This window comes from Dromaius novaehollandiae, chromosome 13 (genome assembly GCF_036370855.1).
Source record: "Dromaius novaehollandiae isolate bDroNov1 chromosome 13, bDroNov1.hap1, whole genome shotgun sequence".
Taxonomy (NCBI): Eukaryota; Metazoa; Chordata; class Aves; order Casuariiformes; family Dromaiidae; genus Dromaius; species Dromaius novaehollandiae.
Genome location: NC_088110.1, coordinates 704,687 through 815,461, shown reverse-complemented (window position 1 = coordinate 815,461; position 110,775 = coordinate 704,687). Strand labels below are relative to the sequence as shown.

The following is a 110,775-nucleotide window of genomic DNA, read 5'->3' as shown; positions in this document are numbered from 1 at the left end:
GTATGACTGTGGACTACAGAGAACTGAATAAGGTGGTCCCACCCCTGATGGCAGTGGTCCCCAATATGGTGACCTTGTTAGAAGAAGTGGGCAAAAGTTTGCAGGAATGGAAGGCTGTGGTGGATCTGGCAAATGCCTTTTCCCCTGTTGCTATATCCCCAGCCTCGCAGGGACCACTTTGCCTTCACTTGGAATGCTAAGCAGTATACATTCCAGGTGCTTCTGCAGGGATATAGGCATAGCCCCATAATATGTCATCAAATGGTCGCTGCTGACCTCCCAACACCTCTCCCAGAATGCACTAGTCATCATTACATCAATCATATTTTGATAATGGGACCGTCTGAAAATCAGGTGAAAGAGCAGCTAATGGCACTGGCACATGCTTTCCAGGATAGGGGGTGGGCCGTGAACCGAAAAAAGGTACAAGGACCAGATATTAGTGTTCACTTTCTAGGAGCAGTATGGACAGGACAAACGAAGGCCACTCCTGCCTGAAATGATGCATAATACTACCCAGCAATATCCTGTCCCTACGACTGTAGAACAGCTGCAAGCTTTCCTAGGTCTCCTAGGATTCTGGCAAACTTTTATACCTCATTTAGCAGACTTGATGCGGCCCTTGCAGTGTTTAACAAAGCAAAGCAGTCAGCATTTCAGATGAAGAAATACGGGCTGGTGGCAAATAAATACCAGCGTGGGGGGAAGGTATTTGCTTGTTAGCCTGTGTTCCCTCAGACACCTTTTGCCGGCTCCGGGTGTTCTGGAGCAATGGCAAGAGAGAGAAGCATTCCCCTTTGGGGTAAACGCCCTCGAGGCACACACAGGCAGTGGAGCTGTGGTGCAGAAAGATGGGAACCAGTTCTAGCAGTCTGCAGATGACTTCTCCTCCCTGCTCCCATCTCAACGGTCACCAAGAAGGGGCAGCCCAAGGAGGGAAGCATTCAGAAATGCTTGGTGACTGGGGTGTCAGGACAGAGAGGCAGACATGCATTTCGCTGCTGACCTGACCTTTCCCAGCAGTGGACCCATACGCTTCCTCCAAGATGTGGACTTTCTTTCTCTGCCTCTGTGAGGACACGCCAGAGGTAACCCAGTGCTGGAGAGTGCTGAGCAGGGCCAAGTGCTTGTGGTTTCCCCTTTCCTGGCTCTAGCCAGCTAAGCCCTGCTGAAGGACACTTCGCCCTGGCACTCCGTGGCCTGGGGTAGATTGCAAGCCTGGCACACCACGGGGGGCGCACGCTTGCTGCTCCTTGTTGGACGAGGCAAGAGGAAAGCACTTGAGGTGCCAGGTTAATGCCGATGAGCCATGGTGATCACAGGCAGAACTGTTTGCTCGTGGGCTCCAGTCCACCTTTCCAAGTGTGCTCCAGTGGCGCAATGGGCCAGCGCGCAGTACTTATACAGCAGTGCGAAGCAGAGGGATGCTGAGGGTGTGAGTTCAAGCCTCACCTGGAGCATGGGCTTTTGATCAAGCAGTGCTTGCCCTTCCCTTGGGCAGCGCAGCTTTCTAGCAGTGATATCTGTCGCAATACAGACATCCTGGGAACTCTCAATACAGACACCCTGGAACAGCAGAAGCACTCGGGGCCGTTCCAGGCTTGACCTGGGCTCTGCCCGCAGAGCACTCAGTTCGGCAGCCCCGAGGCAGAGCTGGGCTCTCCTCCCTTCTCTGCAGCAGGTGCACCTCTTCCCTGCAGCATCCAGACCCCACCCAGTGCTCAGAGGCTCTCGTTTTCCTTTGGCTTTTCAGCATTTCCCCTCCAGGCAGACACTCTCCCAGCACCAGCTGCCCAGCCTCGCTGTGGCAGATCCTTCCTAGGCAACCTTTCCACCTCCAGGCAGGCCAGGAGGAAGCACTCTTGGCTCCCCACAGCCGCGCACGGGGGTGGAGCTGCAGGCAAAAGCTGCTGCCTCACAGCTCCTCTCACTCTGCAGGCAAGGGAGAAAGGCAGCTCTGCCCTTCCACGGAGGGTGTCCTTCCCACAGCTAGCTTACAGCTTACAGCTGGGCCGGAGCAGGAATGAAGGGTTCAAGCGTGGTGGCATAACCTCAGAAAAGTCCCATGCTCCCCGCAAAGGAAAACATGTCCTCTTTCTCCCAGGGAAGAGCTCGTGGTGCTGGGTCTCTATGGAGTGGGATGGCAGTCGCGGTTGGGCTGGGGTGCTTGCAGGGTGCTTGTGGTGTGGAGCTGAGAGTCTCCTTACTGCAAAATGGGGAGCAAGGGCAAGAGAAAGGGGAGTGAAAAGCTGGGTGCTTTCCAGGCAGGGTCTCTCAGTTCTCAAGCTTTGCCTGGAGAATGGAGAAGCTTGAATGCTTTCCCAGAGGCAGGCGTAGCTGCCACGGCAGCCCCACAGGAGAAGGCACTGCACAGTCACTAGAAACCAGGAAATCATTTTAGGCATGAGCCCACTGAAGGTTTGGAAGAGAGAGCACAGAAGAGCTTGTACCGCCTTCCTAGGCCTTGACATCTGTGGAAACAAACCCCTTGGCCCGTCCTTGCAGATGCCTCCCTTGTCTTTTCAAACTCTCCTTTCCGGGCAGCGGGCTTGGCAAAACCTTTGCTGTGACTCGGATTCGAACCGAGGTTGCTGCGGCCACAACGCAGAGTACTAACCACTATACGATCACAGCTGCCCGTGTGATTGCCTTGCCTCCCTGGGCCATATTTCCCGCCTGCCTCTTTCAGGCAACAGGGTGGGAACAGCAAGGGCCTCCTAACTGCCCTTCCTGCAGCATCCTGCAGCATCCGTCCCCCATGCGTGCTCACGTGAGCAACGAAAGCTCACCTGACTCTGCAGCCCCATCATGCGCATTTGCCACCAGCCTCAACTGCCAGGACCCCACCGCATGCCAGGAGAAGGGGCAGAACAGTAGCCTGCTTCTTAGCTAAGGGAGGCTGGAAGCCTCCTCGCAAGGCGGCAAGCCGACCCAGGGAAGCCCTTCCTTCCCCGGGAGTCACCTCCTTGCCCACCTGAACAGCCCGCTCTCAACACTCCTCAGCAAGCTGTTGGCCCCACAGCCTGTGAGTGCTGGGAACACAATCCTTGCGCCTGGCGACTCAGACCCTGCTCTCAGCAAACGTGTGCATATCCCCATTACCCTGGAGCAGCAAGGCTGAGCAGTCACAGCTGTCAGGTGAAGGCAAGCTAGCAGGGAGCAGTCAGGAAACGTGAGTCTGTGTCCTCGCAGACCAGCACCTGAACGGAGCAAGCCCTCACGTGCCTCCCTAGGAGTGGGGAGGCAAATTCACTCTCTGTATTTGCCGTTTCAGAGCTATCAGTTCTTGGGGATGGCAAAGAACGGAACTGAAGGAAGTTACGGGCTGGTTTCACAGCATGTGCAGGGGCTGGTGATGAGGAAAGGACAACTCTGCAAAGGGCGGCTCGTGTAGCCAGCTGGACAGCTGTCTGAAGAGCTGTCTGAAGAGGGCTGGTGTAGGGGGAAGGCAGGTGCATACCGCAGCGGATATGATGTGTGAGGTGATGTAGCTGAGTGGTGTAAGGAGCTGGATTTTGGCTCTGGTTTCTCAGAAAGGTGGGCTCGAAGCCCATGCCATCAGGTTTTGTTGTCTCAGGCTGCTGTGATTTCTGCCCAGCTGATCATTCCGGAGCACTGTCCCAGCCCTTCTCAAGCTCTCCTTCTCCTCCGCTTTATCTCTTTGCTCTGGTTTTTCACTGTCCCCAGAGGCACAAAGGAGCAAAGGTGAGCCATCCCCCTGGTACCTCCCCGGAGTGACCCATCTGCTCGTCCTAGGAAGAGAGGCCAGGCAAGGCAGGGCTCCTGTGGGTGTTGATGCAGCCCTTTTGTCCCGCCTGCTCAGCTGTGTCCTCAGGGCTCCAAAAGGAGAGTTTTCCTTCTCAGACAAATGCTCTGCTCCAAGACCAAGAGTCAAAGCAGCTGCAGCAACTCCAAGCCAATCTTGGACCCTCCAGCCACTCAAGGGAGAAGACACAAGATTTGCCCGCTGCTACCTCGGCCTTAAGAGCTGGGGTGCCCTGAGAGGTCCTCAGCAGGACAGTTTCACGTCTCTTGGGCAAGTTGGAAAGTTCAGCCCCACACAGACAGCAGCATCACTTCTCGGGCGGGACCTAAGTCTCCTTTGTACAGCGGATGCATAAATTGTGGGGATTTACTTGGACAAGAAAACCATGATGGGATTAAATTAAATTAGGTGGGTCTAAGGAAATTAGATTAAAGTCTTCTGGGCACAGAGTTTGACTCAGGGTCTGGTCACACTTCCCTGGGCAGCAGCCCACTTGCTGGAGAGCTGGTGCTTTCTCTGCCTGGGAGTGGAAGCCCCGCTGGGGAAGGGGAAAAGGCAAATCCTGACTCTCTGCTGAGGACCAGGTGCTGCGGGCTCCTGTGGTCAGGCCCAAGCCAGAGCAAAAGGCTGAGCAGCAGCCTCCTCTGAGGCTTGCCTGCAGGCTCTTCGGGGTATGAGATGGAACTGCTGCTACAGGTGCCAAGAGGCCTCTACCCCAGGGCTCAGTCAGGCCTTGGCACATGGGTTGAGGCAGGGCAGCAGCACAAGAGCAGGCAGCCAGAGCCACTCACTGTGCAGAGGAGCAGTTTCCCGAGAGGAGTGTCACCCGGTGTGGCAAGCCCAGGTGTGCCACCAAAAGGAGGCCGTCCCTGGGTGGGCTCGAACCACCAGCCTCTCAGTTGTAGTGGCTCCACCTGAACCAGCCAGGAGACGTCCCAGCACTTCTCAGCATGATGGCTTGCTTTGCAAGTCCCAAATTCCTGCAGGAGAAAGTGTTGTTCACATGAGAGGAGAGTACTTGTGTCGCCCATGCTCAGGCCTTTTCCACTGCAGATTGCACCTCTCTGCTGGGGCCCCAGCATCAGGACCTGCCCCACACCTGTCCTTCGTGCCTCCTCAGTGCCGCTGGTGAGAAGTCAGTATCATCAGCTGGGGGTCTGCCTGGAGGCCTGTGCTTTAGCCCTTGCCCAAACTGGGGGGGAGCAGATGATACGCTGGAGGGCAAGGCAGGGCAATGTGAAAAAATGGTCCGCTCCTGCTTCTCCCTGTAGTCCAGGGAAAGAATTGGTGGGAAGGAGTATTTCAAGAGGCCCTTTTAGAGCTGTGCTGACACCTTGACACAAGGAGGAGAGCAATAAAGGCCTGTGCGCAGTGGCCAAGGAGTGGCAATTAGTGTCCGAAATCCTCTTGGTTTTGCCCCAACTCACTGCCTGCCTGGCAGAGGGGATTCGAGGGTCGAGGGATGAACAAACCCCTGTCAGCAAGACACCACAAAGCGGGGAGGGCTGGAGGGAATTGCCCTGGGCTTCGACCAACGACAGACTGAGCAGGACCTTTACTTTGAAGAGGTATTTCCTCACAGGCTGCAGACCTGCTGGACTCCCTGCTGTCTGCCTTCCAAGCACTACTGTAGCAAACCTGCCCAGCTTTGCTAAGAAGGATTTCTTCTTTAAATTATTTGCATGATTTCAGCTCTGAGAATTATTTGCATGATTTCAGCTCCTGAAGCACTTCAGGAAATACTAAGCTGGAAAGTAACAAAAAAAGGGAGGCAGCTAACCCCAGCAGAGGCACAGGATGCCCCACAGGACTGTTGTGAAGATGCTGGAGTATTTAAAGACAACCCCAAAGCTCCACTGCTGGGTGAGAGACACAGAGGAAGGGGAAATGCCCAGCCCCGCAAAAAGCCTCAGAGGCCCTCGTGGGGTCTTCAAATTAGCACTGTGCACTAACTGGCTTAGTTAAGAGTGATTGGGGTGGGGTGGGGGGGCATCTACTAACACTTCTGATAGAACTAAGGTCAAGATTAATTAGCCACAGGACATGATGGGTGACCTGGATACTTCCCAACTTCCCTGGAGATGTGGCTCCTTACCTCCCAGCACTTCCCTTCTAGTCAGCAGTGTGCCCTGCCACTTCCTCTCCCCTGGGCTTCTGGACTTTTGTGTATCTGAGTATGCTGTAAATAAAGGATATCTCTGCAGGCCTCTGTCCGGTGGGTACAACAAAGGGAGCAGCTGAGGCCAGCCTGCCTCATCTTTCGAGCAATCGCCCCCATGTGTAGTTCTGATGATTAAGCACTGACATGGAAATCCCTGCGGTGCTGGGGAACATGTGGAGCTTACCAGCGAGCCCTGCCAGCGTGTCAGGGAAAGCAGTGTGTGGGGGCAGCTTGGCAAGGAGAAGGCAGCACAACACAGCTGAGGAAGAGCCCCTGCCTTCCTCTTTGCGAGGCTCGCTCCAGCGCTTGTGCTGCTCCTCACTCTTTCATGCAGCCCAGCAGGGAGGCCTAGGGCTGGTCCGGGCTCGTGTTGCTGATGGGGTCTGCAGTGTCCAGGGCCAGGGCTTTCTCTTCTCTGCCTCTTCTCCCATGGCTTTGAAGCCTCCCCCATCATGTAGTATCAGGCATGTCCCTAGGGCAAGACCTCATGGTGGGAAATGGAGGATATTTGGACACTATCTGTTGACCAAGCAGGAAAGGGAGGAAATGAGGCTGTGCTCCTAAAGGAGGGCTGCTCAGTAGAAAGGGGTGCAGAAAAGGCTGGTGAGAAGAGCTGCAATCTCAGCATAGAGCTAGAGGCCAGAGGAGGGGACCCTGCTGCTTTGGGACGCAAAAGCAGGAGAGCTGGCTAATGGGGATCCTCCTGCACCTGGCCTCGACCCTTTGGCCTTGAGTGCACAGGCTGCAAAGTTTGGAGAGAGGAAAGTCTGGCAGCCATTTCTGAACCAGAGGCAACTAAAGGGGGCTTTTGCTGCAATATGCATGCAGCAAATGCAGTGTTGACAGCTCATGGAGCCCACAGTCTGCACCCCTGCACTGACCCCTGAGCCCACCTTGGCCTGTACCCGGGGCATGGACTTCGCAACATGGTTTCGGGGCTGCGCCACCCCTCCTGAGGAGGATGGGATATGGTAGTACCCCATCCCAACAAGCAGCCCAGGCTTAACCGTTTGGCAGGGAAAGAAGAGGGAAGCTCGAACTGCTGAAAGCCCCACTGCTGGCATCCCAGTTCCCAGGGAATGGGACTGCAGCTGCAGCACCTCCGAGGGAGCCTTCATGGCAGAGACAAGACCATCCAGTGCTGTGGGATGGCCCTGGCCCACTGTGGGCCTGGGGTCTGGCGGGCTCGGGGCACTGAAAGGACACAAAGATCCCTGGGGCACACCAAAAGGCACTTCAGTTTTAGGCAGTGTTTTAAACTTGTCCCTTCACTCTTCGGGAGTCCTCAGGCATTTGGAAACAGGCTGCTTCCTCCATCTTAGCGCCCTCTTCTGACAGCGGTGTAGAGCTCACCCTGGACCGCAGCCTTAAAAAAGGAATTGTAACTAGCGGCCGAAGACATCTCGCAGGTCTCTGGAGGGAAAGATCCTCAGGGCCCAGCTCATGAAGGGGCCACTACCCAAGTGGGGGGTCTTCCATTTAATCCTCGCTGTGGGAGTAAGTGAAGACAGTGGAGGGCTGATGGCACTCAGCTACATTGGCTCAGGCATCTGCAGGGCTTCTGGCTATGGAGGCTTTTTAATTGCAGATTGATTTCTTCTTTCCATTCCTTGTCCATTTAACCAGAAGAACAAAATCTGGGAGTATAAAATGAGCAACTGATTCAGCTGGTGGGCCAGCAAGTCGTGCTGTGGTGGTGGGAAGGGGAAGCAGAGCAGCGGGGACCTGCGGGCAGCAGTCGTGTCCTCCACTCGCTGCAGCCGAGTTTGTTGTAGTGATTGCACTGCGGCTACCTGGGTGGAGGCTCTCACTCTGCTGGGTGCAGACCCAGGGTGGCCACTGGCTGAGCCTCGCACTGGGGCAAGGACTGGAGGTGAGCTTTTCCTTTTTCCTTCTTTGTCGGGAACAAGTTCTGGAGTGAAAGAGCAAAGATTGGTGGTTAGGAGGGATGCCTGAGAGTCTGTTCCACACCTGTCTAAGTCCTGGTGTTTCATTCTACATGCGACTTGGAGCAAGTGCTGTTGTATTTCCTTTTTTCCTTTGTAAAATTGAATTGATGACATGGCACCTGCTCCTCCCCAGTGCCTCACTGGCCAGCTCCTTTTCTCACATCAGGAAGTGCCAGGTCCTGCTATGGGGCCAGGGCCAGAGCCAGACAAAGGGGTGCAGTGGGGGCCAGGTCCTGCTATGTGATTCTGCTCCTTCCTCCCTACCAGCCCAGTCCCAGGCAACAGTGAAGAGGGACCTTGGGAGGGTCAGGGAGCTCTGGGTAATGCAGACCTCCCTGCCCAGGGCCTCCCCAGCAGCATCACACATAGCCCTATGGAAACCCTCATACATATTTATTTAGGTGCTGTGTTTTAAACTGTTTTGTTACATACATATTGAATTACACTTACTATATTATAAACTTAACTCTCTTACACACCAGTTGCATAACTTATTTAACTGGAACAATTATAACTATACTTATTACAGTGTACTAACCCCATTGCATTTTGCCCCTATTGCACTGTATCCCATCTGCACTACATCCTGGCTAATTGATTCCACCATAGTCTAGATTTTCCCTTTCCTCTGGTGACCCAGACATGCCAAGTGACAACTGCAGACTGCAACTGGCAATGGCAGCCAGTGGGTGCTTTATCTTTTCGTGGTATTTGCTCATCTTCTGGGACTAAAGGCAATGGCATAGCACAAGTAACAAAACTTGTTTCTGACTTAAATTCCTGGGTTTGTGATTTCTCTCCAAAGAGGATCTCTTGAGACTGCAGGCCTGTTGTTCTGGTGGCAGTGACAAGCTTAGCTCACATTAGTGTAGTTACAGCAGGGGTGCTACTCTCCCTGCAGAGAGAGCATTTCTTACCAGGGTGCTCCCCAGAGCAAGCCTCGTGGGAGCATATTTCTGCTGAATTGCAAAAGCAGAAGCAGCTGGGAAGGGCTGGGGCCTGGTCTGCTTTGTCTGCTTTGCCAGCTGCTACAGCACACAAGACGCTCCTGTCCTTTGCAGTACGCTTTCTTTTTGGGTGCCATCCCGGCATCCTCCAGTGCTTTGCACAATAGATAGGGGCTGTTCCAGGTTGCTAAGGCTCTGAGTAGCATTATAAAAGTCTATTTGTAGCTGCCTTAATAGAATGGTCTGTTATTTTTCCTCTGCTTCTTCTGGGTGCCCCATGCTAGGTGAGGGCACTGGTGTGGTGGGTCATGGCTGGCGCACTCTCCTGCCAGCACTCTCAGTGCATGTTGGGCTGCAGAACTGGGAGCACCTTTTGCTAAGGCTGGCACCAGCAAGAGCTGTCCCTCCAGTGCTCCTCTCCCTCACAGCTCCCCCAAGGAGCCCTTTTCCCAGCGGTGGTGGGGAACAGGTGCCAGGCAGCCCCTGAGCCCTGCAGACCTTGGCACACCTCCTTGCCATGGTCACACAAAGGTCAGCAGCATGGTGATCTCCAGCCAGATGTGGGTCAGGTCAGGGAGCGCCAGCTCCTGCAGTCACAAATGCTGAGCTCAGCTTCGGGGCCCAGAGTAGCCCCCCCATGTCACTCCAAGGCCACCACTGCTGTGCCAGCCAGCAGCATGGCCTCAGCACCTGGAGCTGGTGGGGCACAGCCAGGCTGCAGCGCAGTATGGACCTGGGACCGGGGAACCTTTGTGTGCTCCAGCATCCGACCTCCCTTGCTCCCCCACTGAAGTGGCATGGGGGCAAGCCTGCCCTGGCTATGTGCGCTAGGAAAGAGCCCAGCATCATCCCTCGCTGCAAAGCCTGCCCACGCTCAGTCCACAAGCAGTGTGTGTGGGGGGGTGAGCTAGGCTTGGGGAAATGGCAGAAGGGGCTGGGACACCAGCACAGCCAGTGGGTGCCCAATGGCTGCTACGCGCAGGCTCCCACCTCCTCAGCTTCCTTGGCCTGGTCCAGCAGGCTTCTCATTTTTACACCCGCTCAAGGATGGCAGTCCTCAGCCTCACCGGGGGCCTGGGGGAGGGAGGCCACGAAGCCCTGCAGGGACCACAGCCATCAGTGGGGTCAGCATGAAGCAGTGGGAAGGGGAAAAAGGACACGGCGGGGGGGTTGCAGGGCTGGGGGGCGCAGGAAAGATGCTCGTCTGCTCCACGTGGGCTGCGGCTGTACCAGACGTCAGCCATGGGCTGTGATTAACGCACATCTGCTGGACTGGGAGCTGAACCTGGCCTCACGCTCCCCCAGGAGCCCAGGACCTGTGCCCAGCAGCAGTCCCAACAAAACTGGTCCTGCCAAAGCCCGTGGCCTCACTCATGTGTTTGAGTAATATGTAGGCACTGATCCCACTGCTTGCCTGAGCCTGCTCTGCATCAGTGTCCAGCACAGCTCTCCTGGCCTTCTTCAGAGCCTGGAAAAGAGGAGGCCTTCCTTTGAGACCCTCACAGGCGATTGTACCTAAGGGCCAAAACTGGTGTTGGGGTGTCACAGTGGAGCCAGCTCCTTTCCCAGCTCCCAGCCTGCTCTCTACCAGAGTTGCAGCTGCCCAACAGCACCAGCTGCATCCTGAGACACTCTCTGCTAACTACTGTCTCTCAGCCAGCAAACTCTCGAGGGGGCTCAGCCTGGGTTTTGGTTATGCTTGCTCAAATGCCTGCTCCTGACAGACCCCCCCAACCCCAGCTAGGATCCCCTGGCTGTGCACAGAAACCTCCCTGAGAAACAGAAACAGAAATGCCAGCCCCATCCCATCATCTGGGCTTGCTGGCAAGGTGCTAAGAGCAAACAGTTCCCCAGTCCAGGGTAAGCAGCACTGCCAGCACACCCCTGCAATGCTCAGCACTGGCACCCGCACAGGGAGGCCTGCTGCCTGACAGCTCCCGTTCCTCTCTGCTGGAAATTGCCCTCCCCAGCACACACAGCACTTTGTCCCCAGAGATCCCTGGTAGCATGCAGGGCCTGTGCTGCCCTGTCCCCAGAGATCCCTGGCAACACATGGGGCCTGTGCTGCCCTGTCCCCAGGCCTCACCAGCATGGTATCTCATGTGCTGCAAGCAATGCCTGTCACCGCTTTGCAGTGAGCCTCCGGGATCTCACCAGCCACGTCTGGGGGTTCCTGCGCATGACTTGCAGAGCCAGACAGGGCAGATCATCATGGAGCATCACCTGTGCAGTGAGGGGAAAGTGCTGCCAGCACCCCACCAGCACTGCGGGGGTGGGACAAGCCCAGCGGATGGGATGGACATCACGGGCATATGGATCCTGCCCAGGGGCATATGCATTCCACACCCCAGGAAGGGCCACAGGCTCTGGCTGTCATGGGGTTCCAGCACAGCTACCTCCTCCTCAGCTTTCTTGGCACAGAGGGGACAAGGGAGGGACTGACAGGACATCTCCTCCTCCTGCATGCACTCAGGCGCTCAGGTGTGCAAAGCAGGGGTCGCTCCCGGCCGTGTTGGGGAGCAGGGGCCCCGCTGCAGCTGCACCTTCCCCTCCTCACACTGGGAAGAGGCCAAGCCCTGTACCAGGTAGTGCCTGGCCACCATCACTGCTGACAGCGAGCCCTTCCCCGCAGGCGCAGAGTGCTCTGCCACCTGGGCAGGGCTGGCTCTCGCCCTCTGCCCAAAGGGGAGACGATGTGCAGAGCTAAGGTTTGGTCTCACTAGTTCATGTGTGTTTTGTCTGTCCTGCTGGAAAACCTGCACCAAGCAGCACATCTACAGGGATGCGGCCAAGCTCTGCACCAGGAGGAGAGCAACACAGGGATGAGGACACAGTGGGCTGCAAGCAGCACTGACACTGTTCAGGTTTGCTTTGTGGATTGTCAGCAGCATCTGCTCATCCTCAGCCTGAAAAAGAAAAAGTTGTCAGTACTGTGGCTCAGAAGCAGCCTTCTTCAGCCCTTGGGAGCTGGGCATTGGGCTTCTATGGGCCAAGCACTGATCCCATCCCAAGGGAGGAACTCCAGGAGAGTAAAACCCCCAGGGAATAATCCCAAGGGAATAAACCCAAGACCCCAAAGATCATGCAGGCTCACCACAAGGTGCTCCTGTTCCCTCCCCGCTTGCTCTGCTGTGTTGGGGTGCCAGGCCCAGCTGCTCTGCCATTCCCCAGTCCCCTCCATACAGTACTGCCCACCTGCCTGCCCCATGGAGAAGGGGGACCCACTTCACTTCCAGTGAGCTTGAAATCCTCTCCAGACACCGAAGACGTGGCAGGCCTAGCAGCTCAAGGTGCTCCTGTTCCCTCCCCACTTGCTCTGCTGTGTTGGGGTGCCAGGCCCAGCTGCTCTGCCATTCCCCAGTCCCCTCCATACAGTACTGCCCACCTGCCTGCCCCATGGAGAAGGGGGACCCACTTCACTTCCAGTGAGCTTGAAATCCTCTCCAGACACCGAAGACGTGGCAGGCCTGGCAGCTCAAGGTGCTCAAAGCCAGGGCCTTCACTGGCATGGAGTGCACAGGAAGCTGCAGAGGAGGGCAAGCACACGGCTCGGGGCTCCCGGTGCCCCCAGCAGGGCCCAGGGCTCCCAGCAGGGCCCGGTGCAGCAGCTGATCCACGGTGCATGCTCCCAGAAAGTGGGGCCAAGCACAGAGCAGGCTTTACCCCAAGCAACCTGATCTAGCCCACCCTTAGCTCCAACAGCAAGCCCAGACCCACCAGAAAATCCCATCCTTTGGCAGCACCTGGCACCATGTCTCCCACCCCACACTGCCCCCAATTCTCCCTGCAAGGGGCTTTAGGACCCCCAATGCCGCCCATCCTCCTGCTTCCCAAGCCCTTCCTCGGTGCAGCAGGGATACATGGGCACGACACCTGGCCTTGGCTCATTCCTCTCACGCAGATGGGACACAGTGGCACGTCAGGGAACAACACCATGGGATCCCCCAGATATTCCGCACAGGGCTGCCATCCTTGGAGGGGGGGGGGGGGGCTCACTGCAAGGGACTGCAACAACATGCAGGACCCAGCCCTCAGCAAAGGGTAACAGAGCTCCCTCCAAACAACATGCCACTCCCTGGGCAGCAGGAGATGCTGCTGCAGGGAAAGCTAGCAGCCCTGACACTGCTGTTGGCCCCATCACCCCACTGCTGCCCCACAGCAACCCCTTTGCCTTCCCACAGAGCTGGGCAGTCGCTCACTGTGCCCCTTTCACCGTTCCAGTCATAGCACTCAGGTTATTTGTGCTTTTAACGACAGGTGTTTGAGCCACCTGCAGGCTTCTTGCTTTTTGCACTGTTCCTTTGGGGGGATTCAGGGCTTTCTTTTGTTGTTTTTTTTTTTTTTTTATGAATTGTCTCATTTTTCCAGAGCCCCCAGTCTTGCATTATCACCCCACAGGGCATTTTGCACGCCTTGGCTCACCTGCTCCAGCCCTATGGCAAAGCAGATGGTCCTGCTTCCCAGGGGCTGCCCTCACTCCAGCCGCCCCAGGACTGCCACCAACTGCTGCCCCCGCCAGCTGCCCTAATCATCCCCATCCCAGTCCTGGTCCCCATCCTGGTCCCGTTCCAACCAGCGCTCGGCAGGACAGCACTCACCCTGCACTCGCCTGGGCAGCATGCAGACTTTCTACCCACAACAGCTCCAGAGCAAGCCTCTTTCCCCAGCTGGTTTTTATGCTGTTACACTGCATCAGCCCTATCGTGTCCCACACCACAGCCCTGCCTGTACATCCTGTCAGGAGACAAACGAGGGAGCCCCACTCTGGAGCTGTGCTTTGACTGGCACCTTCGGCTCTAACCCTGGTGGTTGGAGAGCCTCAAGTCTGACTCTCCTCCAGCCCAGCCCCCCAAGTTGCCTGGGGGCCAGTGCCATGCCCAGAAGAGGAAACTGAGGCAGGGAGGAGATGGGGGGATAAAAACGGAGAAAGAAGGGTAAACAACAGCCTTTTCTCCTACCTCACAGGGAATGCGTGTGTCTGGGGGCCATCACCACAGGATGCCCAAAGCCTGCGTCTGTTTTTGTCTGGCCAGAGGGTCGAGATGAGGTCTGCAGGAAACCCAGTGAGCCAGCATCAGTGATGGAGTGCCAGCAGGGGCTCCTACTGCCCAGGCCAGAACAAGACTCATCAAGGTGGAGGTGACTTGCACCAGCAAGGAGCTAGCCAGCTTCCTGCAGCAGGGAGCAGGGCTCTGTCTGAGGCCAAGGGGCTGCCATGACCATGGCTGCCACTGCTGGCATCTGCCAGCCAAGGTTGCCCTCATGAGAGGAGCGGTGCTGTGCTGGAGACCCCAAAATGGGCCCATGTCCTCAAGGACCTTGCCAAGATCTGATCCGAGATCCTATGCCAGGGATGTGGGGGCACCTTCCCTGTCACCTCCGGCACTGGGAGCCAGGGGCTTCAGGCCACGAGGCTCTTACCCAGCAAGACACACGGGGGCTTCACTCTCCCTCTGCTGGGATGCTTCTGGCCGTCCACCCTGGCCTTCAGCTGGCCAACACACAGCGGCTACAAGTCCCACAGGATGGTCCCCAAGAAGGTCAGAAAATGAGTGAGGACGCCCTGCAGGGAGAGGGGACAGGGCACAGCTGAGCCCTCGATGCTGAGCCAGGGACACAAAAGACAGGAGGGCTGTTGTGGCAACAGCAGCTGCAGGACCACTTAGGTCCTGCCTGCCACCGGCCCCCAGGGCCCAGCAGGGCCGGGGAGGGCCAACCCCCATGCCCCCAGTGACAGGTGCCCTGTCCCAGCCCCTGCCCTGCCTCCCCTCCTGCCACCCCAGGGCACTCAGCACCTCGTATGGGCTGAGGACGCAGCACCTTCCTCTGGCCTCAGCCTCACCTCCCCACAGCTGGTGCCACAGGATCCCCATGGATCCTGATGCCTGCTCCCACGGGAGAGCTGGGAAGCTGCCCTGCTGCCCCGAGCAGTGCACAGGGACTGAGCCACAGCCCCAGTGCCATGTTGCCGGAGTCAGAGCTGCCCCACGGTGATGGAAACGGGACTGCGCCAAGCCCAGGGGCTGCAGGGGACCTGGCATGAGCAGACAGGGGCTCCCAGTAGTGTCCCTACCTCGAAACTGGGTAGAGACCATCCCCAACATCACCCAGCCTTAGGTTGGCCCCTGCTGCCTGGAGAAACAGCTCTGCGGGCAGAGGGAGCAGCCCCGTGGTGGGGTGTGCCTGGGCCTCCCAGCACCTCCTGCCCCACTGCTCCCTCCCTGGGGAAATGAGTGCCCCTGGCTGGGTGAGAGATGCTGGCCAGGCAGGGAACAGAAAGCATCTTGCCAGGGCAGGGGCACTGCAGAGGGGCTGCTCTTCCCCTCAGCTATGGGATTGGGTCCCTGGGCGAAGGTTGGGCCAGGCATGGGTCCAGCCCATCTTGCTGACTTTCTGCCAACACTTCCACTGTGCAGCACATGCTATCAAGAAAAGCAAACAGCTCCATCTCCCGCAACCCACTTCAGTGCCCATCGTGCAGCCCTTCCTTAGGCACACAGCCCGGCAGCCAGCCCATGCTCCATACTGCTCTCAGGACCAAAGCAGGGAGCACATCTCCTCTGCCCACAGCCCAGGCACTGTGCTGCAGGCAGCATGACCAGGCTTGGGTGCACCGGTCTCTGAAGACAGAAGGCATCAGCCAGCAATTTGCATTGGTAAAAGTGCTACCTTACAAGGCCATGGTTCTGCTGGGAAAGTGAGGGGCTCCAGCGTCTCCTACCAAACCATTCCTGCTAACAACTGCAGGGAAACCAAAGCAATACAAATAACTTGGCTTCAGCTATTAAGAAACAGAGAAAGGAAAGAGATGAAAAGCTGAGAGGGAGACTTGGGGGAGCCTTCCTCTTCCTGCTTGGCCCAGACGCAAACAGGGGCTGCACTAGGCTCAGAGCCTGCAGGAAACCTGCCCTGGCTGGGGCAGGCAGCCCTGGCACTGCCAACAATTGAAGGGCAGCTCCCAGCACTGCCCTTGAGAGAAGCAGCAGAAGGGATCATATTTAGGAAGCTTGGTTTGTTTTTTTCTTACCAGTTTCTCCAGCTTCCAGTGCTGGGGTCTGCAGTGAAAGCAGGATCTGGCTGGTTGCTCCAGCCATCGCTGAGCATCCTCGCCAGGCCAGGCTGGGAAGGATGAAGCTATGCTGGGCAGGACAGAGAACTCCTGGCAGTCATGGCAGAGAGGGCTGGAGCCAGGGGAGATACCCAGAGCCACCTGCTACTGGCATGCTCCTATCATCTGAGATGCTTGGTGCTGCGCAGCCTGAAAGAGAGGGGGTGATGGCTCAGGTAGGACAGGGCTGATTCTTCCTCTTCTTCTTCCTCCTGGCACTGGCCTGTGCCACATGTTGGGCCACAGCAGGACTTCAGCGAACCCCAGCACGACAGCAGCACCCCCAGGACAGAGCTGGGAGCACGCCTCAAGGCCTGCCCCGCGGGGGGCTCAACCCTGCCCAGGCGCCACACAGTAGAGGGGCTTTGCTCTGCTGCCTGGAGGGCTTGGGTGGGAACTCACTGCACTGCCCCGCCTGGGTGCTGGGCTCAATTCGCAACAGCTTGGAGAATTTGCCCTGCAAAGAGACTTCTCCTGACAACCCCCCTGCTCTGGGCACACACACAACATCACCTGTACTGAAAGCATCCCCCTTTTCCCAGCCATCCCAGGACCCTGATGACACAGAGGTCCTCACTCCACCACCAGCTCCTGCAGGACCTAGTCCCAGCTCCCAAACACTTGGGGGGGCGGGGGGGCTGTCAGAGCAGGGGATTGGGCACAGCAGCAGGCCCAGAGGCCCTGCTCCAGATCCACCAGGGCTTCTCCTTCCCCCGCACACAGGGGTCAAACAACTCCTTTCTGGGGCTCCTTCCCAGCTCCCCTTTCCTCACACCTGCCAGCACCCCCCAGCCCAGGCAAGTGCCCAGAGAAGGCCTCGAGGGTCCCCAGGGAGCTGCTAGCAGCAGCAGGAGCCCCCTTGGCACCTCTCCCAGGGCTAGCAGAGCCCCAGGGGGACCCTGAGCACTAGCAGGGGGCCGGGTGGCCCAAGGGAGCCCAGGCAGGGACCAGCTCCTCTGAGGGGCACATTTCCAGCAGCCGCAGCAAACCAGCAGCGCCTCAGCGTCAGCAGGCCAGCACGGCGCTGCCGGGCACCCCACCACCAGCCCCAGCCCCTCTCCTTGGGGAAGAGGCGCCTTGGCTTGGCTCCTGCACCCCGGCCCCTTCCCTTGCTGCTCACGCTGTGGAGCTGCCCCACAACCCCACCCGCTCCCGAAGGCGCTACCGGCCCGCGGGCCACCCCCGCCAGGCCGGCGCGGAGCGAGCGAGGAGGCCGCGCGACCCCAAAGCCCGCCCGCCCGGAAGGGGCGGGGCCAGACATCCCCCGGCGCGGGGCGGGGCGGCGGGTGGTGCAGCAGGTTGCTCCCGCTGGCGGGGCGGGGAGCCGCGGCCGGGGCCGTGGGGGAGTGTCGCGGCTGCGGGCCGGGCCGGGGACTGCGGGCCTGCCCCTGCCCTGGGAAGGGCCCTGCGGCGCCGGGAGCGGGAGAGGGACCGGGACCGGGATGGGAGCCCTTTCTGTATTCCTCGGCCTGCCCCAGGCCGCCTCTGCGGGCTCCCCCGCTTCGGGACCGCGCCTGTCCCGGCCCGCGGCCCGCGGAGCAGCGGCCACGCAGGCCGCCAGACCCCGCGGGGAAGCCACCACGCAGTGACATGGCGGCGGCCGTGTGGGCAGGGCTCTGCCTGCTGACGCCCCGTTGCCCGAGCCCCGCACTTGCCCTCTGCTCCCGGGCAGCCCCCGAGCTGGTGCGGTGCTCCCCACGGTTTGCACCGTTCTGGGATGTCCCAGGAACTGTGCAGCGAGGGACATCTCCTGAGCCCTGGGGCCTCGGCCTTCAGTTCCTGGCAGCAAGGCACAGCACGGCCCCAGGCTGGGAACGTGTTCAGGTAGGGGTCCGACTGCCTGTGCCCAGGGAGAGGTGGCAGCTGGCAGGATGGCAGCTGGGCATGGAGAAGCGGCAGTGCCTGTGGGTGTGCTGGAGGCACTGTGGGATATGCTGCTGCCACGTCGTTAAAGGGGCTGCTGTGATTTGTCCCAGCCCTGACGGGAACCTCTGAGGCTTGAGGTCCACCTGGTCATGTCTGCAGTGCCACTTGCCCTCCCTCCCCTTACCGCCTGCTGAAGATGTGGAGAGGTGCTGCGTTCATGGTGCAGGGAGCCAGCACCCCCGAAACACACTGTGCAAAGGCAAGTGCACAGGGGTCATAATCCCAGCGCGCAGCTGAAGGCCACCCAAGGCACCACAAGGCTGCAAATTTGTCTGCCTGCTCCAGCTTGCACCCGCCGGCAGGGCTCCAAGGGTGCAGAGAGCCCACAGGCGCAGCAGGGCTGTGCTTTCAGGGGATGGCATGTCTGCACGGCCAGTCCTTTGGCCCTCCCCGTCCCTCCTCCCCATCATGGCCAGCCCCTTGCAGCTCTCCCCTCCCCTGCAGTCTGGGTGCCTCTGGCCGGACCTGCGTAAAATATAAAAGGCTGTTTGCTTGGAGACACTGAAAGGATCCCGTCCAAGTTTGCCATGGGGAGTAAAGGCATTGGGGCTGCGCTGCTGACACTGTTGCTGCTCCTGCAGCCCACGTCCCAGTTCTGGCTCTTCAACGTGCTCTTTCCACCCACCTCCACCCCAGAAGCGCCCCCGACCAACAGCACACCACCCGTGGTACTCGGTAAGGTCACGCATGCTGGCCCACAACCTGCCAGCCCTGGCACCAAGCGGGGCACAGCAGGCATGCTGGGCTCTGCTTGCTGGGGTATTATACAGCCTCAGATCTGGCTGGAGGCAACGCCTGGGCACGTTCTTCCCGGCAGCATGGGGAACTGCTTGGTGTGTCTGTTGGCTGCAGTGGGAGGCTGCAACCCCCTTTGCAGTCTCTGGCTGTCTTACTGTGCTGGAGGAGCCGCCTCAGGGTGGTGACACAGAGCTCCCAGTCTGCCACCCATCAACAGTGCTGGGAATACAGGGCCTGCCATGCCTGGCCACAGCTCCGTAGAACCAGGAGGGTAGGCTGGGTGCCCCAAAAAGCAAGTGAGGCTGCAAAATGTCAGCTGGCTGAGATGGTGTTTTGGGGCTCGCTCCATTTTGGGGGGGCTGTGCTGGTAGAGGAACAGGGGCTGCAAGAGAGCCTAGTGCTGTGGCTTCTCGCTTCTGCTGCTGCCATTCCAGTGAGCCTGTATTCCCCACCCCTTGCTGCCCCCCAAGTCTGTCCTAATCTCCTATATCTGTTGTTGCTCCAGGATGGTTAATTCATCCTCCCCTGCTGCTGAAGGACATCCATCTCGTGTTAGACCAAATGTCCACCCTTCCTGGGGAATAGCATAAGGGAGGGCAAACTAGCAGGCAGTTTCTCCCATTAGCTGAGATGCACAGAGAGGCAAAAGAAGAGGCTTGGGGGATCACCTCGGTGAGGTGCAGATCCAGTCACAAAGCTGGTACCTCTGTCCTGAACTCCAGCCAAGGCTGTTTGCAAACAACTGGTGGGTGTTGCGCAGCTGAGATCTGCCTTTCTTTGTCCCCGTGCCATCACTGAGGGCTTGACATGTGGTTTTGCTCTGAAATCTGTTCTGAACAGAGGCTTCTCCTTTTTCTTGAATCAAACCAACTGAATTTCCCTTTTGAAAAGAGAAGAGAAAAGCAGAACTCCCTGACCTATGGCCCTGGACTCACCCTCTAAACTCACTTCCCCATGGGCAGGCCTCTGCTTTGGGGCAGTGGAGCAGCCTGCACAGAGCGCCACAGCCTGGCACATGGCAGGCGAGGGTCAGCCGTGGCCTGCTGGGCTCTGTCACTCAGTGGATAGAGGTAGCGGGATTAGAGAGCACAGCCTAGTGCATGGCATCGTGTCCGGAGCCTAAGTGGCACAGTGCAGGCACTGCTTAGCCATGCCAGAGGCCAGGAGGACACAAGGAGGCCTAGTGGCTGTCACCACACAGGGTAGGGAATGATGTGGTGCAAGCAACCTTGTGTCTTTTCTCAGCATGCTCTGTGGCAATATAGGCTTCTCCACTGCTCCTCTGATAGGACCTGCAAAATGGGGCAGCATGGGCCTTTCCCCACAGCTGCTCTGCCACCCACCAGCAGCTCCCCCAGACCCTAGGCAGCTCCTCTGCAGTGGCCTGGCCCCACAGGAGTCTGAGGTGCAGGTCTCCCCACCCCAGGGCAGGTCCCTGTAGCTCCAAGCCTTGCTTCCTCCAAAGCACCTCCACCTCCTATCCCAGCAGAGGCAGTGTCCCATGGCACCTGGCTCCTGGTTCTGCCCTGTGCCCCAGGCTGGGGCACTCAGCCTGCTGGGGCTGTTCCCACTGCTGGTGCTGGGCCAACATGCCAGGAGCATGCAATCAGCCAGAACCGCTGGGGCCAGACACGCTATGCATCTGTCAGCATCCACAGGTAGCCCATCCCCCTCAGCTGGGCGTCCCATAAACCCCCAGTGCCCTTGGGACCAATGATAACCCCTTTGCCCCAACAGGAACTCCCTTAATAATTACCTAATGTCCTTTCTAAGGTGAGGCAGAGCTCAGGGCTGTGCACACCAGGAGTGTGGGGGCCTGATGCCCACAGGGCTTGGTGCCCACAGACTGGGAGCTGACTGCAGCCACAGGAGTCCGGCAAGGCAACAGGATGTCTGCCCTCATGCCACGGGTGTGTCTGACAGTCCCTGGCACCTCTGGGAGCTGTTAGTCCTCTGCTGTGACCCTGCGGGGCTCATGGTGACTGCCCAAAGCTCCCGTGGGCTCTTCTCTCACTCTCCAGGCAGGTCCGGCAGCCACTTTACCCACTCCCCTGCCTGTGCCTGGTGTCTCATATGCCAAGGTCCACTGGGGCACTGGGGAGGATATCCTGACCCCCACCAGATGCCTTGGGGAAGGATGTCCTTACCCCCACCAGTTGATCTGAAGGCAGGATTAGGGCCTTCCTGTATCCCTGGGGAGCTGCCGCAGATGCCAGGGAGCTATGAAGCAGGTTGAATAAGGCAACCGCCATAACCCATTCCCCTCTCACATGGGACAAGACTTTCAGAGGCTGTGGCTATGCTCTGCATCCTTTAGCTGGGGCCATGATAGGTGAGGTGGGGCTGGAGCATCGGCCAGGGTGCCTTCATACCCTTCTGTGTGGGCAGGTCTGGTACCACCCTGGCTCCCCCGAACTCCCACTCCCATAGGCCCCAGGGCACAGGGACACCTGGGCCTAGCAGGGGATGTCCAGCTGGCATCTGACAAATGGGGCACATCCCTCTCAGGTCAAAGTCAGCCTCACCTGTGGCTGAATCCCTAATGCCAGGGAGCATGGCTTACATCCAGCTGTACTTGTGGGGTCTCACAGTCACTGCAGAGCCCATCTCCAGGCTGCAGGCCGGCTCAGGGCAGGCATCTTACATGGACATTTGGCCACAATCCTCTTGCTGCCACAGAATAGTTTGTTGCATCCTTGGGAGAAGTGATGTGAAGGACCACATCTCCCAGGGCCTGTGAGGAGCTAGGCCAAGCTCAGGTGTCCCAGCCATGCCACCAGGCTCTTCCCAGCCCCGTGCTCTCCCAGCACTGCTGAGCATGGGGGACTGCAACAAGGCTCTGTTGCTGATATATTCAGTCAGCAGTGGGGAATCGCCCTATCTGGTCACGTGGTGAGCCACAGAGAGGACAGTGCTTGTGGCAGCTTTTAAGACATATGCCAGCAGTGTGTCTAGGGCCAGCCCTCACAGCAGAGTGGACCCACTGGGGCTCTAGGGTGCAGGCAGCACCCAGCACTCCCATCCTCTTGGGCTTGCAGCCATCATGCCCTGCAGTGCCTTCCTTTCCTCGCCCAGCCCTTTCAGCCAGCACTGACATCCGGAGACAGCTCTCAACTCCTGCACAATGGCTGGAAACAACCTCCACAGCATGTCCCCCCAGCACGGGCTGTGGCAGGGCAGAGACATATTTCAGTGCGGCATGGCTTCCCAGGCCCCCATCCCTGCCGAGAAACTGAACTGGAGTTCATGGAGGTGGACAGGGTGTCCTGTTGCTACATCTGTTGAGGGAGCTTGGGTCACATGTGGCAGGCCATGAACTTGTTTAAAACAGCTTTGTGTTTACTGTAAGAGGTATTTGCACTGAATTCTCACAGGGTACAGTCCTGCTCAGAGCTGAATCATTTTAGGGAGACCTTGTTCAGCCTGTGTAGAAGGTTTAAAGTTCAGGAAAACAGTATGTGGGCCTTGGGCGTCAGCACTGGGACAACTTTCACCTCGGGCACTTCCCTGGGGCCTCGCTATGCAGCCCCAAGCTGGTCTGCTACCACAGTGCAAAATGCCTGGGGTGACAGCTGGTGTGGTGCAACCACCGTCGGGGGATGTAGTACAACTGAGTCCAAGCAGCGCTGACTTCTTCCCTCAGGCTGCAGGGAGGAGAGGAGCATGGAAACCCATTCAGGCAGGGGGAAATACTCCAGGATGTTACGTGCTGGCAGGGACTTGCACCTTTGGGCTGATGTTGAGTCATTCAGTGAGGGTGCCTGTTCTTGGTGTCATACACTGGTGACCCGGTCTGCGGCATGTGCAGGAGAAGCCGTGGGAAAAAGCAGTTAAGTGGGTCCCTGAGAATGTGTTTTTAGCATGCTGCTGCTACTTCCATGCTCACCCTACATCTCAGCTCTGAGCAGCCCTCACACAAACTATGCATTGGAAGGACAAGGGGTTGTGCAGGCTGTTCTCCATGGATGCTTCTCCAACTGCATCAAACAGCAAGCTCCTCAAGGGAGCCCTGGCTAGCGGGACTGTGGGAAGTGCTGGGTGCCCTGACCACTGCCTGGCCAAGGCAGCCACGGAGAGCTAGCGAGATCAGGTCTAATTACCTCTGTCTCCCTCTCTGGTGCCTCCAGTGCCTGGGTGCCTTGGGAACCAGCTGGAAGCAAAGCTGGACAAGCCAGATGTGGTGAACTGGATGTGCTACCGCAAAACTGAGGACTATTTCACCATCTGGCTCAACCTCAACACATTCCTGCCAGTGGGAGTAGACTGTTGGATCGATAACACCAGGTACCACTCACCTCCACCCGGGGAGCTCCCCAGGGAAATGACCTACCAGGGATCTCCCTCTCCTCTCCTCCCCACTTGGCCCTGACCCAGCACACACAGAAAACCACTGGAGCATCTGCCTGGCTAAACACCCTGTGTGTGTTATGTTAACACAGCTCCCTGGCTCCAACTCTCTTGGACAAACATTTTCCGAATGCCCCCTTCCCATTTCCCTGCCATGCGCTTGTGCCATCCAGACTATCCTCAGCACATGCTAGAGATGCTGCCATCCTGTCTAGGACAGCAGGGTGAGAGAGGCGCCACAGCTCACTCCATCAGAGCTTCCTGTCCTGACCCCCAGGTGGTTGGTACTCATAGATCACAATTCATGTGCTCGAGCAGGGATACCAGCCTGGGGTGAGACAAAGAGGCTCTAGGAGTGCCTAATCATTGAGAGAGAGGGTCTGAATGATGGAAATGTAACATGGTAGAGGCTGGTCAGAGCTGGTCAGAGGAAACTCATGCATTTCCCCAGGACAGGCAGGATTTTCCTTGTGCCATGATGCTGACCCAAGGAGGAGAAGAGCCCCCAGCTCTGGGATAGGCAGCTCCCCCAGGAGCCCTTCCTGTGGCACCCCTTCCCGCCAGCTGCACAGAAAAATTTGCTGCGTGTCTGTCTGCACTACCCTTGCCAAGCGTTGCAGAGGGGACCAGGGGTGTCCAGAGCACAGCACACCTCAAGACACCCTCCCCATGTTGCGGACAAGCAGCACAGCCCCCAGCTCTGTCAAGGGGAGGCATCTGTGGCATCCAGCCAAAAAAGTGCTGTTCAGGTACCTGGGATCCTTGCTGGGCAGTGCTGCAGGAGCAGGGAGATGTGCTAGCAGGCCGAGCCAGTGCCTTGGAGACATCCCTGCTGCGGAATGTCCTGGTGAGGACATCATCTACCTGAGCCATGTGCTCTCTGCCCTGGGAAGCCATGGCCAGCACCGCAGAGCACAGATCACATTCGGTCCTCAGCCATCTTGTCTCATGCATTGTGGGTCCATCCAGGTCCCCACATACCAACACCACTGTAGTATGGGCTCATCTCAGCCTAGGTCTGCTGAGCTGCACCCTGAATTCAATCTCTTCACCCAGAGATTCACCCAGATTCAATCTCTTATAAAGACCCCCGTACAGAGAGCCCAAAGTGAAAACATGGGACACTGACTCAGCTGACATCTGCAATCCGTGTTCATGCCCTCCTATTTCCACACAAGACTGTGGAAGCAGCCACCCGGGTCCCAGCTGCCACCCAGTGATCTCTTTCCATCCCCTGTGGAGTTGTCCTTGCTGCTACTTTATGTCCTTTCCCTGCAGGGTGGTGTATAACCGAACCTCTCGAAAAATATCCAATGCCCCTGGGGTGCACATCCGTGTGCCTGGCTTTGGCAAGACCTATTCTGTGGAATACCTGGATCAGAGCAAACTGGCAGGTGAGAGAGCCAGCTTTGTGGAGGGGCACAGGGTGCCCCGGGCTACAATGCACTCTGTGCTCTTAGTCCTGCAGTGGAGCAGGGGTCCCTGTGCCTACAGGGTTCATCGCGGCCTGGTTCTGCAGAGCTGGCCAGAGCCCAGTCCACCTGCAAATGAGGGAGAGTGACCCCAGGGGCACAATTCCTTCCTGCCCCAAGTCCTCCCACTGCCTGCAGGCACCCACGCCATCATTGACTCAGGGCACAGCCCCTCTAGGACTCATGGAGTTGCTATCTCCAGATGGAATGATCAAGCTATGGTGCCTACCAGAGGCAATTCTTGCTGCGACCAGGATCAGGGTGGGAAAACGATAACAGGGGAAGACCACAGACCTAATTCCCATTTGTTCTCTGTCTTTAGGTTACCTGCACACACTGGTGCAGAACCTGGTGAACAACGGCTACGTGAGGGACCAGACAGTTCGGGCAGCCCCCTATGACTGGAGAGTCGGGCCCCGTAAGTGTAGTGTTGGGTCAGGTCACACATGTATGGAGGGAAGCAGAAGGGCCCCCCTGTGAGCATGATGCCTGGGTCTGGGCTCAGGCCAACATGCTCATGGAGAGTAGTGGGGTGATACAGCATGGAAGAGAGTCCCTAGACAACGATAGCTACCTGTGGCCTAGACCATTAGGCCATTAGTGATGCTTTCATGTGAATATGCATGGTGACACTTCTCGTGGCATCTGTGCCCATCCTTCCCTCTAGTTTGGGCTCGGAGGGTCAGTCCTGGAGCCCTATGGCCATGAGTGAACTGGCCAAGAGCTGGTGCCCCTCTTGCCCACAGATGAGCAACCCGAATACTTCCAGAACCTGAAGGCGCTGATAGAGGAAATGCATGATGCATACCAGCAACGTGTCTTCCTCATTGCACATAGCATGGGCAACCTGCATATCCTCTACTTCCTGATGCAGCAGACGCAAGCCTGGAAAGATCAGTACATCGGGGGTTTCATCTCTCTGGGTGCTCCCTGGGGAGGGTCCGTCAAGCCCTTGCGTGTCCTGGCATCTGGTGAGTGATTTCCTGTGTACAATGAGCTGTTTTCTTTCTGTCCTGCAGAAATGGAAGGGTGGCTGGATCAAGGTCAGTGGAGCAGGGGCAGGACTCTGTGGTGGAAGAGCTAGGGGACAGTACTGCTAAGGGGTCTGTGGAGGGAGAACTAATGCTCTGGTGCTAGCATGGGCTTTAGAGTCAAGCATGTGCGTCCTGGTGCATCCTTTTGCACCCTGGAAAGCCAGCGGCAAAGAAAGCACCATTGAGATTCCTGCCACAGCCCTGGGAGCCAGAAGGTGACCACAGGGCTTTCCCTGGAGCTTTATTTGGGCTCCATGATTGTGTTCGATGGGTTTGTGTGTCTCTGGCTAAGCTGATATAGAAATGGTGGCTGCAGGAAAATGACTGTTAAAAGGAGCCAGCTGTAGTTTGACCTCCCTCCTTCCTCTGCACCAGCTCTCACTGCACACTGTTCCTGTGGCACCATAGCCTGCAGCTCACCCTGGACCATGATCAGAGGCAGACAGCCCAGGAATGTCTTCTGGGGTAGGGGTACATCTTGAAATCAGGAACACCCATCCTAGGCAAGAAAGTGCCTCAGCCACAAATTCTCTGGCCAGGGTAAGATCCTGGGGCTGGCTCACCGTTTCTCGCTGCCTTCCCCAGACATTTGCTCTGCTTCTGTCAGTGTGGGGCAGTGAGCTAGCCAGACCTTTTCTTCAACCTCATACAGCCCTTTTGCAGCAGAGGCCACCTAAGGGACACTCACACTCTCCTGCACTGGTTGCTAGGATCTCCCCATATCTTAGTCCATCCCCCATAGGCTCTTCTGTCTTCACACTTAAAACTCCATTCACCCAATTCCTCTTTAGTCTTTTCTCAGTTCAGAAAGCCACAGTCATTTGCCTGATGTGATAGCCCAGATACCTAGAAGTCTCAAGATAGGCCTCCAAAACAATTGATTTAAAATCATGTGCTTGAAAACTTTCAAGAGAGGGAGATTTTGCCTTTTAACGTCTGGCCCCTTGCATCGCTCTCAGTCACCTTCTGATATTCTTTTCTTTTGGCACAAGGGCCAGAAACATTTTGTAAGGTAATCTAAGATTTTTGCATGGTCTCAGAACTCCAGGAATACCAAACATACCTTGGCTTGCAGAAAACATGCAGGCTGGCCATCTGTTATCAGCACCTTGGCCTCAGGTCATCCACATTCCTGCAGACAGGTGTGGAGATGTAGGAGTTGCAGGGAAGATCTGTGGATGATTTGGTCAGGGCCATTATACGTCCAGGATTGTCTAGACTCAGCCTCCTCCTCCAGCTAGATATTTTATAGACATGAGAAGAATTTGAAAGTTTGCCTACAACCCTACCAAATTAGATGCACACTGTGAGTCCAGGGTGGCCAAGAGGTGCCAGACTTCTTGAGCAAATGCTGAGTACTGTAGGCATCATGTGTACAATGACCCTCTGCATCCTAGATGTGTCTGACTCACTGGGCATGTGCCGCAGAGCCTGCGTGCTCCCTCCGACACCTTGGAGATATGCAGAAATGCTAGAGCATTTCCCTTGCTATGGGCAGGGCAGGGGGCTACAGGGGGCTGTCCTGCTCAGCGCTGTAAGCAAAGGCCCCTTGCCCTTACTTTGGTGTCTTTTTTCTCCTTTCTGCTGGCATCACGGGGCAGATCTGAGGTGGATCAATTGCCATAGCCCAGCCAGGAAACAGCTGTTAGTCAGTGATGGACAGGCTGGTCCCAGTATGACCCCTTAGGTAACCCAACGGGCACCATTCACTACAGTATGTTATGCTGCTGTTTATGATGAGTCCCTGCACGTCCTGTAGGTGATAACCAGGGCATACCGCTCATGTCCAACATCAAGCTGCGTGAAGAGCAACGCATGACCACCACCAGCCCCTGGATGTTCCCAACAAGCCTGGCCTGGCCTGAGAACCACATTTTCATCTCCACACCCTCCTACAATTACACCTACCGGGACTACCAACGCTTCTTCACTGACGTCAACTTGGAGGATGGCTGGTACATGTGGGAGGACATGAAGGACTTGTTGAAGGGCTTACCTCCTCCTGGCGTGGACACCTATTGCCTCTATGGTACAGGCTATCCCACTGTGGAAACTTACATATATGATGAGCATTTCCCTTATGAGGACCCCGTGGACATGATTTATGGGGATGGAGATGACACTGTCAGCACACGCAGTTCTGAGTTGTGCAAGCGGTGGCGCAACCAACAGAAGCAGAAAGTACATGTTCAGGAGCTGCGAGGCATTGACCACCTCAATATGGTCTTTAGCAACCTAACGCTGAGTTACATCAATGACATACTGCTGGGGAGCTCGCAGGTCGGGGCTGGCACCGAGGAGCAGGGAGAGCCCAAGTGGAGGAGATCCAATCCAGAGCCAGGCAGGGGGAAGAAGATCCCACCTGGACACAAAGTCCTTAAGGAGCCCAGAAAGAACTGAAAGAAAGGGAGGCCAGCTTCCCTCCATGCCAGTAGCCCCCAAGCACTGCCATGCAGGGGAGCAAAGGACTCAGAGCTGAGTGTCTGTGAAAAGGAGCAAGACCAACAGCTCAGGGGGACAGGCCAGCACCCGCTTCCACACTGATTGTTTTTTGTTCTGGGAATGGTGATTAATTATACTTCAGAGGCTTGTCACTTCCCACTAGCAGATGGATAATTAACTGCGCTGCCAGCTCATTAATATCACACTTGCGGATTACGGTGTATGCGCAACCCCTCATCGCTAGCAAGCTATGTTTAGACACATTAGAGGCTGTGGGGCCAGTGGTGCCTCTGTTCAGTTGGGACAGGACCTCGCCAGAATCTGTGAGCAGTCACGTAACGAGTGTGGGCTCTGACTTGGTACCAGGGCAGTCACAGCAATGGGCACAGGGTAGCATGACAGGTATATGTTGCAAAAGTACCTCTGCCAGCCTCCAGCATGCAGGCAATGAGCGGGGTTCCCAGTGCCAGACTGGCTTAAAATCAGATTTATGAAATAATAAACAGTCTTTGCTTCTAATTCTTGAGCCTTCTTTGTGTCACATTTCCCAGCTTGCCTCCACAAGCACAATTGGTTAACAAACCAATTTGTTTGTAACTGAAAACAAAGATTCTCATTTCCTCGCAGGACTCCAAGAGCTGGGGCTTCCAGAAAAGCAACATGTTCAGTAGGACTCCATGATAAAATCACAGGCATGCCCGCATGCCAAAATCTCACCAAGTCATACAGAAGAATTTAGTTACTGGGCAAATTAGTTTCCTCAGTCTGATCTGCCAGCCTGTGTTCTGGTTCCCCTAAGGAAAAAGAGGGCCTTTATTACACAGGACCCAGCAATCAGGCCCAGAAACATACATGTCAGAGACATACAGGCTTCTCTGTTCAGCTCATGTGATCATCCGCTTCAGCTGTGTGGCACGTTCATACTGGTGAGATAGCAAAAAGGGGCATGAGAGACAATTGGAGCCCTGGCTGGAGGTTTTACAGAAAAAGCACTTGAAGCACATTCAGAAGCAGGAGTCTTCAGTGGGCTCCTGGCCATGGTGGGCCCCGCTCTGGCCCACGGTGGGTCTGCTCTGTAGCTGGCCACGCCAGGCCCTCTCTGCCTCAGCAAACAAGCCCTGCGAGTCAGGGTGTCTCTGACCCCTGCAGAGCCCTGCAAACCTGGGACCATCTGTGAGCCCCAGCCTAGAGCTGAGCTTAACAGCCCAGTCTGTGACTGCTGCCAGGAAGGCTGCCTGCCCGGCCGGGGGGCCGCACTGCCCTCCTGCCCACCCTGCTAGGCCCACAGGAGGTGGGTAGCAGCGGAGGGGATGGGGAGCCCCACGCAGGCGGGGCTGCAGCCGGGCGTAGGGCAGCGCTGGGCGGCGGGGGCTAGAGGCCATAAACCCGAGGAGGCAGGGGCGGCAGGCGGCCATTTTCTAGGGAGCCCCCGCCGCCGGGCGGCCCGGCCCCAGCTCCGCGGCACAGTGCGGGTGCCCCGCAGCCACCGCCCACCTCGAGGGAGAGCTGCCGGCGAGAAGCGCCGGCCGAAGGAGCCGCGGCAAGGCCGAGCGGCTGGGCCGCTGCCGGGTGGGCGCGGGGGCGATCGGCCCGCCCACACCGAGGGGACGAGCGGCCGCCGGGGGGGGTGCGCACGCGCCTGGCCCGCGGGGAGGGCGGGGCTTGCCGGCCACTCGCTGCTCCCACTGGCTCTGTGGCACCAGCTGCGGCGCCGATTGGCTGGGAGCGGCGCCTGCTCGGGGCGGGAGCGCGCGGCGGAGGGGGCGGCTCGCTCCGGCCCGGCGCGGCCCGTGCAGCCCACGTGCCGCCGCCGCCGCGCTGGAGGCGATGGTGCTGGACCCGGGGGCGCCGGCGTGCGAGCAGGGCCGGGACGTGCTGGGCGCCAGCCCGCGCGGACAGAGCGCGGCCTCGCGCCTCCCGGAGCGCGATGGCTCACGGCTCTTCCCCTGCCCGTCCCCCCCGCCGCGGCCGGGGTCGGGCGGCGCGCAGCGGTGCACGCGGGGGGCCGCGGCCCGGCGGCTGTCAGAGACCGGCGCCGGGATGCGGCGGAGCGAGAGCACGTGCGCCGTGAGCGGGGGGGGCGGGGCCCGCGGGAGAATGCGCGCCGCCGCCTCGCTGCCCCACATCGCCCGGCCGCGGGCCGAGGAGGGCGGCGGCGCCCGGCGGAGCCCCTGCCTGCTCGTGGCGCTGCGGCCCCGCAACGTGGAGGCCGAGCGGGAGCGGTTTTTCCGAGCGCGCTTCGCCTACGACCCGCAGTTCGAGTACGCCGAGCCGGTGCCCGACGCCGTGCTGGACAAGTACCGCGCCGCCTCCGACCGCTTCGTCGCCCAGGTGGGGCCCGGGGGAGGCCGGTGTGGGCCGCGGGCGTGGCGTGCGGGGCCGGGGCCGTGCTCTCCTCGCGGCGGGGCGGGGCGGGAGGCGGCGTGCCGCCTAAAGAGGTGCCGCGGCGGGAGAGGCGGCGCCCGGCGATGCCCGCGCCGTTGCCCGGCCTCCAGCACGCGGCGGCCGCCGAGCCGAGGGCCGCGAGCGCCTCTCGCCTCCGCCGCTCGGCGCGGGCGGCCGCTGCAGGCGGGAGCGGCCCGCGGCGGTTGCGCCGCGGAGCTCGCGGGCGGTTCAGGCCGTGCAGCGGCGGGGAGCCAGCGCGTCGCGGTGCGCTGCTCTGGGTGAGGGCCCGGGTACGGCACGGCGGGGCCCTGGGGCTGCGCCGGCCTGGCCGCTGCCGGGCAGGGTAACCACCGCCAACACCGGCCTCGGGGCTGCGGCCTGCGCCTGGGAGCTGGCACCCGTCCCCTGCGTTGCAGGGAAAGCCGCCCTGGGCCTTTGGGACCTGGGGGGCTGCGTGCCATGGAGGATGTGTAACACTTGGCGACGACCCGATGCTTTCCTTTGAGATGCATGCTTGGCTGTGCCAGTATGTAACTACGTATTGCTGTGGGTAATGGATGTAATGGATCACTAGCTACAGCTTACGTGCCTGGTACTCAAAGACTTGTCCCGTAGTCTGTATGAGTTTGATACCTCACTCGCAAGGGAGTATGTGTTGCTCTAGAGAGTTGTCAGAACGTCTGGCACTTTCATTTCCCGCTGAGGTAATAGCTTACAAGATACGTTGTTCTGGTGGCGTAAGCAATCATCACTGTAAGCGTTCACCATGCTGAAGAGATGCTGCCTCCTGTCTCGCCTACATGGTTTGAGTTGAAACACCACCAGCCTTGGAGAAGAAATCTAGGAATCCTGACTTACGTGCTCTTCCCCAGCTCTGTGAAGAAAACAGTGTGGGAAGAAAACTATGTGCAAAGGTATTAGTGTCCTGATTTGAGACAATGCTTTTGCTTTGGCTCCACTTGTAAGAACAGCACTAACTCTGTGGATCTCTGCTTCCTGATACGCAGCAGCAGCTGCTTCCAGAATCCCTCACAGCCGGAGCGTTTTGAGGTCTAGCTGATGAGGAAATGGTTTGTGTAGTTTGTGTGAAATCTTTCACAGAGGTAGAACTTTGTCCTGCTTTTCTTCCTGGCTTCTGCTGCTGGACTGCTTGTGTAATCTTGCGCTGCTTGACATCTCTTGCTTTTTGCCTTTCACACATTTGCCCTGTTAGTTCTGAACTCTTTGGGAAGAGATGATCTTTAATTATGTACTCTACCTGCAGTAATAGTACAAATTCCATAATTGATGTGGGGGTAGTGACTCACACTCATGCTGGATCTGGCTACATGCATCAAACTGCCTCTTGTTTACAAATGCACAGTTGCAGTTAGGAACCGATGGTCTGTTGGGGATTTTTTGCTATTAGGGGTTTTCGTTGTTTTTGTATTTGTTACTGTAGAAGCAGTGAGCAAGGAGCTAGAGCTGGTGTGAAGCAATCCTTAACCCTATGTCTCTTGGTGGGTTAAATCTAGTTTGTTTTCCAGAAGAGCAAAAGGTTGTCTTGTGTGGCAGCAACCTTAACATATAACTATCAGCAATTTTTGGTTGCTTATGATAGCAGCTGGCTGTAGACTGCCATTAAGGCAATCTGTGTTTTTTTGCTTAACTGCTTCAGTAGCTCGTATGCTACTAAAATATTCCTGGCTTGCTCTCTGCCACAGATAGTAATTATGTGTGGTGGGCAGTGAACAAACAGCACCCAGTCATTTGAACAAGAGGAAGTGGGAAGGAAGCAAAAAGGGAGTGCGTTTTTTTTGATGCGCTGCACATAAAGCAAGCCTTAGCTTTTTCCCAGGTGCTGTCAGACTGAAGCAGGGAAGGGAACTGAAGACTGACAGCTGAGGCTTGCTCCAAGAAGCAACTACCAACAGGCCGTGCTGTGAGGTCTTTAAACTTGTTGTGTCCATATAACTGAAATAAAGTTTAATTCTATTCAGTTAAGTAGTGCAGAGAGCAAAACTGGATGCACTGCGTGCATAACTAATTATTATATGGAGCCTTTAGAGAGTCTTTTTGAGGTAGCTTGGGATGGCATATGCTGGTATAAGAACAGGCTGTCTGCAGTGTGGGAGACTCTCAGATGCTCATGTCTTTGTTAATAGCCCATGTTTGTGAGCTTGGAGCCCTGCAGTGCCTTAAAACCAGTTCTCTCATAAGGTTGGGCTTCCTGCATTGACAAGAGATACTTTCTGCAAAAGTGACCAATTTGAGTTGCTTCAAAGAAAGATGATGAAAAATGATCATAAATAACTTCAGATTTGCAGAGGTATTTCGTCACAGCTCTTATCTGGGAGCTTAAGTGTAGTATTTTAAAGAACAACTTGTTCACTGATCTACTTTTCAGTTTCTGAACACTCACATAAAAAAAAAACAGCCTTTCTTTTCATTTTGGTATGTTGCGGTTATGTCATCTCTTGCTTTCTTTATCTCTGCCTGAATTATTATCCAGATTATTTTGTGTCTTTCTGTAAGCAAAGAGAGATAAGTATTGAATGTTTCTACCAGTCTTTACAAGTTCTCCAGCGAGTGTGTGATGTATCTTGGTAGAACAGAGGCTTTTCTGCCTTCTGGAGAAAAACATAGTATGTACCATACCAGTTATGGCCAGGAATTGTTGAGAAGTATTTAACTTATGTAAGTGGAAAAGAATCGGAAAATATTCTGAAGATGGAGAGGCTTCACATATAGGTGAGTGCTTACTTAAGCAGTAGATGAATAGAGGACCTGACGGTATTAGTGTCAATGTTTCTTTGCTCAAACACTGTAGTAATCTACTTCCAATCTATTGTATTTTGGGAGACTTTTTTTTTTTTTTCCTTGGGAACCACAATCATTATCTGTAAGCTGCTTTTATTTTAAAACCTGAGTTAGCCATAGAACTTAGCTTAGCAAAAAACCCTAAATTATCTAACAACTTTGGGCAAGAGTACACAAATGAAAATCAGCTCCCTGCTCTTATCTTTCGTATTTTGCACTTAGTGACTACTTCAGTTCTTCTGCTGAACCAGCTATTCTGCATATGCTTTTTTTTTTAATAGAAATTTAAACTACTTTGAATAAATAAGAAGAATCCTTCTAGCCACATTAAGGCTCATTACACTACAGATCACCTGGCCTGTGTGGCAGCGTCCCAGTCCCCAGTCTGTCACACAGGAGCGAGAACAGCATCAACATGGAGCTTGACCTGTAACTTGAGTAATTGTTATCACTTTGTATATGTAATCGTGCGTGTTTGTGGACTGAGTTGATGATAAGCTCTTGCTCTGTAGACCCAAAGAGGGCACTACCTGGGCAGGAAGGGCTGATGTGACATTCATCAGCTTCTTAGAAGAAGCAGCTATTTCTGTTGCAGAAATTTCGTTCTTTGTGGCTTGTTCTAAAAGTCAGGAAGAAACATGTCTTTTTGTGAACTTACTTCTGCGGACCATCTGTACTGAGTTTCTCTCAACTCAGTGCTGCAGGCCTTATGGTATGAGAAACAATGTTTCATGGTGACTAAGCCAAAGATGGCAGGAAGAAATGGTCCTTTTTGATCAAAGTCAGCAGGAGGTTCCTTATGGCTCTCATGAGTGCTGTTTCACGAGTAGGGCTGAGTGCCCTTCTCATGGCTTAGGAAAGAGGCTGAGCAACAGAAAGCACTTGCAAAAATGGCCTTAATTTTTTAGCTCCTGAAAGGGGACAAACTTTAAAGAAACCTCCCCAAGTTGAAGAGGGCTGGTTAGGAGCGAATGAGCTTCTGGGAGGGTGCACAAGGTGTGGAGTGTCAGTGCTCCCTGGGTCTGGGCTGCAGTGTAGCAAGCTGTGATTCCCCATCTCAGGTGGAGATGGCAATATTCCGGAGAGATCAGAGGAAGGGAATGCAATTACAGAAGTAGAGCATAAAAAATTTCTGAAAAGACAGAATAAGTTACTTGAGAATTAATATCAGCAGTGTACAGAGGACTGTTCAGAGAAGGAAAATCAGGAACATCTGTTGTGGTACAGAAAGATGGTCACAACACACATGGTGTCCCTCTTACAGGGTTTCTCTGGGGCCACTAGAGATAATGTTTAGATGGTTTGGATGTTTGTGTGGGCAGTAAGCATTCATATCATAATCCTGGATGTCTTTAAGCAGAAAGGAGGAGATAGAACCTCTTATGCAGGGCTCTAACTGGTTGCTTTACTGTTGATCAGGGTGGAGGAAGAGCAACCTGCATTTCAGGAGACTTTCTTTCATCTTTCTCTGATCCTCTGATATTGATGCTCATGAGAAGGGGCCTCGGACAACACAGGTCCTAGGTCTGATGCAAGATGTAAGCTCACACGCACTCTGTGAAATTGTTTTCTAGTTTGTATGTGGTATGAGGTTCAGTGGAAGTTAAGTTTATGATGTAGTACTAATCTAATAAAAGAGGTCCTATTTATAATTGGAATGAGTTTTAATGAAACCACTGCCACTGGAGTGGGCAATGGCGTGAATGCCAGTTTGTTGATAATTATATTGTCTTGTGTGTTTAATTCCTTGCTGAAGCAGCATGTCTTCCTGTGTGCTGCCACATCCCCCCCACACCCACTCACATTCTGTTGAGTGGAGAATATATCTGCAAGGGGTCTGGCTTATTAATACAGTCAGCCAAGCTGTACGGGACTGTGCTGTTGCAGCCAGGCTCCTGTGTCATTTCTGACTCTTCTCCCAGAACATTTGTCTCTTTTTGTAGCAGGGTATTTATTGGTCTGGTTTCTGGCTCAGCTCGCTCTGTGCTTTTTCTCAGGTCCATATGGCTGAGTTCAGTTTCTAGCTGTAGAGCTTTGCTAAAGCTGTTTCTTGTGTGATGATCACTGTACTCTTAACACCATGATCTTTTCCAGGCTGTGACATACCTGTGTTGAACATCCCTCCTGCAGTAAGCAGAGTTCCCTTTAGGACTGAACTTGGAAAACAGCTGAAGCTAGATGAGGAGAGGAGGACAAAGAGCAAAGGGATTAACTCAGCAAGAGGGGTAAAACACACTTCAGGAGAAGCATATTGTCCTGGGCTGAAAGGCTCATTAGCAGAGGGTAAGCAGGCATCTTGTCAGTGACAGTTCAGACAGCTTTATATACATAGTGCTCTGGGAGCTGCTGAAAAACTCCAGAATATGTACAGAAGTGTGGTGGTAGTCAATCAGATAGGGATATATATTAATAGGCTAGAGAAAGCTGTTGCTTGAAAATGACTAGGATGCAAACTCACTTCTTGGGAAGAAAATGTGCTAATAAATGCTCATATTGTAAAGATGCTATATAAATGTTAATGCTAATAAAACAGCACACACTGTTTTTATTAAAATATTGCGGGGCTTTGGTAGGCTGGTCATGTTGAGACCCTGTCTGAAGTAGAGGAAACAACGTTGCGTAACTAATATTTCCCTTTACAGCTAAGCTGTACTACAGGACCTGCTTGTCTCTTACGAGAGTGGAAGATTGCAGGTGTAGTCCTGACTCTTTCATGTGTTAACACTTGAAGTGCTTTCTTAAAAGTGCAGTTTCTACAGAGATTCACTAAAGCAGACACTAGCCTGTGAAGAAAAAACAGTCTGAGCTACCACAGTCATTTTAACTCCTGTTTAATACTTTTGAATCTCCACAGCTCACCTGTGATCTGTTTTTTTTTCCTGATCCTGTCAGCTTTATCTAGCTGAGAGGAATAAAGATCTTTCCGTAACTCCAAGATCAGTCATGTGTCCATCCCATTTTTGTACTTGCTGCCTTTTATACCAGGCCAGAGGGCATCTTGTGCCAAAAGATGTGCCCCTGTCAAATGTCTTCGGTAATGCGAGTTCCTGAAAGAACTCCAGTGTTGCAATAAGAGAGTTTTGGACTAATAAGTATGCTGATAAAATAGATCTCCTTTTGCAAACACTAAAGTTTGAATGATGAATTGAAAGCAGAAAAGATTAAAATAAATCATGGTTTTAACATCTAGAGGCAGCGTGCCATGATACTGCTGTTTCAGTTCTGCTTTGCCCAGTTTTTGCAATAGACACTTGTAAGGATAAGTGAAACAATAAAATGCAGAAAGAATTTACTGTTGGTCCTGTTGGTTAAGTGTTTATCTGTCCTGGGTATCCATCTGCCATGGTGATGTTCTGGCTGGCTCAGTCTTAATCTTTTTGTAGATCATAAAAACTTATCTCACTGCACAAGCACTTGACACTACAGGCTTTTGAATTCTTTATAGGGGATTCTCTTAATTGGGTTTCATTACGCATGGGACTTGTGGTGCTGTGGAAGAGGTACTTGAGAATGGAGAAGGTGTTTTGACTGATATTTTATTTGTATATGTGACAGGCAATTAGGATAATTCATGCTGTCCTGGAGAAATATGGTACCTATGAAAGTTTTGAAGTTGCCACTGGAGGAAGACTGCTGAGCAAATGCCAAATCTGGTCTGTTATCCGAAAGTACATGCAGAAGGAAGGCTGTGTGGGAGAGGTAATAATCATTCTTTGTTTTATTTACAAAATCTTTATTTCTAAAATAAATTTAGAAAATATTTACTTCAACCATTGTTTTAGCTCAGCAATGTTAATCCTGATAGTAAAGAGTTGGATTAAGAAGTATTTTGGGTGCAAAAAAGAAAAATACTCAGTGAGGAAGAGAGACTTGAGAAACTCAGGTTTCAGGGCAGGAATAAAAGCTACCTGAGACCGGAGTTTGCAGTTCAGGGTGCTATAAACAAATCTGATGGCATTTTTGTTTGTAAAGACATTGCATGGAGAAGAAATGTTTTAACTGTCCTTCTCTGTATTGTTCTGTTGCTACTGGAAATACTATACTGGTTCTAGGTAACTTCTTCAGGCCATTTGTGGTTCCCAGTTTGTCCTAGCTCTTAGAGGCCACCACTATGTAAGAACCTTGATTTGGCTTGGAGAAATGTGATACAGCTACAGGATTCTTTGGGCCTGGCAATTGCCTGATACAAGCTCAGGGCCAAGGTATTGGGGTTTTTTTGTTTTTGTTTGTTTGTTTTTCCTACTCTGAACTGGGCCTTCTGTTCCTCTCTGGCATGGCTCCGGGCTGGTTGCATTCCTTGCCTCAGAGTCAGGAAGTCAGTGCTATTTCTCCAGCAGCCTCCCCTGATTTTTCAGTCCAGCCATATCTCCCTTTATGTTTGAGTGAGACAGGAGCTGCTACTTGTCCACGTGGCCATGCATATGGGGTGGGGAGTACTTTGCTATGTACATGAGGCATCAATTACTATTGGAAAGAATAAGCTATTTTTGTTAGCAGTGGTATGGCAGAAATCTCTGACAGCTGGGTTCATTCACATGTTCAAACGCAAAGATGGAGGAGAGATTTCCTGCTGTTCTTTGGGACATACCGAGTTATCGTACTTTGAAACCCCAAGCTCAGGTTTTAATACTGGAAAATACTCAGTTATGATGTTACTCTAGCTATGAGGCAGTAGTAACTCAGCTGTGTGGGAAGGAGGGTGGAAAGTTCAGCACCTCTTATCCTCTCTAGCTAATACAGTTTATCTGTGCCCCAAAAAGCCCAAATCAAGGTGCTGACATACCTTAGCCCAGCAGAGGTGATGAGTACTGTGGCTTGCTGCTGTGCTGATGCGGGAGGAGTTTCTGGTGGTGGCCTTGCTGCATGCGCTGAGCTGCTTTCTGATGGTGCCTGTCAGGTGGCAAGTCTAGGTCTAGGGAGGCAGAAGAAATTTTCTACAGCTTGCTTTCTGTGCTTAGCCAAATGTAACAGTGTAATTACAAGGAACTAAGCTAGAAATCTTGAGGGTTTAAATACTCTGCAAAAAGACATTGTTCTACTTTTCTGGTCATTTCCCTTCTGGTTCCTGCTCTGTCGGTAGCACTGGCCCTTTCTCTCCCATATCTAAGTCACAATGAAAAGACGAAAAACAAAATGTACCCTTGTATATTCATCTGACTCTGATCTCTGCCTGCTCTTTTACCACTGATGCCGTTGTCATAGTTTGCTTGGAAACCTGTTGTGCTTAAACACAATAGAGATCACTGGTTATAAAGCAGGGTGAGGAGCGTGAAGGTTTGCTAGTGTGTTTATATTACCTGTGTTTGCAGGACATTTCCTGGCAGCTGGATGTGTGCAGGGATGAGGGATGTGCCACAGCTTCATTGAGGAGGCTTTTTTTTTTTCTTTCTGCCTATAGGATGTGTGCAAAACACTTCCTCTGTCCCAAATCCAAATGATTAGAAAAACTTCTGGACCTCCTTTTGCTTCTTCTTGTAGGGTAGCCTTTTGCTGTTGGCTGTAGCACCCTACAACATATAGTTAATGGATAGAAGTGCTAGGTGGCAAAGAGGGCTTCTTCATCATTGCCTCTTGGTCAGACTGTTTCCCTACCTCTGATTTTTCACCCCCTCCCCAAATAGGTTAATTCACAAGCACTTCCCTGAAGTTAAGATTCTTGGCACTTGGCATTACCCAGAACTTTTCATGCCCACAAAAGTGAGAGCGAGCAGTTCCCAGAAGTAATTCATGGGCAGAAGAGGAACTGCCGGGTTTTGGTGAAATCGCGGTTCTAGCTTTCCATGGTTTGCTGTAATTCCTCTGCAGACCTATGCCTAGAATGTGAATTTAGTACCTTGGTCCTCCTCAGCATTTTCAGCTGAAAGGATTTCTGTAGGTCTTTTATTTAGCTGCCTTTTAGTACCCAGAACCAGTCCCAATATCCAGTCTGACAGTTAGTCAGTCCTATTTTGTATGTGCTAGATTGATAGTTGCCCTCTTTTAAAAAACAAATGAAGAGGTTATGTATTTAAAATCTACAGAAGGTTCATTGCCTCCCAGCGATTACTTAGCAGCCAGCTATGTACTTTTACAAAAGAAAAAACTTACTTTTTCTTCACAAGTCTTAATCTGTGAACATATGCTTACTAGTTGTTCTGTCCTTTAGTTTTATTAAACAATTCAGCTATTCTGCTCTTTTCCAGGGATTTAAAACAAGTTGATTTGTATTTCCCAGGATCATGTTTTCTTACATATTAGTGTACAACTAGCTCTCTTCCAGCCCTGTGGAGTTTCCCCTTTGTTCAAGAGAACTAAGTGTTTAATTATTATGTTTACACATATAAGCGCAAGATATGTCTCTGTTTTTTCATAACAATTGATAAATGCTTTTAAAACCATTTGAATATTGGTTTGTGGATTACCACCCATTACAAGTTTTGTTGGAAGTTCCCTGGGGAAGGGAACAGGGAAGTGTCCATAATATAGGAATATCGTCAAACTCTGATCCCAGTACGGGATAGAAACTTGCTGTATATTCTGCCATTTCTGCATTATTTATGATATAATGCCCTGTCTAGAATCAGGGCAGTTTTTATAGAGACATCTATCTACCTTCTCTCCCATTTGCCTGTATCTGTAACTTCTATCTGCCGTACCCAGCTTCCCTGTCTGTTCTGTCATGCTGTTTGCTTTTCTGTTGCTGCTTCCATGTTTCATATTGATCATGAGGTGTTTCTTAAAAAAGAAGCTCTAGCACGTGGGGCCACTACAGGTTACCTGTTTGTTTGGGATTGCGTTAGCTGTGGGACCAACTGGAAACACCGTGTGGTTTTTGTGCCTTGTCACCTTTGCTGGCTCTAAGTGTCACTGTGGCAGGATGTTAAATGCACTGTAACTCGCAAGGGATCAGTATGGATTTTCCTGGCACAGGTCTTACAGCCCTGCAGTGACTTTCCCATCAAACTTGGAAGGAACGCAGGGGCCATGCTGTGCTGCATGCCGCTGGGGCTGCCCTGTGTTGTGGGTCTGTAGGAAGGCCTGGGAAGGCTGCTATAGCTTAGAACAGTTCCCAGGGCTGTTTGAGTTGTGTTGCAGAGACAACTTAGGTCCTGGGAGTACTCCAGAATCTGCACAGTATTGCTTATTAGGCATAAGCTTAGTGAGCTGGGGATGCAGCGCAGGCTGTTGGCTGTAGCCTACAGCTGAAGAAAATGTGGTCAAAAGCTTGTCACTAGTGCAGCTGAAGTATTTGTAAGGGAACTTGGGGTGCACGGACGCTGCTGCTGCTGCTTTCTCTGCCCGGCCTGGCTCCCTTTCCATCTGTCGCGGTGGGATTCTATACCTTGAAACTGTGTTCAGTGACAATCACCGTGACAGTAAGAAGTGCTATCTAAGTTGAAATTTATGCTGCTTCTCCTTGAAGATAACTGCCAAACAACTAACACATTTGGGGGTGGTAAAATAGAGCCATCTGACCCAAGTAAAGTCCCAGCACAAGTACTTGTGTAGCATCTAGTTTTTGCAAAATTATCAGGCAGTAGCTACAAAAAAGACGGTACTTGGGTGTTGGTAGAATAGGAGCCAAACCTTGCTCCAATGCCTGAACTGCCTGCAGAGACAGTGGCATCGTTTGCCAGGTCAGTGCAAAGGCAGATTACTCCCCTTTATCCCCCTACATTCATCCCTGGCACTTGAGATGTGGAGGGATGGTGCTGATCTGTGAAGGCAGGATACCAGTTTCCAGCACCCCAGGGAGCATGCTCATGGGTAAGTATTTGCACTATAATTAACTTTGAGTATTCAAAAGTTTATGTGGTGTGGTTCAAGCTGTAGATACTGAACCTGTTCTGGTTCTGTTCTGGCTCAGGACTGAGGTGATGTTGCCAGAGCTCAGATGCCTGCTTACAATATCCATGGATCTCCCAGCTGCTCCCAGTTTGCAGCAAAGAAATTCCTGCCTCTATTGGTAAGTATTGTATAGTAATCCGTGGAGTTATGACATGTCATTAGTCTACACGGTGCTAGCTAGAACTCTGCAGATCCTATCAGCAGTGTTGGCCTTGCCCCTGTGCACAAGAGCTTCCAAGTGCCAGGAGTTTCTTGGCGTGCAAGGTACTTACTAGATGGGCCTACTGCTGTCAGTGTTGCTGAAGTCGGGAAAAGGTAGAAGCTTTTGCCCCAGTACTGTGGCTAGCCACAAGCACTCTCCACTTCTTCGCTCAGTTTCTGGGGACAAGCTCTTTCCTTGTCGTTACTTTCAGAAACTGAGCAAACAGCTTCATGGATCAAAATGATGGGCTGGATGATCTGATGTCATGCCTTGAATTCAGGCCTTAGCTGTGAATCCCCTTGGGAATGAGAGAAATCACAAATCTGGAGAGCTGGAGTTGCTGCTCCAGAAATAAGACATAACTTTGGCTGAAGCTATAACTCCCTATTCTAACAGTACCTGTTCAGTGCCTCTGTGCATCTGGGGCAGGGCAAAAATATAGAGTCCTATGATTCTTGAATAAGGCAACTGATACTGCCCATCAAGCATATGTGCTGTATGATGCAATTACTGTGCAGAGCTAACTTGATTACTCAGACAGCAGTTGGCAGTCTTAGAAAATGTATTTTCTTTTCCCTCTGATTCTGCAATACAGAAACATAAATCCTCCCCATAGGCCAAACTTGAAACAGAATAATGTATCTAAGATGCTAGAGGCTGAGCCAAGTGCACTCTAAAGTGGTGGCAGTTGGAATTGGGCTGACCTTGAATGAATCTGGTGAAAGCCTCAGGTTTCAGCACTCTGTTTGCTGAATCCAGCAAAATGCTATGGGCAGTGTAATAAGAATACGCAGACTACAGTCTTCTGTGAAGCTTTTCAGATTCCCTTCTGATTCCTGGACAGAATTTCACACAATTCTTTTCAAAAAGATTTTTTTAAATGCCTCTAAGAAGTTACTAGGCTTTTCTAAAAAGGAAAGGAAAAATAGTTACACTGTGGATTTTGCCTGTCCTCTTCTAATTGTGGAATGCCCCAGCCACCTTGTGTGCAGAGACAATGTTGCCAGCTCTCACATGTGGACTGGGTAATGCAGCTCTACCTGTGGTTTCAGGGGTTCTCATTCTCTCTGACTGACAATTAGTCCTGTTTCCCAGTCCTCAAATGGGTCTGTTTCTTTCCCTTGTCCTTTTTGTACCTTTGCCCAACTCTGTTTTCTTTCTTCCTCCTGCTTCTCTGGAGACCTTCATCCCTTTTCCCTTCATGTTGCCTGGCATGTAGAGGAGAATGGGAACATGGAGAGCATGTGGCATTTAGAGGAGAACAGAAACATGGGACTCTTTCTGCTTTATTCTTTTTATCTTTTCACCATCTATAAGAATAACTTTTCCTTTTTATTCTGCCTTAACTCAGGCTTTACTTGGGTGGGGGGAAGGCAGTAATGCTTTGCAGCCCCAGTAAAAATCATAAAACACAGTAGTGGTACTATTCAGTCCTGTCTGTCTCTGTCTGTCCCAGTGTCTGTCCATCTGTAGCAATAGTTGATCCTCAGGGAAAAAAGGAACAGGGAAAGTGGGTAGTAATTTCTCCCTGACATACTCTCCCAGCCTTCAGCCACTGCAGTCCATATCCTTCCTGAATCCTTAGTGGTGTTTGTGTGCAGAAAGCCTTGATAAATTTTTCTTCTGTTAACGTGTCTAACTAATTTTGAACACTTGTAGACCTCTTGCAGCAAGTTCCATAGTTTACTTATGCCTTTTTGTTGTGAACCTCCTTCCTAATCACTTCATTTGATTTCATCTAGGTCTTGTACCAGAAGAAATAATTTCCATTTCATATGACTGAGTTCAGTATTGCCATCTCTGTGTTGTTCTTATCTTTTCTTCACCATGAGAGAGAAAAATAGTGTTCCCTGTGACTTGAATTCTTCCTCTAAAGACTTTGAGATGTTCTTGCTTGAGGTTTTCCTTGATTCCTGAAAAAATAGAGCAGTTACCACTTAAACTGCCCCCTTCCTTCTGTGTTCAGCCTTGAGCAGTGTCCCAGCATGTCCTTGCAAACAGCATTCTTCTGTGTTCTCGGATCTTTCTCCAAGCAGTGTTCTCGGATCTTTCTCCAAGCAGTGTTCCAAGGAATGCTTCATCCTTCATTTTAGCTCTTGCTGGCATGCCTAAAAGGTGCTTTTGCTGTTTGACAGCAAGACCTGTTTTCAGTTGAACATCACATTCTTAGCTGCCTCTTATTTTCCAGCTGTTTGCTCTGCTTCCCTTTATTTACCCTATAAATGGCAGTCTGATATAAAGAAGGAAGGAAAGCAATTGGCTTGGAACGGTTCAGTCTGCTTCCTGTTTATTAGGCATGATACCAAAGATAGACAGAAGATGCTCGCCTCAGTCTCTGACACCATCGCTGTTTGGCTGTATTCCTTCGGTGCTTTTTTTAGCCAAGGCTCATACTATGTCACATTGGACTGTCGCCTTCTGTGCACCATCGTTGGTGCAGCAGCTTTTAACACTGGAGTCCTGTGCCATCTGGGCATGATGGCTACTTTGTGCTTACACATGAAGCAATTTCCCCAGGGCCCTCATATATTGAACTGATGGGAATGCCAAACCTGGTGATGATTGACTTGTGCTGTAGCATAAATTAAGGAGGAGAGGGGAAGGGGGGGTGGGGGAGGAGAAAGGCCAGGGGCAACTATCCATCTTCTAAAGTCAGAGTACTCTACTGCAAATGTTCCTTACTGATAATGAGAAGAGGAGTATGTCTCTACCTTTGTGGGTGTCTCAAGAGGAAGGATCTTCTGTCCCGATAATCTGTTATAATGCAGACACCAGAGTTCAGGCAAAGGTATCTGCAGGAGGAAGTCTAAGATATGAAGTAGTAGATGTGGCTCAGTTGTCAAAGACTGAACTGTCCTACAGCCTTGCTAGCAGAACAGTTTGTGGGAAGCCTCTCTAACTTGCTTTAGGCAAACTAAGCCCTAGTAATATACCTGCAGTGGTTTTATGTTGCCTGGCATACATGGGGGGATTTTCCCCCACCATCTAGCGAGTGCAGTACCCTATAACAGGGAGCAGTTACCTCCTCGGCTGATGTAGCTGGGCCAGGAGAAGGTGTCAGCTTGAAAGCAGTAGCTTCACAAACTCTAGTGTGCATAATCCTGTCATCTAGAACTAATTCTTCTCGCTATTAAAGCTGCATCCAAATGAATACAGTTTTAGAAACCTGTGCTTTTTGGAGAGATCTAAGCTACAGTTGGACTGTGAGATATACTTTTTGCCATTGGGTGAGATATGAGAGGAAGAAACCAAAGTCGTGAGGGGGGGTAAAAAAAATGTGAATTTCCAGCAAACGCTCCTACTGAGTAAGGAGCTACCTGCCTTGTGAATGAAAGAACAGTTGTGTTCTTCAGCATAGCATGCATCTCCCTTATACTACCTGCATGCCAAAATGTGCTGACAGTGATTTTTGAGTAGCTTCCAGCTAGCATTCCTGCTTCCTTGGCAGCCAATCTTGCAAGCCAGCAGTACCATCTGGCAGATTAGCCGGTATCTGGCAGTGCCTGAACAGAATGAAAGGATCAGCTAGCATGGGTAACAGCAGTGAAGGTGCAGTGTAGGTTAGAAGACATAGCATTCCCCATACTGCAGAGGAAAAGGAAGTAGACAGGTGATGGACAGATTTTCAGTTTATGACAAAGCCCGGATTGTTTCCTTCAGTGCTGCATTAAGGAGCTAATGCAGAAAGGAGAGCTGGGTGGCATCAAAATGTCTGGGACTATCTGCGTGGAGAATTTGTGTGTAACTCTATCACAATAGTTAAACTGCTGGGATTATGTAATAGCTCTGGCACTTGTGCAGGTGCTTGTAGAAGAGTGTCATTCTTGGGATTAGTTTTTGAAGATGCATGAGGGAAACTTGAGCTGTTCAGGGGATACCACAGGAGCACCAGCCTCCCAGAAGTCACGAGCTGGGATGATCCCAATGCAGCATTTTGCATTGGGACAGAGCTTAGAGGAGACCTTGGAAATGTCTGAATTCATGTCACTTGTGAATCACACCTTGAAGAATTCAGCATAACATGGTCAAGGATGTGCCATTGGAAAGTGAAGAAAGCAGAGTAGTAGCAGAGTGCTTTTTACATATATATAGGCTGGGGGAAAGTATGTCTAAGAATGAGAGTATTTATTCTAGGAAAGAAGTTTTCCTGTATCTGTCCAGGATGTAGTATCCTAAATTCCAACCTTCCTTGTCTTTTCATATAGGGCAATTAAGAGTGACAAGAGAGCAAGATGTCCACTCCTGGCCAGCTGAACATCATGTGGTAACTGGTATCCTGACAGTGGAGATCAACAAGCTGTTAGAGTGCCTCATGTCCAGTGCTCCTTATAAAAGCTGTAGGTCAGACATCAAAGGCCTAGGGACCAGGGACTGTCAGGAGTTCAGGCACCAGTTCTGCATTGAAGAACACGGACACTGGCACTAAACGGCAGCGTCCTCAGGGGAGCAAGAAAAGTGCTGTAACAGTGAAATGTATTCCTTATCTGTGTGGGTGTGTTTGTTTGTTTTAACTCTATCCTCTGCCTCCCCTTCCTCTCCCAGGATTTCAACCTCAGCTAGTTATATTTGGGATTGCAATGTAAAATGACAAGATTGTACTCCTGTTGTATAGAACTGACATAAGAGATTAGAAAGGTTAAAATAAAGTGAAAGACTGCAAAGGTAAGCCTTTGAAAGAAAAAATTTGTGTTCAGTTCAAATGTGCCTCCTTAATTTCCAATTCTGATGAATCTGTGACACTTCCTGCCTGTTGTATCTCCAGATAGGGCTGTAAGCAGAAGCTAGCTGCCAAAAGTCTTTGTGAAATGTACCCTTCCCTCTTCCCCACAAGAGCCCATGCTAGCATGGGAGCTCATGTGGGCAGGTGGTGATCTTGCTGAAAACTCACCTAGAGAATAAAGCAGTTCTAGTTTGGATCAGTTCCCAGCTCAGTTTGGTTGCACTGCTGCATAAATGTTCATAAAGATGGGGTGGAGGAGCAGAAGCAAAAGGCTTTGCCTCTCTCACTGCTTATGCTGGCTTGTGCTGATCCAGGCTGCTTACAGAAATGTGGAAGCTGCAACCTCTCACTTGAGGTGTTTTACAGCTAGTTAAGTGTCAGTAGTGAGGGATGGAGAAGGTGTATTGTGGGGGGAAGCTGTCTTCAGCCATGTGTCCTAACTTCTGCAGGACCCAGCTCACCAGGGTCCCATGTCAGGACTTGTGCCTAAGTGTAGTGCTGAGATGTGATCTGTGTGCGCTGGTTGGATGTGGGAGAGGGCAGGGAAAGTGCAACATTTATTTATTTTTAATTGCTTAATGGGACAGAAATAAAGCTCAAGGATGCACACAAGTTGTAAGTAAATTGTCAAGTCTTTTCTCTATTTGAGTTAGAGGGACTGTCTTTCACTCTGGTAAAGTTAAACAATTGCAGCGTAGTCTTTTTATGCTGCTGATTTGCCCAGTAGTAGGTTCTGCTCTGTTATGTTGCACTTCTGGCTTTAGTGAACAGTTACATACAATAATAAACCTGGGTTAAAACAAACCAATTCTGTGTCTGCTCCTTTTTTCAAAACGAATAAGAATTGTAGTGTGGTAGTATGAATGTGCACATCAATTTGTGTTATGCTAGCAGTTTGACAACAAAACATGAGAAGTTAGCCAGAATGCCCGTTACCCACAGAGCATGTCCTCTCTGAGGCCGTTGGAGGCACTGCTGCAGCAAAGTCCTGACTCATTCAGGATGTGCCTAATAGGATCCCCTGGAGCTGACCCTCATTCAGTGTACACGCAGGCTTGGAATGGATTTTGCCTTTTCTGCAGGAGTGAGAGTTCCCATAGGTGTGAAACATGGTCCTGTTTTGCTGCAGAGTACGGTGTAGATGCTGTGGTGTCTGTTTACAAGTTGTTTGGCTCTTGATGGATTCACCACCACCACCCTGGGGATACTGAAAAGCAACTCTTGCTCAGGAGCGCAGTGTTGTCAGATTTCTACTTTTCAGCTTTAAAATGTCAGCCACAAAATGAATGTCTGTGGAGTTAAAATCCTTCCACTCATGGATATCAAGATGAAAATGCTAAATGTCCAAATGTCCCAAGCATTGCTGCTGCTGCCAAAACTTGTATGTGAAAACTGAGGGGATGTGGTATGGGACACAGGCACTTTGCTGTTGCTCTGGCTTGTCAGATCTGTTTGACTTCCCTTTCCTCATGCATTGCTGTGTCTGTCAGGTCACTGCAGATTTGAAGTTGGATTGTCAATAAATTACTGTTTGTTGACAGCACACTTGTCTGGGTTTTTTTTTTCTTTTTTTTTTTTCCCCTTCAAGCAGCCTGCTCACTGTGCTTTGGAAGAATGTTATTGTTGTAATAAACTCCTGTATGCGCAGTTGAACAGGGTTTGGTTTGAGATGCCCTGGCCAGGGAGCCGTGGAGTTCATGCTAGCATCTCTCTGGATGAGGGTTGCAGGAGCTCATGTTAATTTAAGTAGCTATTTTGGCTGCATGGTGCACAATGACCAGATTTCCCCAAATAGCTGTTTCTTTCTGTATAAAGAGGTTAACTAGTCCTGAGAACAAATTGCATATCCCCGCTGTGAATCACAGCCAGCAAATGCGCAGGTAGAAAGGCTGGCTACAATGCACGTGGCTGGCACGTCTCAGCTCTTGCTGCTGGTATGTGTTGGCATGGATAAGTCCTTATTGCTGTTGTCTTGAAGCCTTAAAGGGGAAAGCATGGAGGAGAGATTGGAGACTTGAAAATGGAGCCAGAAGCTTGGTTCCTTTGTGGGATATTTGCTGAGGACTTCACAGTTTGGTCCCATAACAAAGAAAACAGTTAAAGCAACATGAGAAACAAGAAATTCCCTGACACAGAGCTATGCAGGAGAAGGCAGGATTGTGTGCAGACCTTCAGAAAAGGGGTGGATAAAATGGAGTAGCTGGAGAAGTGGTGCTCTTTTTTACTTTGTTTGATATAGCATCACCCTGGATAAACTTCACTAGAAAAGTGGGAATGTTGCAATAGGGAATGCTAGGGAATGTTTGTGCAAATGTAATCTGCTGTCTTCTGTGTGCAGCGTGATGCTATCTTGGCCTGACCACCTTGTTTTTTGTGTAGGTTCCCTCCCAGCTTCTTCTGTGGGTTTATTCCCTGATCTCTTTGTATGACTCCTCTTCCTCAAATCCTCTACCCTTGAACTCTTTCCTTCTTTCTACCAGCCTGCCTGCTGGGTCAGACTGCTTTCCACTGGCAGAAGGAACGCAGGAATTAAAGGAGAGAGGACCCCCATGTTCGGGCTCCACAGTGCTGTGGATTAGTTACAAGCAAAGTCCTGGTTTGTCTCGGCCACGTGCTCAGTGTCTCCACAAAGAGGCAATGTGTGCAATGCCTTTGCACGCAAGAGCAGAGTGCCGACGGCATGGCTCACAAAGGCAGTATTTCTGCAGAATTTAGGGGCAATTTCGCAATGTTTTCAGTGGAAAAGCAGTGCAAGTCTCAGTGCTTGTTCCACCCCGAAACTGTGGTTTGCCATGTATTTAGAGGGACCAGCCCAGCTTTTTGCAAGGCTGTGCTGTAACTCGCATCATCAAACCAACTTAAGAATGGTCCTCCAGAAGCCTGCTCTTGTTTTTTAGCTGGGTCATTTTAGTGACCAAATTTGCAGTACTGCTCCAGTGGGACTGAGCAGTTTAGGGCTGAGAAGGTAGAAACCTTTCAGATCCAGTCACCCCTGAAGGTAGAGTTTTACAACTGTCCCAGGCTAGCAGGAGTGGGAACAGAGAGATTTGGGGGCTTCTAACTTGCTTCATCTTGGACAGATTTTCACAAAAAGCAAAATGCCCTGAGTAGCCAGGGTGGGAATAGTCTCTATGGCTGCCACTGGGGAGATGAAGGTAAGATGCACACAGTTGGAGTTAGCCCTGAGGGCTGTGCCGATGGTGTCTTAGCACTGGGATAGACCATCCAAACTGAGTATGATTTTGCTGCCAAGGGATAGACAAGCACTTCCAAAGCTGTCATAGAAAAAAGCCTATTTTGCCAGCTGAGCATCATGTGGTAACTGGTGTCCTGATAGTGGAGATCCACAAGCTGTCAGTGTGCCATGTCCAGTGCTCCCTATAAAAGCTGTGGGTCAAACATCAAAGGCCTGGGGACCGGGGACTGTCAGGAATTCAGGCACCAGTTCTGCATTGAAGAACACGGACACTGGCACCAGTGCTCAAGGAAAAACAGCATTGTAGCTGTGACTGCTTGCTGCAGACAGCCCACTGCAGCTGCTCAAGCGGCTTTGCAGGCTGGGTCCGCTGTGTTTGTGGGGTGCTTCCCAGGCTTCCCACTGTGCGCAGCTGCAAAATCCTGCAGAGCCATGTGGAAAGGAAGGTGGCTGTGTGCCCGCCTGGATGTGGGATTACTGCTGTGATCCCCAGTGAGGGGAAAGGAGGCAGTGGCAGAGTGGGCTGCCTCATTTGGCGATGCAACCTGATAGAAAGACAGAAAGTTGCATTGTAGCCCTCGATCCTGCAGGCTGTCACTTCCCAGAAACAGCCTGGAAGATGAGGCCAATTCACACCCAATCCCCTTGGAGAGCTGCCTGAGGGTGACTTGTGGCAGGGTTTGAGGGACCTGGAGCTTTGGGAAAGGGGAGGTCCCCTTACTCACTGCAGCAGGGAGGCAGGGTGATCGGGGCTGAAGGGGATGGGAATGCACAAAGCAAGGCAGGAGGATCACTTTCCTCTATATAACAACAAAACAGTGATAAGATTTCTCGAAACACCTCCCCAGTTCTCAGCCTGTCCCTCCTACAGCCGTTGGAGCTGTGGTGGTCAGGTCCGGCAGTGAGCTGGGAGCTTCCTATAGCCACAGGGATCCTGGTGCTGGGCTGTCCAGGAGGAGTGCCAGGACCCAGTCTGATATCAGGGACCATGGCTGGGTGGCCCTGCGATGGGGATTTGCTCTCTCCTGCCTGGTGTCTGTGCTTGCCGGGCACCACTAGAAGCATCTCCTTAGGAAGGCAGTAACTGGAATGTGCGTCCCGAGCAGCCGGCGTCCCTGCAGTGCCTGCTCAGGACTCATGGCTACCTTTGGCTGTGCTTCCTTTCTCTGCCAGCATGCAGACGTGCAGCTAGCCTTGAAGGAGACTGGAAGAAGTGTCATGACTCCCGTCTTCTGTTTGCACAGCCCTTTTCCCTTCTCATTCTCCTGTGATGAGACTTTCCCTTGCAGCAGTCATGCCCCAACCACAGCTGATGTCAAAGGTGCCAATAGCAGCTCCTGTGGCTCTCCCAGGGTACAGGAAAATTACCAACATCTGTTGGGGCGAATGTTTTCTCATCTAATCCTGAGGCGGTCTCCTGGTGTCTGTGTTTTTGGGGTGCTTCCTTTTGGAATGGGGACACTGTAAGCATGGTTTCTTTAGGTATACCAACCTTTTGAAGATTAGCCCAAACCATTTTCTAATGGCCCTTGAATGCATGTCGAGGAGGACTGCTCAGCCTGTTTGCTTAGCCAAAAAAAAAGGAGGATGGCAGGGAGGGAATGCTTGGTCCCGCTGAAAGGATCATCAGAGACTGAGGCTTGGGCTAGCTGCCCCCTGCACTTACCTCGTTTCACATTAATGAGCCGTATATTCCTCACACAGTGCTTTAGGGAGCTGTAGTGTGAGCTAGAGATAACACAGCAGCTCCTTAGCTGTGTAACACAGTGCTGTCCATGGTGGTAACGGGCTTTTCTGATTGTCTGCAACAATCTCGGTCACTGCTTAGAACGGCCCTGCCCAGCATCTCCTCCCAGCCAGAGTCCTGACACTGCTCGCCTCCTTCTCCCTCTTCTGCAGGTGGTGGTGCAGCTCACCGACGACCTCCTGTCCCAGGCTGTGATGATGGTGGAGGACAGCCGGCCAACCCTGGCGATCAACCTGTCCGGAGCCCGGCAGTACTGGCTGGAAGGCATGCTGCGCCACGAGATAGGTCAGTGGGGCTGGGGCTGGGGTGGCGATGGGGCCCGGCTGCAGTAATGGATGTGCTGCCCGGCACCCTGGGGCTTGGGGCGCAGAGAAGGGGCCACGGAGGCGCAGGAGGGATGCTGTGAGCATCTTCTGTCAGCTACCCGGGTAATGGCCTAAGGCCTCGTGTGCAGCCCTGCTGCTGGGGAGGGCCCGGAGCAGAGTCTGGCCAGGCTCAGGGCTGTGGGGGCCACAGCCAGGCAGAGTGAGGGGCTGCACAGCAGCAGGGTGTGTGTGAAGATCTCCCCAGCAGCAGGGAGCACAAGGCAAGCAGAGATGTTACTTCCCTAAATCATCTATCAGACCCCAGCTGTTTTCTGCTCGAGGGCTTCCTGAGCTTGATGTGATATCTGTGTATTTAGTGATCCCATGGAACTCCCTCCCATGCATTTGTCCACTCTCCTTTTGAGCCCCTGCAAACTGTTCATACCCATGATGTCTTGTGGCAAGGAGCCTCGGAGGCATCCTCCCAGGCCATGACACCGCAGGCAACTTCTGAGGGGGGGGGGCTGAGGCCAGCTGGGCCCTGGGATCCCTCTGTGAAAGCAAGGCAGAAAGTCGGGTGCGCATCTGGCATGATGAGCATGCATGTGCCCGCACCAGCACGCTGCCCGCTGTGCAGCCCCAGCAGCACAGGGCTGCCCCATCCCCGTGATGAGCCTGGTGGGTGCCAGGTCTGCCCCAGTGGAGACGCCTCCTTCCCCCAGCAGCCCTGCTGCAGGAGAGAGCCGAGCTGCTACAGCAGCAGAGCAGGGATGGGGCACCCATGGGTGCCCATGCAGGGCCCCAAGGGAGGTGGGCCACACGGCTGTCTGACAGCTCTCACTCTTTTGCTGCCCAGGCACCCACTACATCCGGGGGGTGAACAACACCCGCCAGCCCTGGCACAGCTCTGAGGGCCGCAAGCAGTACAGCCTGAAGCCCGCCAACCCCACCGAGGAGGGGCTGGCAAGCCTGCACAGCGTCCTCTTCCGCAAGCAGCCCTTCCTGTGGCGAGCAGCCCTGCTTTACTACACCATCCACCAGGCCAGCCGCCTCTCCTTCTCCGCCCTCTTCCAGGACCTGGAGCAGTACGTCCAGGATGCCGGGGTCCGGTGGGAGTATTGCGTGCGGGCGAAGCGAGGCCAGACAGACACATCTCAGCCAGGTAATGGTGGAGGGAAAGCGTTGATCTGAGAGGGGATTTCAAATGGAGGCACACCACCGAGGCAGCCCACAAAGCAGCAGCACTGCTCCGCCCCGGACATCCCCCACACTACCTCATCCACAGCTCTGCTTTTGTATGGATTTACATCTCATAAGTGATATCTTTATGGCAGCAATCTCTTAAAATTTTATGTATGGTCCAGTAGCATCACCACTCCCTGGCTCCTCCATTTCATGCATGGCCAGACAGGGCAGCGCTGAGGAGCCCACACAAGGTGTTTCCAGTCTCACGCGTTTGAGTAGAGTGACTTACAGAAACTCGCAGGGAGGTAGCAGCCAAAGGAGAGATGAGATGAGATAAGCATTTTGGGGGAGTGTTTCTATTTTTTCGGTGGTTTAATATTAAAAAAAATTGTTAGAAGGAATGGTAAAAGTGCTAAAACTGTCCTTGTGGCAGGACACTGCCTGTCACCCAAGGCCTTTTGTGGACTTGAGACTCACTGCACATAGCTGCTCGCACTTTTCCCCGGCACTGAGCCACAGGGCTGAGTTTGCTTGTCCTTTGGGCCTTTTCCTTCCTGCCAGTCCCATCATACTCAGGAGCATAACTCTGGTCCTGGGGAAATCTCCATACCCCAGAGAGCAGAGATGGGTTAATCCTCTGCTTCAGATATCACTTGGTCCAAGCTGAGCTCCGACTCCTTCCTCTGTTGGACTTTTTCTTTGTGTTTGCCCATGGTGGATATCCTGCTACCGACCTCTTCAGCTTGCTTAGTTCCCTGGCAATCCCACGTACTCCTCTTCAGCTCAGTTCCCCAAAGGAGTCTCATCATTTCTTTTTCCTGCCTGTTTTCCATGCCGAATGCCCTGGCAAGCACTGGTGGTGGTACCCAACAAAGCGTGGGCCCTGGCACACTTGTTTCACTCTGGTTCAGCATCCTCGGTTGAGTTACTGGTGATTTGCAAAAGTTTATATGAAGGAAGGGTATGCACATTGTTTGCAGACAGTGGGGCACTTGGCTCCCAGTCACACTCCCCTTTACCCTCCTCTCTCCCAGGTTGTTTCAGTAAGGATCAGGTGTACCTGGATGGGATTCTCCGGATCTTACGATATCGTCAGACCATCGACTTTCCATTACTGGCTGCGCTTGGAAAGGTAACGGGCCGGGGTGACTGCTAGAGCCGGGTCTGGCACCACAGTGGGAGAGGGGATGTTTCCTGGCCCAGGAGGCCAGGCTGGGCTGTGAGCCGTTCTGGGTGGCTGGGCTTGTCGTTGGTGGGAGGCCAAACGTGGCTTTTCCCACATGCAGACTCATGTGCCGCATCAGCAGGGACACACAGTGGATTGTGGGAGGTCTTGCTGCCCATTAGCCAAAAACTTAGCTCCCAAAAACATAACCTGGAGAAGAGCCCAACATCCCACAGCTGAAATAATAAGCTCAGAGACTGAGACATGTCCCTCTAGGTCTCTGGGAACTTTCCTCAGCATCTCTAGGAGTTTATTATACCTTTCTTGGCCAGACCTGGCTGTCCTCTCCACCAGAACCAGGGGTCGACTGCCCTCACCTCGGGTCTCCTCTGGGCCTCCAGCACTCAGGGAATGGCCGAGGAAGCAGGAAACATTTTTTTTTATTATTATTGTTAAAGCACTGTTAGCAGCGGTGTTGGCAGCTCTGGAAGCCTCTGTCGGTTTGGAGTTGAGCTCCTGGAGGACTGCATTCAGGTCAGAGCTGCCGTTTTGCTTGCTGGGCCCTTGCTCATGTGTTGTGAGTTACTTCCTCCCCTTTCTCAGGGGCAGTTATTTCTGCAGCCTCTTCACAGAGCCCTTTTGGCTTTGCCGTTCCTCTAAGGTGACGGTACCCATTCTGGGAAACAGGAGCAGCTCCTGAGTGGCCTGGTTTCTAGATGACCCACACCACGGGCTTCCCATAGCTGTGCAAAAACTCGTTCGATTGCAGCTCTACCTTAGGCTAAAGAAGCAGTCCAGGCTCTCCGGCCTGTGTTTTAGTGTCCTGGTGCTCACCCAAGCAGGCTCCAGCTCCCAAGGGTGTTTTTGTGCCCTCCAGCCATGAGGCTGTCCTGCAGCCTCCCTCCTCGCACGGTCCTGGCCATCTGTCTGCTTGCCAGCCTACATGTGCCCACCGCAGAGGTGGCAGCTCAGCCACTGGTGCACAGCTCTTCTTGGGTGGCAAGGCTGGGCTCGTGCAGCTTTTCTACCCTCCACGCGAGAGCCTCCCCTTCACAGCTCAGTTTCCTGCAGAACTCAGGCCTCAGGCATCTTCGTCTCCCTCATTTCAGCTGTAGCTCCCCACCTGCTGCCCCAGCGTATGCTTTCCCAAAGCCTGTGCTCACACGTTTTCTCAGAGTCCTGGCTCAGCCCAGTACATCCACTGCAGGCATCTTTGCCTTGATGGACATTTTTTTTTCCATGGCTCTATTTTTTTTTTTTTTTTTCCTTCAAAAATTCATCTTGAGCCTTGACCGCCATCGAGGTCATGCTAATGGGCCACCTGCATCTCCCCTTTCTGATAGGTGCTGCAATTTTTGTGTCTTGCTTTTTTCACCTCTGAAATGGAGATTAAGCAGTCACTTTGGCTGGAACACATTAAGCTCTTTGCATTTACGTGCACTTACGGCTCTCTACGTAACAAGGAATGGTTGAGTTAAGGTTGAAATGAGGAGTGAAGGAAAACACAAACCTGTCCCTGCAAATCCCCAATGCCCCTCCTGAAGCCAGAAGGAGCATTTCTACAGAGCTGGCAGGCAAGGATGGGTAACCGGGCTGAGCAGGCGAAGTGCAGGGGGATGTGCTGGAGGGAGCAGTGGATCTCGCTCTCGCTCTCACCCCCCCACACCCCCCCCCCACCCCCCACCCCACCCCTTGGCAGCTTGGCCGGGGGTGGGGGGTGGGGGGGCAGAGGGGGTTGTGCCTGACACATCTCCATGCTTCCCACTAGGTCTCCTATGAAGATGTGAATCGCCTGAAGAAATTTGGGGTCTTGGAGAAGACCCGCATCCCCCATTTCATGCAGGACCTGGAGCGGTACATGAAGCAGCTCGACCACATCGTCACCACCAACAGGCTGAACGAGGAGGAGCTGGAGCAGCTGCTGCCTGACTGAGCGGGGCCTGGCTCGCAGCCCGGGGACCCCGCTGGGCTTGATTCCCGAGGCTGGCGCCTCTCGGCCACTGCGCGTGTGCCTGAGCCCGGCTCTCCCAGTGCCTGGCTGCCCTGGGCTCTATTTATTTGATATTTATTGGGGCTGTTGAGCCAGTCCTCGCCTGGAGGAAAGGGCACAGCTTAGGCCTCCGTCCCCTCCACCCAGGAGGGCCGGGGAGGGGGCCCATATGCATGTACCGCTTTGTAGGGTAGCTCGGTCACGCAGGCCGGTGTGGTTGTTGTTGATGCCCCCCCCGCCTCCCCAGCTCTGCGTGCGCGTCGGGGCAGCTGTACTGCTCCGCAGGGTTTTTCCGGGAGCAGCTGTGTACAAGATGGTTCTGAGGGACGAGGGCAGAGCAGGCGAGTCACACTGGGCCCAGAGTAAGCACAGGGGGCTGTGCAGGGTCAGTCACACTGGGGAGAGTATAGGGGACCTCAGGGTGCCACGGGGGTGTTCCCAGCAGAGGCTCTGGCTGTATTCAGGGCCAGCAAACACAGGCTGGTGGCCCTGGGCTGTGCCTGGGAGCCCTGGCAGGGAGCAAGGGCTGGCCTGTAGCCACCGCTCAGCTCCGCTCAGGCGCTTCCCACTCACTCACCACTCCCCTCATGCCCTCCCTCAGCAGCGAGAAAGACTTTACCCCACCAAAAAAAGATCTCTGCTCTCCCTTCCCACCCACCCTGCCCCCCCCCCCCCAGACATTTGCCCTGTCCCTGCAGACCGTTCAGCACCCCAAGTAACTGTTGCTCTGCCCCCTCCTACCCTCCCATTGCTGCTCTGCCTGGCACTGAGGCACGGGAGGACTCAAGGTGGTGACTGGGCTTTGATGTTAGGAAAACAAAAATGTAATAAAACTGTAATGGAAACTACCTGTAGGTGATGATTGATAGATTATGGAGGGCACTGAATGCAGAAGGCCAGGCTGGTACCACTATTAACACTGTGACCACACATCTCACTTGCTTAGGCAAGGCTGCATGTCTCCAAGCCTATGGGTCAGGAGTGGGAAGGCGTCACTGGAGCATGCAAAGCAAGGTATTAAGCAGAGCTAACATTAATAAATCAAAGTAGGCAAAAGCAGATGGTCAGTCATCTGCAAGAGGAAGTGGCTGCAGGACAAAGGCTTGTTTCAGCTCAGGTACCCTGAGATGTCTCAGAAGCAAAGTCACCACCTAAGCCTGCAAGGAGAGTACATGACCATTAGCTGTTGCTCAGACATTCAGCCAGTAAGCAGCATCACTTCACATAGCACATCATTAAATATAGCTCTCATGGCCATAGGATGCTGCAGAGGCTGGAAGGATTCAGAAAGGACTGGATACATTCACAGAGTGTAGTTCAAAACCTGGAACCACTGTAGCAAGCCAGGATGCCTCAGCTTCTGGGATACCTCCAGAAGCTTACCTCTGAGCAAGCCTACCTCTGCGTCTGGCTGTGCCCCAGGCCTGCCCCAACCCAACACATCAACCAAGGCTGGTTTCAAAACTTTTTCCCTGCCTAGCTCCCCTGAGCTGTTCCTGGTCTCTAACGCATTTGATTTCTGCCACAGTCTCTGCACCCTGGCTACACCATCCCTGGGAGATGTGTTTTTTTCAAAGAAAATGCAGATTTGGTTTTGGGCTCTTTTAGCTGGAGCCTTTTATCCTATTGAGCTCCCCCAAAGGTCACGCAGGCCAATTTGTGACTCCAAAGAGCCCAGTTTCAATGCCGAAAGCTCCAAGTTTGGCTGTGAGTCCAGTTCACAGCCCCTCCAGCTGCTTCGCACACTCTAGATATCACAGGGCACCTGAAGCCCCTCTCCAGGGAACGGACACTGTGGCATAGAGTGAGCTAGGGAAGAGACAAGATCAGCTCTCTTGGGAATTTCACTTTCATCTGGTCCAGGCCTCCAGAGATATGTTAGTATGTGTAACAGCTCCCCTCTGCAAGCCCCCCTGTATGAACACACTGCCAGCGAGGTCAATTATACTGCTCTTTAATATAGTATTTCCTCCAACATTGCAATCCCCAACCCTGAATGCAATACAGCACTACTTTAAAAAGGTATTTACACACATCCCAGCATAACCCACCCTTGTCATCACAAGGAGCAAGGCCTCGACCGGCACTAAGAACCAACCAAGGGAAGTCTCTTGCAGCCTTTACAGTGAAATGGCAGCAATGACAGAGGGCAACATAGATACTGCGATGGTTTCTGATTGGTTTCAGTTGCATCCCTGATGAAGTAACAGCATGGAGATGAGAGACAGCATTAATCCATCTCCTCAGCCAGGGCTAGAAGCGCTTCATCTGGCGGCGTTCTTGTCGGCGCTGTTTCTTCTCATTTGGCTCCTGACTGGCAGCCGAAGAGTCTGCTGTAAACCAGGGCCCCAGGATGTTCACCCACAGGAGATACACTGCGCGCCCCGGAGCCTGCAAAACACGTGGCAGCAAACTTGGTCACTTTGGATGCAGCTCTGGCAGGGGTAGTGCTAAGGTCAGGGGGGGCTGGTCCTATAGAGGAAGCCAAGGGAGCTGGCAGATGTCTACATGCTGGAACAGGGGCACCATAGGATGCACTGAAATCAAAGGCAGTGGCAGACACCCAAAATAAACGGCCTGATTTCATAAAATTTATGAACTTGCACGTCTCAAAGCACAGCACTTAAGCTTCATGTATGGAAATCCCAGCATCAGTTCTGAATTACCCAGAAAGATCCAGCTTCCCAGACATCCAGCCTCTCCCTCCCTCAAGAAGAAAAATATTTCTTTGAATGAAAGAACATGATCCATGCGGCATCTGGGGTAACATCACAGTCAAGACTGCCCTCTGCCAGGACCAGCACAAAAGGAACTTGTGAGTAAGGACTGAAACGAGATGCCTTTCCATTCTCCCAAGACTGCCTTATACATGTTCATGAGATATACTCAAAGCAACTGTGGGAGTTTTTAATTGATTGATTGGAGATTTTTAATCCTTTTGCAAAAGCTGTTTTAGCTGGACAAATGTTTCAAGAGTTAAAAGTGTCTGGTATGTTAATGGTATCAAAGCCTGCAGAGTTTGATCTACTGAATGGCAGAGCGTCCAGCAGTTCCCAGTCTCAGCCAATGCAGGTGAATGAGTATGGAGACCAAACACGAAGAGATACAGTCTGTTTATTAGACTGTCACAAAAAGGCATGGAAAACAGCTCTACACACTTAATCTGCCATGTGTTTTCTGTTGCCCTTCCACAGGACTAGAGAGAAAGGCCAAGACCAGCCTAGTTTTTGCATGGTTTACTGTGAGGTCTAACCAGAGGGATCAGAAATTCCCTTTCTCTTGTATTATGGTTTCATTTTTAACAAGATTTGATAAGGAGATTAAACGATTTATCAGAAACCAGCTTTGGCCTGAAATAGGACATGAAGAAATGAAATGGATCAGCAGTCCTCAGTTCTGAAAACAGGGAAAGACAGGGACAACTTAGAGCAACAAGGAAAATTGCAGGATTTACCAAGAGCCAGAAGTACCAGACGTAGAGTGAGAAGCAGCTCAGCACCTGGACAATAGCTGTCAGCAGGATCACATCCTTGAGGTGCCTGAAGGAAGAAAAGCAAAACCTTTTAGTTCCAGCCCCTGCTGCTGTGCCAACACAAGCCGCCTGCTCCACTTCAGGGAACAACCCTGCCTGGTCCCGACCAAAGGAGCTGTCCCTAAGACTATGCCCATTTTGCTACATGAGTTAATCTAGAAGGAAGTATAGCAATAACCAAAAAAAATCTGACAAGTCCAGCCCTCTTTAGGGCCTGGAGCTAGGATCCCCCGCCCAAAAGGGACACTGAGAAGTCTGAGGAATGTGAGGGGAATATCAGCAACAAGACCAACCTCCCAACAGCCTGCATCAATAGCAGGCACCTGCCTGTTTACTTGGACAATATTGTGGCATAAAGGATAGTCGCTCACATGCTCATGGCTGGCTGCACTAGGGGAAAGCATGAATCTTCACTGTGCCACTTCACGTGCTGACAGCTAGTTCTTCTGCAGACAGACACACTCAGCTGTGCCTATTGTCACCAAATGGCTGGGGTGCTGTAAGGACAAACACACTATCATTCACACGCTGAGCTACAACAGTAGACAGCTCCTACTCCTGCTCATCTGACTCTAGGATTTTCCATGCCAACCTGAGGCAGTGCTGAGAGCAGCCACGGACAGGGACAAGCTGCCCACATCTCAAATACCACCCTCCTGATGCTCAGGAGAGCATGTCAGAATGAACACACAGACAGCTATTTATTTTTCAACACAAGCCACACAGTGCCATGATGGGATGGGTTAGAAAAATGCCAACTCCTACACTCCCACTAAATCATTATCTGCTGGAGTAAGAAACACTCAAGACACATCCAAGAATGGAGTTAAGAAAACAAAGGCAAAGGCAATGGTAATGAGTTAGCCTGCCTCATTCAGAGCAGTACAGTGCAAAACGTGAGATTAGATAGTCAGCACCAGAAACAACTGATTTAGAGTAGAACATTATCACCACATCAAGCACTCAGACACTGCAGAATTTACCATCAACAGCTCTGTGATACTGAGGTTCAGAAATTTAGCACTTTACCCAAGGTCACACAGAGGGTCATGGCAGAGTTCCCACTGAACCCAACTCTTCAAAGAGTCCAGCAAGTCCCTACACCGTAAGATCAGCCTTCCTCAAACCTAGAGCAATGTACAGCATCCGTTTCAGTTACAGACATCGTAAGGAAAACACCTTCAAACCAGCAGTGTTCAAGAAACAGTTTCAAAAGAACATGCTTTAACTGTAGCACGGTCAAGTGAAAGACAGGAAAACATTCACTGCTTTCGGAAAGTAACCTCTAGCTTAATTCCCCGATTTACAAAGTGCTAATATAGAGTGCTTCACGTGACAAAGGGACACACTCAGTGGGAGGAGCACTCAATGTTCATTAACAGTTAACATTTGTGCACCTGCCATTCTAGGATCAAAGGAGTTAAAATAACGAAGGACTTGCACTCTCAGGGCTGAGGGCTCTGAAGATTTGGATATAACAGTGTGGGGCAAGAAGGGGATGGTAATTTCAACTGTGCAGTTTGTGTTTTTACAGCACTACCTCTGTGCTGCATTATGTTTTCCACAGCCCCTGCTATTTACCTCAGACAAACATCAGTTAATTTTAATCTACCAGAAAAGCCACCCCTACTGTGTATTGCTCAGACAGAAATACTTTGGTGGCCCGAGTACCTTCCAGGGAAGTTCTGCATCTACAGCCAGGACTGCAGAGGTGTTACAACTGCACTTGTCATCTTTTCGCAGTAAGTCCACAGAATCCCTACACTGAAATCTGACAATCATCTCCCCTGATGACACCATCTCCCTTGGCCATGGATCAGTTAGCAGGGGCACGCAGTGTGCTTTGGTGCCTTATATGTCCCAACAGCTTCTCCTAGAACTAGGAAGATACCCAAGATGACATGAAATTTCTTTCTTTTCCTTACTCGAATGTCCCATATCGTGTCTTTCACAACCAAAGGTACCCAAAATACTTTATGCTTCTATAATAAATCAGGAGAGCCAAAAGAGATGGCAAGTATAAGACAGGAGAAAAATGCTATGCTGACAAGCAGAAAAAAGAAGTTACTACAGGACAAACATGGTGAAAAACAAACAGCTCATATGCCACACTAGAAATAAATAATTTCCTCTCATCTTGGCCATATCCTCCCTGTGACTGGATCTCTTACACTGGGCATTTTGAGCCACTTTAACTGCACATAGAAAATTTCCTACTCCAACAAAACCACAGCAGGTGAGACTTTGTCCTGTACAGACACAGCAGTGGATTTATGCTGCACGAGTCAGCCTGCCCTTAACGTCCGCAGGACGATGTAACTCCCCTTGACTGGCAGGTAAGAAGCTGCAGCAAAAGACCTGTTTACCAAGAAGAGCACAACAGAAACCAGCAACACTTCTCGTGTACTGCCTCCTCACTTAAGACAGTCGCATTGCTAATCCAGCCAGCACAAACTGGCTGCCTGCCTCCTGCTTTGTGTCGCCTGCACTGCCATGTTTGGATTACAGTTCTGCCTAGGGATCTACTGAGAACATGGCCCCACTGAGTTTCTTCAAAAGACTGTGACAGTCAAGTCCTAAATCCCAAAGCCTACAGTCTCCATGGACATCTGAGGGAAGGAACCAAGTACTCTGGATACATCGCTGAACATGTGCTAACAAAAAAAAATAACAAAGAATGAACCAACAGATGGAGGCTGAGGGCAGGGAGGCCTGAGAACAAATCTTGAAGCATGCACAATTATTTGACTGTTTTCTGTAACTGGGTTGGGTCTTGTTGGAAGATACATAAATCTAGAAAATATTTCTACTGCTTCAATACTATTATCTCCTTATTTTACTTAACATCACTTTGCAAGAATTATTGTTCTGTGTTCCTTGACCAAGAAAAAGACAGCAATGTCACCTCCAAGAAGACTAAATAGGCAAACACATTGCACTGCCTGAAGAGAGAACTGGATAACACACAAGTGTAGAAGAAAAAAAAGCTAAGCAGGTGAGATGAGTCGGTTAAGACAAGGGAGGTTTTTGGTGTGAAGGCAATTGAATTAGCTGAGATCAAGTAACTGACAGTGTGTGCCCTTCTGGTCTGTCAAACACTATCTGCAGTAGTGATCTAAAAAAAGAAAAAAATGTTCACTACATGTGCAGAAGTACACACAGGATCAGTGCTGCTCTTTCACTGGAAGAAGGTCTTCAGCTGCTCCAATTGAACTGACTGCAGTCTTCTACCTGGCTGCTGAGTAAATGCCCTAAGGAGAGTGACTGTTCCAGGCTAACACATACACGTGGTGACTCACTACTAGTGCACTCCAGGTCAGGCATTCAGATAATGAGAACAGTTAGGTGCATTCTTGGAAAAAATAGTTAAAGGCAGAATGCGCAGTAAAGAGAGTGCTTCCAGCTCCTCCCACACATGCACTGGGAGACAACATGGATCTGGAGCTGAGGTCCGGCTTCATCCTTGCAGTGCTCTCCCAGGTCTCCTTGCACGCTCAGGCAGCAGGTCCTGCTCACCTGGACTCGTGCAGGTGTGGACACTCACTCTGCCATCCCCTGCTCCATATTCAGGTCAATCCCCCCGTCAGCAAGGCTGCCATCATCTGTGAAAGACGGCTTTGCCATGGAGTTCATGGAGCGGTAGCTGGTGCCGTATACCACCAAACTGAACACAAATGCAAGCTGCAACATGGAAACAGAGGTCAGCCACGAAAGCCACAACTCCCCAGATAAAGCAGCAAGGGCAGAAGCACAGGTCTGCTGTTACACAGCGCCTGCCCATCACTGACATCAGGACTAAGCCTGAAAGGACCAGCTTTTCTGCTGGGCCTAGGTGCATACAGAAACACCAGTAACAGCCTCCCATGGGCCCAGCAAAGGAAAGGGATGACTGCCACCCTCCCGGCCCATCCTGCCCTCTGCGCAATGCGGGGAGAGCACCCGGTGCTCACCCATGTCCAGACAGAGGTGCTGGGGTAGCAGATCACCAGGTTCACCACTGTGTACACGGCCTGCGGAGAGAGCACAGCGGGGCTGCAACGCGGGGGCACCGGGCCTTGCCCCAGCGCTGCCCCAGCCGCGGAGCCCCTCGCGCCTGCCCCACGTCGGCTACGGCAGCCCCCAGCCCCCCGGCAGGACTAGGACTCGGCCCCGGCCCCGGCCCCGGCCCCCGGCCCGCTCGGGCCCGGCCGCACTCACGGAGGCCCCGAGGATGATGCGGAGGTAGAAGCGGAGCGTCTCCCTGTTCTCCTCGAAGATCTGCTTCTTGCCCTTCGTGCCCGCCTTCCCCTTGGGCTGCGGAGCAAGAGACACAGTCAGCAGCGCGGCGCGGCCCGGCCCGGCCCGGCCCGGCCGCCCGCGCCACTCACCGCCATGGCCGCGCCGGGCCGCCGCTCTGCCGCAGCGCTGCCGCCTTCCGGCGCCGCGGCCTCACCGGAAGGGCGCTGCGGGCCGCCGCGCTTCCGTGGCAGAGCGGGGAGCGGCAGAGGGCGGGACGACGGGGGGAGCAGGGGGGACGACGGGGGGAGCAGGGGGGACGACGGGAGGAGCGCGCGGGCGCTTCGCCGGACTCCGGCTGCTCGCCCGGCGCCTTCCCGCAAGTGGTGACCCGAGCCCTGCGCTTCCTGCCCGCGGCGGCCCGGAGGGAGGCGGCGCTGCTCAGCCGCGCCTGGCACCGGGCGGCAACGACCCTCGGGCCTCCGCCGCCCCCCGCCCCGGCCCTGAGGGCCCCCGACTCGCCTCCTCTAGCCCTGGGGTCCCAGCAGGCCTTCCCCATGCCAGTGCTGGCGTCCTCCTGAGTCCCTTCTGCTAGCCCCGAGGCACCCTGCAGGTTTCCCCCACCCCGGTCCTGGGGGTCCTCCCCATTAGCCCTGGGGTCCCAGCAGGCCTCACCCCGGTCCCACTTTGCTGCCCAGGGGTTCAGGGTGTTGCAGCCTCCCCTTCCCACCCCGGCCCTCCTAGCCCATCTGTTCCCATCCCCTCTCCCTTGGCTCTTGGGAGAAAGTTACCTACAACATCCCAGCAGTGTCAGTCCTGCACGACCATCTAGAGCCTGGACAATGTGAGCCTCACCGCCCTTGACGCCCTTGACTCTCTCCTGGGATGTGATTCAGCATGTTGGGCAGTGCCTGCGGCCACAGCTGCAGAGCCTGGCTCAGCAGGGCGGCAGCCTCACAGACACCTTTTTCACCAGCCTTGTCTTTGCATGTCCCTGCTTGTCCTCACTGGATCTGAGTGGCTGTAACAGCCTCTTTACGTCCGGGATTCTGTTCTCCAAGCCTGAGACAATCCTCCAAGCCCAAGAGGCCCCGACTCACCTGCAGGAACTGAATTTGTCCAACTTGTGCTACTTGTTTGTTCTCAGGTTCAGCAGCCTGGCTGGCTGCATGCTGCAGCTCACCATGCACTCTCTGGCCCACCGCCACTTCTCCTTGGAGTTTGACCCCTACCATGACTCTGACAACTACAAGTCCTCTTCCATACTGTCCTTCTACAACTTCCTGAGTTTCTTGAGGGAGCAGAAGAGCAGCCTTCAGGCCTTGGATTTGAGTGGCATCAGCATCAGAGCACAGGCTATGAAAACCCTAGTGCAAGTAGAGAAACTGTGTCTCCGACAGGTCATACTTCAAAACTGCCAGAACCTCTCTGTTGAAAGCATCGGCTTTCTCTGTGAGCACCAGCCAGGCTAGACCTGAGTGGATGCACGGAGCTCTCTGACAGGGCAACCCTCACTGTCTCAGCCCACCCCCCAGGCCTCCAGAGCCTGCGCCTGGGGAAGCCCTGCAGACTGGCTGAGGGGGCTTTTGGGAGGATGGAGGAGCTCAGGAGCCTGCAGAGCCTGAATGTGTCTGAGTGCAGTCAAGTGAGCGGCAGTGAGCTGGTGAAGGCTTTCTCCTCTCTAGAATGGCAGCCTAAACTGGCCTCCTTCGGTTTCACCTTCTGCTCTTTGCTTAGAGTAAATTCCTGAGTCATGGCAACTTCCGCTGCCAGAAGTGGGGCTGCTGTCAGAGCTTGTCTCCATATTCAGGTGGCAAGAGCCGTCATGGGCAGTGGACTGCTTGCTGGGCTGAGGTCCCGAAGCTGTGTGGGCAGGCATTTCTCTGGCTCACGCAGCCTGGGCTATTATCTTTGGTGCTTTGGCCTTTCACCCCTTGCTGCCTTCTCCTCAGGACAGTTCTGTCCTCTGCCTGGCCAGGTCTCTGAGCAGCAGTCTGCGTGCGTTAGATCTCTCCTCATGTGTTTCTATTACCAATCGAAGTAGCCAGTCTATTCCCTTCATCTCACCCTCTTGAATCTCCTGCATCTGTCCTGGTGTAAGCAGCTGACAGACTGGGGGGTCTCCTGGGCATAGAGGAGCCCAGAAGGAAGCCTCAGAGCAGCAGAGAGGTAAGAAATGTGGAGATCCCAAATAAGACAGAGGGCATGGCCTGGAGTGGCCTCTTCAGCACTGAGACATTGCTGTGGTCAGCTGTTGGCTAGGTCACTCCTTCAGCTGATGTGTGGCAATGCCACTGGGACTGGGACTCCCCTGTGGGCCATCAGCAGGGTCACAGGAGGCAGTTGCTTCTCCTGCTGCAGCTCTGCGCTGGGACAGCGAGCATGGGCCTTGCTCCTTGCTGCTTTAACCTGTGTCTCCTTTCCTTGGCAGGAGGAAGTAGGGCCAAAGTTCTGCAGGAATTTTGGAAATACAGGTCTCTTCCTGCTACCCTACCCAAACCTGGAGGAAATTTCCAGGGTCCTGCCTGACTCGGACTGTCAGAAGTCCCAGAAAGAGACTGAAGCCTCTCTTCAGGCCCTCCAGCACCTGCAGGAGCTGGACCTAACTTCCTGCCACGAGCTGACTGATGTGAGTCTAAGCAAGGTGTGGGTGTGGTGCTGTAGGGAGCAGTGACCTGTGATCCAGCAAGGGGAGGAGGAAGCGACATTGTGGGAATGCCAGGTTTTCAGGTGATATTGCTCTAGGTCCTGTCGTCCTTAGAGAAGGCTGGCAAATGGCACTTCTCCTGCTGCGTGTGTGCAGGGGTGGTGGCCTGGGTTAAAGCGGGACAGTTCTGGAAGTGCAGGAGCGCATTGACAGCCACAGAGCCAAAGGGAGCTGGCCGGCTGGCTTACTTGATGTCTGTTGCCCTCTGTCCAGGTTCTCTGCTTCCCAGGGCTGAGGTGGCTGTCCTTTAGCCAAGTCTCAGAGATCACTGACACCCGCTTGGTAGCAGTTGCTAGGGTCTGCCAGAGCCTAGAGCAGCTGTCACTGAGCCACTGTGGAAACTTGACCAGTGGGGCTTTATAGAGGCAGCTGTCTTTTTACAGATTCTGACTTTAAATATCTCTGACTGCAACAAGCTCACTCAGCAGTAGGTATTGCAGAGGCCCAGGTCCCCTTTTCTTGCTGCAAGCGTGTGGGCCTCACAGGCCCCAGAAGTGGGGCTGTGGCTTAGCCTGGGTGGGCTCCAGGACCAGACTGTTCGGGGGACAGCCCTGAATGCTGTCTCTTTTGCAGGACACTGACAGCTCTCAGCAAGCAGTGAAGACAGTTGAAGAGCCTGGACATCTCCATGTGCAGTGGGATCAGTATGACAGATATAGAGTGCTTTCAAGCTCGGATGCCCCCTGCAGACATGTGTACAGTCATGGTTTCGGGGGGACAGCAGAGCTTTCCCTCATCCTGTGAGGGGCAGACCCTGGCCTCAGAGAGCTGAGGAAACATTCCTGTCCTAGATGTGGCTTGGAGACTGTGGTCATGCTGCCCAGATGTCTCTTATGCCTCCTGGCCAAGACGTTGTTACTGGCCAGTGCTGAAAGCAGCTGAACTCCTCCAAATTACAGGTACATCAGCAACTCCCTCAGCTTGCCCCACCAGGCTATGCTGGGGCACTGCTGCATAGCACAGCTAGGAAATGGCTTCTCACTATGGCCTCCTGCTCAAAGATGGAAGTATTTTATGGCTCTGGCTGATATGCAAGACAGAGAGAAGAGCTACAGTATACCAGAGACCATTAGCCTGCAGGATCCCGTGTGCTGGACTGGAGGCCCTAACATCCCTGTGGAAGACAGGAATGTCATGGTGCCCTGCCTTCAGATCAACCTGGGGCAATCTGCAGTGCTCCTAATGCCCTTTCCAGCCTAGTAAGTCTTAGCTGTAGCCCCATAGCCACCTTGCTCTGAGGTGACCTGACTCCTTGCCTGCTCCTCCACTCAGCAGTAGGAATGAAATCTTCCTGACAGCCATCCTACAGGATGCTTAAAGCACTGTGCTGCAGCTTTCCAGACGGCCTCACTTTATCCTCCCCAGCTTGTGCCTGCAATGCAGGAAGCAGTGTTTTCCAAATGCATGTCTGGCATCCTGGATGCTGCCCAACACGCTGTTCTTCAAGAAACAGTCTGTTAGTGTGGTTCTCTTCTGGTGCGTGCAGGCAGGAGGGCAGAGCATGATGCTGCACCTTGTCCAGCTCTACAACACAGCCCCTGTCTCACCCTCCCACTGTGGCCCTGGCCTTTCTGCCTGCATTCAGCCTGACCCATTCCCCAAATCTTTTAGAAGGACACAGTGCTGAGTTCTTCACAAGTGTTTATTGTCCAAATACGCAGGCGGTGGAGGCGCAGTCACAGCCCATGCCACCCCAGCAATGCGTGGTTACAGTGCTTAGACAGTCATAGGCTCACAGGCTAATCCCTTATTGTAAACAGCCCTTGGAAAAGCTGTACAGGCACAAGGAGGCACAGGGCACCAGGGTACCGTTAACAGTAGGGGCACCAGGGTGGGAGATGTTTGGGGCCATAGAGGAGGTAGCTTGTATTGCAGTGGTGCAGCAGCATGGCTGAAGTGTGCAAGTATCTGCCAACGTGGGGGAAGGCACCAGGATTCGCACAAGCATCTCAGTGCTGTGCAGCAAGGGCAGACTGGGGATCTCCCTGCTGCATTAGGCACAGTGGCGATAAGCCTGTGACCATTTCAGATTCTGCTGGGGAGAAGGGACTTGTGTCCTAACTGACCTCTGGGAGCACTTGCAGAAGGGATGGGAGGAGAGATGGGTTCAGCAGAAAATTTGCAGTGCATAAGTGACCGGCCCATCAGTCGACCCATTTGGTGCTAGGATCCTGCTCTGTCCATAAGCTCCCCTGCTGCGTAAGGGCCGTGGCCCGCCTGGGTAATCACATGACACTGACCCTGTGGGAGAATGCCATCTGGTCACCAAGCTTTAATAGTGGTGTTTTCTTCTTTTCTCACCCCTTTCTTCTCCAAAAGGGAGTCTCTACCCTGAGGTGCTGTTATGGGGAGGGTCAGGCTGTGCAGACTTGTACCTTTGTAATGCTGTCCCCACACTGTCACAGCCTTACACCTACCTGTACCTTTATTCCTGCTGGCTTCCTTGCCCTCTTCCCAGAGCCTGACTGCAGCAAAGTGGGGGTGGGCAGCACCAGCACAGAAGGGCTCAGCTGTCTGGAAGGTGCTTCATCTCACCTGCCCATGGCAGGGGAGCAAAGCAGACAAGTTGCCAGCCTCCATTTAACAGTAGCATGGTAAGTGCAGGAGCCTGAAGCTCAGTGGCTGAGCCCTGTGCTCTCATGGGAGATCAGGGCACAGGTGAAGAGGGGTGGGGAGTTTGCTCTGGGGTCCTGGTGAGCTCAGGCTGGGCAAGTAGGAGGTGTGGAAGAGGAGACAGACCACCCTGCTTGCTCACAACCTGTTGTACACAGGAAGGGGACAGACAGCACAGGCCACCATCCAGCACCTGGGCTCATCCCTTTGGGCAGGAATGGAGGACAGAGCTTGGAGGAAGTGTTTTGCTGTTGGCAGACAGCAAAATGATTCCAGCTCCGACCACCTCAGAGCCAAAGAGGGCAGCCTGTAGAGGAAAGAGAGGGGCAGGGGAGTAGGGCACAGGGAGGGATGCAGGAACTCACTGCTCTGCATGGCTGAAGTCATAGCAGAAGTTTAAGTTGCTGGGGGGCTTTGGGACAGGAGGGGCAGTGTCAGGGATGCTGATGTTCTCCAGGTCCAGGAGCCGCAGCTTGAGTTCCATCGACAGCAAGACATCAAGATCTGTCTGTGTTCGCTCACTCGTCATCTCCTTGCCCAGGAGCATGTTCAGCCCATCTGTCCAGAGGCAGAACTGGGGGAGCAAAGAACAGGCATTTCCAGCACCTGTCAGGTGATAAGGGAATCCCTCTCTCCATCTGTGTGGCTGCCACAGCACCCACCCCAGGCCATGCATCCAGAGCAGCCCTGCACTGAGTTCCTCCTTCCCCATACTTCCTTCACCATGCCACTCTCACCCTGCCCTCACCTAGACTAAGGGCAGCTTGACCCCAGCCTCTAAGAACTGTCCGCCCACGCTCCAGCAGAGTAATGCAGCTAAAAACAATGCTTTTTTCTCCCTTGCCACCATGCACTGAGCTTCCAGCCATGCGGAGCCTGGCCCAGAGCCCTGGGGAAGCCCAGTGGCATGTCTGACATGCAGTGCTGCCCTGGGGGGACTAGCATCTGCCTGTCTTTCCAGTCAGAGAAGGCATCAGCTTGCTTTCCAGCATATGGCCTCAGCCCTACCCTCCCCCGGCCACTTACCCCTGCTTCCACAGCCCATCCTCAAGCCAGTGTCAGCCTCTGAGCTCCATGTGTGACCTTCCCAGCCAGGCTGGGTCTTTGTTCATCCCCAAATCTCGCAGCCAGCTGGAGAGCGGCAGTTCTCGCATTCCTCTGAGGCCTCAGCCACACGCACAAAGGAGTTACTGTCCCTTTGGCATTAGCTGGGACACTAGCTGGATGCCAGGGAATCCCAGTTCCTCTGGGCTATGCAGTGGAGGGCAGGAGTGGGTGCTTCCTCTCCCAGTGTCACAAATCACCCTTTGGTGTCCAAATCCAGGGCAAAGCTAGCAACTGCCAGTTTACCTGCCTCAGCCCCTTCTCTCCTCTGTCTTGCTGAGTGCACATGGCACCTTTGAGAACCACAGTGCTCAAAGCACTTTGCAGCAGGCCCCCTTTTCCAAGGCTGGGAGAAAAAAGATGAGCCCTTCCTTGTCTGCTCTCCCCCTAGCAAGGGCATCTGGCTACAGCATGCCTTTGAGCACCCCTGGCCCTCGGAGCTCACCTCATACCGTGTGGGGGCAATGAAGTTCAGACAGTATTCTTCCACATCATACACAATGGAGAAGGCAAGTTCCAGGACATCCTGCAGGAAAAGCACAGGGGTTGGCAAAAAAGGCTTCCTTGGCTTCTCTGCTGGACGTGCTCTGCCCTAGTGGAGGTCACAGCAGGAGCTACCTTCCCAGCCTCTTCCTGTGTGACCCAGAAGACCCAACATGCCTCCAATCTCCCCCCATCTAGACAGGCCAAAACCTGCCACACGGTAGCCCATCTCCACATCTCCTTCAGAGGCCTCTAGGTTTTGGAAGTGGACAGTTAGTCCTGGATCCTGGCCAGCTGCCAAGGACAGCTGTACCTCAGGACACGTCTGGGTACAGGGTGGTACGTGGTAGGTGCAAAGCGGGTGGGAGAGTGCAGTCCAGTGTGCACAGGGAGGAGGGAGGGAAGCATGCTGGGTCCTCTGCACTGTGCGGGGTAGGGGGTGGTGCTGACCTTGTTCTGCTTCCCAGAGCTCTTCTCCTTCGTGTGTGGACACTCCTTTCCAACAAGCAGTGCCTTCATGTCTGCCACGGGAACTGGGGCACGCATAGGAGCTGTGAGTGCCTACTGTTCTCCCTCCTTACCCACAAAACTGCTGCCCCGGGCAGGGACCCCAGGCCACTGCAGACCTCTTGGACCAGCAGTGTAAGGAGACAGGGCAATTAGCCACAGACCCAAAAGGACATCTGGGCTCAGAACAGGCTCTGGGCCAGTTTCAGTAAGGAAAGGCCATGGAGATGCTGTTGGCAGTGGCAGGAAGCAATCTGCCCCCACACCATGGGGGGTCCCTGGTGCTCAGAGCTCAGTGGAGTCCGAGCAAGGGGTCTCACACCCGTATGCCACTCAGGAGAGCTCAAGCTGCCCTGCAGTGCTCTTTCCAGAGCCAGCCAGCCCTGGTCTGAACTGCCACAGCCACCAGCCCCGCAGCACGTGTAGGTACTTGGTCAAACATGCAGCACCTGGGCAGGGGGGGCAGTTCCCTCCCTCTGGCATCCTCAGCACTTTGGAGTTTCGGTGTGAAGGAGGATCCCTTCCCTTCCCTGCCTTCCTCCCTTCCCCCCCCCTTTTCTTTCTCTCTTCCACCATCACCTACTTTTTTCCGGCAGGCTCTCAATAGGGGGAGACTGCACCCCCTCCTCCACATCCCCATAGTGCAGCACCTTGTGGTTGGGAGACAGGCGGCAGTACCAGAGCTTATCTGCAGCAGAAAGGCCGTAGGGATATGCTCAGCCCCCAGCTGAGTGCCCAGTCTCCAGGTGAATGGAGTAGCCCCCCACTCACACACCTGTGTTCCCAGCCCCCCAACCCAGGCACCATGCAGTTCAGCCTGACCCAGCCTTTTTGAGAGCCTAGCACACTGCCTGCCACAGAAATGGCCACAGTTAATTGTGGCTTCTCCTGTGGCAAGGAAAGTGGACACTTTTTCGGCCTCTGCTCCCACCCTGGCACCCCGTCCAGGTAACAGGCACTGGGCTGACACTTACCCTGCCTGCGACGGCTGCTGATCTTGCGGAAGAGGGTGCCCTCACAGAGACGCAGCAGACGCTGCTGTCGTATCAGTTCCAGGAGTTCAGGCTTCAGCCTCTCACGCAACTCTCTGGGCCAAGAGCCAGAAGGAGAGGAGCATGGACTCTCCAGCACTGACCCACCACCTCTCCAAGGGCCTTCCCAGCCCCACAGAATCTCCCTCCCACCACAGGTAGGGTTTGCGGCCCTGCCCAAGACTCCCTGCCTGGAGCAGCACGGCCCTGTCACAGCTCCAGCTCCCTGCCCACACCCCACTCACAGCACGGGCACGGCCAGCGTCTCCTCCTGGTGCAGCCGCTCCGTCTGACGCAGCTTGAGGATCTCGCTGTAGTTCAGCACATTCACTCTGGTCTTGAAGAGCTCCAGGGAGGTGGGCTTGAGGGACAGGGTTCTGGTAATCTGCTCCCGCACCACCTGCAGCACCTGGGGGGGGTGCAGGGAGTCACTCCTAGCCTGGCGATGTTCCCCAGAGCCCCTGAACACACACACACCCTGTGGCCCTGGCTCCCATCCACGGCCCTAACATCCCCATTCACCTTGTCAAAGTCCTCCTGGGTAGCACGCATCTCCTTCCAGGTCTTGTTCACCAGCTGGATGCAGATGCAGAAGAGCTCTTCGAAGAAATGGTCCTGCCCGAAGAACATAGGGTAAAAGGCCTGAGCCGTCTCCGAGCCTGCAGTGAGAAGGACAGATGATGCCAGACTCCCCAATTTTTCCAGGGAATTTCAGTATCCAGGAGAACCCAGATATCTCCCAGCCCTACCTCCCCTTCCCCCAGCGTCAGCCACACTGGAGCCTGGTGCCCTGCTGGGCAGGCATGTACACAGCCCCCCAGCCACGGCACCACGCCTGCCCTCACTCCTGCCAGCCAGGAGGCAGCAGGGCAAGGAGAGGGGTGAGCTGGAGCACACACATACATGGCTCTCCCACGTGCAGGATCTCGCAGAGGATCAGGGTGAGCTGGATGCTGCTCCGAGCAAATGGGCATTCATGTTTGTCTTCACGACTGCTGTTCTCAAGGACAAACTGGAGGAAAAGGTCATTGCCTCACATTACACACACCACAGAATCAGAGCGGTGTCCCAGCAATACAGGGCTTGGACTCCCCGTGCTCCTTCTGCACCTTCTAGTTGAGCTGTCCCCACCTAACAAAAGTATTTAGCTTCTCCTTGAAAACCAGCCCCAGTCTCCTCATCCTCCTGCCTCAGTGCTGGAGCTGAGCAGAGGCAGAACGAGTCAGAGTGTGGCTAATACTCTGCATTCACTGACTGGTTTTGCCCAAATTGCCCAGATCTGCTTAGACTCAGACTAGACCTGGAAACCAAGCTGTAAGCAAATATTAAAACATACAGCGGCCCTTTAGTGGAGTGCCATCAGCCTCAAATGGCTGGCTCCTATCCTCAGGAAGGGCTCAGACGCATTTTGAAAGTCAAACAGGGCAACACTAGGACACCAGCTCAAGAGGCAGCGGTATTCCAGCCTGGGTCTGGCCAAGGACTGGTCCGAGAAAGAGGAGATCCACGAGCACCTCTCTGCCAGAGAATTCTCCATGTGACAGAACTCACCCTGCTGTAGGCATTGGGGGTATGCCTGGAGAAGTACACCATGTTGTCGAGGGCGAGGAGTCCTGGGGGCGCACGGTACAGGTCCTGTGCTGGGTTGCTGTTGTTCTGAGGACACAAAAGGATGCAATTTAGCAACTGCTTTCTTCTCCAAGCAGCAAAGCCCCCCCCCCCCGCTGCAGCCCAGGGATTTGCTCTTCAAAACAAGGACTGCAACTAAAGCAAAGGACAGTACTAACGGTCTCTGCAGTGCACGGCAGCTCTGCGGCACTCACTGTTTAGTGGTGCTGAGGGAGCAGAAAGGAGGTCCCGCACGGCAGCCCAGTGGGACCAACAGGGATACCAGGCCCAGGGAAGATGTTGGAAGGCCCCAGCAAGGCCAGGTGGTAGGACAGGTGTGTGGACAGTGTGGGGGCACGGGGCAGACGCACCACAAAGCCCAGCTTGCGGAACTCCTTGGCACACAGGGAGCGCCGGCGCTCAGTGCTGAAGTTGCCGGTGGGCGTCTCGCTCTCCGACTCAAAGGCAGTTTGGCGCAGCGACTGGAGGAGCTCCCGCTGTTCCTGCAGGGAGAGCAGAGAGAAGGGATGCCAGCAAGCCCGGGGAAGCAGGTTCTCACAGGACTAAAACGAACAATGAAATCTATCGGGAAAGGAACACACCCCAAAGGCAAATCTTTATCCGCCTCCACTTCCACAGGTGGAAGAGAAAGTTCCATTCAGGGCAGCAGCATCAGGGAGAGGGAGAGAGGGAGTAGGACAGAGCAGGGGGCCAGACCCGCAAGAAGAGTGCTCCCAGACCTGTGAATAGGGATCCATGGGGGTCCTCATGCGGCGCTCGTGCAGGTTGAGGCTGATGGACTGCAGCACATACAGGTAATGGGCCATCTCATCCCCCAGTGGCTCCGAGCTGTGGATGATGTTCTGTAGGAGACTGCGAGTGAGAAGGTTCCCCCAGGCTGCAGTCCCCAGTCCCTCTAGGTTTAGAGCCCAACAGCCAAAGGCCCTGCTGCTCAGTGGGGCTGTAAGAGGCAGGCAGCTCTCCTCAGAGCTGGGCAAGAGCTGGGGCCCCTCAGAGGGGCACAACAGCACCCACAGGAGGCATCAAGGAAGGGGTGTGGGGCACACAGCTAACCCAAGCAGACAGGGAGCCATCAAAGGCATGGGCTGAGGTGGGGCACACAAAAAGAGGCAGAGGTTAGGGAGGAAGGATAGAGGAAGGGGCACAGAGCAGACCATTGTATGACCCCTGCTTCACACCTTGTGGATAAACTGCCTGACGTTCCTCTCCCTCAGGTAGTCCATCATATCCTAGGAAGGGAAGAGACTGTGAAATATTCCCCAGCTCAGCATGCTACTCTTTCCCAGAAAAGCCAGTGTTCCCTGTACAGACCCCCACCCCTGCTATACCAGGCTCTGGGCCACAGGCAAGGTAGGGATAAAAAGGAACGGGCAGCTTGAGGAGTGACACTGGTGAGCAAGAAACCTGTCCTCAGCTCCCAGCGCTCTGGCACCCAGAGCCAGCAAGCTCCAGCAGGACCCCGACAGACCCTGTCCCACAAGGCCACTGACACAAGCTGTGCCAGCCAAAGAGAAGAGGCAGCGTAGGGAGACTAACTTTAAATGTCTACGCAAACACTACAATGCAGGATCCCAGCTGCCCACACCTCCCGTCGCAGATGAGGGAATCCCTGCCCTGCACCACCAGCTCCCATGCCATCCATACTCAGCCATGCTGTGCTCTGCGTCTGGGCCATCACAGTCCCTGTGACAGCACCACACCTACTGCTGCTCCTAGCATTTGAATTCTTGTATCTGCCAAAACTACTCCACAGACAGTAAAACACCAGAAGCGTCTCAGCAGAGCGCCCCAGCAATGGCTGCGCTGCTGTGCTCAGCCCTGTGATGCCCACTGCCCTGCAGTCACCCACCACTCTGCAGCCATATGGTCCTGGCCACTGCTCTCAGGGAAAGCAGCTCCTTACCCGTCGCTCAGCATCGGTAGCAGCCAGCAGCAGTGCAATGAGCAGGGCCATCGCCTTCAGCTGCAACTGGATGTTTGTCCTGGGGAAGGAGGAGGAGGAGGAAAAGAGTCACCATGCAAGAGGATGGTCTTGCCCTCCCCAAGGCAGACTCTTCTCCCCCTTGGCTGCCAGACTGAGCTGGGGGATTTGGGGAAACGATGCCCCAAGGCTGGAGCCATCAGTGAGGAGCTGCTGGCAGCAGAACCAGGAGCACTGCAGGGCCAAGAGAGAGAGACTCCCCACACCTATGACTGAGGAGCACCCCCATACAGAACAACAGATACTGCTTCGGACATGTCTGTGGGTCCCAGAGAGCTCTGAGAAACAATAACCAAGAAGAGCCTATGCATGAAGGACAAGTGTTTGTGTGACACAAGATCTCTATGAAAAGGTAAGGGACAGCAGTTGGGAGAAGGGCTTGAAAGGAAATCCAAGGCAAGCGGCAGGCTCCTGTCTGGCAGGAGTCTTGGACCCAGTTTAGGCCTCCCCATTTTGCAGAAAGAAAACCTCAAAACTGAAGAGATGCAGAGGTATGAGGAAGATGAAGGAACAAAAAACCTGACTCAGCAGAGGGATTTAACAAAATCTGGTTATTCAGTACAGCCTCCCAAAATCGTGAGGACTACTATTTATAAACACACTGGGGAAAGGCAGGAAGAGACAATGCCAGAAAAAAAAAGCCATTTCAACTAAAGAACAAAGACATCTGGGCGAAACAGGACATGAATGAATCTGACCTGGAAATGGGATGGTTTCTAACTGCCAAGCAGTGGGATTCCAGGACAGTCTATCCCTCCCCCAGCTTCACGGCAATGGGGGCAGAACAGACTGATCACACAGAATGTATTTATGAAGGGACAATACAATGTTGCGCCAGGGATAATCAGCAACACATCTCCAAGACCCAGGGAATGCCCTCCAGTGCCCCATTCCCAGTGGCTCTAGCATGCAGGGAGAACAAGGCCCCAGCCCCTCCACTTACACCTGCAGGTGGGTGAGAAGACGATCCACAGTCACTTCTTTTCTGACTAGCTCAAAGAGGAGGCGACTGCTGGGTACCATGTTCTCCAAGATTGACAAGGAGAGCTGCTGGACAGAGGCATCCATTGCATTCATATTGACATAACTCACTATCTGCAATGCACAGAAACATCAGTCAAAGGCAGGCTGAGCCGAGGTAACTAGAGTAACAAGGCACCCCAAAGGTGCAAGCTGCAGAATCTGCAGAATGTACTACCTTTTTGATGAAGGCTGCACTAAGTGTCTCCCAGGAAACAAAATCATGCTCCATCAGCTCCATGAAGGCCTTCAGCGTGTGAGCTAGTATCTCCCCTACACTGGAGAAACAGAAGAAAAAACACAGTGAACGGTCCAGATACCCCACAGTCGCCACTGTAAGGTAGGAGTGCAGCCACCCAATTACATGTTGCTGGGTACATCAGAAATAACTAGAAAAACAGAGAAGAGTGAGCAGAAGAAAGAAAGGATAGAATGAGGAGAGAGAATGGAGGTGAATGGAGGAAGATGCAGAATGGAGAGAACAGAGAGAGAATGGAGGAAAGAATGTTTAGAAAAATCAAACTTGCACTTAGTCACCCCAGAAAGTCAAGGCAGGGAGGAGTTCTGCAGTTTCTGGAAAGCTGTTACCATGGTACAAAGACCACATACACAAGCCCTAAGAAAACGCAAACCTCCCCAAATCTCTCCCTGCCACCTGCAAATGTGCCAGACAGTGCATTATCCAATCTTAGGCTCCAGATCCTCTGCGAAAGGAGAGCTCGGGGAAGACACAGCATCGCATCTTGAGAGGAAAAGAGTCAGAGAGCCACTGATTTGGTAATCAGGGCTTTCTCAAGCTGCCTGCAGACCGCTGGCAGCTAAAACCCTCAGAGCAGAACCAAGAGCACTGCTGCCAATGCTGCCCTCTGTGCCACAGCACAGGGCCTCTGGAGAAAGGGGCCACAGGGATCAATAAGCCAGGAATACTGAACAGAGCAGCCAGGCAATGGCCAGCTCAGAGGTTGTGCGGCATTACAAGGGAGAAGAAAACCCAACAACTACATGGAAATTCTTCTGCTGATACTCACTCATTCCCCTCTTCCACAATAGAAAAAATCTGTTTCAAGCCATTTCTGTTGATGAACTCCTGAGCAAAGGTAACATCTTGGGAAAGGCTTGCAAGCCTCTTCAGTGAGTCAGACTTGACATCCAAGTTGTTGCTCTGGATCCCGTTGTACAACCCCTCTGCTTCTTGATCCTACCAGGAAGGAAAGAATCAAGCCAAAGGGGCTCACTGAAAGACAGCAAGAAACTCAGATGGAGGCAGGGGCTGGAGAGCTTAAGTATAAGTTTTGGAAGGAAGCTCAGGCTAGAAAAGCTCCAGTGAGGAGAAGGACTGAGACACAGAGCGATCAGAGCAGAAACCAGCAGGAACTGAGGAAGGAAGTCAGACCAGAGCGATACTAAGAACAGTTGGTGAGTCTGCCCATGGGTCCAAAGCCTTTCGCAAGATATTATTTAGCTTCTCTTCAAACTCCTCTGAGTTCTACTGAGAGAGAAAGAAAGTTGAAACTAGTCTCCCCACACTATTTTTGCTGGATCTGAGCACAGAGAGGAGCCACGATCAGCCAGATGTCACAGAGCAGGCCCTGGCAGAGGTGGCAGGGTGGGCAGGAAGCTGCAGGCTGACGCTGGAGCACATTTCAGAGTAGGAGATAGGGAGACAGAGAGATGTACCGGAGAGGTGGTCAGCCATAAAATGCTTCCATTCTTAATCTCCCCACGATTCTGTAATGAGAAAGTAAATTGTTAGGAGAATGCAAAGCCACAGGGAGCTAGGGACGGGGCAGGCAGTCACTCACCGACTCAGTGATGTATGTCTGGCGCCCATCTGCGTACTGCAGGGCGTAGCGCTCCGCGTTGGGCAGGCTCCACCTGCAGCAACACACAGCTGGTCATGGCAGGGTATGGCCTAGTCATGACCTGTCACAGCCTGCCACAGGCTGGCCAGAGCCTGGTCACGGGTCACCGCAGGCTGATCGTAGCTCATCATGGCCTACCACAGGCTGGTCATGGCCTGTCACAGCCTGTCGTGACCTGTCACTGTCCACCACAGGCTGTCACAGCCCTGTCACAGGTCCGTCACAGGCTGTCGCAGGTCTGCCACAGGCTGGTCGTGGCTTGTCACAGTCCCACCCTGGCCTGGTCAGGGCCTGCCACAGCCTGTCATGGCCCCGTCACAGCCCGTTACAGGCTGGTCGCGGTCAGTCCCCTCCAGGGCAGGGTGCTGGGTGGGGCGCAGGCGCCAGGGTACTCACACGTCGCAGATGTCCTTGAGCACGGAGGCCAGCGGCTTGCTCTGCAAGCGGGGGGAGAGGGCTGCCGTGAGAGGGGCGGCGGCGCCGGGCGGCGGCGGAGGGGGAGGGGGCGCGGCGGTACCTGCTGGAGCTCGATGAGCTGCGGGATGGCGCCCACCATCTGGATGGCGATCTTCACCACGTCCTTGGGCGGCGCCATGGCTCCTGCAACGGCACCTCGTCACGGCCCGGCCCGGCCGCCTGCGCCGCGCCCGCCGCCACCCCGGCCCCGAGGCGGGCGGCCGGCCGCGCCGCCGTCCCCCTCCCCGCCGCGGCCCCACGCGCCGCAGTTCCGGGTCGCCGCCGCCGCCTCCCCGCCCCTGGGAGGGCCCGGGCCCGACCCCGCGCCCCGGCGCAGCCTCTGCAGCCGAGCGAGCCCAGCCCGAGGCCCGGCGGCGAGGGCGCCCGGCCCGGCCCCGCCGCCTGCCCCCGCCGCGGTCGCTGCCCCGCACCACCCGCCCGGCCCCAGCCCGAGACGCCGCTGCCGGGCGCAGCGCAGGGCCCACCTGGCCCCGGCCCCGAGCAGGGCGCACCCAGCCCTGGCCGACGCCGGTCCCGGCCCCGCGCGCGCACCTGGCCCTTCCCCCTCACCTGAGCTGACGCACCAGGTACAGCAGGACCAACCTCCACCGCCTGCGCGACTGCCACGGCCCTGTCGGCCCCATCCCATGCCCCCAGGCCCGAGGGAGCAGCCGGGTGCTTCTAACAGCACTTACAGGCTGATTCTTATCCAGCAACAGCCTTTTGAAATAGCATAAAACACTCGGGCAGTTACAGTGGGCGAGTGCAGGCAAGCAGGGCCAAAGCCAGGACCAAGCACCGCTTCCTTCAGGGCTACTGGACCCTCTGACAGAGGCTCTGGGCCCGGCAAGGCAGAGGAGCATGTAGGAGGGTGGAGAGGAAGCTCTGGAAAGAGTTTGTTTATTCACTCAGAGAACACTGTACAAATATTACAGCAATTTTCTTTCCTTTAAAAAGTATAAAAATAATCTTTATATATGAATCAAAGTTCATCTGTTACTGTAAAGTTTCTCTAGATATCTTTTCCAAACATTGTCTAACTGATGGCAAACATTAACACTTTGAAGGAGAGCACAGGTCAGGCAGTACACTGAGAGCTCTAGCTACACAAAAGCCATGGAGCCTAGCTAACGCACATGGAGGACCAACAGTTTTCAGGTAGCTTCCATGCAAAAGGAGGGAAGGTTTACGAACTGGTGCATGCAGACTGAAGTTCACTGCCCTCATGGGGTCCCACGCGATCGCTGTCTCATCAGCCCACTGCTGGCAGCTGAACTAGAAAATGCCCAGTAGTGTCTGTTCCTACTGAATTCTTCACGATTTTCTGAAGAGGATGCTGGTACTTTACAGCAAAATTCGGCCACTGTGAGCTTCCCAAGCTGCAGAAAGGAACGGTTCTTCTGGAGGACTCCCACAAGATATATGACCGCACGCAGAACCACAGCAGGAACACAAGTCCCAAGCATATCTCTCCTCACTTCTGTAAGCTCCAACAATTGAAGGCTTTACATCCCTTACCGCTGGTGCCGCAGCCAGGGCTGGTTTTGTGCTTCACATATGGTATGCAGCTGAGCAGAGAAGTGGAACATCAGCTGCTTACATGGATGGCTGAGAGCTACCTCCCCGCAAGGACAAGCCATGCTTCTCGGCCCAGCCCCCTCTCTGGCAGTTTGCTGAGCAGGAAAGGCATGACAGCTGCAACCACTGCAAAGGCAGGAAGATGTACAAAACTAAGACATTCAAATACAGGATGTGCCCAAAGACCTAAGCTGGGGCTTGCAAAACACAACACAAACCCATGAGGGCTTTTTACTCCAACAACTAAAATGCATGGGATCCAAGACTGGTATCACCTGATCACCATACAGACCCTACTGCAGACCTTCCATCACAAAGCAATGAAGAAAAGCTTGTGAAAAATGATGCAGAGAAAGCATCATGCTAGGTAGCAACCTGCCACAGGATCAGGAATATGCGTATGGACACTGGAGGAGCAAATTCAAATATACAGAAAGTCTGATCCTGAGCAGATGCTAAGAGAGCAAAAGGGGGAAAAAACCTACTGTCTATTCTGACAACACCTATGTAACTTGTCACGGCAAAGTACTACTGAATTACTGTCTGGTTGCCTTTTAGACAGCTGAAGGCTCAAGTGCAATGGTTGGAGAATACAGCTATTTGCAAATGTGAGCAGGCTCTGATGTACCTAGAGTACCTTACAGAAAACAGCTGAAGCAGTCTGGCCTTTCAAACATCTCTCCACTCAGGAAAAAAATAAAATAAAATAAAATTGGCACCCATTGTTTAGCCCTGTAAAAGCAGCACAGCTGCTGCCCAAGAAGCTGGACCCCCCCGGGCTTGTGCATGAGCAAACTGGTGAACTACACCATTGCAGAAACAGTATTCCTGCTGATGCACAAGCAGGGAAACACTCAGCTCAACTCCTGGCTCCTACAAGGAGGCACAGCTGGCTAAAAAAGTGCTTTTTACTTGTAAAACATACTAACTTGGTCTGGAATCACTGGAAGAAATGGACACTTCGGTGCCGTATTTTTTCCCCTGTTGTCATTCAAAGCATAACTACCCCAGTCTGAACCGCTCACACTGAAAATCTAGCTAACTACCTCCGGGCTTGTGAACCGACCACAATACTAAGGCTCCTTGTAGCAGCTGGTACCTAGGAGGTGCAAAGTGCATCTAGGATTGCAGGAAATCCAAGGCATGCAGATCTGAGGAAGCTTGGAGAGGCACACGGGCAAACTCTACAGCTGAACTGGGAACACTCAAACACAGACCCTTTGAAGTGAGGCCCAGGATCCAGTGGAGAGACAGGAATACAGCGGGACGAGTTAAGTCAAAGACCTCACATGTGCAACACAGGGAGAAAAAGAAGCTACAGGGAGGCTCCCGGCCTGCAAGTCCACATCTCTTGGTTTTGAGTCCATATGAGAGCATCTCTGAATCGCTCACTCATCGAGCTCTCGCACAAAAGGAATCCAAAAATAGACGCTTTCCAAAGAGTTACAAAATGGTCTGTGTTTGCGAGGCTCACAGCCGCACTGAGAAGTCAGAGGTTGAGGACAGGCACATCAAAGAGGTCACAGACGCCTTCGCTCTCGTCCAGGTTATAGATGTAGTCATGATCTCCAGGAGGAGGGGAGAGGCGGAGCAACGGGGCAAACACTGGGAAAGAGAAACCCTTGGTTACAAAGTTCAGCACTTCTGCACCTAGCCAAGAGTTGCTGAGGGGCACAGAGCTGTGGGAGCTCCTTATGATATAGGGAGGCCACTTCACAGTGACATTTCTTTGAGTTTTCCCTGAATTCGCCTTGCAATGTTGAAGAGGCAAGCTCCTCTGGTCCTCACCCATCTCTCAGGGGCTAGCAGTACAGTAAGAACTGAGTCTGTGTCCAGAGCCCGAAAAAGATGAGAGTGAGCCTGCAAGCGCAAGGCTGACAGCCTGGGTAAAGTCACGCAAGACAGCCTTCCTTCCCCAGAGAGCCTGTAGCATGAGGTGGAAACTCAGAGACTCACCTTCAGATGACATCAGCTCTTCCAGTAGCTCAGAGTTCATACATTCTGGGGAGAGACGAGTGTGGTAAGCAACTCACTTTACTTTCCTGGTCTGTGCCTGTGTTGTTTCCCACCCTTCCCATCCTCTCCTGGTCCTCACCCTTGTTATCCTTTCTTTGGCTAATGGAGGGCAGCAGGCAGAGTACATGCAGGCAGTGACAAAAGGAAGCTTGGGCCTCCTGGCGTGAGTAAAGGGAAATGTGTGTCAGACAATTCAAGCAACGTCAAAAAATTCTGCAGGAGATTTCTGTCTGCTTAGCTCAACCGTAAGCCAATTCTTTTCATACAATGGGCTATGCCTTATCCCTACATTGGTGTGCTAGCTGATGCACAAAGAGAACACACCCTCTTTCCAGAAATGCCCCCAAACTCGTCCAAAGGAAACTCTTCAACATGCATCTGAAGTTGAGCTGGTAAAGCCTGACACATTAACAGTCCTCAAATACCCACTGGCTTTGCTAAAGTGGAGGGGAGAGAAAAAAAAAAAAAAAAAAAAGACATTGTTCCATAAGCAGCAGAACTAATTAAACTCCACTCTCCTCCAGATTTGTACCCTTTGTTCCCTTAATTTGCCTCCCTTGTCCAACAGCTGTGATGTGGCTAATCCAGCAATACACGCAGGCAGATTTTCTGGCTGTCTGCTGCCAAAAGGAATGAACATCCCAGCTCTGCATATCCCTCCTTCAATAGGCCATTAACTCTGCTCCCCCCTCTACTGCCCACACAAAACTATTAGAAACTTAATTATGTCTGAAAGGTCATCCCTTCCTCCAGTGCAGTTGATCTTGGCTAGCAGGTTCATGAGGCACTTGAGGGGTAAACAGACAGGCAGCCAAAGCATGCCCACAGCAGTCTCCTCTCTAAGAACTATGAATCTGAAAGCAAGTTTCTCAATACCCCTCTCTCTTAACCAAGATAAAATAATGAAGATCTAACTCAATCTAACTGGACTGATGAGATGCTACCCACACTTGAAATGAGCTTCCACGAAAGAAACTCAAATGAGCCCATTTTAAAGATGCTTATACACAACAGGCTACTTTCCTAGAAGACAGGAACCTACCTACCTAATTTGGTGCTGTGAGATGGGAGAATTTCCACGCCAAGTGAATTGACAGTAATAATGCCAGCTTCAGTAAATAGAAATTAAATACAGAACCTTGATCTTCTTCAAGACTAGTAATATAGTCATGTGTGTACATGTGTGAAATTCTGCCTTTTCCAGGATACAAGTGTAAAACAAGCAGTTATTTATCACCCACTTAAAAGGAACAGGAAATCAAACAGAGAGTAATTCCAATATAAAGCACTAAGGAAGAACTCTGGGCTTTCAGGCTTCAACTGAAGAGCCGTAAAGCAGCAGACAATGCCAGGGCAACATTACTACAATCACATAGGGATGGAGGAGGATGCATGAAGTATGCTACAAGGCCCATTTCTCTGAGCAATGGAGTGTTGCTTCTTTCCAGTCCTGAGCTTTGCCACTGTAGCTGTCACCTCTGTTTTGCAGAGTGCAGCTTCCATGGGCAATTCAAAAGATCACAGTTAAAAACCTCACATTGCTGTTTGTATTTTCCTTCACTCCTAGATCTCTGCCTTCCCCTTCCACACTGGCAGGAATAATCCACAAAACAAGATAAACATACCTGAATATAAGCAGTAAGCATCACTTTTTTAATAGTGTTCATATGGTCACATAGTACAGACAGTTTGGGTTAAGCTAGCTCTTCTGCACGGGCTGGAGCCTTACAGCAGTTTGCAAAGAGTCCATTTTACTCTTTGGTTGTATTTAATCACTACCACAACCTCATCCTCTGTCTACAGCAGTGAGTGCTCTGAGCACTGGGCTAAGCATGGATGAAAGTTACTCTCCAGGCCTCCCACCACACAGATCAGAGGTGGTACAGATGGCATTTGAGATTGTGGGGTTTTTAAACACAGGCAATGCTTTCACAAAGCGCCTGCTAAAGCAGAGGACTACAGACTCCAGGAAACAGTTCTAACAAATCCTCTCACCTCTGCAAAGTGCCTGTGGGGACTCAGCTCTGCATAACTGCAGGGCTAGAAAGTACTATGCCAACTTCAAAGGGAAAGTCAGTAGTTCAAATGTGCAAATTTAGAAGGAGGAAAAAAAAGAGAGAGAGAAATGTTTCCCAGTTCAGGCTTGTATTAGAACAACTTCCATCACCTCTCCTGCCCTTAGCACCAAAGTCTGTTCCACAATTTGGCAGTGACCCCCAGATGTTCTGTGGACCGAGACAGAACACCTAACATTTATCAGCATCCCCTCCATTAATGCTCCCAAGTTACTAACACCAACAAAACTACTAAGGGATATTTGAAGGAGAGGAGACTAACTCCCTAGATTATGTGCTTGGATTAGCTCTGGGAAGGCTACAGTTGAAACAAGACTAACAGGGATTTTTCTTGTAACTCCAAATGGTGCAGACAAGCTGGAGAAGGAGCACGGGAAGCCAGAGTACAGATTAGCATGGGCTTGAGGGCTGGAAAGCCCTCATCTACACACTGTAGAGCAAATTCTGCAGAGGCTGTTGGCAACAGGAAGAGAGAGAGATGCATGCAGAAAACAGTAATGTTAAAGAGTGTCCATCTACAAGCAAGAAAGCCACAAGCACCTTGCAAAACTACATCCCCAAAACAATCCAAAAGGAAATGAATAAAATTAACCGTCCTGCTTCTTTGGGTAGGTGGGCTCAGAACGAGGCCACGGTCAGGGAAGGAACATACCTCTTGTTGGATCGAACATCTCCGAGAGCTCTTTGGGAAGTTCCAGTACTGAAATACAACAAACCAAATGATTTGCATCATTACACGAAGAGCCTGACATGCTCTACAGCATAATCACCTACAGTCCTGCTATACTCTCAATTCCTTATGCACCCGTCCTATACCATCCTTATGCACAAATCGTCCTATACCATCCAGAAGTTCTGCTTCCATGTGCTGTGTTAATTATATCTGCTCAAGTGATCAATAAATGCAATAAAATACTCAAGCTTGACTATGTTAAAATATACCTGTAGGAGCCCTGGTTCATGAATATGTTAACACAGACAGCTGCTCTAGAGTAACTGCCCATATGCAAGCCTCATGCAGCCTCAGCTTTCACACAACACCGTGATTTATCTTGTGCAGGGTGAGGGCATGCCTCTAGACAGTCAGCACAGACCCTTTGGGATACAGTACGGTATACATGCATCAAAGGCCTACTCCACAGTCAAGATTACTCCAAGATGAAGACATGCTGTCAGAAGTGCGAAGAAAGCACTGCACAAGCTAACATTTGGGCAAGATTCTTTCTTCTAACCATAACTCTCTAACCCAGTGTTTCTGCAGTGAAGGCAGGCTCCACAGCATCAAAGCACACTGCATTACCCAGAGCATGCTTCTCTCTACTTTGGCCAGCCTTCCATAAAGCCTAAACCTTCTTTGTTTAAAGCCCACTCCACCTCACCAAGCAGATCAGGAAGCTGCCCGAATTTACACTGTGAGATCATTAAGACTGCAGCATCACTAAAGATGGTAAAGACGAGAAGCGCTCCTCGGTAAAGCAACAAAACAGAGACATAAGCTCTGCCAGTAAGGGAAAACTTCCTGCGTTACAAAGGTGCTCCCGGTAAAGGCTGGAAACTCTACAGCTTCACGTAGTCTCAAAACCTGGACTTTGCACTAGAGAAGGGGCTGAAAAGGAATAATTCTACATATAACAGCAGAAACACGTGTCACGGGGGTGCTCCCTGCAGGTGTCCTAGTTCTGTACTGTTCCTCAGTACCCTCACACAGGCAGCAGCTTTTCACAGGGAGATGCCTTTTCATCGCTTGCAGAGTCTGCCTGACAGCAAGAGCAGAACGGAGTTCAGCTTGTTTCTGCAGAGCCAGTAGCCTTTCGGTACCTCGCAGCAGCATGCTTTTGGAGCAACAAATGAAACTAGGGTGCATACTCACTTCCTGTGGGATCTGGCTTGATTGGCTCAAAGGAGGTAGAGGGATTGGGTAGGACGGAGCCGCTGTCCAGTGAGGCAGAAGACTGCAATGGCTGGGTGTCTAACCCAGCTGGCTGGCTGGCCGGTGCAGACATAGAGCCGAGAGGGTCAAAGTCGCCACTGTTCTTGGACTCTGCCGCTGAGACACTGCATTCTGGAAAAAGTCACAGACACACAAAAATGTCATCTCCAAGAGATTCGCCCTGCCAGCCCCTAAGAAAGCAACCACAGCACAGACCAAACCCTCATTGGCAATGCTGACCAAGCAGACTGCTGTATGGCAAGAGGAAGAAAGCTTTTTTTCTTTCTCCCAGCAGGAACTCCCACATCCTGCACCAGCTCTGCTGGAGAGAAGTCTTCGTGATGCCAGGCTGCATATGAACCAAGAGCACACTCTCACAGCAATTAATGCAAGTCACGCGCTAATCTACACCAGGAGAAGCGTGAGCGTGGCTGGCAGATCAAGGGAAGTTATTATCCTCCCACTTGGGGCGGAGACTGCACCTGGAACACTGTGTCCAGCTTTGACCACCCCCCAATTCAAGAAGGCCATCAGAAGATCCAGCTGAGGGCTGCCAGAATGGCTGGAGTTAGAGGCACATGGCCTACAAGGAAGGGTAAAAGCAACTGGGCTTATAAAGTCTGGCAAAGAACAGGCTATCTAATGGCAGCTCACAGCTACCTGAGGGGCAGTTACAAAGAGGATGGAGCTGACTTCTCAGTGGTGCCAAATGATATAACAAAGACAACAAGCACAGGTTGCAGGTTGGAAGATTCAGACATCAAGATCCCGTATCTGTCCTCTCACCTGCACTAGTAGCTTTCTGTGTGGGAGGGCTGTGGTCCTGAGTGCTGGTAGGTGTTGGTGTGGAGGGCTGGGTGCTGCTGGGAACAGATGCCTCCTGGAAGTGGGCAAGCGGTGGTATCTGTGGTTTTGAGGGCACAGCTGGCTGGCACTGAATGAGGTCTTCGGGGGGAGGGACAGGTAACACTACAGGAGGAGAGCTCCAAGCATCTTTGTTTACTAAGAGGACATCAATTGGACCACTTGTGCTCTTCAGATGGATCTGATATTTCTTCTGCCCATTTATGCCCTGAAGAAGGCCAGAAGCAAAATACACAGACATACATTACTAGAACAGGAATTTTCCAGAGGCACAGCATGCTGTCCAGACAGCTCAGGACAGTCCCACAATTCTCTCAGAGGTTCTCTCCCAACCTCCAGAACTACCCTTCCCTCTGGTGCCCCTGCAATTACTCATGTACTTCCAAATAACAGAAACGGCAATTACTTAATACCCAGGGCCTTCCTTGGGCTTGCCAGTTCCTCCAACTCCATCACACCCACCAACAGTAACTCCCAGCCTGGTCAGTCCAGCAGCCCTCCCCAACTGCTCACTGCCCACACATCTATCACTCACCTCAGGGATGGGAACCTCTAAACGCGTGCCTGATGGGGCTCGAATTGCAAGGAGGGTGTCTCCTGTGAAAACAGGCTGGTCAGCATTCAGTGGGCACAAACTATTATGCTGACACAGAGTCCCTCCTCAAAGCCCCCTCCACTTTCTACCACAGATACCAGAGGCATCCTCAGCCATCTGATCTCTTGCACTTCCCACAGGCCACACTGTCCTCATTTCCTTGGAGAATCGACTTTTATCCCACCTGAGCTGCTAATCACATTGCACTGAATGTGCCAACTGCTAAGAGCACAAACAACCCACAAAGTTTCTCCCAAAGCAACCGTAAAGAGAAAAATCAAGCATTTTAGCAGCATCCTTAGCAGGACCCACTTTTCTTCCCCTCAGAGGGCACACTGGGGCTAGCTTAAATTCACTCTAAGAACAGCTTGGATCCCAAGAAAAGGATCCTTCACCCTGTTGTCACAAGTTTCTGATTGATTTGAACTGCGAACAAAACAGCACGCAACTCACAGAGGAAACGGTGTAGTTCAAGAGACAGGCTGCTAACAGCATGGCGACCTCATGCTGGAGGACCAATACCCAAATACAACGCTTTCTAGTCTTCACTGGCAAGAGAGTTGCCTGGTCCTAGTTGTAATAGGACCCTGCACAGAGCTCAGCAAATGTTGGGCTGGGAGCCAGGCTGCCAGCATCTTTCCTTTCCAAATTCCACAGCTCCTTAAGATCTGCACCCTTACTAATACAACACAGATGAAAAACCTCCACTCCACACTGGGTCTTACATTTAAAAATGGAAATATGAACAAAGAAATACCAGTGCCATGGACATTAGCCATATTTAGGCTGAGCAGTTAGCAGCTTTCCCTTTGAACATGTAAGCTTTTGTGTGGTTAGTATTCATGCCTTTACACTTCACTGGTATTTTGCATTAAACTTCACTTGATCACTAACACAGAAGATCTCCAGAGGGATGACAGAGAACGGACAGCAGAAGAATACATCCTTTAATTTCAGGCAGAAAATCAAAGGTCAGAGCAACAGAAGATACAAAAAACACCACAAGATTTCACAGTAAGATGGGATTCCTCCAACAAATCTGTACTTAAAAAAATGTTAAAGGCTGTTAAAAATATATAATAAAGCTCAAAGATACAAGCTCAAGCTTTAAGACCTGTTAGCTTCAACAATACAGGAATTGCATTTCTATCTTCCTTTACAGCTAAGTCCCAAATAATTTTACAAAACAAGCAATGCACGTTTCCCAATTCCTCTTTGATTCTGCAAGTGCAAAATATATTACAGTAACAGATGGGAAAACGATGCTTCCTGGCCACTAAAAAATTAACACATCCTTACTATTTTATAAATCCAAATAATGAATACATATTTGAGAAAAAAACAAGCATGGAAACCTTCAATCAATAACTCACTTTATGAAAGTGAGTTCAATAGCAGTCAATCGGAAAAAAGGGAGCTGAAATTCAGCCTTCACCACAATTCAAGGACACAAGACGTCCAACAAAAAACCTCCGCAAGGAGATTCAGATACCCCATAAGTCTCATACCCAGTAAGTCATATTCATACAACAAAAGTTATGCAGTAAGTCATATATTCATACAGCGAAACCAGGCACACACTGAACAGCCAAGGAGAAAACTTGTACCAAGCTGCTGCTCTAGAATGAACTCAGATCTGCCATCTAATCTGCTCTGCACATATAAACTGCCTTAGAAAAACAGGTGCAATAAAATGCAAAACACTCAATCAACCAAGCAATAGTCTGTCTGCGGGTCTCCAGTAAACTCCTCCAGTCTGTTACAAATTACCTGGCCCCATGCACTGTCAAACTGAAAACACAATACCTGCCCCAAAGAAGCGCTGACTTAAACCACGAGAAACAGTAAAGCAAGGGGTGGCGTGCACAAGTTACCAGCAAGAATTTGAGGAGACTAAAGCCTGGAAAACAAGGAAAGCACACAAAGAAGAAAAATAGAAGAACTAACAAAGAGTAGGGTGAGAAAACAGCCCTGAAAGAGATGAAGAGAGCTGAACAAGGGTGAGATTACGCATGGCTGGGGCAAGCAGGGTAAGTAGCTTCAATCTCATACGCTTTGATGCAAGCAACCAGATGCAGGTTGCACGGGGTCAGGAAAGGACAGGTGTTTACTGAAGCAGAAAAGAGCTGCAAGTCCACACCACCACTGCTAGGAAGAACAGTTTATGTATTGCAAGGCTGACATATTGCATACTGGCCATGTTTTTTTTGTTTGTTTGTTTGTTTTGCCAGTAGAGAAGAAACAGAGATTCCCGTTGGTTTCCTTCAGTTCCGTCCCACAGAGACAGAGCACATGGCTATTTATACAAGCACCTTGCAACTTTTGCAAGGCAGCACAAAATGGACCAAGGTCACAGCAAGTGACATGTCCCTCCTGCCCTGCTCTTTACTACCTCCTCTTCACATTCCTTTTGGGGAAAGACAGGATGCAGCAGAGGAACACACTTTTTCCAATATTTTCCTGCTTACACACAGATTTCTACCTTACAGTAAAACTTTGCTCCCTATAAGAACATGATCTACCCAAGCCCTCAAAATAAAAGGCTTGTAACATGCTTGCAACATAACATATATAAAAAGAAAAGGAAGAAATGTAGAAAGAGAAGGAAGTGTCATGTGCAAAGGCACTGAACAGCAAGCATCACTACCACAGTGACACCCAGCAGAAAGATCTCCTAAGACTGCCTCAGGAATAGCTGATACACTCCTTCAAATACGAGCACAGTGAAATCTCCTGCCTCCTCAGCACCCCCCTGATGGCAATGAGAAAGCTACAGCTCAGTGGTATGTAAACCATGGGATGGGTTCAGAGCTTGTACTACATTTTCCTTGATGCTGTTTGGCAGTCCATGTTGGGATCTAAACCAAGGTCCTCCACCTTCTCTTTCCTGAGCAAAGGAGAGCAGCTGGGATAGACTGAGGGGATGAACATCCTTTATTATGCAGCACTATTTCCTCACCTGTGAAGCACTTGCAGATATCTTCATGCGTCACATATGCTAACGTTTCCAGAGTTAAGGAGAAAGCCTACAGTTTCCTGTGAAGACAGAATTCGAAGGGCGCCTGATGTTTTCTTCCTGAGCCCAAGAAATGGCATTCCTAAAAGGCTCTTCACGCCATCCTCTGAAGTGGTCTGAAGGTGAGGTCTGCAAGCTACGTACTTGTCAGATCTGATTTCCTAAGAGGACAGAAAAGCTGCAACAGCAGCACCGCATGCAAGAAAGCAGCACCCGTGGCTCAAAGAGGAACAGAGTTCTCATCAGCACCAACATTACAGCCCCAGGGAACTTCATGAAGCCAGATAAGGCTCAAGGGTGTACAACAAGCTCACTGTCTCACACTGCTGTGTGCACTGCACAGGAAGCTGTTTCCCATGCTGGGAAGAGTCACTCTGCTTGCAAAGCAAGACACTGCTCCTCGACCCTTTCAGTGCAGATCCTCTAGCAACATAAGGTTATCAGGTTATCACCCCACCTCCCCACTCTAAGCAAGGTAGTCTGCCAACCAAGCCCTCACATCTCTGCTTTCCAGCCCAGCAAGTTAACAAGGAGATGGAGTAATCAGTTCACACAAAGGATATCGACTGTTCTGCACGTCTTCTGTAACGTTTTTGATGCTCTGTTGGACCCACATCTTCTGCTGCTCCAGCTCCTGTTCCCGCTGCTCCAGGTCCTCTATGTCTGCCTTCAGCTCAATGAGTTTGTGAGCTATTTCACGTGTGTTGCAGCCAGGACCCACCCCTCTGTGCAATGTAAAAAGGAGTAACATACATCAGCATCTTGAGCCATCCAAACCAACTCCAACATTTCTCAGAGACCCTGGTGCCGCCTCTACCATATGCCAAGCTCAGATCTCCCAGAAAGCCTTACCTCTACCTGCCTTACACCACTCCTAGCACAGCAACATTCAGTACATTCTCCCACATCCCACAGGCTGGCAAGACTCTCTCCCTCACCAGTGCCACGACAGGCATCTACTCTAATCCGAGGCACTACAAACACTTAGTTTGGACCCAGATAACAGCTCCAATAGAAAAGGGACGTGCCACATGTACTTCAGCTTTCCTCATTACTGCCATTAGCACAGCTCAGCTGGGGGAAGTACAAGCATGCACAGACCATTGAGGAAGCTTGCTCTGAACAGGGCATTTTAACCACAGTGTCATTTAGACAACAGCCACATGAAGCCATGCTTTCCTGCATGGGGAAAAGACAGCTGTGAGACAGGACCTTGGACTAAAAGGGACCTGTGAACAATTTAGTCTTTTCTGTCACTCACTTCCATTGGATACTGTTCTTCGATTTCTTCTCAATCAGCCCAATGCCTTCCAGGACGTTTGTGATATCGTATATTCGTCGTTTCTGCCGCACCGCCAGTGTATCTGCAGCCTGCAGAAAAGTTGAAGACTTAACTCCAAACTCTCAGCCGTGCCTTGCTCCCCACCTCACGCCTCTTTTGCCCCGGTGCCTCAAACTACAAAGCCATGTTCTTAACATCATTGCAACAATCAGAAGAAGCCACTGCCCCTTCGTTCTTTTTCTTACCCAGCAACCTCCCCATTAATCACAAATTAAATTCCAGCCACCTCAGTTGGGGCTGGTGCAAAAATCGTTGTTCCTTAGCAGCAAAGCTATGCTAGCAGACACTAGTCTGGCAGCCTAGAAGTTCAGTGCTTGTTCAGTGTAAGAGAGATGGGAATGGAAAGGAGAAGGTAGAGAGACGGCTGTACAATTGACTGCTGTTCAGTAAAGTGGATATTCAAAAGGTCTTTTCTACCTAAATCTCCTACTATTTGATAGGGAGAATTAACATCTTCTCAAAAGACAGATTTCTTTATATGAAAGACTCTCCACTGGGGGGAGAATAAATACAGCTATAAGAATGCAGCTCCTGAGCAACCCTTGGACTTCCCTGCCTTGCTTACTGCTGCTTTGCCCCAAAGGTTCCACTACCGCAGTTCTCTTTGGCTTGCTGGATACACCAGACAATGCTGAGCCACCTGTTTCCACTTCCACAGGGCAACTTAGCACCACCATGTGTTTAGCTGGCACGCTAGAATAATGTGAATGGCACTGCACACAGAACAGGTCAGCACAGAAATGGCTTTCCCCTCTCACACACCTTCATGGTAACGGACCAGGGCTTCAGTAGTGCCTACGCGGCACTACTGCTCAAATCACACTGACAAATGTGAACCCCACTTAATGTATATTTTGGGGAAGAAAATATTGCTCTTCTGACAAAATCCAAAGAGCTGACAATTTGCCATAGCAGAAGATTGGAGTCTACAACCAGAAGACTCCTCCCTGCCTCCCATTTTTGTGCATTTCCACACCTGCCTGAAGTCTATATAGAGGTTGTCAGAGTGAACTCGCACACATAGCCACATAAAAGATATTGGTATAAACCACAATGAAGGAACTTCATATGCAGAAGAGGCCTAGTTATAAGTACTGTATATTTCATTAAGAGAGTTACTTCCTCTAGACGATCTTCAAAATGTTTGAGCAGGGTACATTTGCAGAACACTTCTCCGTAGCGCAATGGCATCGGGGTACAGTCCCTGGCAGAGAAGAATCTGATTTTACTTGCCTTCCTGCTGTGTTAGAGGACCAAAATACAATAAGGAGCAACAGTTTCTCCATTTCTACAGCTCTCAGATCAGGCGCTATAAGGATCTATCACTAGAGTGTTTGAGTTCAAATAGCAGCTTAGGGGGAGTGGGGCACCGTGCAACAGAGGAAATATGTGGCAGAAGGCATGTCTGACTGAACAGCACTTGTGCCTGGCCTTCCAAAACCTGGCCAAAAACATGGAAGAGAACAAGATAGCCAGACACAGTTCAAACAGAAACACAAACACTGAGTAACGAGAACTATTTGGAAGGAAGCAGCAGGAGGGCATATCTACACTGTGATGGCAGGTGCACAGCCACCTCTGCATATCCTGAGTGCAGTCTAGTAGCTCTGCCACATCCCCAGGTGTTCCTGGGGACTCCGCTCCCAGACTGAGCTCTGCTTAGTGAAGAGGCCTCACCTCCCTAGACCTGCTCCACTAGAGACCGCCATTTCTATACTCTCCCCCCCAAACCTGCTTCACTCTCCGGAGGACCGGCCACCTCCGGGCTTGCCGAAGCTTAACTCAGCTGTGCCCGCAGGAGTTCCAGCAGAAGGTTCCCGACTCCCAACACCGGCGGGAGCTCCCCTTGATCCCGGCCCCCGTGCGGCGGGGCGGGAGGGCCCTCACCACCCGCCGGTAGCCCCCGCACCAGCTTGAGGTCCAGCACGCCGTCCTTGGCCTCCTGCAGCAGCGACACGAACTTGGTGGTCAGCAGCCCCAGGCTCTTCTCATGTCGGCTCGGCGCCCCCGCAGCCCCACTCCCACCCCCGGGGGGCTGCGGCCCGCACTCCGCCATCTGCCCGCCGCCGCCGCCGGCTCCGGCCCCGCCGCACTTCCGCTTCCGGGCCGCGGGGCATGACGGGAACTTCCGCCCCGGAGTGGCCTGAGGGGAGGGGGCGGCGTGGGCTCGCGGCGGGGCGGGGTGCCTGCGCATGTGCGCGAGGCGGGGCCGCCGTGCGCGGGGAGGGCTGAGCTGCGCGAGGCGGCCGCTGGGCGCCGGGGCGGCTGCTTCCGACCAGCGGGGAAGGCCGGCATCAGGCACAGGCCTCCCGGGGGGCGGTCTTCGCCCCTCCGCCCTCGGCCCCGCAGCCGGGTCGCTGATAAAGACGTTAAGCAGCGTTGGCCCCAGTACCGGCCGCTCCGGGACAGCACAAGTGCCTGGCCACCAGCTGGGCTCTGCTGTGCCGCTGGTGACAACTCTTGGAGCCCCGGGGAAACTCGGTGTGGCGTTGGTGCAGCAGTAACACAGCGGTCTGTGGTTTGCTAGCTGCTATTGGGCCTCAGACTTCACATAGCTTTGGTGTTTTGGGCGCCTTTGTTGAGGAACCTGTTAATTTAGTTTGGCTGTCGCGGTAGGTTAGGAGCTGGGTGTCCCTGCTGTATGCCCTGCCTTCAAGTCGGGCCTCAGATTGCTGAGGTTTGACCTCTCCACCCCCCCGCCGCACCCTGAAAGTCCCACTAGCAAGTCCTCTCAGGCTGTGTTTATCCAGGCAACTGTTCGTAGTTTTGCTTCCAGAGATGTGTACGGCAGCAGTCTTCCCTGGGCAGATCGTCTGGGATCCCTGGAGCCCTTTTCCAAAACTGGCTGTGCGTTTACCCCCTCCCAGTCCTGTGGTACCAAAGCAAAAATTACACACTATAGCCAAGAGTTCAGCGAGTTCATACTTGGGCTCCTTAGACCTCCTGGATGTATTGTATTTGCATGCTCTGAAATTTGTCCTCCTGCCCCTTGCATTGGAGGTGAATTCTCCACCCAAGCCCTGTAAAGGTGTTTTGTGGCATGGGAACTACTCCAAGTCCCTCCCCAGCAACCATGGATGGGAACAGTCCATCCAGCTTCATTTGTGGGTGCAGCTGTTGCACAGAGACCTTTTACTGATCGTACTGACTTCTGGTGGGCTCCTGCCACAGATACAGAAAGTGCAACAAAAACACAGCGCCCCCCGGGCAGCTGATAACAACTGGGGACACCCACCACCATCCCTGAGCCCCATGAGCTGCTTTGCAGCCCTGCACTGCAACATCCAGCTGTGAGCGAGGCCATGGCACAAGGCAGGCGCTGGGTCTATGCTGGCTGCATGCCCAGGATGAACCAGACCGGGGGAGGGGGGGGAGTGGGAAGGGCTGGGCTGGGGAGGGCACACAGGACACGATTTCTGTTTGCAGAGCCTGAGACCTGCAGCGACTGCGGTGCCTTCCCCCGCTCCCCCGCCCCGTTCCTGACATCCTGAGCGTGTCTGCAGGAACACAATGAGCCCCTGAGGAGTGTGCATGCACTCGCTGAGGAAACGGCTGCCGCCTTCCTCTGCACAGCCCAGCCCTGCACCCTGGAGCTTGCACACAGCACTGAGACGATGGGCATGTCTGCAGAGGATGAGCACACCGTGAGCCCCAAAGGTAATGGGGACAGCGCGGTCCCACAGGGAGCTGGCATCCTGGGCAGGGGAGGGATGCAACCACTGGCAGTGCATCTCCAGGGCTAGGGGCTCTCAGTGATGCCCGTGCTCCCCCAGCCTCGGCCTGACCATCTGATGGACCTTTTCCCCATGCCAGGGCCAAAGCCTTCTACCCTTGGGTGGGTGGAAGCCCAGCCCTGCTTCCCGGCAGTGCTGACTGCAGTGGGCTGGGATCATCCCTTGCTTTGCAGGGTGATCTCCCCTTCTTCCTGGAGAGCTGCCCACCTTTTTAGCACTTACTGGGAACAGTGCTACTCACTGCACAGCTCTTCTCCAAACCCACTGGTTTTCCCCAAAGTCCACGGCCCCAGTGCAGCCAGGCTCAGCAGCAGTATGGGACCCTGGCTCCGGACTGAGTGATGTTCTTGTGGGGCTATGGAGAGTCTCGAGCTGGGAGAGCTTCTGCGGAAGGGAGAAAAGAATGAATCCAGGTGCTGGGGATGGGGGCGAGCATGTGATAACTGTGCCAGCTCTCAACCCCCAGTGCTGGAAAGATGGCCCTTGGCATGACTTCATACCCTGTGCCAGGGCCAAGGCAGGACACGATGGCCCTGCACAGCCACAACCAGTGCCTTTGGGAGATCCACAAGTCCAGGAGCCTCCTGGCCTCACCTTAGCCTGGCTCTGCCTTCAGCAATGCAGCTGCCTAGGCAAGGGTGGCCCCAGGGCCCTCCAAATCAACCCCTCTGGGGACTTCTTCATATGGAGAGACTGTGCAAGCTGCCCCTCCATTCCTCCTGCTGACTCACTGCTGAGGATTCAGTCCTGCCAAGGCCTCCCAGGTAGTGTGAGATCCTGCCCCCCGCAACTAGGGGACACACTCTCAGCCTGGGTGACAGCCTGAGCTGGCAGGACAGTTGGCAGCTCCTTGGGGTAGTCCTCTGCCATGACTGTTGCATCGGCCCCGACCTGTGACACCGGGACCCCTTTCAGGGCCCTCCCGGAAGGGCCTGCTTGCTGCTGCGCTGTCCGGCTCCCCACATCTGTGTGTGCTGGAACATCCGCTTGTGGCCGATTTCCTGCCTCTGGCCTTGGGAGCCCTTCCTGCCCCACAAGGAGGGGCACATTTCGCTCATTAACCCCTGGCTTTACCCCCAGATGAGGAATGGCCAGAAGCGGAGAAGGCTGAGAAGTTAGCAAGAGGAGCTGCTCTGAAATGGGCTTCAGGGGTGTTTTACCGCCCCGAGAAACTGGAGGCGCTTGGGCAGTACCGGAGCCGAGAAACACAGAGGAACAGCTCCATCCAGTCCCGGCTGAAGGTGGGTGTTTGCCACATCCCACCTGAAGAACGTCCACAGCTTGACCCTCTCCCCATGCAGGGATCCCAGCTGGGGCCTGGTCTTCTGCATCAAATAACCTTTTTTTCCACTTCTGGAAAAATCTCGTCCTTGCGCTGGCTATTGGTGGGAGAAATGCAATTGTCTGGGGGAAAAGATATGGTAGAAACCCCCCTGCCCTAACCCCAGGTGTTGGTTGAAGTGTTAAAATGGGATTCCTGGGTCTCTGTCCATAATTAAAAGCAAAATACCAAGGGTATTCGATGCATCCCCTGTGCAGGAGCCAGTGCTCCCCGTTGCTGCCCTATCCTAGCACCAAGGGCTCCCCTTCTCCATGGCTGGGAGGCGGTGAAAAGCTCCAGCTTGCCCTATTCCTGCCTGCAAATCCCCGCAGGAGAAACAGTATTTCTGCACATGGAAATAAGGGATTTAACTGGTCCCTGTGTACATATATGTGGTCAGGAAGACTCTACGATCCCTTTTAACATGACCTGAAGAAAGACTGATCTCAGGACCTGAGTGGTCTGAGCACGCTGAACCTTGTCCTGGCTACCCTGATTTTGGAGATGGTTTATCCTGCCCCAAATGTGGGGAAACTGTCCAGGAGGGGAGTCATTTTAAATAATGTGGCCTCAGAGAAAACAGCTTGTTTCTGTCAATGCTGGGTAAAAATGCTTCTTCACATCAGGAGCCAGGGGTTAAATGAGCAGAGAGGGCATGGAGACATATCAGTGCCACTGTAGGGCAGAAAAGATGGAAATACATTTTGGAGAAGCATTTGCGTGGCCACTGAGGTGTTTCACGCCATAAGTCTAACTGGGGGACACAGTGGGGGCCTGTGGCCTGCAAATATTTTGCAGATGCAAAATATTATTTTAAAGCTGAAAGCAGACATCTGGTTACTGCTTACCTCACTGTCTTGGTAACCCCAAAGTGATCCCCCTCATGCACAGCAGCCACTGCGCCCCAGCCCTGCTCTGTGACTTAGTTTACCCAATGGGAAGGTGAAATGGGCCATTCCTGTTGCTGGAGCAGGTTTCTTGGGGCTGGGTGTATATGAGGGGAGCAGGAGCTGTGGGATGGGGACATCGTGGGAGATGTGCGAGATGTGACGGCATGATGAGAGAGGCAGATGCAACTCCATGGGAGTGAGAGACCATGTGCTGCAGAGGCCTGGCAGAACTGGAACAAAGGGTGTGTGAGTCCTCCATCCTTTGAGAGCTTCCCCACTGCCCCTTCATCCTCTTTTGCTCCCCAGTCGACTGTTCAGTCCTACCTGGAGGGGGTGAGCACAGGGCTGGAGCAGCTGCGGTTGGCGGCCGAGGAGGTGCAGAACGTGTGCCAGGACCTGGGAGCTGCACGGTGGGCCCTGCTTGACAGTGCTGACTACTTCCAGGTCTTACAGCAGATGCGGGCGTTGATGGCAGAGCATGTGCAATTGGCCTCGGTGGTCAAGGTGCTGCCCCAGCTATTCTCGGGTAAGGTATCGGCCTAGTCCATGGGGATTTTGGCTTGAAGGCACTTGGGAGTGCTCCAGTGCAAGTCTGGGCTTCTTGCTGGGCTGGTGGCAAAGTTAGAGCAGGCTGTGCAGGCCTCATCCAGTTGGCTTTGAAAAGTCTCTGAGGATGGAGATGCCACTGCCTCCCCAGGCCCTGTCCCAGCACTGTTTTCACAGAGGCCCAGGTCTCAGACCCTTTCCCTTGGGATCTCCCTGCTAACCCATGCCCACAGCCCCAGTGCGAATCCGCTTCACCCCCAGTGCTCAATCCTGTCATTTCTCCTCCCTCTCCCACAGTCCATGAGGTTTTTTCCCATACCCTGCAGCTGCTCCATGAGCAGCACCTCCTGGAGGCCCATGCTGAGCTCATGATGTTGGAGCACCTCCGGGATGACATCCTCTTCCAGCTGCACCTCCGTGGGCTCTCCAGTGCCCAGGCCACCGTGCTGTCCTACTTCAGTGGCCTGCAGGAGCTCAATGAGAGCCTGGCCAAGCAGCTGTGGGGCATCGTGGGTCGGAGCCTTCAGCTGGTGCGGGAGGACCCAGTCCTCTTCGTCTCCGCTGTAAGGATCATCGAGCGGGAGGAGAAAATCGATGATGCTCTGCTCCTGGATGCCACCTTCCTGCCCCCTGGTCGCCCTAAGGGATGGAGGCAGAAGTTTTACCACGTCTTCCAGGAGACCATCACAGGATCCCACTTCCACCCTGCCTGCGTGGACACTACAGGCCCAGGGCTGTCCAGACACCTGGCAGCACTGCAGAGGGATGTTGTGGCTGAGCTGCATGTGGTGAAGGACCTGATGGTGCAGTGTGTTCCAGCTCACTACAACATCCTCAGCATCTGCACTGCCATGTACCACCAGGCCCTCACCAGCCATCTCCAGGACATCCTCCAAGAGGACCTGGACAAACAGGCGCTTTTCCTCCTCCTTGAGTGGGTGCTCCATGTGTACCACAGGTCAGTGCCAGCCCTGGTCCTGTGAGCAGGGGAGGTGAGTGGAGCTGGGATGTGTCACTGACATGCAGGCAGGCCAGAAGAGTGGCCCTGGGTGCCTGGGGAGGAACACCAAGAGGGCAGAGGGGGAGGGAAGAACTGCTCTAAACCACAGGTCTTCCCAGCCCTGTCCCATTTCTGCCTTCCAGCCCAGAGATGATGAGTCACCCTGGCCTTCTCCCAGAAGTGGATGTTTCAGCTCTGGGCCCCTTGATCTCTCCTGACCTTGTGGATCAGACAGAGAGGAAATATGTGGTGAAACTCAAGGTAAGTGAGCAGAGTAACGTGTACAATGGACAGGGGGGGGACACAACTGTGGCCGCTATGCCAGCTCCAACAGCAGCATGAGCCCCTGAGCTGTGGGACAAGCCCCTTGAGGCCTGTGATGTGGTGCTATGCTGTGTGTTGGGTCTGAAGGGACTCCCTGGGCTGACCATGGTGGGTGTCTGTCCCACAGGCCAGCATGCTTGAGTGGATGCAGAGAACCCTGGAGGTGGAGTTCAAGGAGTGGTTCAGGGAGGAAGAACCTGAGGCAGATCACCAGGGCTTCTTCCAGTCAGCCCTGCCCGTCATTATCATGCAGGTAGGTGGGTCCCCGGCACTGCAGGCTGGCACCAGGCATCTTGTGGCTCTGAGAGGTAGTCAGGCTCTCTTCTCCCCCAGCCCGAGCTGCCACCGAGGGAGGGATGGATGTGCAATGCTCCCTGAGGTGCAGGTGGGGCAGGGCCATGCTGAGAGCCCCCCAAAAAGGGGGCCATGGTTCACAGCCTCTCATTGATCCCCACCCTGTCCTCCTCTCCCTCTGCAGATGCTGCATGAGAATATCCGAGTGGCCTCCCTGATCACAGGCTCTCTGCAGCAGAAGGTCTACAGCATGGCTATGGAGGAGCTCGAGGCATTTCTGGGCCGGTCAGTGGAGCCCCTCATGGCCCTGGCCATTCTCACAGCCCCTAGGCCTCCACAGCCTGCCATTGCAGGCTGATGGCAGAAATCTGCCATGCAGTGCCCAGTGCTGATCCAGGTCGCAGTGGACTCTAACAGTCAATCTGCCAGGGCCTCGTGGGGCAGTTGTCTCAGCTTCCAGGGACCGTTAGTTTCTGGGGACCTGCCATTCCAAGAGCCTCTCTGGTAGCACTGAGGCCTGCTCTCCCAAGGGGTCCAAAATGGGTTCCCCTGTCCTGCCCTGCCCAATGGCCTGTCTCTCTCCAGCCTGCAGCAGGGCCTCGGAAGAGCCATAAAAGCTGGGAGGGTTGCAAGAGGCCCATGTGCCTCCAAGGGCTACAGGGGCATCCTGGGTCCAGGCACTTGTGGGTGGATGTCTGGGGCTCTGCCCATCATGGTTCCCTTGCTGTGTTGCAGTCTGCGGGAAGCCCTGGTGCAGTGTGGGAAGGAGCACCAGAAGGACCGTACCGTACCCAAGTACTACGTGCCCTACCTGCTCGCTGTGCTCAACAACAACCTGGCTCTCAGGTAACACGCACCACTTCCAACCGCCCTGTGGCTGCCTCCTGGAACAGCCCTGCTACCCACACGGAGGCCGTATCCTCCCCAGCCCCCTGCCAAGCTTCCTGCAGGGCCAGTGTCCCTGCCGTGCTTCCCAGGCTGCCTGTCTCCCTCTTCTCTCTCTCCTAGCTCCTCTGTCCCGTCTCTGCACCTTGATACTGCCCACAGCGAAGTCCCTGTGTCCCTCCGGGCCGCTCTAGACAGAACACAGAGGAAAGCGTGCCAGCTGCTGCTGGAGGAGCTGCTCCTGGACCTGCAGGTACGTGTGTCTGAAGCTCCAGAGGCTGGCAGGACTGAGACAGCGCTGTCCCCAGCAAGAGCAGCACCACTGCAACACCCCCAGACATGGGCCTGTTCCTGCCCACGATACCTGCCACATGCCCTGTCTCATCAGGCTGCATCTGGCCTGCTATCACCCTGCGCATGTCTCTGCTGGCCTGGCTCCCTGGGCCCTGGTAAACTGCAGGCAGCTCATGTGGTGTCTGCTGCCAGCCAGCACGGTGCTGTACCACTAGGGCACCCAGCAAATGGCCCCAAAACCGGTAACTGACAGAGACTGGGAGCCACAGCCCACCTGAGCTTCCTCACTCTTGTTTTTATGGCTGTTCCATGGCAGAGAACCAAACAGGAGGGAGGCAATGGCTGCGCGGAGGATATGGGCCAATGTGCAACTGCCCGAGTCATTTCCTGACAGCGTAGTCAAATTTAGCATCCCTGGAGGCTGGATAAAATCTGGAAAAAAATAAGGCAGTGCTATTTAGTGCTGGAAGGTGCATGCTATGAAGACAAAGGGGCAGCTAAAAGATGAAATACTCGCAAGCAACATGGATACTGCCATGGCCCCAGCTGAGCTGTGTGCCTGCAGGCACAGGAAGGGCAAATGCAGCCTGAAAGGACAGCAGAGAAGGAGAAGGTCAAAGCCCTCAGCCAAAACCGTATTTTGTGTCTACACATGGAAAGTGGAAATTAGTGGAAATTAAAAATAAAATCCCACCAGGGCAGGCCAAAAACATGTGCAAGGAGCAGCTCACTGCACCACGCCTCAGCTGCTACACACAGTCGGGTGCCCAGCAGTGACAACAAAGCTCAAGACGCAGATAAACTCCCAAAATGCTGATCGTCAGGCATCAAGGCAGCCCAGGAGGGGCAGCCCTGAGGGTATTTATTTCCATACTTTTCCTAATGTAGACCACTCCTACATTTTGATGTTGACTTTTGGCTGGCAGGCCCCTCCTGTAACAATGGGCTTGGGGGTTTTGCAAGACAAAGCAGACGGGCTGCAAGGTAGCAGCAGGGCAGGTGCTACGGGATGTTGTGCTGGGAACTACTGCAAGGGCAGTGCAATGAAGGGTACCTTACACTGTGCTTGTGCTTCTTTCAGCCTCTGTGCACACAGCTGCCTTCCCGCAAGTGGCTCTCGGGGTCCCAGGTGGTCAGCAGCATGTGCGAAGTGATAGACAAGTATGCAAAGGACTTCTCCCACGTCAGGAAACCCATCTTCATGGTACAGTTGCTGCAGGGCATCCCTCATGCATCCTCCAAGTGGCTGCTCATCTGTAGGGCAAGGATGTGGGGCAGTTGGGTGCCATGCTGGGAGCCAGGATGCAGCCCAGAGCCAGCAGGGTGCTGGGAGGGGAATGGAGGTTCAGGGCCTCATCCTGCTCGAGGAGCAGTTTGATTTTGCAGAAGAGTTTCCAGATCACAGTCGTTGCAGGATGTGCTGAAGAGCCTATCTCCCCTGGAGTGGCCCAGAGGGCACCATCCCCTAGAGATACTCAGGGTTCCCTGAGTAGGCCAAGCTCAGCTGGCCTCTCTGCCCCTCTGGCCAGGACAAGGGGGCTTTCCAGTAGGCTGTCCCCACCGCTTGGTATTGCGTTCGGTCTCCTTCCCCCCTGCCTTTTTCCAAACAATCCATGCCTGGCTCCCAGGCCAGTGCCCAGGGTGCCCACAGCAAACGGCTCTCCCCTGCCCTGGTGCCCAGCTCCTGCTGATGGAGAGCGAGCGCCTGGTGACAAGCCAGTACCTGTGGGCACTCATGCAGAAGAAGATGGTGTGCAGAACCGAGGAGGAGCGAGGCCAGCTCTGCGACCGCTTGCTGCAAGATGCCACACAGCTGCGGGAGCTCTTCCATGGCCTGGTGAGAAGCAGCTGAGTGGGGCAGGGAGCCAGGGCTGGGCCACTGGAGGGGGTATGCCACAGGCCACGAGGCCGCCCCTTAGGGAGATCAGTGCCCAGCTCAGCAAATAGCTCGTAGCTTGCCTCCATCACCCTCCTATCCCCTCCCCCCCCACCCCCCCTCCAGCTCGCAGCAGACAGAATGAGGACCTCAGTCCACAGGCTGTTACAGCCAGGCATGGTTGTTACAGCCAGGGCAGGCAAAGGACTGTGAGGCCAAGATGGGAGGAATTGGCTGGTTTAAGAAACTGCAGGACTGTCCATCCTGCCCAGTGCAGGTTGCTGAGGCTGCACAGCCTCATCTCGTATCAGGCTGGGGCACTGTGCTTGGAGCCAAGCAAGCCCAGACACTGCTAAGCCAGGAGACACCAGCCACAAGCATCCTTTCAGGGGAGGGAGGGCAAGCTGCAGGCTGAGGCCCCATCTGGGCCTAGGTGAGCATCTCGAGGGCCAGACTGCATCTCTGCTCCAGCTGCCAAAGCGGCCTCCTCTCAGACTGCCCGCTCTCCCTCGCAGGGCCTGGACAAGAGCCAGCAGAGCCTCGAGGCTGTGTTTGCCCTGCGTGAGCTGATCTGCCTCAAGGACCCAGCACTGCTCAGCCTGGAGGTGCTGGGCTTCATCACCAAGTACCCTGACATCAGGTAGGAAGCCCAGCTCTGCTCTCCCATGAGATGGGACACATATGACTTTGCTCAGGGGAGTCAGGTTTGGGCTGGACCTCATGCAGAAACCAGACCTTTTTTCCCCTGTCCCTCAGGTTTCCTTTTTCCGTGCTCCAAATTTGAGGGATTCTTGCAAAGTCCCAAGGGCAAAGATGTAAAGGAAAAAGCAGTTCTCCTGTGGCCTTCACCTCACTGTAGTTGGTGGCCAAAACAAAAATGTGTGAGAAATCACAAAACACCAAATTGGAAATGTCATAATCAGACCAAACCTATGAAATGTCAAAACCAAGAATCACAAGGTTTGCAGGGTTATTTTCAAACAAATATTGAAATTTGGCTGGTTTGACATGTCAGCTGTACCCTAACCTCAGTTCTGTTTCCCTGGGACATGGGAGGTTTGGGGGGAGGGGGGATGCAACCAGCACTACGGGGTGCTGCGAGGGCCCAGCAAACGCTATGCAGGGCCGCAGAGAATGACACCATGAGCTCACCTCCTGCTCTGCCCAGCGATGAGCATGTCTCCACCTTGCTGGATCTCCGGGGTGACGTCTCCAAGGAGGTGCGACACATGGTGTTGGAAATGATGGCGCAGCACCCCCAGGCCCTGCCCGAGAGCTACCAGCCCATCTTCAGCATAATCGTGGTCCCTGCACCAGAGCTGCCCTTCTGCCTTCGCAAGGGCAAGTGTGCCTGATGTGGGGGGCACCCCAGCCTGCTCCCCTGCCTCCCTAGATGTACAGACCAAGCAGGACAACTATGAAGCTGTATGTGGGGCAGAATGGAGATGCCATGTGGCATCCCCCATGCACGCCACGTGGGCCTGGGTTGGCGACAACCTGAACACATGCCCTGCTCCTGTGGGCTTGCCTCGCTGAGCCTGCTTTCACCACTACCTCCCCCTCCCCCTCCCCTGGCCAAGCACCAGTGTCAGTAGACCTGGAGCAGGAGATGATCAACCTATAAGTCTTTTGCTGACCTGCTGAGGCAGTAATTTGGGTCTGGTCAGGGCTAGCCTAGTGCAGGAGAAAAGTAAGCAGCAGAGGAAAGGAAGAGAGACCGCAAGTGGGGTGAACAGTGACCGTGGGGGCTGCAGAGATTTTTGGGTTTCCCTGAGTATCCAGCCAGCCATCTGAGGTAGGGAATGTCCTGGCCTTTGACTCTGTTATCATTCTGGCTCAAGGATGAGCTGGAGCCCTGCTAGACCCAGGCTTGCAGGAGAGTTTTAGCCATGTGAGGACTTCTGTTCCCTACCGCTTGGCTCAGCCCAGAGGTTGGTTCTCCCTTCCCTGTTGCACCAGCCCAGGCCCTGCATGGAATCAGGGCTGGGGGCGGGGGGCAGGGGGGACATGTTAGCCAGGTCATCATCACTCACAGCCCCAGAGTGGAGCGGGCACAGTGGTGTCCCACCCTGTGCAGTGCTGCCAACACCATCCCTGCCAGTGCAAAGGGACAGCTCTCTCTGAGCTCCAGGCACCCTGCCCAACTTCTGGCCCCTGCCCTCTCTAGCAGCCAAGAGAGCACTGGAGTCCAAGACTCTCCAGGGTCTTGGAGAACATTTACCAAGTTGCACCTAGTTTGTTGCGTAACCTCCTATCCCTGCATCCTCAACCATGGGCAGCACCACCTAGCCTCTGGCTCGCCCTCTCTCCTCTACCGCTGTACACACCTTGGCCATCTCCTCCCCAGCTGCCATGCAACATTCAGGGGCAAAGTGTCTGTGCATTCTGCTCCCTCCGGATGGGCTGTACAGCCCTGCTCTGCCATTGCCTCCTGCCCTGTGCTGTGCCTGGACTGCACCCCTGTCCCCGGCCCTCATAGCACCTGGGGCAGCAGGAGAACTGAGCTTTCTTGCCAGGCCTCCGTGCTCTACTGTGCTTCCTGCCTCTCTGTGGGACTGACCTCGCTATCCCTGTACTGTGCCACTGCTGGAAATAAAGGGCTGAACTCTGCAATCACTCACTAGCATCTGGACTCTGTTTCTCAGTGGACCAGGGCAGGGACTGGGCTCTGTGGGCGACATGAAGGGTGGAGAATCCATCCCCGCATTCAGCATTGCCCCAGGGATGGCTCCTCACACCCAACACCACCCATGGGAACCTAACCGAGGGACATGGGTGATGGTGGAGCTACCGCAACACCTGTACTGGAGATGGGGAGGGGAGATGGAAGGAAGCAGCCGAGCTACCGCAACACCTGTACTGGAGATGGGGAGGGGAGATGGAAGGAAGCAGCCGGACCATTCCCCAGAGCACTGCGCCCAGCAAGAAGGGCAACAAGAGATGGCTGCGGCAAGGGAACACCAAGATAGCGGTCAGTCCTTGCTCAGGAAGGTGGCTGCCATCCCCCATGGGGCTGGCCATGCCCTTTCCCAGCTCTCCATGCCCTTGCCCAACTCTTCAGGCTGGCCATGGCGCCTAGCTGCCTGGGAAGGGAGCTGCCCTCCTCACCTGTCCCAGTGCGCTCTGGGACATGCTCACCTGTGCTGGGGACACCATTCAAGGGAGTGGCCCTGGGAAAGCCCAGCTGGGACGTATACTGCTGGGAGTCCCTGGGGTGCGGCAAGCTTGGGGCAGCCCAGGGATGGCAACTTGAAGAACCACCTGCACCAGCCTGGCCAAACCCCTGGCATGAGCTCTGAGCTGGGCCTGGCCACCTTCATGTCCCTCCACTTCGTCTGTAGGCTGCGGCGTGCCTGCCATCAGCCCCGCGGTGCAGTACAGCAAGAGGATCATCAATGGGCAAAATGTGGTGCCTGGCTCTTGGCCCTGGCGAGTGTCCCTGCAGGTATGTCACCGTCCCACTCCCCAGAAATGGTGGGCATGGAGCAGGTGCAGCACTGGGTGCCCTGAATGCTGTGGCAGCACAGCCTGGTAAGTCGGGCAGTGGAGTTAGGAGGCAAGCAGGTGCCCAAAGCGGGCCCCCCCAACATTCGCTGCCCATCATCAGCTCCGGTCACAGGGCCACGTGGCTCAGCCTGCTCAGCCTTGGCTCTTCCTCCCTCTCTCTTCCCCAGACCTGCTCAGGACCCCACTTCTGCGGCTGCTCTCTGATCAGTGAGAACTGGGTCCTCACAGCTGCCCACTGCGAGTTCAAGTGAGGAGTGGTGCCCTGCTGTGCCCCCCCTGCCCCAGCCCCTGGCTGCTGTGGGCCCAGGGGAGGCACCCGCAGGCCCCACTAGCCCAAGGCAAGGCTGCCTGGTGCCGGAGAGCACTGGCTGAGGGACAGGCAGCAGGGCCAGGGCTTGCTGGCATTGCAGAGCAGTGCTCAGGGCAGCCCTAAAGCCCAACGCCCAGCACCAAAGGAACGGAGCAGCTTGCAGCTCCCTCCCCAGTCCTCCCTGGGGTGGCATCCCTTGGGAACACCACGCACCGTACCCCGCCAGGGGCTGCAGCAGGCCCCAGGGCTCGGCTGCGACCTGCCCTCAGGACCCCGCAGTGCCGTCTGCTCCCATGCCGGCAGTCCCAGGGCTGGAGGACCTTTGGGCCAGGTGCTGGCTGCCTTGGGCACCCCCTCACGTGACTCCCTCTCTCTCACAGCCCGTACGCCCACGTCGTTGCTCTGGGGAATATGACCAGCTCTCCGGGACAGAAGCCACTCAGGTGAAGACAGCAGGCAAGGTGAGCCAGGCTGATGCAGCTGCAGCCCCACCTGGTCCTGGGAAGGGGTTGCAGCTCTGCACCATGGTGCAGCTGCTCTCAGAGGGCTGTGATGAGACACTACAGCATTTGGCAGGTGATCCCGCACTCTGGCTGGGATGCCTACACCTTCAACAACGACATCACCCTGCTGAAGCTCACCTCACCTGCCCAGCTGGGGCCCCCATGTCCCCTGTCTGCCTCCCCCCGCCAACCTGGCTCTGCCTGCCAACCTCCAGTGTGTCACCACCGGCTGGGGACGCGCCAGCCCTAACTGTATGTATGGTGCAGGCACAGCAGATTTGGGGAGGGCACCTAGAGGAGCCTGGTGCTGCCACTGAGCATGGCATGTCCACCAGTGCCACTGCCCAGAGCCTCTGCACCTTGCAAGCTTCCTCTTGCAGTGCAGGAAAAACAGTGCCTGCACAGCCACATGTGGCTGCCCGCAGGGTCCATCCAGGTGCAAAGTTACCCGTGGGAACCTGGTGGGGTAAGCCTGTCATTTGGTGAGGTGGTGGGTTTGGGTGGTGGAGTGACCATGTCTGGGTGTGCATACCTGTGCACTGGTGCAGGCATGGATGTAGGTACACATTTGTCCCGCCATGGATGTGTGCAGGATGAGGACGTGTGTGCATGCCTACCGGTGTCTGCGCACAGGCACGAGGGTGCCCTTCCGCTGGCCTACTTGCACGTTCACACAACGACGGTCATGCACAGAGAAGACAGGGTAGGTTTGCATGGAAGTGGAAGATGCTTTGCATGGTAGCGCCTATATGTTTGGGTTGCAGTACCAACGTGAGTTTTACTCCTGAAGATGACCTGCTCTCCTAGGCCAATTTAACAGTGCTTTTCTTTCCCAGCTAATAGCATGGCGCAGCGCCTGCAGCAGGTAGCCCTGCCCTTGATCTCCCCGAGCCAATGCACGCAGTACTGGGGCAACCAGATCCCCACCTCCATGCTCTGCGCTGGGGGAGTCGGTGCCTCCTCCTGCCAAGTAAGGACACAAACTCCCTCTGCACCACAGTATCTGCACTGGGAAGGTGAAGGTAGAGGATTCACGGGGTCTTGTGTTCCTGGAGCCTGAGGTTAAGCTACAGTACCTGGTGGGAACGGGCGTCCAGGGCAGCAGGGACCAGGGTGGAGCATGCGCCAGTGCCTCTGCTGGGACCTTGGTACTGCTGGGAGCTGGCAGGGCAGAAGCACCACTAAGCAGGAGGTTTTCTCTCGGTAGGGTGACTCTGGGGGCCCTCTCGTCTACCGGGATGGGAACATCTGGACCTTGATTGGCATCGTCTCCTGGGGAAACAGCAACTGCAACATCCGTATTCCTGCAGTCTACACCCGTGTGAGCCAGTTCCGAAACCGGATCAATAACGTTGTTGCTTTGGAGTAGAGCCGGCGCTGGAGAGATCCCTTTGCTGGGCTCTGCTCCCAGGCAAGGGGAGCTCAGCAGAGCTTCCCGGTGCTTCTGGGCCTGCCAGCAAGAAGCTGAGCTGGAAGTCAGGCACCTCACTCCACAGAGTAATAAAGTGTTTGCTTACGCCAGGCACTGCCTCTGGCTCCTCTCCTCTTGCTGCAGCGCAGACTGCCGTGGCAAGGTGCACGAGGCACAGGGGAAGCCTGGGGCTCACCCAGCCGCAGCTCCCCACGCTGCCCAGAAGATGGGTCACCTGTGCAACATTGCCGCATGCCAACGAGCCCCTGCTGCAGGCCTCCACCACCAGCCCACTGTATCACCACCTCTTTGTCCAGCCCTCTCTTATGCAAAGGGCCAAAGCGTCTAAGAAACACGCCTGGCTGCTCCTCTCCCAAATCCCTGCATCTGCCAGAGCTGCAGCACGATGCCTGGCTGAGACATGGCGAGCTTGGAGATGTCAGAGGACTGCAGGGGGTGCGCAGAAGGCAGGACAAAATACACAGGCCTGGGGGGAGCAGTGCTGGTCATGGCTCAGAGACTGCTCAGGGTCTCTTCATGCAAATGGATCTACGTCCAGGCACCAGTGTGCCAACTTCTGCTGGGAGGGCTCAGGAAGGGGCTGCGGAGCTGCAGCCTGCCAGGCTTGGCACCTGCAAGCTCTTCTGGACTTGCATCGAATGAAAGGACAGATGGGTCCTGGGGGTACATGAGATTTTAAAAGGTCTTTGCCCAGATTTTAAAGCAGTAACTTGTGCAACAGCCCAGGAACATAACGCTGAAAGAGAGAAATGGCGGAGGTGGCTGTAGCTCTTCAGAAAGTTAGAAGGGGGGTGGCTGGAGAACAACTTGCTGGTTAGCACATGCAGATTAGCAAACTGACAGGGCAGTAAATTTAAGGCCCTCCCAAAATAAAATTTGAGGATGAAAACAAAATTCAAGGCTAGGCAACATATTTTCAAAAGGCGGCAGTCATTTCACACAAACATGTTCTTGAGATAATGGCAGGCGCTGGACAAAGGCAGCTGGGCAGGCGTATGTGGCTTTTTCCAAGGTGTTTGCCTCAGTACCATATGTCATTTTGATTTAAGAAGAAGTCTTGTGTGACATGGAAGTAAGAAGATATGTTCGATGGAGTAACAGCTGATTCTTGGTAGCTCAGAACGCAGCTGGTAATGAGGACGTCACTGAAGAGACCAGGATCAGGCTGTCCCAGCACGAGGTGTGGGGTTGGTTTTCCTCACTAGTGATGTGAGTGTGATAGAAAACCCTTGCTGTGTGAATCACAGCCCCCAAAATGCTGCAATCACTCTCAAATCGTACAGTCCCAGAGAAAACATGAGCCTACACACAAAGTTGTATCTACAGGGGCTGGTATAGATAACAAACAGGGAGTAAAGACAAAAAGAGTCTGGAACATGTGGTTGAGCTAACAGCCCGGGGCTGATAAGATGCAGTTCACAAGTGGTCAGCTTCCTGGGTGTGCTTTGCAGGGTGCAAGACCAACTGGAGCAAACTAAAAACTGGGAAATCGGGCTTGTGAGAAACCTCTGAAGGTTTTGGACTCATTTGCCTTGAAAAGACGGTCTGGGATGCAGGGAAGAAAGGGAACTGAAGCTGAATTCCTTGCAGATCTCTGTCAAGGAAACCTCCCCTAAGGCGAACAGTAGCACCTGCACTAGGAACACTCCAGCCCCAATGGTCCACCATGACATTGAGACTGCGCTTTGCTTCAGAGGCACCTGAAATAAAACCTGTCACACAAAACAAACATATTCCTTTTAGGCTTTGGTTAGCTCCTATATGAACCGTAAAAACATGTAGATGTCAGAGATATGAGGATGGGGCATATGGGCAGAAGAAACTCCTAGGCACATATCAAACAGGTGTATCAGCTGCAGCACTACGGGTCATTCACTCTGTGAGTTCAGGTC

At 53.4% G+C, this 110,775-nt stretch overlaps 7 protein-coding genes and 2 non-coding genes across 15 annotated transcripts; 5 read left to right on the top strand and 4 right to left on the bottom strand.

Annotated features, from left to right (window-relative positions):
• The first annotated feature begins 1,366 nt into the window (after positions 1–1,366).
• TRNAI-UAU (transfer RNA isoleucine (anticodon UAU)) lies at positions 1,367–1,460 on the top strand. The gene is made up of 2 exons: positions 1,367–1,404; positions 1,425–1,460. It is a non-coding gene; the product is annotated as a tRNA-Ile (tRNA).
• A 1,102-nt stretch (positions 1,461–2,562) lies between these two features.
• On the bottom strand, positions 2,563–2,634 carry TRNAH-GUG (transfer RNA histidin (anticodon GUG)). Its single transcript has one exon. It is a non-coding gene; the product is annotated as a tRNA-His (tRNA).
• A 15,662-nt stretch (positions 2,635–18,296) lies between these two features.
• Positions 18,297–28,166, top strand: LCAT (lecithin-cholesterol acyltransferase). The gene is made up of 6 exons (XM_026113215.2): positions 18,297–18,532; positions 22,723–22,879; positions 24,221–24,336; positions 24,737–24,832; positions 25,161–25,385; positions 27,208–28,166. The coding sequence occupies exons 1-6, from the start codon at positions 18,385–18,387 to the stop codon at positions 27,846–27,848; spliced, it is 1,383 nt and encodes a 460-aa protein (XP_025969000.2). The 5' UTR covers positions 18,297–18,384; the 3' UTR covers positions 27,849–28,166.
• Positions 28,167–29,618: 1,452 nt separating this feature from the next.
• Positions 29,619–56,259, top strand: MATCAP1 (microtubule associated tyrosine carboxypeptidase 1). Of its 2 annotated transcripts, XM_064519299.1 has the most exons (6): positions 29,619–30,221; positions 36,630–36,773; positions 50,919–51,051; positions 51,928–52,233; positions 53,291–53,388; positions 55,190–56,259. In XM_064519299.1, exons 1-6 carry the CDS (start codon positions 29,718–29,720, stop codon positions 55,352–55,354), a joined length of 1,350 nt encoding a protein of 449 aa, XP_064375369.1. In that variant the 5' UTR covers positions 29,619–29,717; the 3' UTR covers positions 55,355–56,259. The 2 variants fall into 2 exon arrangements, with proteins under 2 accessions (XP_064375369.1, XP_064375370.1); XM_064519300.1 differs by lacking the exon at positions 36,630–36,773.
• A 1,090-nt stretch (positions 56,260–57,349) lies between these two features.
• On the bottom strand, positions 57,350–63,451 carry TMEM208 (transmembrane protein 208). The gene is given in 7 exon segments (XM_064519298.1): positions 57,350–57,802; positions 58,866–58,950; positions 62,460–62,497; positions 62,499–62,624; positions 62,894–62,953; positions 63,141–63,236; positions 63,311–63,451. Coding segments are annotated over 7 exon segments (549 nt in total). The 5' UTR covers positions 63,317–63,451; the 3' UTR covers positions 57,350–57,664.
• Positions 63,452–67,489: 4,038 nt separating this feature from the next.
• On the bottom strand, positions 67,490–79,055 carry ELMO3 (engulfment and cell motility 3). Of its 3 annotated transcripts, XM_064519297.1 has the most exons (21): positions 79,037–79,055; positions 78,613–78,695; positions 78,492–78,532; positions 78,036–78,108; positions 77,911–77,961; positions 77,262–77,431; positions 76,412–76,511; positions 76,157–76,308; positions 75,136–75,214; positions 74,411–74,461; positions 73,952–74,074; positions 73,583–73,714; positions 73,155–73,259; positions 72,507–72,615; positions 72,126–72,262; positions 71,849–72,012; positions 71,547–71,659; positions 71,156–71,260; positions 70,516–70,598; positions 70,028–70,108; positions 67,490–69,052 (listed from the first exon to the last, which is right to left on the bottom strand). In XM_064519297.1, the coding sequence occupies exons 2-21, from the start codon at positions 78,688–78,690 to the stop codon at positions 68,840–68,842; spliced, it is 2,160 nt and encodes a 719-aa protein (XP_064375367.1). In that variant the 5' UTR covers positions 78,691–78,695; positions 79,037–79,055; the 3' UTR covers positions 67,490–68,839. The 3 variants fall into 3 exon arrangements, with proteins under 3 accessions (XP_064375367.1, XP_025969013.1, XP_025969014.1); XM_026113228.2 differs by lacking the exon at positions 79,037–79,055 and having other exon boundaries at positions 78,613–78,840; XM_026113229.2 differs by lacking the exons at positions 72,507–72,615; positions 79,037–79,055 and having other exon boundaries at positions 72,126–72,218; positions 78,613–78,840.
• A 380-nt stretch (positions 79,056–79,435) lies between these two features.
• On the bottom strand, positions 79,436–94,101 carry E2F4 (E2F transcription factor 4). 2 transcript variants are annotated; one of them, XR_010391353.1, is made up of 11 exons: positions 93,877–94,101; positions 91,887–91,996; positions 91,189–91,350; positions 90,569–90,612; positions 87,550–87,611; positions 86,937–87,222; positions 86,091–86,282; positions 84,873–84,920; positions 82,225–82,303; positions 82,086–82,130; positions 81,695–81,734 (listed from the first exon to the last, which is right to left on the bottom strand). XR_010391353.1 is itself a non-coding variant. In XM_026113240.2 (10 exons), exons 1-10 carry the CDS (start codon positions 94,021–94,023, stop codon positions 81,619–81,621), a joined length of 1,212 nt encoding a protein of 403 aa, XP_025969025.1. In that variant the 5' UTR covers positions 94,024–94,100; the 3' UTR covers positions 79,436–81,618. The 2 variants fall into 2 exon arrangements, 1 of the variants encoding a protein (XP_025969025.1); XM_026113240.2 differs by lacking the exon at positions 82,225–82,303 and having other exon boundaries at positions 79,436–81,734; positions 93,877–94,100.
• Positions 94,102–95,351: 1,250 nt separating this feature from the next.
• On the top strand, positions 95,352–105,831 carry EXOC3L1 (exocyst complex component 3 like 1). Of its 3 annotated transcripts, XM_026113237.2 has the most exons (14): positions 95,352–95,624; positions 96,782–96,942; positions 98,219–98,245; positions 98,357–98,438; positions 98,756–99,416; positions 99,602–99,719; positions 99,910–100,035; positions 100,261–100,361; positions 100,812–100,922; positions 101,085–101,214; positions 102,337–102,459; positions 102,937–103,092; positions 103,647–103,771; positions 104,300–105,831. In XM_026113237.2, the coding sequence occupies exons 1-14, from the start codon at positions 95,582–95,584 to the stop codon at positions 104,484–104,486; spliced, it is 2,151 nt and encodes a 716-aa protein (XP_025969022.1). In that variant the 5' UTR covers positions 95,352–95,581; the 3' UTR covers positions 104,487–105,831. The 3 variants fall into 3 exon arrangements, with proteins under 3 accessions (XP_025969022.1, XP_025969021.1, XP_025969024.2); XM_026113236.2 differs by having other exon boundaries at positions 98,219–98,438; positions 104,300–105,828; XM_026113239.2 differs by lacking the exons at positions 103,647–103,771; positions 104,300–105,831 and having other exon boundaries at positions 98,219–98,438; positions 102,884–103,047.
• A 71-nt stretch (positions 105,832–105,902) lies between these two features.
• CTRL (chymotrypsin like) lies at positions 105,903–108,962 on the top strand. The gene is given in 10 exon segments (XM_064519506.1): positions 105,903–105,987; positions 106,425–106,576; positions 106,806–106,885; positions 107,329–107,348; positions 107,351–107,409; positions 107,525–107,609; positions 107,612–107,629; positions 107,632–107,703; positions 108,288–108,421; positions 108,659–108,962. Coding segments are annotated over 10 exon segments (867 nt in total). The 3' UTR covers positions 108,821–108,962.
• The last annotated feature ends 1,813 nt before the right edge of the window (positions 108,963–110,775 follow it).

Coding starts and splice junctions, on each gene's coding strand:
- LCAT (XM_026113215.2), top strand. CDS start 18,385: ATGGGGAGTAAAGGCATTGGGGCTGCGCTGCTGACACTGTTGCTGCTC. Junction 18,533..22,722: donor CACACCACCCGTGGTACTCG/GTAAGGTCACGC, acceptor TGGTGCCTCCAG/TGCCTGGGTGCCTTGGGAAC. Junction 22,880..24,220: donor TGTTGGATCGATAACACCAG/GTACCACTCACC, acceptor CTTTCCCTGCAG/GGTGGTGTATAACCGAACCT.
- MATCAP1 (XM_064519299.1), top strand. CDS start 29,718: ATGGTGCTGGACCCGGGGGCGCCGGCGTGCGAGCAGGGCCGGGACGTG. Junction 51,052..51,927: donor CATGCTGCGCCACGAGATAG/GTCAGTGGGGCT, acceptor TTTGCTGCCCAG/GCACCCACTACATCCGGGGG. Junction 52,234..53,290: donor GACAGACACATCTCAGCCAG/GTAATGGTGGAG, acceptor CCTCTCTCCCAG/GTTGTTTCAGTAAGGATCAG.
- ELMO3 (XM_064519297.1), bottom strand. CDS start 78,690: ATGGCGCCGCCCAAGGACGTGGTGAAGATCGCCATCCAGATGGTGGGC. Junction 74,462..75,135: donor CTACCGATGCTGAGCGACGG/GTAAGGAGCTGC, acceptor TTCCCTTCCTAG/GATATGATGGACTACCTGAG. Junction 70,599..71,155: donor TGAGAGCCTGCCGGAAAAAA/GTAGGTGATGGT, acceptor TGCGTGCCCCAG/TTCCCGTGGCAGACATGAAG.
- E2F4 (XM_026113240.2), bottom strand. CDS start 94,023: ATGGCGGAGTGCGGGCCGCAGCCCCCCGGGGGTGGGAGTGGGGCTGCG. Junction 86,283..86,936: donor ACAGAAAGCTACTAGTGCAG/GTGAGAGGACAG, acceptor GACTTTTTCCAG/AATGCAGTGTCTCAGCGGCA. Junction 84,921..86,090: donor CAAGCCAGATCCCACAGGAA/GTGAGTATGCAC, acceptor GTTGTATTTCAG/TACTGGAACTTCCCAAAGAG.
- EXOC3L1 (XM_026113236.2), top strand. CDS start 95,582: ATGGGCATGTCTGCAGAGGATGAGCACACCGTGAGCCCCAAAG. Junction 96,943..98,218: donor CCATCCAGTCCCGGCTGAAG/GTGGGTGTTTGC, acceptor TTTGCTCCCCAG/TCGACTGTTCAGTCCTACCT. Junction 103,772..104,299: donor ACCAAGTACCCTGACATCAG/GTAGGAAGCCCA, acceptor TGCTCTGCCCAG/CGATGAGCATGTCTCCACCT.